General features: G+C 41.2%; 2 protein-coding genes and 2 pseudogenes across 6 annotated transcripts; 3 read left to right on the top strand and 1 right to left on the bottom strand.

Annotated features, from left to right (window-relative positions):
- Positions 1-7,331: 7,331 nt before the first annotated feature.
- On the top strand, positions 7,332-7,824 carry LOC129151064 (ferritin light chain-like; annotated as a pseudogene).
- A 22,444-nt stretch (positions 7,825-30,268) lies between these two features.
- Positions 30,269-30,411, top strand: LOC129151364 (small nucleolar RNA SNORA48; annotated as a pseudogene).
- A 4,636-nt stretch (positions 30,412-35,047) lies between these two features.
- On the bottom strand, positions 35,048-99,593 carry PRCP (prolylcarboxypeptidase). 4 transcript variants are annotated; one of them, XM_028158357.2, is made up of 10 exons: positions 99,548-99,593; positions 98,278-98,457; positions 70,958-71,098; positions 67,388-67,489; positions 63,233-63,414; positions 62,630-62,787; positions 61,873-62,045; positions 48,709-48,873; positions 47,012-47,199; positions 35,048-35,792 (listed from the first exon to the last, which is right to left on the bottom strand). In XM_028158357.2, the coding sequence occupies exons 2-10, from the start codon at positions 98,440-98,442 to the stop codon at positions 35,576-35,578; spliced, it is 1,491 nt and encodes a 496-aa protein (XP_028014158.2). In that variant the 5' UTR covers positions 98,443-98,457; positions 99,548-99,593; the 3' UTR covers positions 35,048-35,575. The 4 variants fall into 4 exon arrangements, with proteins under 4 accessions (XP_028014158.2, XP_008148243.2, XP_028014159.2 ...); XM_008150021.3 differs by having other exon boundaries at positions 99,513-99,571; XM_028158358.2 differs by lacking the exon at positions 99,548-99,593 and adding an exon at positions 99,357-99,412.
- DDIAS (DNA damage induced apoptosis suppressor) lies at positions 99,057-133,416 on the top strand. Of its 2 annotated transcripts, XM_054724685.1 has the most exons (7): positions 99,057-99,114; positions 99,652-99,773; positions 99,884-100,155; positions 120,075-120,203; positions 128,183-128,344; positions 129,496-129,613; positions 130,544-133,416. In XM_054724685.1, exons 3-7 carry the CDS (start codon positions 100,139-100,141, stop codon positions 133,148-133,150), a joined length of 3,033 nt encoding a protein of 1,010 aa, XP_054580660.1. In that variant the 5' UTR covers positions 99,057-99,114; positions 99,652-99,773; positions 99,884-100,138; the 3' UTR covers positions 133,151-133,416. The 2 variants fall into 2 exon arrangements, with proteins under 2 accessions (XP_054580660.1, XP_008148244.3); XM_008150022.3 differs by lacking the exons at positions 99,057-99,114; positions 99,652-99,773 and having other exon boundaries at positions 99,793-100,155.
- The last annotated feature ends 10,763 nt before the right edge of the window (positions 133,417-144,179 follow it).

Below are 144,179 nucleotides of genomic sequence, written 5' to 3'. Positions count from 1 at the left end.
AGACTGCCTCAGCCTACAGACTGATAGGATTCTGTCTTGAATTGCCCTCAGGCAATCATCCACAGGTGTAGAGAGAGGTCTTTTTTCAACAGGGTGGGGCAGTTGCTTCTGGAGGCTAATTGTTGTTTTTAGTCTCTTAAGTGGCCTCAGAAACTCCACACCATGGGGCAAGGTGTTTTCCAATAGGATGGGTCAGCTGTCTTCTCCCCAAGGCAAAGCTGCTTGGATAGCAATTGTCTGCAGGAGAAAGATGACTTCCAGTGCATGAGGGAATGACTCATCACAGGAAACTAGGGTGTCTGCTTTATTAGCTCTAACCCCAGAGCCTCTGATCATGGCTTATGCTCACACAACTCCAGTCCACTCTGCCCCCCTCTGCCAGAGCACAAGGTGAGTGTCTCCACAGGGGATTTTGTACATTGGCCCTTTAAGAGGGTGCCTGAATTTCCAGCTGTCTCTCCCTGGCCAACAGCAACCTCACTGCTTTTCACAGCCAGGTATTGTGTAGTACCCTTCTTAGTTCTGGTGCTCTCTGCTGGGGGTAGGGAGGTGGGGGGAGGGGGCATGTAAGATTGTGGATTAGACCCCAGAGTTTTCACTGGAAACCCCCTACATCTGAGATATCTCTCCAGAAATTCAGTTGCTGTCAGTGGGAGCCTGGCCAGCCCTTTGCACCTCTACCCCTCCTACCAGTCTCTATATGCTCTCCACCTTCGGTGCTCAGTTATTAGGTTTCTCTCCAGCGAGTCTTCCAATGACTATTCAGGAAGTTTTTTTGTATTTTAGTTGTAATTCCACTTGGTCCTGGGATAGTGTCCATGCAGCATCTACTTACTCCACTGCCATTTTTAAACTCCTTTATTATTTTTTATGCAATTTTAAATGATATTATTTTCCTCATTTGGGGGGACATAGAGGATGAGTAAATTCATCAAAGTCACACCACTAGTAAATGGAGAAACTAATACTTAAATCTGATTCTGACAGACACCTAAATCCATGTTCTCCATTAAAACTCCATTGCTTTATAGTAAGTTAATGACAAATATATATATCTTTCTCCTAAATGTCATTCTGAAAAACTCTTTAAGGTTTTTATTAGGTCTAGCTCATTGATAAGCTCTACGCAGAAGGAAGAACTACAAAAATATATATTAATTTATTAACATCAGAACAAACTTCACTGCAGAACACAGGACTCCTAAAAGATTCTCTTGAATAATTGCATCCTAATGAACCTAGTGAAATCCTCTACATCATCAGATTAAGTTTTCTAAGGCCAGGGAAGTGGATAGCTTGGCCAAACATTTGGATCTTGTAGGCCCAATTAAAGCAGGTTGACTCACATAGTGACTTGAGACTATTTCCAAAGCCCCTCTATGTATAGGACTCCCCAACTTACATCTTAGTAAGAAGCTAAGAAGCTAAGCCTTGTAAAGGGAAAGGAATATCACCCACTTCTATTTTCATGCAAATGGTCCCAACAGAATAAAAAGGGAGGGCAGGGAAAGTGATGACACTGATCTAATTATCTGAGGGCAAAATATCATCAAGTTCCTGAAAGGAGACCACAGAATGGCCTGACACAGACACACAAAATACAGCCAGGAAACAAGGCAAAAACTGACTTCTCTCTCCATAAAGAGCTGTTTTATGAGCATTTCCTATTGCTTTCATTTAGATACCATCACCTCCCCCAAAGAGTGTCGCAGTCCTTTTTTCCAGCTATATCCTATCTAATAAAGAGGGAATATGAAAATTGACCATCACGCCATCACAAAGATGGCTGCGCCCATAGCAGAGGCCAAGTTCCCGTAACAAGCCTTAACGAGCAATCAGCAGGGACCTGAGGCTGTGTGGTGCTGGGCCGGGGCAGGGGACCTGAGACTACGCACCCCTCTCCCCCCCGGTGGGGCTTGACAGGGGACCTCAGGCCACACCCCTGCCCCAGTGCCAAGCTGGGGGACCTCAGGCTGCGCCTCCCGCCAGATGGGGTTTGATGGGATCTCAGGCTTGTGCCCCCCCACCCTGGCACTGGGCCAGGGGACCTGAGGCTGCACCCCCCACCTGGCAGGACTTGACGGGGGTGGGGCCGACCAAGTCTGGGTCTCACGTGATTTTGAGGCACAAGTGGGTGGGCGGGGACTTGACTCTGGGTTCCATGGCATGCCCCAGACTCTGACAGGAGGAAGATTTTCATATACATTTTACTAATTTTCTTTCATCTCTGACATTTCTATTATAGAGAAAGGGCAAATAGCAATATTAAAATATTAATGTGCACAAATTTCATGCACCAGGCCACTAGATGATATATAATTGATATTAAAACACTGTATAAGTTTAAGGTGTATAATGTGTTGACTTGATACACTTATATATTACAAAATAATTATCACCACAGCTTTAGCCAAAACCTCTATACTGTCGTCATATGTTTACCATTTCTTTTTTGTGATAAGAAATTCTCAGATCTACTCTTTAGCAACTTTCAATTATAATCACCATGCTGTATATTAGATTCCCAGAACTTATCTATATGTATAAAAGCCTAATATGCAAGTTGTCCCCTCGGGAGTTCAACCAGGAAACCAGGAGTTTGATCACTCACTATGACATGCACTGATCACCAGGGGGCAGCGCAGAATGAAGGCAAGCCCCGGCTGGCAGTCAAAAGGCCCCATCAGCCCTGATTGCCAGCCAGGCCTAGAGACCCTACCCAGGCATGAATTTTGTGCACCAGGCCTCTAGTTAATCTTATAAATAGAAGTTTATACTTTTTGACCAATATCTCTCCATTTCCTCAGATCCTCAGTCCCTGGTAACCACTACTCTATTCTTTATTCCTATGAGTTCAACTTTTTAAGATTTCACATATAAGTGATATCATACAGTATTTCTCTTTCTCTGTTTGTCTTATCTCACTCAGCATACTGTCCTCCAGGTTCATACAAGTTATTGCAAATGGCAAGACTTTCTTCCTTTGGATGGCTAAATAATATGCCATTACCTTTTCTTTACCCATTCATCCATTGACATACACTTAGGTTGTTTTCATATCTTAGCTATTGTGAATAATGGTACAATGAACATGGGGATGCTGATATACTTCCAGATTCTGTTTTCCCTTTCTTTCAAATATATACCCAGAAATAGGATTGCTGAATTGTTAAAAATAGACATAGCACATAAGAATAAAACTTCTTATGTACAGAGCTTCTTCATCAAAAAAATGTACTTCACAAACTTTCACATGATCTTCATAACCACAGACTAAGGCAAATGCTAAAACTCCTGCATTCAAAATTAAGAAAGTAAAATTCAGGGAGATGAGCCCACTGGATAAAATATTCAAAGTAGCAAGTAGGAAGAAAAGAGTCACAAATCTTAAGATTCTTTATACTCTACCACCCTACAGCTATATTGCTAATATGTTAGCAAAAGGATGAAATTAAAGATATGCCCTAAAAAGCAACATTCAGTGCAATTCAGCAAATAATTTAATTTCCTGAATTTAGACTATACATAGCCTGGGTTTTAAAACCCAAACCTTCAAGTTTCCTCTCTCAATGAGTAAGTCCCACCTTGTCTTTCTCACCACTACCTCCCCCGCTGGCAAGTTCTAGTTCTACTTCACATCCTGTTGCTGTCTTGACCCAGTATCATCACTGCCTGGGACCATGTCATGCCCTGCCCTGTTTTTCAGATAAAGATCTTTACCCCCTAATGCCACCTTGGATCAAATCACACTCATCACAACTTCTTAGGTTCTTAGCCATGTCCATCAGGGATCAAACTGACAGCTTAACTTCCCTCAGTTCCAGCCCTAAATCCAACTCCATCCACTCTCCAGGGCCTGACATTAAGGTTCCACACCTTCTAGCAGAGGCAGTGTAGGGTAGGCAATGATTGTGGGCTTTGGAGTCAGGCAGACAGACCTGGGTTTGAATCCCATTATATAAACCAGGCAACTTATTTCAGCTCTATAAACTTCTATTTTCTGTTCTGCCCATGGAGAATGATACAGAGTGAATTCAAGGTCATAGCTCTCATTTATATTTAATCAAAATTTTTCCTAATGTTATTTAAGGATAATTTTACATTTAAATTCAATGGGAAGAAATTGTCTCACTACCAAAAAAAAAAAGCTAACATTTTTTAAGGTGTGAATAAAGGCCTAAATGAATGATTAAGTAATTGAATCAATCAAACCATTGCAGATACTTGATATAGATTAATTCATTCAATTAAACAAATATACACTAACTACTATTATGTCCTAGGCACTGTGAACAAGATAGACAGGATCCTTGCACTCCTGGAACTTTTAGTGTAATAATTACTCTCTCCTTCCTTTGGTTTTTGACATGAAATCTACTATGACATTGAATTAATGACACTGAACTCTTTGTTTTGAAAGCTGCCTCCTCTACTGGCCTGTGAGCACCATGAAGGTAAAAGCTAGGTCTTGATCACCTACCTCAGGGCCTGATAAGGATTAATGACTTCATGACCCATTTCTGATAGAGATTTTGCTGTCTCCTCTGAACTTTCCTTAAGTTTGCACAATCCTGTTTCTTACCCCCTGACAAAAATTCAGGCAGGAGAAGGCCCTAGTATTTATCCCTCTGGATCTGGTGGAAATAAAGGTTTAGACAGGGAAACACTTTTGTGTCCAGTACAATTTATGGATCCAGAGAGAAAAATTTTATATGTATAAAAGGAAAATGTTGATATGTGACAGAAAGGTGAGTCCAAAATAGTATGCCAACTGAAGAGAGCCAAGTGATTGATAAGAGCCAAAGAGGGCACTGGGGAGCGAGGAGTGGTGGATTGGAGCAAGCCCATGATGATGCTCAAATTAACTTCGGAGACACACAGCCAATCCTTTTGTATCCTCCTACCATGTGTTTGAGTAGGTGGGCCCAGAATAGTTAAAAGTACAGAATTATGTGGACACTGTTACCTTCCCCAGTGACCAAACAAAATTTGGACCAAGACTGTGTAAACTTGGGAGTGACCACCCTTTCCCAGACAGGAATATTAGCTCTAGGCAGACTTAGCTTGACAAAGAGAATAAATTCAATCAGTTGTCAGACACCTGAACAAACAGAATGTGCCAGGGTGTCTTCACCTTCTTTCTGATGTCACAGTTGGAGAAAGGACAGATAATAAGGACTAACGATTATTTGCACTTACTAGTACAACGGATGGAGAACAGGAAGCTTGGATACAACTGCCTCAACCCTGTCAGAACTTGCAGCTGCGGAACGTGGACACCTGAGAGCATGTGATTTCAACCATTTCACAGAGGAACCCTTCAGAGTAATGGTGCCCAGTAGGCCATTTCATAAAGCAGACAGCAGCAGAGCTCTTGTGGCTGGAGTGAGGCTCTGAGGTCTGCAAGGCCAGCTGCTCAGCCCCCTCCTTGTCCCTCGCGGTTGGTAGGGATGGGGAGAAGGGAGCAGGCATGGCTAGAGAGCTGGGAAAAGGATGAGGAGGCTGTGGTTCATAAAGAGAAACCACAATGCTGCGGAGCATTAAGGGATTGGATAGTCTTTCCAGGTTTTATATGTCAAAACAATGGTGAATGAGAATGATCAGGAATGAATAATAGCTGGCTGCCAGGATCCTCCTTAACCATGGTGATTATCTCCCAGCCAAAGTCAACAGGCAGCAGACTGATAAGAGACACATCAGTTCTGCTCACAATTCATTTAGAGCCTTTTCTTTCTAAATGTGGAAGCCAATTGATTCAGACTTTCAGGTTTCTAGTCAGCAGAGGGACCTTTGCCCTTTATCCCTCATCCTCTTTGACTTCTCAGAAACAGGGAGGAAAAGGTGCCAAACCAGCTGGTCAGAAAGGTCTGAGTTCACAAAAGCTTTGGAAACAGAAGCCTGTGTAGCTGCATTCACCTGTGGCCAAGCACCTTCAGAGTCTCCATCTTGCCACCACACTCCTGCTATGGGCAACTGCTTCCCAGCTGCAGTGGGTGCCAAGCTTCAGACTACAGAGAGGGAAATAATCTGTTACCATTTATCACCTGTCAGAAATTCAGACTCCACTTGTCCTGAACAGCACAGCCAGACACACAAAAATCAACCACCGGTCAGAGGACAGGGGGACATGAAGGAGAGACAAGGTGCCTGTAATCCACTTACAGGGAAGAAGACGGGAACGTAACAGAATGTTTCGAGACTCTCTTCCTGTCCTTGAACTAAACAGGAAGGCAAAGTCTTCCATGTGTGTCACTCATTAAGAATAAAAAGATCTGCCGAAGCCGGTTTGGCTCAGTGGATAGAGCGTCGGCCTGCGGACTCAAGGGTCCCGGGTTCGATTCCGGTCAAGGGCATGTACCTTGGTTGCGGGCACATCCCCAGAAGGGGGAGTGCAGGAGGCAGCTGATCGATGTTTCTCTCTCATCGATATTTCTAACTCTCTATCCCTCTCTCTTCCTCTCTGTAAAAAATCAATAAAATATATATTTTTTTAAAAAGAATAAAAAGATCTGGCTGAGGGTCTCCATTCTACCCCGTAATGGTGTGCCTTCTGGAAACTTACTCAATTCTTCTAAAACCTGGTTCCTTCACCTGTAGAAGGAAGATAATATGAACACCTGCTTCTAGGCTTTTGGGAAGGTCAACTAAGAAATGTGATGAGCTTTATGATCTATAAAGCACTGTGTATGTGATTATTAAGAATGTCTAAAGACTTTCTGGAGATGATCTGAGTATGTTTATCACTTTGCCATCCCCCAGTCTCTGCTCCTTCCTGTGTATGACCATGTTTGCCCAGTGTGACTGAAGGAGTCAGTGACTTCAGCTCTGCCGGGGATGACAGCTCAATTAGATGACCACAGGAGGGTGCAAGGCACAGCACAAGGCTTTACAGGTCCCTAGGCTGGGGTCCCAGTACTGCCTGCCGCTTACCAGCTGGGTGACTTCTGATACAATATCGATCTCCAAGTTTAAAAAGAAAAGGCTCTAAATGAATTGTGAGCAGAACTGATGTGTCAAAGGGCTAATGGTACACACCTTTGAAATAATTTAAGTGACTCACTGTCTAAACTGCCTAGTTTATCATAGTGTTAAATAAAGTAAATCAGGACGGTCCCGGATCTGTCTCTTGCTTCAACAGTGTTTGGACCAAACAGACCCAGGGACGCCCCTTCTTCTAGCCTCCGACCACTCTCCAGCATCTTATCCAGTGACCACCTTTGGAACTATCTCCAAGACAGGCCAACACACGGCGGGGGGGGGGGGGGGGGGGGTGAGGAGGGCGGCGGGGGGGGGGGCGCGGTTCTACCTTAACTCCTTATTGCCAAACAACCATGAGCTCCCAAATTCGTCAGAATTATTCCACTGAGGTGGAGGCTGCCATCAACAACCTGGCCCCTACACCTACCTCTCTCTGGGCTTCTATTTCAATCACGACGATGTGGCTCTGCAGGGCCTGGGCCACTTCCTCTGCGAGTTGGAGGAGAAGAAGCGCGAGGGCTCCAAGCGGCTCTTAAAGTTGCAAAACCAGCGCAGGGGCCGCATTCACTCCCAGGACGAGCTGAAGCCTCCCCAGATGAGTGGCCAAAACTCAGGGCACATGGAAGCCGCCCTGGCCTTGGAGAGGAACCTGAACCAGGCGCTTTGGGAGCTGCAGTCCCTGGGTTCCACCCGCGCAGACCCTCATCGCTGTGACTTCCTGCAGAACCACTTCCTGGGTGAGCAGGTGAAACTCATCAAGAAGATGGGCGACACCTGACTCACCTCCGCAGGCTGTCAGGCCCCCAGGCTGGGCTGGGAGAGTATCTCTTCGAAAGGCTCACCCTCAAGCACAGCCAGGAGCCTTTGGAGCCCAGAGGCCTTTGAGGGGCCCCTCTTCGTTCCCCTGGCTTTTGCCTGAGCCTCTCTCCAAAATCCCTAGACATTCTTTTAACCACCACGAAGCCCACTCTCCTACATTGGACCAAATGGAAACAATAACGCTTTTTACAGGAAAAAACAAAAAACAAAACAAAACAATAAGTATATTATTGCTTGCCAAGTTCACCAAAACAAAATATCTAGAAATTCATATACCTGTAATAGGAAGACAGATTTAACAAACTACCATTTCATATTTTTTAATTGCTCCAATCTCCCCCAAAATATGCCTAGTACATAGAAGGAAACCAATAAATAGTCATTTCATTTTAACTGCACATGACCACTGTGGGTCCTCCTAAAGACCCAATTTTTTTTTTTGATGAAAAGTCCCAGGTACATTCCCATATAGACTACAAGCTCCATGAGAGTAGAAACTGCACCTGCTTCATTCATAGTTCTGTCTTCAGTACCCAGCATGATGCCTACTACATAGTGGGTGCCCAGTAAATGGCTGTTGAATGAATAAATTAGTAGTGAGTGATGAAATAAAGGTCCTACAGCTCAGGCCCAAAATGCCATTGTCATCTCCAGAACATCTCCCTGTACTTTTCGGGGGGGGGGGGGGGGGGGAAGGGGGAGCTTAGAGCTGTTCACTTCCTTTAGCAGTGCCTAGTTGGCAGACAGAAACTGCTAGCTTCATTGCCCTGGCCCAGCCGACTGGGCTCCGCCCTCCATGGCTCACCTTGGGTTGGGAAGAGAATGAGAAGGGCAACTATAGATCACCGTTTCATTGAAGGGGACAACACTTGCTTCCGCAAAGAAAATATCTTCTTTAGTCACCTTCACCTCAGCTGAGTAGAGTTCCCCACCAGCCAGCTTTGTCCCCAGCCTCTTTCTCCTCGGTCTCAGGAAGCCAGGAGCCAGGGCCCACTCCCTCTTTTCTGGTGTGTGGTCTGAGTTTCAATTCTGTCTGGCAGACAGTATGGAGGACTCCAGGTCAGCAGGGTCATCAGAATGCTAAGCGCAAATCTGATTGATGAGCAAGTGTCAGAGGGAATGAATGGGAGCCTTAATTAATGACTTCTGCCCTGTTTCAAAGAAAGGTTCCCTTACACCCAGTCCTTGCTTTTCTCTGAAGAAAAAAAAAAAAAAATGGGGTGGGGTGAGGAACTGAGGAAGAAAAGGAGGGAAAAACACCCCTATAATCCAAAGTTTTCTAAACAACATAAAGGAGACTTCAAAGACAGACATGGTCGGTTTTTTATGTGCGAGACCGGTTCAGTGATTCTCCCCTCTCTTTGTTTCCATGGACAGCTAGGCTCCATTCCAAAGCTAAAAAATAAAAGGCCACATTGTTCTGAGGGGAGCTAGCCTTTACAAGAAATTTCCTCCTCGCCACTGGGATAAATTAACTGCCTCAGCCCTGGGTGTCCCGGGAGCATTTCTCCCAGGATGGCTCAGCAGGCCAGCCTCCCACTCCCACTCGGCTCACTCTTATCAGAAAACAAGCATAGTCCACCTAGTCTACCCAAAGGGCATGGAAAACTACAGGTGTGTTGAAAGATCACAAATCAGCATGATAATGTGTAAACAGGTCTGATCAAGGTTCATGTGCAACAAAGAGGCCACATTAGGTTATAGAAGAATTCCTAGAAGAGGAGGTGCCTAAACTGAAATTTATGTTCGGAAATATTGGTTTCAGTTCAGCATTCAATATCTGTCACGTGCCTGGTTATGGAGCTGGCTGCTGCAATAGACTATAAAGACAGTTCAGCAAGTCACTTAAACTCTGCTCTTAGAATCCTCTCCTACAAAGTGGATTTTCTAATATCTACTTCCAGGGATTGCTGAGAAAGCAAAAAAATAAAATAAAATAAAAAATAAGAGAACATAGGTATAATTCTTATACAGTACTTGGCATTCAGAAATTAATCAATGATAGTTTAGAAAAGGGGTGGGGATTTAGTCTCTTCCTGGAGACCCTCCCCGCCTAATGAGAACATGAAAAAACTAAGTAATTACATTGTCTTAGTCAGTTCTAGCTGCTATAACAAATTAGCATAGATTGTGTGTCTTATAAACAACAGAAATTTACTTCTCACAGGTCTGGAGGCTGAAGGCCAAGGTCAGCATGCCAGCATGGTCAGAACCTGGAAGGCCCTCTTCCGGGTTACAGACTGCTGCCTTCTCACTGTGTCTTCATTCGTGAGGGCCCCACACTCATGATGTAATCACCTCCCCAAAGCCCCAAGTTGGCAACAGATTGGATGGACATGAGGTTGAGGGCAGAGGAATAAGTCAAAGATGCCTGAGGGTGGGCATGGTGGCAGGAAGATGGCAATGCTCCAAATCAATCTCATGGGGAACAAGGCAGGGCCGTTCATTCAAAGCACAGGTGAAAAGGCAGACTGAGTGGATGCATAAAGCCAATCCAATAGTGCATTTACATGCTCGCATGCTTCTGGAAGTGATGAGCTGCGGGGAGGACATGTGGCTGGCTTTGGCCTACCAGCCTCAAATTATAGCAGACCCCATCTCTGTGGTTCCATCACTTTTATGAATTACTGTTGAAACCCTCATCAGATATTCCTCTAGCAACCTTGACACACTTGCTGTCAGTTTAAAGATCAGAAAGCTGGAACAATTAATAGCCAGTTACTGAAAAATTATAGGTTTGTTTTAATTAAGTTAATTGACTTAACTTATTGTGTTTGAGTTAACTTCCAGGGATTCAGGCTGCTGAATTTCATGAAAACACCTGAAACTAGTAAGTCAAATTGTTTTCCACCCTGGCTGGGTAGTGTAGTTGGTTGGAGCTTTATCCCAATACGCCAAGGTTTCGGGTTTGACCTCCGGTCAATGCACATACAAGAGGCAATCAATGAATGCATCAATAGGTGGAACGACAAGTTGATGTCTCTCTCTCTCTCTCTCTCTCTCTCTCTCTTGCTCTTTCTCTCTCTCTCTCTCTCTCTCAAATAAATAAATTTTAAAAAAATAAATATATAGTTAAATTCAGAATATTCATCTTGTAATGGTAATAGGTAAATCACAACTCTAAGGTGAACATTAAAACACAAAAGCATTAAAAATAATTTTAAGTACAGTAGTTTTTTAATGGATACACAATGATTTTATGAGGCCAGCATTACGCTGATATCACAACCAAATGAGGACAATACAAGAAAAGGAAATCACAGCTCTGGCTGGTTGCTCAGTGGTTTGATCATCGGCTTTCGGATCAAAGGGTCCTGGGTTTGATTCCTGGTCACAGGCACACACCTCAGTTGCAGGCTTGATCACCGGCCCCAGGAGGCAGCCAGTCGATGTGTCTCTCTCACATCGATATTTCTCTGTCTTTCTCTCTCTCTTCCACTCTCTTTGAAAATTAATGGGAAAATATCCTCGGGTGAGTATTAAAAAAACAAATTAGAAAGGAAAAAGTAAAACTTCCTCTATTTGCAGATGATATGGTAATATATATAGTAAAATCCTAAAAACTCCACCAGAAAACCGTAAGAAGTAATCATCAATTTCAGTAAATTTGAAGGATATAAACTCAACCTAAAAAAGTCAGTTTATTTCTATACACTAACAAGGAACTATCAGAAAGAGAAATTAAGAAAACAAATCTATTTACTAGTATATTAGCATCAAAAACAATAAAATATTTAGGAATAAACTTAGCCATAAAATTCAAATAGCTATACACTGTAAGAGCCTTATAAAAGAAACTAAAAAAGATACAGGATATATGTAAAAGATATTCCATGCTCATGAACTGGAAGAATTAATATTGTTAAAATTTTTGTATTATTTAAAGCAATCTACAGGATGTAATACCTATCAAAATTCCAATGGCATTTTTCACAGAAATAGAACAAATAATCGTAAAATGTGCATGGAACCACAGAAGACTTCAAATAACCAAAGCATTTTTAAAAAAGAACAATGTGAAGGCATCACACTTTCTAATTTAAAACTATATCACAAAGTTATAGTAATCAAAACAGTATGGTACTGGTATAAAAACAAATATATTAACCAGTGAAACAGAATAAAGAGCTCAGAAATAAACCCACACATTATGGTAAACTGATCTTCAATAAGGGTACCATGAATACACAATGGGAAAAGGGTAGTCTTTTCAATAAATGGTGCTGGTAAACTGGATAGCCACACGCAAGAGAATAAAATTGGACCCCTATTTTACACCATACACTAATTTAAACTCAAAATAGATTATAAACTGCCCTAACCGGTTTGGCTCAGTGGATAGAGTGTTGGCCTGTGGACTGAAGGGTCCCGGGTTCGATTCTGGTCAAGGGCACGTACCTTGGTTGTGGGCACATCCCCAGTAGGGGGTGTGCAGGAGGCAGCTGATCGATGTTTCTAACTCTCTATCCCTCTTCCTTCCTCTCTGTAAAGAATCAATAAAATATATATATATATTTATATTTTTAAATAGATTAGAAACTTAAAACTAAGGCCTGAAACGGTAGAACTCCTAGAAGAAAACATAAGGGAAATGTTTCTTGGCATTGGCCTTGGCAATGATTTCTTTGATGTGACACCAAAAGCAAAAGTGACAAAAACAAACATAAACAAGTGGGACTACATCAAACTAAAAAGCTTCTGCACAGCAAAGGAAACCATCAACAAACTGAAAAGGCAGCCTATGGAATGAGAGATATACACTGAGTGGCCAGATTATTATCATCTCTGAATGGATAATAATCTGGCCACTCAGTGTATATCCTATATAATCCTACATAATAAAAGGCTAATATGCAAATTGTCCCCTCGACCAGAAGTTCGACCAGCAGGCAGGCCGGCCAACCACCCATGTCCCCTCCCCCTGGCCAAGCTGGCCAGACCCCACACATGCACGAATTCTAATATATATATATATATATATATATATATATATATATATATACACAGTATATATACACTGAGTGGCCAGATTATTATGCATTCAGAGATCATAATAATCTGGCCACTCAGTGTATATGCAAATCATATGACTAATAAAGGGTTAATGTTGAAAATATTTAAGAAACTCCTACAAACAGCAAAAAAAACAACCCAAATGAAAAATGGGCAAAGGCCTGAATTGACATTTCTATAAAGGAGAAAATATTTAAAGATCATAACATTAAGAGTTCAATTAAAACACAAGCCATGGAGATATGTGCTTGCAACCTTTCTCCACAAGAGTTCCTTGAAAAAGTTAAATTACTACAGAAAATATTTTGAATGATTTTTTTAAAAAAATATTTTTCAAAATGATAGTGCATAGCTAGGATTATTTCTGGATGCAATGGAGAAAAACTAATTCATTACAAACAATAGGTACTTTAAGCACTGGATCATAATGCTTTCCTGAAATACATGAGAAAGGCTTGAATAGGAGAGCCTGAGGAAGAGAGAAATAAAAAAAATAAAGGAAATCTGAGTTTCGGGCTGGGGACAAGAGGAGCTGGAAGTTCTATTTACTGAAACAAGAAACACAATAGTCCACTCACACCCTCTGTGTGTGGAAAGTTCTGCCACATCTAGACTGCTACTTCTTGTCCTTTCTCCTTAATCTTCTTGGATGTCCCACAGCACTGTCATTCCTCAAGTCCCCAAACCAAGTTCTCACTTTCCATTCCCTACATCCCCTTTCTACCCTCAGTTGATTGGACTTGACCCTGGAGATGACAGTAGTCAGTGTTTTGTCACCACCAATTCAAGGGCAGGGTCTATGCAGATGTACCTGTAATCTCACACAGTGTCTACCACAGGCAGGTGCTCCATACGTACATATTGAGTGATAATTAGGAATGCATTTATGATGATGATGATTAAACTATTTGAGACTTTTTTTTTTTTTTGAGCAAGAAAATGACTTAAGATTTGTATTTAAAAGGATTACTGTGGCTGCAGTGTGCAAAATCTCCTGTAGCAGGTTTTCTCAACTACAGCACTCCTGATATTGGAACCGGTTAATTCTTTGCTCTGGGGGCTTTCCTGTGCTTTGCAGGGTGTTTAGCAGCATCCTTGGCCCCTCCCCACTAAGTTCCAGTAGCACTTCCCTCCCCAATTATCACATCCAAAAATGCCACTCAAGATTTTGGCAATGTTCTCTGGGAACCAAAATTGCCCTTGGATAAGAACCACTGTGCTAGAGGGAAAAGAAGATAACGATCAGTCAGCCCATTCACTGGATAATGTTATAGAAGGAAGAAAAGTACACTTACATTGATGAAAAGTCTATGTGCTGGAATTTCACATATGGTTTCATATTTTAAAAAGGGATATGAGATAAGAGAGCCCCACTCCCACACCACTTGCCCCCTGAAATCTCTTCAGGGTTACCTGAGGTCAAGCTCCCAAATGATTAAATCCTAGAACAGACACCATCCCTTTCCCTGGCCCCACTTGAATGCAGTGAAGTCTAATTCCCACGCCATGTCAAAGAGGAGTGTTTGACACTGCTTCCTGGATATTAATTTGTTATTCTAGAGAGGTCACCAAATCAATTTCCAGTCGGTTCCAAGGATGAATACGCAGAGGTTCTTTGACATAAGCTGGTCAAACTCCAGGACTTGGGTGTGTCTTCCTTTGTCCAAGCCCTCAGCCACCTGTGGAGAGCCTCTCCCTGAGGACCATACAAGAGCTGGGCTAAAACCTGAATGGCGAATGCTGGAGCTGGTCTGTTTTTCTGGTGAGGTCCAGCTCAGAGGGCCCCGGCAGGTGCCTCCACAGTCACTCAGCAGTCTGGGGACTTGGTTTGCTCTTCTCTGCTCCCACCAACACCCGCTGGTTACTGCTGGTATTAATAACATAAACAGCAGGAGGCTTCGCACCAGAATCAGGGCTGTCTGGATAATTATCTAGTGGCCAAGGACTAGTCAGTAAATTACTCTGTGACCTGGGAATTCAGCAGGTTACACCATCACTCAGGCCTGCTCACTTTATTACTCTCCCCTCCTGCTGCATAGACATTTATTTGTCTCGCTTATATTCAGAGCATTGATTTCATGCCTTTTTGTTTTCCGTCTTGGAGGTGAGAAGTAGCCCCTTTGGGGAGACCGGTTCTCAGGTCAGTGGGATGGCGGCAATGGCGTGTGGAGGGGGAATATTGGAGATTATGTTTTCTGCGATCATTTAGCGTCTGCCCAGCACATCAGCACCTGCTCCCTGTGGCACTCCCAAACATATTTGAATTTTTCTGAGTTGTGACACTTCCTAATGTCACCCCTGGTCTCTCCTATTTGGACATGTTTTCTGAAATATGTTGTCACAAGTTTTTTTCCATAGCTTGAAGCAAACAGCCTGCACCTGCAGAAGATAAGATGACAAGAAACACTCCCCAACGGATTCGGGCGCTCCCCTCTGCCTGACTGAGTTGTGCACCCACCAGATATCCTGCTATCTTCTAAGGACGTCCTGTTGTTCAGGCAGTTCCCCCAGCTGACTGATGCAACCCTGACCCAGTCCCTATGTAGGGGGACTTAAACTCTCCCAAGGGGCTGACACTGACACACTGGTCCCAGCCCACTGTGAGAAAATGCAATAAAATTTCTTAACCTCACAATGTCTTGGCCTAGCTCCCATTGGCCCAGACCTAAATCTAGTAAACTGCCTTTAAAAGTAACCTCGCATATTGGAGAAAATAAATTAAAAAATCTCACCACTCCCACCTCACACACTACACTTGAGCTACATCAAATGGGAATGGCACAATCAATGGAGTTTTCTCAAATGCAGTATCTGTCCTTCAGGCATTTGCAGTAACTGCTCCCTCTATCTAGAGCACTCTTTGCCCTTTACTTCACCACACATTTATCTTATCGCAGATGTCACTCCCCACCCAGGAAGCTTTTCCTCACCCATCCAGATCATAATTGGCTTACACATGCCCCTTCTGAGCTGCCATAGCATCCTATTCCTTATTACAAGACTAATTCCATTTGTTGCAATTACCTGTGTCTTTCCTTGTCCTGTCTTTTGGATTGTGAACTCTGGGAGAACAAGAACGTGCAGACCCCCATTTAAAGTAGCCAATGAGAATTAATGAATAGACATAGGAAGGTATCCCCTAACACTACCTTCCAGGCAAACCTGATTCCCAGCTTCAACTCAGCTAACTCACTTATCCAACCCCACTCTTGGAAGAGAGCGGCCACAAAGGTTCCCATGCAGGCGGGGAGCTTACAGCTTCAGCTGAGGACTGTGTTTCAATTCCCTGAATTGTTCACTACATCTCTCTCTCTTTTCAATTCACCAATTTCCATAAATGCACCTGATGATAATCCTGTAACTCTTATTTAATGTTTGCTTTAACTCCATAATTCATCTAAAAAGCAAATATCCCTGGCTCAGCTGATGAAAGTACTTTGTAACCTTGATTAAGACATTTATATGCACTCAGCCTTGATTTGCTCTTGAAAGAATGAGTAATCTCTTTGCTTTCCATCCTGAAAGTTTTCTGATTCTAAAATTTAAAGTATTTTGTGTGATCCTGCACAATAAAGGTGGCAATAATTCCCACTTTGCTGCAAAATCCTTTTGAACAAATAGGACCTAAACCAAGTAATTCATTAAAATAAATAATTTAGCTACTTTTCCCACAAAGGTGCAGTGTGAGAGATCATAACCTGGCCCTTACTTACGCCTCCCACTGCCCCCTTCCACCACTGATCACAAACTGCTCTGCTCTGCACACTTTCTAGCCAACATGCTTTCACCTTTGCTGCTCCATCTCCTGGAATACCCTTTCTCCTCTGTACACCTGACAAACTTCAAATTCTGTCTGAAACCCAGCTTTGGTCAGTTCCTCTGGGAGCTCTTCCTCCACTTGAGATGCAGCACAGCACAATGACCAAGAGTTCAGACTGTAACAGCGGACAGATCGGGACTCTCCTTTGGCCCATCACTTGCCAGCTGTGGTTCTGTGGAAACCTGACCTAATTGATCAGATTGAGCCTCAGCCTCCTCACCTGTTAAATGGGCACATTAGCTCCTACCTCATAGGGCTATAGGAATTGAATGAGGTAACCCACGTAAAGAATTTGGCCCAGCTCTGGCAAATAATAAGCACTGTGTGAGATTTGGCCACTGTTATTAGTGAGCCCACATTAGGATTAATCACTTCTGATACACATTTGTCAAGCTGAATTTTACATGCCTGTCTCTCCTACAAGGCTGTGACCGCCTTAAATTTCAGACTTGTTCAGACCCGTATTCCCAGAACTGTGTGTGATGCTCTGCACATAGTAAACAGCTAACAAGTGTTTTGTTGAGCGAAATTGAATTATACATTTAGAAAACTTGAGTGCTTTTAAAAGAACAAAAATTTAAAATACTTTAAATAAAGTAAGTTCAAATAAAAAGTGTACAGCATGATATTAGATGTCCTAGATTGGCTGTGACAGTTTCACATTCATGCTCACATTTTCACTTTGGTTCTCGTAGTGAACTCATGTGGCGGATATTATTATCCCAAGTTCACAAATGAGAGAAGAGACTCAGAGGGATGTCATTTTGGCCCAAAGTCACAGAGCAAGTTGCAGAACCCTAGTAAGTATCACTTTTCTCCCCTCTTATACTTCCCTTGCCCACCCTCACCCCAACCCCCCAAAAAGAAATACCTAAACCACTCTCGAAAAACCTCAGGTGTAGCCCTGGCCACTGTGGTCAGTGGTTGGGCGTTGACCCATGAACCAGGAGGTCATGGTTCCATTTCTGATCGGGGCACATTCCCGGGTTGCAGGCTCGATCCCCAGTAGGGTGCAGGAGATAGCTAATGGACGATACTTTCTAATCATTTATGTTTCTCTATCTCTCCCTCTCCCTTCCCCTCTCTCTGAAATCAATAAAAACATATTTAAAAAAATAAAATAAAATAAAATAAAAAGCCTTTTAAAAACCCTCATGTGTAAGATTTTAAGCTTCCACAAGTGATCCCTCATGCAGCACCCAAAGAAATCAATCCCTGGGCACAGGGCCCTTCTCGGAGATGCCTTCCCACTGGTGACCGCAGCCCTGGCTTCTCCACGTGCTGTGGAGAAAGCATGCATGCGCCCTGTGTTTTGCCCTCAGCTTCCAGAGGAGGCACTGGTTTCTGCAAGTGCTTTGGGCTCCTCCAGGCTTTTCCTGTGCTTCTGTGCAGCTGAGAAGATGAAGCAAGAGTATCAAAAGCTGCAAACAGTCCCTACCTCTGGAGACAGGCATTTACTGGAAGAAAGACTGAACCAATGGCTTCCCAGAGCATTGTTCAGCCACATTAGAGAAAGGATTAAGCAGATACATTCAGCTATTCTAACAGATTTTCTTTAAGCCTTGAATACGCCTCTCACACTGGCTCAGATAATCACATTAGTTTTGTCATTAAAAGATCCCTTTTATAGAAAGTACCTAAACCGCTTAAACCACCCAGAGAGGTTGCATACATTATCAAACACCAAGACAAACAAAAGAGATTTTCTGTCCCGCATCTCAGTTTCCCTTACTCCTCAAAAATTGGGGAATCAAGGTAGAAATGAGTTTGCAAATGGACAGTGGCAGAACAGCCATTCTCACTCCTTTCCCTGGGCTGTCCCTCAGCAGTCTGAACTGGGAAGACTGAAACATTCCTTCAGCATTGGGGCCAGCAGAAAACAAAAGACAGAGATGATGACAGCAGGGCAAGGAGCGGTTAGAAAGAAGTGGGCTTGCCTCTTTGCACAGAAAATTGCGTTTGGAACCAAGGAAGAGAGAAAAACCACAAGATTTGGGATCAGACAACTGCCAATAACTAGGTCTGTGGCCATGGCTGGGGGTGAGAGAGAGTTCCTTCATTTCTGTTGGCCTCATGGTCCTACTTTATAAAATGGAGATATTACCTGCCGTCCCTCTCACCCAGGGTTATTTAAGGGCTCAAATAAGAAAGGCAGGCAGCAGAGTTCTGAGGCCTATAAAGTATTATATAAGCACTAGTGGCCCAGTGCACGAAATTTGGATGGATGTCCAACTGATGGCTTAGGCCCACTCCCCATGGGAGAGGCTCCTGCCACCACCACTGCACTTGCCTGCAGTGAGCCCTGCTCAGGTCTTCTGGCTGAGCGGCATTCCCCCTGTGGGAGCCCACTGACCACCAGAGGCAGCTCCTGCATTGAGCATCTGCCCCCTGGTGGTCAGTGCGTGTCATAGTGAAGAGTCGTTCCACTGCTTGGTCAATTTGCATATTAGCCTTTTATTACATAGGATTACATATTACTTTAATGTCTCATTTCCCAATATATGACAGTCACTGTTTAGGCTGCCTGGCTGGTGTTTCTCAGTGGTTGAGCATCAACCTATGAACCAGGAAGTCACAGTTCGATTCCTGGTCAGGTCACATGCCCGAGTTGCAGACTAGATCCCCAGTGTGGGGTATGCAGGAGGAAGCCGATCAATGATTCTCTCTCATCATTGAAGTTTCTATCTTCCTCTCCCTCTCCCTTCCTCTCTAAAATTAACAATAAAAATATATTAAAGTATGTTTAGGCTAAAAATTTACAGTCTTTTGGTATTACCCAAACAATTTAAATATTTGTAGAAAAAGTAAACACCTACTTTTTCAATAGTTTATCAGTATTACTACTGAGTCCACAAACTCTAAGAATAACAAAAGACCTATTCTTTTACTTCCTCTTAAATTCCAATTATTGAATCACAAATGGTACTCCATTTGAGATGATATTTTATGCAGAATATTTGGTGAAATATATTGAATTGTTAGTATGATTTCTTCAGAGTTCTTAATCAGGATAAATCCTCTTTCATTTTTCAGGGTTACTGAGCTATAGAATTAGATCTTGATGGCACTATTTATCTTCAGATGGTAATATGACATATTGGAGATTAGCATGGACTCTGAACATTGAGGAACCCAAGCTCAAATAATAAGCGACTTTCAGTGCTAGAACACACTTATATTTAACTCCACCTGTGCATGAAACGTAAATGTAGAGATCAAACATGTTTACATATGTAACACCCAATATAAGATGTAGAATCTTTTTCAAGATTTTAGAAGTTTCTTTCATCTTCCTTTCTGACTACTACTCTCAGAATTTCTTTTTATTTTTTATTTTATTGATTTTTTACAGAGAGGAAAGGAGAGGTATAGAGAGCTAGAAACATCGATGAGAGAGAATCATCGACCAGCTGCCTCCTGCACACCCCCTACCAGGGATGTGCCCGCAGCCAATGTACATGCCCTTGACCGGAATCGAATCTGGGATGCTCTATCCATTGAGCCAAACCGGTTTCAGCTACTCTCAGAATTTCTTAATTTTCTGACCTTTATAATCATTGATAGTACCATCAGTTCATGAAATTCATATCAGTGGATTTATATGATGTATCTCATTTGTGTCTCACTTCTTTTGCTCAACATAATATCCATGAAATTAACCCATATTATTCTTCATATCAGGATTTTTTTCTTTTTTTGTAGGTGTATAGTATTCTAGTATTTGAATTTACTACCATTCTTCCATTTTTCTGTAGGCAGATTTGTAAGTTGTTTCTAATTTTAAAATATTATGAATAAAGGTACGCTAAACTTCCTTTCACATATGATTTGGAGGCCCTATATGCTTATTTCTTTTGGATATATAAAAGCAGTAAATTTAATGACTCATGCTGTAGGCCAGTGGTCAGCAAAATCATTAGTCAACAAAACCAAATATCAACAGTACAATGATTGAAATTTCTTTTGAGAGCCGAAAACTGACTTCTGCACATGGGCGATGAAGTTTCAATCGCACTGTACATGCGTGCCCACACGTGGTATTTTGTGGAAGAGCCATACTCAAGGGGCCAAAGAACCACATGTGGCTCGAGAGCCACAGTTTGCCGACCACTGTTGTAGGCATATGTTTAGTTTTAGTACAGTTTTGCATCCTTTTATCCAAGTTATACAACCACCTGCAGTGAATGAGAGTTCCAGACTCTGCAGATACTTGCCAATACTTAATATTATAAACCTATTTAATTTTAGCTATCCTGGTAAGTAATGGAGGAATAAATTTGAGTTTGCCTGGATAGATGATATTGAATATAGTTCATATATTTTTTGAAATTTGGATATTATTCTTTATCAATTCTTGTTTATATTTGTGTTTTCTCTTTCCTGAGGTGCCTTCATTTTCCCCATATTGCTGAAGGATATTTTCATTGGAAATAGGACTCTGTTGACAGTTTTTTTATTTTTAGACTTTATGATTTCTAATGGAAAACCTATTGTCATGAGAATTACTTTTTCCTTATAGGTAAAGTGTTGTCATTCAGAAATTTCAAGATTTTTTTCTTTGTTTTTATTTTTATTTTTCAGAAGTTTGACTATGATGTGGGTGTTGATATCTTTGGGTTTATCTCATTTTGTATTTGCTCACCTTCTTAAAATTATTTCTGTCTTTTGACCAATTGGAGTGTTCAGCCATTATTTCTTCACATACTCTTTCAGCTACATCTCCTTTAATTTCTTCCTGGACTCCAAATGTTACAGTTTTATTTTATTTTATTTATTTATTTATTTATTTATTTATTTATTTAGGTTGTTGTTGTTATGACTCCACTGGTTCCTGTGGTTCTGATCTTTTTCTGTTGTTTTCAAGCCCATGTTCTCCCTATTCTCATTGGATATTTTTATTGTTATATTTTCTAGTTCCCTGAGTGTTTCCTCTGTTCCATCCATTCTGCTTTGAGCCTATTCACTGAGTTATTTATTTCAGATATTATATTCTCCTGTACTATAATTTTCATTTGGTTCTTCTTTATAGCTTCATTTTCTTTGCTGAGACTTTCTATTTACTTGGCATAACTTTCTTTTTTTCCCATTTAAGGATGTTCAAAATCATTCATGTAAAGATTGTTTTGATGGCTGCTTTAAACTTATTATCAAATAACTCTGTCATCTCTACTATCTCAGTGTTAGTATCTATTATCTTTTTTATTCAGTTTTAGATCTTTCTGCTTCTTTGTATGAATAATTTGATAATTGAAACCTAGAAATTTTGAGCATTATGAAACTCTGGATCTTTTTCAACCCTATTTTATCTGGCTTTGCTTTAATACTGCTCTGGTAAGGGAAGATGCCACCTCATTATTTCAAGAAGAGAGTAATAGTCCAGGTTCCCCACTTGGCCCAAGGTTGGTAGGTGTGTGTGTCGGGGAGGGGGATGGGTATTCATTATTGTTATGAGATAGTGGGAGTTCTGGCTCCCTGCTATTCTTCTGCCAATATCTCCCCATGTGGAGGGATAGGTCTGCCTTGTTTCCATTTCTTATGTTTTCCACTTACATGACCCAGAGCTAACTCCCACCTGGGACTGGATCCTGCTCTGGACTGACTCCCACCTGTTGTGGCTGGGATCGGGACTGACTTCCGCCCAACACAGCCTATCCGCAGCCATGGCAACCCAGCACTGACTTCTGGTCTGGTCGAGCCTTCGGTCGTAATGGTTGTTATGACCCTGGCACTTTATTATAAAGACTAGAGGCCCGGTGCACAAAATTCATACCCTGGGTGGGGGGAGTGTCCCTCAGCCCAGCCTGCACCCTCTCCAATCTGGGACCCCGAGAGGGATGTCTGACTGCCTGTTTAGGCCCACTGGGATTGGGCCTAAACGGGCAGTCAGACATCCCTCTCACAATCCATGACTGCTGGCTCCCAACCGCTCACCTGCCTGCCTGCCTGATTGCCCCTAACCACTTCTGCCTGCCAGCCTGATCGATACCTAATTGTTCCCCTGCCAGCCCGATTGCCCCCAACTGCCCTCCCCTGCAGGCCTGGTCACCCCCAACTGCCCTCCCCTGAAGGCCTGTGTCCCCCCACAACTGTCCTCCCCCTGAAGGCCTAGACACCCCCAACTGCCCTCCTCTGCCAGCCCGATCACCCCTAAATGACCTCCCCTGCAGGCCTGATCGCCCCCAACTGCCTTCCCTTTCAGGCCTGGTCCCTCCCAACTGCCCTCCCCTGCTGGCCTGGTCACCCACAACTGCCATCCCCTGCCGGCCATCTTGTGGCAGCCATCTTGTGTCCACAAGGGGGAAGCCATCTTGTGTGTTGGAGTGATGGTCAATTTGCATAATACCTCTTTATTATATAGGATTAGACAGGTTTCCTTTGGCTCTTTTAAAACCTGCAAGTGATAGGAGCTGTCTTTTTTTCACAGTATCATGATTGGTGCCTAACCCTTGGTACATAATGGGTGCTTAATAATTTTTTTTAATGAATAGTGCTTTTATTGCCTTTCTCACTAAGCCGCATCCACCTGAAAACTCTCACCCTTCAAGCCTCAGTTCAAATGTTGCTTCATCTTTAAAGCCTTCCTTACCTTCAGGATGGATTTATCACTTCAACTTTCATGCTAACAGCATCCTGAATGCCACACAAATTCTTAGCCCAGTGTATTTAATCTGACATTATGATCATCTCTCATTAAAATTGAGCTTCTGAAAAACAACAGAGCTTGCATTTTTATTCTTACTACCTTACACTATACCTGCATAGAGTTAACATTCAATAAATGTTGGGGTTATTTGGCCCGGGGAGGAAAAAATCAAGTAATCAATTAAGGATCAGTTTTGGCCCTAGCTGGTTTGGCTCAGTGGCTAGAGTTGGCCTGCAGAATGAAAAGTCCCAGGTTTGATTCTAGTCAAGAGTACATGCCTGGGTTGAGGGCTCAGTCCAACGTGCAGGAGGCAGCCAATCAATGATTCCCTCTCATGATTGATGTTTCTCTCTCTCTCTTCCTCTCCTTTCCTCTCTGAAATAAATTAAAATATATATTTTAAAACAACAACAAAAGCAAACAGTTTTGCCTTGGCCATTGTGGCTCAGATGGTTGGGCATTGTCCCTTATACCAAAAGGTTGATTGCAGGTTCAATTCCTGGTCAGGGCACATGCCTGGGTTGTAGGCTTGATCCCCAGTAGGGGGCATGCAGGAGGTAGATGGTTGAAGTTTCTCTCCCTCTCCCATCCTCTCTTCCTAAAAATCAATAAAAATAATATATATCTAAAAAGATCCAGTCTCCAAAATAAAGGTTATTAAATTTAGAAAAGAGGGTATCTGTACTACAATGTTTAGACTGTAGGAAGTACAGTCTACAGTCTAAACATTGTGCTGTTGTGTTTTTTAGAATGTAAGACTATTGGATGAATTAAATTAACAATCAATTTTTCATCTCCTTTGCAACATAAACATTTAATAAAGGGCCTTAAATTATGATAGAGATTTAGGTTAGACATCAACACTATCACCATTTTCGGCCACATAGTTCTGTGTTGTGGGAGTTTGTCCTTTGTGTAGTATGATTCTTAGCAGAATCTCTGGTCAACTCTTTAGATGCCAGCAGCAACCCCCCCTTTCCCAGAGTTGTGGCAAATAATAATGTCTCCTGACATTGCCAAAGGTCCCCTGCAGACCAAAAGTGCTGCCAGTTGAAAACCACTGGCTTAGACTTAGAGTAAACTCCTGCAGGTGAGGGTTTTGTGACCTCAGAAAAGGAGACAAAAGAGATGGTGGAAATCTGCCCACGGGTGCCTTCAATACAAAGCAGATGGATATTTTACTAGTTTATGTTGTATCGTGCATTCTAACGGTAGGTAGATTGACCCAATGAAATGACACCAGGGTAACATATAAACTGTCTTTGTCAACCGTAAAGGAACAAGAGTAATTCATTGGCCTTTGTTGATGAAAGAAGGAAGCCATTTACCAAACCATCTGGATACTTCGCTAAATTGCACTCATTCACGTGTGCTTATTGTCTACCTTCAGTATCATAGCATCCAAATATCACCTGAGCAAAAGTTTCATTTGGAGTTTAATATCTTGGAGTTATTGATTGCTAGTTTTCTATAAATCTTTCTTTGGCTATTTATGTCAGATTTCAGGAGTTATAAAACAAAGAAAAGTGGTTAAAACCACTTCCCAGAGCCACAGAGGAAATTTAGTAACAGATGCAAACATCTTGGTGGTCAAAACACCTGACTCTCTGCCTCCACATAGCTGGTGAGCTACAGTTGGTCCAATAGTGCACTCGTGAGCCAAGAAGGATAATAATAAATTCAGGTGTCTGAGCTTATTTTTTTCAAACTAATATTTCATGTATGTTATAAAACATCCTTCATTCCTTTTTCCCTGTTCAACTGTCTACTACAGCAAGGAAACTATCTATCTGGCAAAATTTTGGCTGACAGTCTTCATCCAGACAATAAAATCTATTTCTAGATTAAACCAGTGGTATATTTCATTAGTTCATTATAAAATAACTAGAGGCCCGGTGCACAAAATTTGTGCATGGAGGGGGTCCCTTCAGCCCAGCCTGCACCTTCTCCAATCCAGGACCCCTCGGGGAATGTCTGACTGCTGGACATCCCTAAACCAGCAGTTGGACATCCCCCTCACAATCCGGGACCACTGGCTCCTAACTGCTTACCTGCCTGCCTGCCTGATTTCTCCTAACTGCCACCTCTGCCAGCCTGGTCACCCCTAACTGCCCCCGCTGCTGGGCTGGTCGCCCCCAATTGCCCCGCCCCCATCAGCCTGGTCACCTCTCACTGCCCCCCTCTGCTGGCCTAGTCACTTTCACTGCCCCCCCTGCTGGCCTGGTTGCCACCAACTGGCCCCCCTGCTGGCCTGATCACCCCACGCAGCTTGTTTGGTCATTACTGTCAGGGCGCCCTGACCAATTTGCATATTACCCTTTATTAGTATAGATTGTTTGGTGTTATGACTATCCTCTACACTGAAGGATCAGATAAGGATGAATACAGTGAAATTCAGCAATATATGTGGAGAAGTTGAAGATATCATCCTATATAACAAAGAGGTAATATGCAAATTGACCATCACTCCAACACACAAGATGGACGCCCCCATGTGGTCAAAGATGGTTTCCCCCATGTGGACACAAGATGGCCACCACAAGATGGCCAGCAGGGGAGGGCAGTTGTGGGTGATCAGGCCAGCAGGGGAGGGCAGTTGGGAGGACCAGGCCTGCAAGGGAGGGCAGTTGGAGGCAAGCAGGCCTGCAGGGGAGGACAGTTAGGGGTGAACAGGCCTGCAGAGGGCAGTTGGGGGCAACCGGGCCTGCAGGGGAGCACTTAGGTGTCGATCAGGCTGTCAGGGGAGTGGTTAGGGGGTGATCAGACTGGCAGGAAGAAGCGGTTAGGGGCAATCAGGCAGGAGAGCGGTTGGGAGCCAGCAGTCCTGGATTGTGAGAGGGATGTCCCAGATTGGAGAGGGTGCAGGCTGGCATGAGGGGGACACACACCCCTCATGCACAAATTTCATGCACCAGGCCTCCAGTTCATTATATTACACTTTCCCCTTTCTGAGGCTCTTTTAAGAAGTTCCTGCCTGGCTTCTCTAGGCTGGCTGGTCTTGTTTTATCTCAACCACAGCATGAATTATTTAACCAACTTTGGTTTCCTCTTTGCAGGTGGCTGCTAGAAAGCTTAGAGCCAAATTATCTTGGCTCCATCTTCAAAAAATATAGGAAACTCCATGGCAGCATTTTCCAGTAGGTGTCTGGCAAAGCACTAACTCTTCAAATGCTGGGGGGTGGGGGGGGAGTGTTTCAGATCAAATAAGTTTGGAAAATGTCACATTCCTGTTGATTCACAATACATGTGACATATCAAAGTTTTGAGAGATTCTATAATAAAGATACCCACTTAAATTTATTTCAACCATGTTCAAACATCAAAAGATACCCCCTTTTATGTAATACCCACTCACAACTGGCCTTCTTAGCATTCTATGGAGCCTTTTCAATAAATGCTGCTTCATAGTTTGTGTTCCTAGATCCATGTTACATCTCTATTCCTTCTAAATTTTTAATTTATATCTTTAAATCAGCTGAAATCCTTTTATAACCAGGTGTGACAAAAAATTTTAAATGAATAATAGACAAACATGTTAGCTCTATGACCTTGTACAATTAACTCTCACACTCCGGGCCTGTTAGCCATGTTAAACACACACGTAAAACTAAATGATCCCAAGATTGCTTTCCAGTGCTGCTGTTGTGAGCTTCTATCCTACCATCTGCATTATTAGACAGCAAAATTTATGGAACCAGCCCCCTCTGGGACCCTTTGCATTGAAAAGTGGCTCCAGAGAAACCCAGTTGCTTCAATGACTATTTCTAGTCAGTGTTCTCTTCTCACCTAACATTAAGGCAGCTACATTCAGCCCCTTAAGAACGACTGCCAGACTGATGAAGTGGGAGAGAGAGCCAGGGACATGCCATTGAAATGAGAAAAAACCAGTAAGTACAAGTTCTAGAGGTTTTGAGTACTAGGAGATCCTCTTTCCAAATGCAAACAGATGCATTTCAGGGAAGCCCAGGGGAGGAAGTCACATGAGCAGAGAGAGAGATGGATGTGAAGCTTGGCTTTTCCACCCTGAAATGCATCTGTTTGTATAAATTTGCAGAGGGCCTACTGAGACCCGGCTGCCAGGCCCCATGCTGGATGCTGATCAGAAGGAAGAAGACACAGTCCCTGCTCTCAGAGAGCTTGCTTGGTCTTCCTGAAAAGAGGATAAGAACATTTAGCAAAATATTACAATTTGGGGAATGTGTACTAAATTGTAGGTGATCGGGCAGCATTTAAGGTATCAGTAAGTCACCATGGATCCTAAGAAGGTTAGTGATAGTAACAAAGTGAAAAGAAAAGTTGTAAGAACAACGATAGAGCTTTAAAAAGAAATGATTGCAAAACATGATAAAGTTGTTTGCATGTCTGGTGAGTATGTCATGGCTATTAGCACAATTTTAAAATATAAAGAGGCCATTAACAGTGCTGATGTTGCTAAGGGTGTGAAAGTGCTCATGAAACAGCAACCACAGGCAATTAAGAAAAATTAAAACAGGGAATCATTTGGGGGTCTGGAACAGATTAATTCCATTTACATTATTTCTAATGAGAAAAAAAATGATTCGGTTTTTTAACAAATTGCTTCTTGAACAGCCTTCTGGGATGAATTAAGTTCAAGAACCTAGGTTCCGGAGAAACCAAGATGGCAGCATAGGTAAACACCTGAACTTGCTGCCTTGTACAACCACTTCAAAACTACAACTAAAAGACAAAACGGACATCATCCAGAGCCACAGGAAGGCTGGCTAAGTGGAAATTCTACAACTAGGAGGGAAGAGAAAAGCACACTGAGACTCAGAGGAGCTGTGGAAGTAAAGTGCAAGGTACAGAGGCCGCGCGCGGAGAGGGCTGGCAACTGAGTATGAGGCTGGCTTTTTCAATCTGCAGGGAGACACAAACTCCCGACTGCTCTGAACTCCAGTTCCGGGCGAGACTCTGGGGACCCAGACTCATTCTGGGGGAAACTGAACTGTCTGGCAGCAGGCAGAACGCAAGGGCGGCTTTCTCTCAGAGGTGTTTGCAGCGATTACCGAGGGACACTGTTTGCTCTGCCCTGAGACTCCACCCCATCCAAGCTGTGCACAGAGGCTTTTGCATACGAATGGCCTGGTCCTTTGAAATCTAAACTTACCTAACAAGCTGCAGCTGAGTCAGAGAGACCCAGAACATCCAAAATAAGGCCCAAGGCCTCACAGCAGCTTGCACTGCTTCATAGCTGGGCCTCATCTGGGCACCTCCAAAACCCAAACAAAGAAGAGGAATCTGCCGATCTCTCCATAGCTCCTGCTGGGTGGCCTCAGGCAGAGGCTAAATTAGCACCTCCTTGGAGATCCAAGAGCCAGTGTACCCAGGGGTCAGAGTAGGACCATCCATATTACAACTCCTCAGATCCATAAGGGACACACTCAGGGGGGAGACTCAGTGAGCACCAAAGCCCCACTGAAGCAAGTCTTGTCTCATAAGGGTGTCTCCAGCACAGAAGTTCTCCCATCATAGACACAGCTGATCCTCACAGCCAATAGACCTGGACGTCAATTCCTCCCAGTGATACCAACAACAATCAAGGCTTAACTACAAGACTGTGCACACAGCGCACAAAGGGGTGCACCAAGAGTGTGATGATTGGGAAGGCTGAGCCACTGGGCCCTATAAGACACCTAGTACACAAAGCCACTCTATCAACTCAAGGAAGCAGCCAAAATGCGGAGACAAAGAAACAGGTTACAAATGAAAGAAATGGAGGAAAACATATAAATGGATATAGAGTTCAAAACCATGATTATGAGGTTACTCAAGAATTTTCTAGAAAAGGCCAATAAATTTAGTGAGACCCTCAAGTATATGAAAAAGGACCAACTAGAAATTAAGCACACACTGACTGAAATAAAGAATAATATACAGATTCAACAGCAGACTAGAGGATCCCAAGAATCAAGTCAAAGATTTGAAATACAAAGAAGCAAAAAACACCCAACCGGAAAAGCAAAAAGAAAAAAGAATCCAAAAATATGAAGACAGTATAAGGAGCCTGTGGGACAACTTCAAGTGTACCAACATCTGAATTATGGGGGTGCCAGAAGAAGAGAGAGAGCAAGATACTGAAAACCTATTTGAAGAAATAATCAAAGAAAACTTCCCCCACCTGGTAAAAGAAATAAACTTACAAGTCCAGGAAGTGCAGAGAACCCCGAACAAAAGGAATCCAAAGAGGACCACACCAAGACACATCATAATTAAAATGCCAAGGGCAAAAGACAAAGAGAGAATATTAAAAGCAGCAAGAGAAAAATAGTTAGTTACCTACAAGGGAGTACCCATGTGATTATCAGCTGATTTCTCAACAGAAACTATGCAGGCCAGATAAGAGTGGCAAGAAATATTCAAAGTAATAAATAGCAAGAAGCTATAACCAAGATTACCCTACCCAGCAGTTATCATTCAGAATTGAAGGTCAGCTAAAGAGCTTCACAGATAAGAAAAAGCTAAAGGAGTTCATCACCGCCAAACCAGTATGAAATACTGCAAGGTATTCTTTAAGAAGATGAGGAAGAAAAAGGTAAATATAAAAATTATGAACAACAAATACATATTTATCAACAAGTGAATCTAAAAATCAAGTGAATAAAAAATCTGATGAACAGAATAAACTGGTGAATATAATAGAATCAGGGGCATAGAAAGGGAGTGGACTGACAATCCTCAGGGGGAAAGGGGTGTGGGGGGTGCGGGAAGAGACTGGACAAAAATCATACACCTATGGATGAGGACAGTGGGGTGGGGGGTAAGGGCAGGGGGTGGGGTGGGAACAGGGTAGAGGGGAGCTATGGGGGGGGCGGGGAGAGGAGGAACAACTGTAATAATCTGAACAATAAAGTTTTAATTAAAAAAAAACAAAACCCTAGGTTCCATTGTACTGTGCTTACTTTTTTACCATTGTATTTTCCAGGCTCTCGAACAATGCCATACACCTTGTAGCTCTGTAAATTAGAGTAAGACAAACCCCTTGGCAATGGGCAAGGAGACACATGATTGGTGGTGTTGCTCTTATATCAGTCAGGGGCAAAGCAGACTATAGTCCTTGTTCATCCTAGCTTGATGCCTATATTGGTGACCAGAGCAGTTTCATGTCTGGGGCACATAAGTAAATTTAAAAAGTAGGAAAATATCCAATTGTCCACAGCTGTTGCCTGAGCTTCTGTTCATGCCAAGGTTGAAACCTCGTGATGGCTGGTACCATGAATCTGTCTCTCGCCCAGTGGGGTGAGCTGGGCCTCCTTGGAGAAGAAACCTGGGTTCCATAAGATATGTGATCGGTGCTGGGACCCTGCCAGCAGGCGAGGTGATCCCAAGGCAGGTGCTGGGCGTGGAGGCCATGGGGGTATAGGCAACCAAGGAGACAGAACTAAACCTCACATCACCCTGCTTGGCCCCGGAAGATGGCTGGTTAGCCAGAGACGGGTAAGATTCCTCAGGGAAGGAACAACCTAAGATAGGCACAGTCGCATAGGGGCCATCAGGAGAGAACTTGGGGGTCAACAGAGGTGGGGCACAGACCTTCACCCCCCCCAAGTTTGCAGGGGCCTGAACCCTCACCCCTGCTGAGGGAGATCTCCTGCCCCCATGGCTGCTCAGCTTCACATGCCCAGCTCAAATCGGGACCCAGGTAACAGAGACTTGGCCGACAACAGATCCCCTCTCACTGCAACAAGACTTGATGGAGATGTCTTGCACCCATGATCCGGGGAACTGGGGTCTATGATATCTAAATCCAGCCTAGTACCAGGAATGCTCAGGGCCAACTCAAGAAGGCAAATAATCCTCTCCACTAATATTTACAGGGTAAAACAAGATGGTTGTTAGAGTATTAAATTTGACAGTAAAATAGTAGTCAAGTTTTCAGACTAATTTAAATCGGCCAATCAAAATAAGCAAATACTCTAGAAAAATCAATTGTACTGGACAAAAAAGCTGTTCTTAAAGTGTTAACTAAAATTTTTATTGGTAGTTCATCTCATGGTAAAATTGCGTAATATATAATAAACCTAAAGCAGTCACATTTTAGTGCAAAAAAGTAAAATTTAAAAGCTATCAAGATTACAGCATAAAATTTCCAAAAGCCTCCCAATCTTTAAACCAAAAAAGGGGGGATAGTAGAAGAATATCATGTAAGGAAAAATATCCTGTAAATAAATTACATCTAGAAAATTTTTACTTTAGAAAATTAACTCTCATTTGTAATGCTAACAGCAAGACACCCAGGTAAAACATACATGGTATCAAAACAAGCCAAAGGAAAATCGTTTGGGCAAAAAAATGAAAAAGGATCGCAAGTCAAATTTATAGAAAATATTACTTTATTAACTTTTGGTCGAGAATATGTTTGTATATTTTCAGAAAACAACTCCAAGACCATGTGGATTCCTGCAACAGAGAGAAATTGACAGGAGTGCTCCAGCCATGAAGACAGAAGAAAAACAGTCCAGAGATGGAAGACGTTAACCATGCCTTGCCATACTTGCAGTCAGCAGATGTGCGTCACTGCAGATTGCCCAGGACAAAACCAGAGAGGGTTGGACCTGCATTACCACCATTTGTCCACCATCCAGAACTGAAATATCATTGCTGTTATGTACACATAAACAACTGTTGGACATAGAAATCGGAACTCAAAAGAACTGTTGGCCCAGAAAGAAACTCACTATAGACTGATTCATTTGCCTCTCAGTATAACCATTATTGCTTGTCTCATTTTCGGTTCCTATAAGTGTATTCCTAGTATCACATGAACTCACTCATCTAGGGGAAATGATGAACAACAGACTGAAGAATAAGAACAGCATTGATCAGACTGTCAGACCTCAGAGGGAAGGTAGGGGAGGGTGGGGACAAGGGAGATAATCAACCAAAGGACTTGTGTGCTTGCATATGAGCCTAACCAGTGATCACGAGCAACAGGGGGAGGGGAGCATGCGTGTGTGGGGGGGGGGGGGGTTTGGGGTGGGAATGGGGGAGGTTGATGACAAATATGTGATACCTTAATCAATAAAGTAATTTTAAAAAAAGTAGGAAAAGTTGCATTCTCAATTACCATTTTGGAGAATTATAATGCATATTTACAGATTTTAAAAACCCAACCATTTAATTTTGTTTAATGCATTATTTTCCAAACTTGCTTACCTATGGCTCTTTCTACTGCATGTCATTGGCATTTTGTTGGATGCCTGTGTTCCCAGAAACACTATGTGATAGATACATACTGAGTTGACTGAACTTCTTCCCTTTCATCCCAAATAGTGTCTCTGACGCCATGTTTTTATGACCTTGCCCCTCCCTAACCACCTGAGACTTGTGAGCTTGTGAGGTGGTGCAGCCTCCAGGACCTGAGGACACCATTTTGGTAAGTCACCATAGGCCCTGTGCAAGCAAAAAGGAAATTGGTCTGCAGAGAGACTGGAACAGCAATGGAAAGAGAAATGATGGGCAGAATTCCCATACTCAAATGGGATCAGGCAGGACAACAGGAGTGAGGTGAACTGAAGGGACATGCCCTGTTTGAAGAAACTGAAATTCAGAATTCTTTCAACCATAGTTTTCAACGTGTGACCCAACACTCAGCATCACCTGGAGAACTGTTAGAAATGCAACTTCCGAAGACCCACCCTAAGACTTATTCATTACAAATTCTGGGGTGAAGCTTATCAATCATTGTTTTAGGGAGCCTTCCAGGTAATTCTGATGCACATGCACACTTTAGACTGCTAGCCAAACTAAACATCTGAGGAGCAAATCTCCCCCATAGGCTGAAAACTGGTGACCTCTGTACCAAGCAAGAGAAAGAGAAATAGCAGGCTTGACTTTTTATGACTTTCAAGACTCCAGTTCCATTCCCTCGTGATTCCTAATTACCCAAGTCCTGAAGTTATTCCTGCAGTTTCAATAAATTCCCTCTTTTGCTTAAACTAGTGAGGCTTTATTTTTTGAATCTAAAGGTTAACCTACACCAATAAAATGATAACAACAAACCAACCTGCATTCAAGGCGGCCTAGTGCTGCCAAAGATGAGCTGTGACACCTTATACAAGTTATTTCTCTCTGTGCTGTGCAACAATGCCATCTACCTACAAATGATGGGATTGGACTGAGGATCTGAAGTGCCTTTACTAATACTAGTATGCTAGACTAGACATTGCCTCCTCTGGATAATCTCTTGACTATACAGAACCCTTAAGAAAGATCCTTAATTTTCCTTAGTTTTAACCATTGACTCTATGTAGTTCAAGTAACAAAAACAAAATAAAAACCACCCCATCTCTCTTTGTCTCTCTTTTCTGGTCTTTCAAAAGCATCATCTATTAATTAGAGGGATGCTTTAAATAAGGTTTATTTGATGTTCTAATTCTTTTTCAATTTAAAAGTAAATTTCAGCATATTATAATTAGGCTAACTCTAATTATGGTTGCCATCTGTCATGAAATGTACATAGAAAAAAAAACATGTACAGAAGACCAAATTATACTTGCAGAAAAGACATCTCTTTTTTTGGTAATTGTTTTCTTTACAAAAATGCGATTCAACCGAAGAATTAATACAAAATGAAGTGGCAAAGTATTTTAAATATTTTAAACAAGGTTTCAAGGAAAATACCCTAAAATCAACAGTACCCTAAAATAGTAAGAATATCATCTAGAAAGCCCATAAACCTTGCATTATATAACTTGTTAGTTGACAAAGAATAAAAACTGAAAACTAGTATTGTTTTGACTCTTAAATTCCCACATCAGCAGACTTTTCTCTGATGTTGAAATGAAAGTAGTGACCAAATGCTTTGATGGACAACTCATTACAATGAGAACTGAAGGCTTCTGAAACCAGACAAAGATTTTTCTGTATCTCCTGGATGCCAGGAAAAATAAGGGAAATATTTCAGTCCCTCACCCAAGAATTAAACTTCATACATGCATTTTTTTTAAAAATAAGTACTTTAGAAATGATTGAGAGCAAGGTACAGTTTTTAAAAAGCAGAAAATGCTCTCAACGCAAGGTGAAGAAAAAAAATTTTGAGAGAAAATAAAAAGGAACAAGGGGGAAGAACTCTTTCAACAGAGTAGAAACTGTTAGTCTCTCTCTGTGTCCCTGAAAGGTTTTGATCCAACCCTATTTGTTATCCTAGAAAAGCTCTTCTGAAGAAAGGTTTCAGTGTAAGAACTGCTTGAAAGAAGCCAACCCTTTGGAAGTAGGAACGGCTTGGCCATTTATTAATGTCAAATATGCTGCCCGCATGAATTAGTCAGCTTGTCTTTTGCACGCCATACAGAAAAGTTCTCGTGCACCTGCCTCTTAGTGTACTGACACTTCTGGCTTGAATGACAGCTGCAACGACTACCAGAAAATACAATTTTAAAAAAATGCTGAACATAACTACATTCTACCTTCTGAATAGCTGATTAATCAATTTTTAAAGGCTTCTTACTGAAGTATCATCAGTGACCACAGCATATAAAAGCTTGCTCTGGTGTAAAATGAAGCAAAACAGAGTTATTTTCCTAAACGGGCAAAATGGAACCAAATTATCACAAAACTGACCTCAGGAACAAAGAGAAATGGAGCAGAAACAAGCCAGATTTCTTACTGGCAGTACCACAGTGGCAAATATCCCAGAACTAAGAAGAGCTGCCAAGTGGAAAAGAGAAAATTAAAGGACTTTCCAAAAACAGCCAAGCCCAGTGCACACAGCATTCCCCACAGCTGGAATGAGCTTCAGGAGCAACACACAGGTATAAGGTCCAGCCTTATTCTTTATTTACAGCACAGTTCAAAGCCTGTAAATCAAGTACAAAAGAAATGGCTCTTATATCCTGGATTGGCATCGGACATCCTTCCTATCAGCTGCAATTACATCATTTTAATCTATTTTCTGCTTTCCCTTTTAGGAGGGCAGGGGTGTGGAATAATAAATGAGCCAGAGACTTGTCTCAAAGGCAAGAGAAATCCCTGCTTGTAGAGAAACAAAGGAACTGACTCTAACTCTTGTGAAAGGCAGTCAGGAACTCTGTTCCAGTTATGAGGGCCACTGATGGTGAGGGACAGCTGTCACAAAAAAATTCCTCCTGAAAGAGGTGCAGAGATGGCCAGAACCTGGGGTCTGGGGTGGCTGCTGTCACCATCATCACCCTCTCTTCTATCTCAACTTTTGCCCCACCAAATCTAATGATAAAAAAGGGAAAGTGGTTATGCGTAGAAAACCAAAGTGAATGGGAATGTGAGTGAAATGAACATAAAAGAAACTGAAAATGATCGAAAGTTGTTCAGTGCTTCTTCCTTAAATAGGCATAGAAATCTCTAATCCACTGCTTCATGTATTTAACTTCCAAGGAGCGGGCTAATAGCACGGTCATGGGGTCAAAGGCATTGTTGGCTCGGAGATCTAGATGATGGGCCCCCTCTGGGATAACGATGGCAACCAAGGTGTTTGTGATGTTCTTGGTTACTCCACCTCCTGACCAGGGATCTAGATCACCATTGCTATGTGAGGGAAAGAAGAAAAAATAAGATTGTTAGTTTTTCATACCTATATCCAGATAAGATAGAAGAAACCTACTTTATGCACAACAACTAAAATTACAAGCTTATATATAAACTGGAGGATTTGATCTGAGGACTGAATCTGTCCTATAGAAATGTGATTCATACTGGAGTTCTACAATATTTCTGAAACCAAGTACAAGAAATAGGACCAGCCCAGCAGGCATGGCTTAGTAGTTGAGCATCAACCTATAAACCAGGAGGTCATGGTTCGATTATCATTCAAGGCATATGCCTAGGTTGCAGGCTCGATCCCCAGTGAGGTGTGTGCAGGAGGCAGCCATCAATGATTCCAATGATTCTCTATCATCATTGATGTTCCTATCTCTCTCTCCTCCCTTCCTCTCTGACATCAATAAATATATATATATATATATATATATATACATATATATATATATATATATATATAGCAAAACAGAGTTATTTTATATATATATATATAATTTTTTTAAAGAAAGAAATGGGACCAAAGAATGAAGGTGGTGCCCCATGAGTCAACCCAGATTGTACTGGAAAGTGGAATTTAAAAACCTAAATTTCAATCCCAGCTTCATCACTCAAAAGCCATATTACTTTCCTCCTCTATAAGAGAGATAACAAGGCTGACCTCATAAGGTTATTGTACAGATTAAACAAGATGGTACTATGGGTATATTTAATAAGCACAAGTATCAGGCACATAGCAGTTCCTCAATTAATGCCACTTTCCTAGGAGCCAAGTATGAAAGTAATAAATAAAAACTCTCATATTTGAAATGATAATTATCTTTTAGCTCTTTAAAAAAATACCAACCCTTCATTTTTCATACACTACTTTCTTTGTAGTACAGTACTTTGGGAAACAGGATGATTGAACTGAAAAATTTCCTCCAAATCTGAACCAGAAAACTGGCCAATTATTCAAAGACTCCCATTTTACATTGGCTTTAAAGTTACAGAAATGCTATTAAGTTATTAATCCTGGCTGGTTCATACAACACTTTTCACTGTAAAAAGGATCAATCCTTGAAGCAGGCTATTTAGTTTAGCTTAGTAAAAATCCAGTACAATCATAGACAGCATCCCTAATAATATTTCACAGCTTTGTTGAGATATATTTCACCACAAAAGTTATCCATTTAAAATGTAGAATCCAATGGTTTTTAGTATATTCAGAGTTTTGTAGCCATTACCACAATTTTAGAACATTTTCATCCTGAAAAGAAACCCATACTCATTAGTAGCTAATAATCCCCATTCTCCTCCCCCAAACTCCCTCACTCAGTCACAGGCAACTACTAATCTACTCTTTGTATCTATGGATTTGTCTAATCTGGACATTTCATGTAAATGGAATTATATAATAGGTGGTCTTTTGTGATTGGCTTCTTTTACTGTGGCATAATGTTTTCAGTATTCATCTATGTTGTAGTATGTATCAGTACATTATTCCTTTTTATTGCCAAATAATATTCCATTGTATGAATATGCCACATTTTATGTATCCATTCATCAGATGTACATTTGTATTCTTTCCACTTTTTTTTCTATTGTGCATATTGCTCCTATGAACATTCATGTATAAGTTTTTGCATCGATACATGTTTTCATTTCTCTTGGGTACAGATTGACCTAAGAATGGAATTGCTGGTATATATGGTGACTCAACCTTGTGAAGAACTGCCTGTTTTCCAAAATGGCTGCACCATTTTACATTTTGCGCTAGCAACATATGAGGGTTCCAATTTTTTTATACCCTTGCTAACACTTACCTTTTTTTTTTACTTTCTTAAATTTAAGTATAGTTGGTATACAATATTATGTTAGTTATATAAATTTCAGGTGTACAATATAGCAATTCTATACCTTTCAAAGTGATCACCTCACTCATTCTAGTAATCACCTATCACCGTGCAAACTTATCACAATAGTTTTATTGACTATATTTCCCCTCACCTTTATCACCTATCCCCTCATCCTCTAATTATAGTCATCCTATGTGGATATGAAATGAATCTTATTGTGGCTTTGATTTGCATTTCCCAATTTTTAAACTGGGTCATCAATTAAATCATTTGATCCATTTATTTTTATTTTTTAAATAAATCTTTATTGTTCAGATTATTACAGATGTTCCTCTTTTTCTCCCCCATAGCTCCCCTCCACCTGACCGCCCCCCCCCCCCCCCCCGCCGCCATCCCATGCCCTTACCCTCTGCCACTGTCTTCATCCATAGGCGTAAGATTTTTGTTCAATCTCTTCTCGCACCCCTCACACCCTCTTCCCCCCAAGAGTTGTCAGTCCACTCCCTTTCTATGTCCCTGATGCTATTATATACATCAGTCCATTCTGTTCATCAGATTTTTTATTCACTTGATTTTTAGATTCACTTGTTGATAGATATGTATTTGTTGTCACTTTGTTGTTCATAATTTTTATCTTTACCTTTTTCTTCTTCTTCCTCTTCCTAAAGAATACCCTTCAGCATTTCATATAATCCTGGTTTGGTGGTGATGAACTCCTTTAGCTTTATCTTGTCTGTGAAACTCTTTATCTGACCTTCAATTCTGAATGATAGCTTTGCTGGGTAGAGTAATCTTGGTTGTAGGTTCTTGCTGTTCATCACTTTGAATATTTCTTGCCACTCACATCTGGCCTGCATAGTTTCTGTTGAGAAATCAGCTGATAATCACATGGGTGCTCCCTTGTAGGTAATTAACTGTTTTTCTCTTGCTGCTTTTAAGATTCTCTCTTTGTCTTTTGCCCTTGGCATTTTAATTATGATGTGTCTTGGTGTGGTCCTCTTTGGATTCCTCTTGTTTGGGGTACTCTGCGCTTCCTGAACTTGTAGGTCTATTTCTTTCATCAGGTAGGGAAAGTTTTCTATCATTTCTTCTAATAGGTTTTCAATATTTTGCTCTCTCTCTTCTTCTGGCACCCCCATAATTCGGATATTGGTATACTTGAAGTTGTCCCAGAGGCTCCTTACACTATCTTCATATTTTTTAATTCTTTTTTCTTTTTGTTTTTCTGGTTGGGTGTTTTTTGCTTCCTCGTATTTCAAATCTTTGGTTTGATTCTTGGGGTCCTCTAGTCTACTGTTGAATTTCTATATATTATTCTTTATTTCAGACAGTGTATGCTTAATTTCTGACTGGTCCTTTTCCATTTTTTTGGCATTCTCATTAAGGTCCTTAAAGGTCTCACTAAGTTTCTCAGAAGTTTCTAGAAGATTCTTGATAACCTTTTAACTGTGGTTTTGAACTCGATATCCAGTAGTTTGCTTTCCTCCATTTCTTTCATTAGTGGCATGTTTCTTTGTCTCCACAATTTGGCTGCTTCCCTGTATTGATAGAGTGGCTTTGTGTGCTAGGTGACCTATAGGGCCCAGTGGCTCAGCCTCCCCAATCACCTGAGGTGGACACTCTTGGTGTACCCCTTTGTGGGCTGGGTAGACAATCTTGTAGTTAAGCCTTGATTGTTGTTGGTACACTGAGAGGAACTGACCTCCAGGCCGCTTTGTCTATAATGGAAGAACTGCTGTGCTGGAGATACCCTTATAGGGCAGGACTTGCTTCAGTGGAGCTTTGTTGCTCTCTGAGTCTGCCCCTTGAGTGTGTCACTTATGAATGTGAGGAGTTGAAATCTGGTATCGTCTCACACTGATCACTAGGTACACTGGCTCCTGGATCTCCCAGGAGGTGCAAGTCAGCTACTGCCTGAGGCCACCCAGCAGGAGCTACAGGGAGATCTCCTCTTTGTTTGGGATTTGGAAGTTTTGGAGCTGTCTGACCCAGCTGCAGTTTGTTAGGTTAAGCTGCGGAAGGGCAGACCATTCATATGCAAAATCCACTGCACACAGTTTGGGTGGATTTGTAAATTGGGTGGGGCGGGGTCTCAGGAAATCACCAGGGTGTAGTAAACAGCAATGGCTGCCAGTCAGCCGTCTCTGTGTCTCCGCGTCCCCACGTCCTGTGCCCCAGCGCAGTAAACAATGATTCCTGCAAGCACTTCTGCAAGAAAGCCACCCTCACTTTCTGACCTGATGCCAGACAGTCCAGCTTCTCCCCATAGGAGCCTGGGTCCCAGAGTCTCGCCAGAAATTTGAGTTCAGAGCAGTAGGGAGCTTGTATCTCCTTCCCGATTGAGAAAAACAGTGCACCCCGTCACCAGCCCAATTCGCGTGCCTCTGTACCTCTGCTTTTCCACGCCTCTGCACATCCTACCCGGTCTCAATGTGCTTTTTTCTTTCGTTCTAGTTGTAGAACTTCTACTTAGCCAGCTTTCCTGTGGTTCTGGGTTATAGTCATTTTGTCTTTTAGTTGTAGTTTTGGTGTGGTTGTGAGAGGCAGCACATACAGGTGTATACCTTATGCCACCATCTTGGTTTCTTCCATTTGATCCATTATGAGTTAATATTTTGGTATGGTATGAAATAGGGATCCAACTTCATTGTTTTGCATGTGAATATCCAGCTTTCCCAGCATCATTTCTTGAAAAGCCTATTCTTTCCCCAGTGAACTATCTTGGCATTCTTGTCTGAAAATCAAGTGACCAAACATATGAAGGTTGACTTCTGGATTATCGTATTCTCTTACACTGGTCTATATGTCTATCTTTACGCAAGTGTCACACTGTATCAATTACGGTAGCTTTATAACAACTTTGAAATCAGGAAGTATGAGTTCAAAACCAGGAAGTATGAGTTCTTCATATTTGTTCTTCCTTTTCAAGATTGTTTTGGCTATTCTAGGTCCCTTGCATTTTTTATATACATTTAAATGCGAGCTTGTCAATTTCTGTAAAAAGAAACAGTTGGGATTTTTATAGGAATGACTGTATCTGTAGATCAGTTTGTGGAGGACTGATATCTTAGCAATATTACTTCTTCCATAAGTACATAAAATGTCTTTCCATTATTTACACCTTTAATTTCTTCCAACAATTTTTTGTAGTTTTCAGTGTATACATCTCACACTTTTTCTGTTAAACTCATAGCTAAGTATTTCATTCTTGACATTATTGTAAATCTAATTGTTCCCTAGTATTATAAACTCCACAGTGTAGACTGGTTTAGAATATACAAAGTCTTTCACATTTGACCCTTATAACAATCTTGTCAGGTAGGTTTAATGACAATTCTTTTATAGGTAAGAAAGCTAACACCCAACTCATTCAGCTAGCAATGGCAAATCTGATATACAAGCATAGTTCTTATAGCCCTAGTCCAATACTTGATTTTATACTACATTACATTTCACGGACACGTGACTGTTGTTGAAAATCAACAGCACATACCTTCGTGACTTGTGTGGTGCACAGTAAAAAGAGCACGAACTTTGGGATCAGACATACTTGGGTTCCAGTCCCAAGTCAGCCTCTCATCTTCCTAATCTCATGGAAGCTTAGATTTCTCAAGATAAAACAGGGACCAAAATACCTGGATTTATGTATCTGGCCCATGGCATTGCAGGTATTAGATCACTTTCCCCTTATATGGCACCTCTTGGAAAATCTTTATCTATCACTCAAAACAACAGGACATTTTTATGTATGTTCTTTCATCTCTGTGAATGGCACCCTGTCTTAGTTGCTCAAGTTTGGTGTCACTCTTTAATCTATTTATTTCTCACCCAATCTGTCAACAAATCTTGTCAGCTACATATTCAAATATATCCAGAATTTGAACACCTGTCACCATATTCACTGCCACCACTCTGATCCAGGTCACCATTATCTCTAGCCTGACTAGCCTTTTACTGACCTTTCTCACTATTCTTCTCTCCCTACTATCAGTAGGGTAACAATTTGATCCTATTAAAACCTGAATCAGATTATGTCACTCCTTTTCTCAAAACATTCCAAGTTTTCCCATCTCATTCAAAGTAAAAATCAAAGTCCTTACTAGGACCTACAATTCTCTACATGATCTGGGCCCTCTGCTGACGCTGATTTCAACTCCTGCTGTTCTCTCCCTCATTAACTACTTCAGCCACACTGACTTCCTTCCTGTCCCTGGAGGAGAACTTGCTGGCACATTTACCTCTCAAGGCCTTTGCCCTTGCTAATTCCTCTTTGTGGAGTGTTCTTACCCCACCACACTCATAGCTATCTAGGTACTACTGCCAGATCATTTTCCAAAAGTCAACCCCTGGTGAAGTCTTCCTTGGTCATTCCCACCTAAAATTTCAAACCTGTCTCTCTTATACCCCCTAACATTTCACAACCCTCTTCCCTGGTTTATTTTTCCTCCTTAACATGTATCTCCTAACATACTTACAGGTGCTATTTAGTTTATTATCTATCTTTAAACTAGAACTGCCCAAGGGCAGAAATTTTTTTCTACTTTGTTTATTACAGTAGCTTCAGTGCCTGGCACTTATAGGAGCCATGCAAATGTTCTGAATGAATTAAAAATGAATGTGAATGTCTAGTTGTCTTTGGCCAGATACCAGATGCCCTACTCAAAAAAGATGTATAAATACATGTATACAAGGTCAGGAACATGTAAATCACTTCAGTACTTTTTATATGACAAAGCAGAGTTAATATAAGTGATTAATATAAATATAAAGCCAAAACCAGTTTTGCTCAGTAGATAGAGCGTCGGCCTGCAGACTGAAAGGTCCCAGGTTTGATTCCGGTCAAGGGCATGTACCTTGGTTGCGGGCACATCCGCAGTAGGGGGTGTGCAGGAGGCAGCTGATCGATGTTTCTCACTCATCGATGTTTCTAACTCTCTATCCCTCTCCCTTCCTCTCTGTAAAAAAATCAATAAAATATATTTTAAAAAATAATAATAATAAAAATAAATAAATATAGAGACTGACTTCACCTGTGTGTAGCAATGGCAAGAACAATTAACTAAGTCAGCAGATCTAAGTTTTTATACCCTTATGAGCCACATGATTTGGGGTAAGTCACCTGACCTCTATGACCCTCAATTCCAACATGCATTACCCCTCCCAAAAAATTTTAAAGATAATGTCCCTCCCTCATAGAGATATTGTGGGGTCCAACTTAAATATTATATATGAAAGTTATAAGCTATAAAATACCACATAAATGTGCAGCATTATAATTATTATCATATTTTGTAAGCCTGAGAAGTGTTGCCACCTCTGAGAAGTACATGAATCATGAAAAGGAACATAAAACCATTTCTCATAGAAATTGGGTCAGAAAACTAATGCAATCAGTTTTTCTAGGCAAATGTACAAATTAAATGAAAAATATGCAGTTAGGTACATTAAATATATGTGTGTTTGAAATGCAACTTTAAATTCTCACCATAAATTTTCACTTTTCTTAAGAAAAAAACATTCAATTTCAACTTAATAACATCATGCTTGGAGGGGGGGAGAGAATCAATTCCAAAAATGTATTTTTTTGGTTTTATTAAAAACAAAAAGGCAAAACTCACATGCAAAATAGGATCCTTAGTTTTCAACTACCAAATATATTTTTAGAGTAAACTACACAAGGGGTTGTATTCTCTTGAGTGAACAAATAGCCGTTATCATTATTTCAATTTGACAGGACCAACCCGATTAGGAAACTCTCCATTATTTGCAAAACAAAAAAGCCATCCTAACAGCCACATAATAGGCAAACTGCATTTGATTTAAAAGGTCATCTGAATCAGCCGAGTGACTTAGCAACAGTGTTTGGAGTTGCTGAGAGACCTAAGATGCACATGGACTTGAATTTCTTCGTCCTAGACAAGTGAAAGCTAAACCAGTCACTGGGAAATTTACAAAGAAAAAAAAAAGTAATAATAGCTTTCATGAGAAAATCTAATTGCCTGGATAAAATTTCCAACAGTGAGTCTCACTTAATTGCTGGGAACAATTAATTTGCCTGAAAAATTATGTTAATCAGCTTCTCAGGAATTTCATTTTAGATTTATATTTAAATAACTGAGAATAACCATTGGGGTAACATAATTTCTTACCAATTAAGGATGGGGGGAAAATTAATACTTCCAACAAAACCACTATGGAAAAAAACTGCTGAAGTGAAACCACTAATAGCTACTATTTCTTGAGTTTTCATTCATTCAGCAAATGTTTATGGAGTGCCTACTCTGTAGCAGGCACTGACTGGGCACAGGGAATTCGTGAACAGACAAAAATCTCTACCATCATAGTGCCCCCTTCCATAACAGTCTACATACTCCCTGAAATAAACCTGTCAGGAAGTCACTATCTATATATATAAAAGTCTAATATGCTAAGTGTCTGACTGATCAGTCGACTATGACATGCACTGGGCTAGATGGGCTGGACATGCCCTGGAGCCCTCCCGCGGTCCCTCCCTGGCCTCCAAAATTTCTTCTAATTAATTTCCTTTCAATGTGCATGAATTTGTGCACATTAATTTCCTTTCAATGTGCATGAATTTGTGTACTAGTTTTCTAATAATATAAATTGGCCATCTGCCTGAGGTTACACAGCTAACTTGGTGAAAAAGGAAAAACAGCACCCAGGTCTCTCTGATTTCAAAGCCCAAGCTCTTAACCTGCAAATCATCAATCCAACAAATACAGACTGAACTTTCCAATCAGAGAAGCAGTCATGCTTGGATTTGTATGAGGCAACCTGAGGAAAGAAGCATGAACATAAAGATATTTTCACATGGTTCCTTGGACATTTTCTCACTCATCAACCAGAAATGTTTTCTAGCTGGTAACCACTAATTTCTAGGACGAAGAAATTTTTCCATAAGTACACAGAACAGAGACACCCGAGGCTGCTCCTTAACTTTGGGAGTGTGCTTCCTTCAGAAAAACAGGAGAATTCTGAATTTTTAAATAACTTAAATTTTTTTGCATTGGATTTTTCACCTAGCAACAAATGGGAAAATATTTCTTTTAAAAGTAGACTTGCCATGGCAGAATGATATACCAGCATTATCACACAGTCCTGCCTTTAAACTTGCACATGCCTCTGAAGCCTTCCTGAATTTCGTATGTCATTCCTCATCCTCGTCAATACACTTATAATGTTCATACAGACTCCACTTTATAATTCAACTTGAACTTCAGCTTTATAAGGTCAAAGCAAGGAAGGGTGACCTTGGAATGTTAGCATGCAAGAGAAATCCATATAAATACTACACAGAGATTAGCTCCTAGAGAAAAACAAAAAATTAACAAAGTACTTTCTCCTCTGAGGAACAATGATAAGCTTGGAGACCCTAGGCTTATACTTAAACTTTCTTCAGTCCTCTCAGTCCTTTTATATTTCCCTAATTTCAAACACCCAAATTTGGCACCATTTCCTTAAATGCCTTAAAAAGATTTATTTGTTCAACTGTCACTTTTATAAGGCTGAGCTAAAGACTATAGCTGTGAAGAATCCTATTGAGCACAAGGAACACAACTTAAGGAAATTAAACAAAAAGAATCTTTAAGTTTTCCATTAAAGTGTTTCACCTTTTATTCTGGGTAGGTACCCTACTGGATCAGAAAATATCATCAACCCAATAAACTAGATTGCAAAGTGAGCAGTGTTATGGGCCTAAACCCAAGGAGTGATCCTTCGGTCAAAACAGCACTCCTTACTCCTAAAAGCTATTGAGCATGTCCTGAACATCAAATTTAACTCTTATTTATAAAAGTTTGTAAAAGAATGACATTTACAATTTATACAATAGCTCCAGGTTAAGAGATGTGTATGGGTATCTCTCTACTATTTCCATATAGATTTGGAAATAAATTTTTTTATTAACTAGTTGCTATTTTTAATAGCTGACAACCTGATATACAAGCCAAAGCATGGAAATTTTGAAGTGGCAATCAGATACATTAAGAGTCTACTCAAATAACTGATGTGAACCAATACCACATATGTCACCATAAGAGCAGTACAATGTAGAAGAACAAACAGGAGTTTTGTGGTCAAACAGACCAAGATTGAAATCTGGTTTTATTAGTAACTAAAATAAATCTGGATGAACTTTGGCAAGTGACTGAACACAGTGACCCTCACTTTCCTCCTCAGGAAAAAGGAACTATAACAACTACTTCACAGGATTGTTAGAAGGGTTCAATTTTTGGTAATTTATTTAAAGTTCCTCATATAGTGCCTGGAACAGAACAGATTGGGTACTTCAAAAGTATTTGTTGAATAGATACTAAAAAAATTTTATTACCATTAATAACAATAGTAACAAAAGTAAGGCAAATTGTGAACAAATGATGCTTCATTTTGTGCTGAGGAATTTTAAAAAAATATTTTCATGCCCTAGCTCAGTGGTCGGCAAACTGCGGCTCTCCAGCCACATGTGGCACTTTGGCCCCTTGAATGTGGCTCTTCCACAAAATACCACGTGCGGGCGCGCATGTACATGCGATTGAAACTTCGTGGCCCATGTGCAGAAGTCAGTTTTCAGCTCTCAAAAGAAATTTCAATCATTGTACTGTTGATATTTGGCTCTGTTGACTAATGAGTTTGCCGACCACTGCCTAGCTGGTTTGGCTCAGTGGATAGAGCTTCAGCCTGTGGACTGAAGGGTCCTGGGTTCGATTCCAGTCAAGGGCACATGCCTGGGTTGCGGGCTCGAACCCCAATAGGGAGAGTGCAGGAGGCAGCCAATCGATGATTCTCTCTTATCACTGATGTTTCTATCTCTCTCTCTCCCTCTCCCTTTCTCTCTGAAATCAATAAAAATATATATTTAAAAATTTTTTTTCATTTTATTGCTGCGCTGTTTTTAAGCCTTTAACAATGGTGGTAATAGTGTAAAATCATATCTCTACTCTGCATCCTCTTCTGTCTTCTTTTTCTTCTAAATCATGTCTCTACTCCACATCCTCTTTCTTTTTCTTCCCCTTCCCCTTCTTCCCCTCCTCTTCCTCTTCCCCTTCTTACCCTCCCCTTCCCTTTCCTTACTTCCCCCTTCCCCTCCCCATCCTTCCTCTTCCTCTTCTTCTTCTTGTTCTTCTTCCAGGGAATTTTTATAAGAGTTTATTTGAGCCAAACGTATGACATGCCTGGAAGCAAGATCTCAAATGCTCCCAGCATCCTCTATCTTTCAAGTCATAGGAAAACAGTATACCATTGGTTGTATTCTATATTATTTTATTGTCCAACATTTTTCCTGGTTCTATTTTCTCAGCTATTCTACAAATGTTTCCAACAACAAAGTTTTTCTTTGGAACAGCAATAACTCACCTGAAAATGATGTTCGTGTGAGAACTGATGTTTTTGCCTCCATACATAGAAGTGATCCAGGAGGGCCTTGGTTTCACACCCCACTGTTTAAAACAATCATCTGAAAATGCCTTCAAGTCCCACAGGTGAGGTTCAAACATGTCATCAATACCATTGGTACAAAAGGGCATGACCATTTCTGTGCAAGCCTGAGAAAGCAACCCATAAGAGTCTAGTGAAAAAATAAGGCACAAAGAAGTTAAATAAATTGTCCAAAGTCATACATTAGTAAGCAACAAAGCCAGAGTTTGAATTCAGGCAGTCTGGCTTCAGAGTTCCTGCTCTTTACCTCTCTGTGTCATACCACCTCTTATTGCTCCTGGAAAGGCTCAGATGAGAAATCACAGAAGTTAGAGCTATATGTATATTCCTTCTTTGTAAACTGTTTGTTTTTTTCACATCTATTATCCTACCAGAGGCCCGGTGCATGAAATTCACCCCTGAGGCAGTCGGACATCCCCCGAGGGGTCCCTGAGCCTGGCCTGTACCCTCTCCAATTCAGGACCCCTCGGGGGATGTCCGACTGCCTCTTGTAATCAGGGACCACTGGCTCCTAACTGCTCGCCTGCCTGCCTGCCTGCCTGATCACCCCTAACCCCTCTGCCTGACTGCCTGATCGCCCCTAACTGCTCCCCTGCTGGCCTAATTGCCTTTAACCACCTCCACCTCGCCCCTCACCCAGGACCCAGGATTCCCTCCTCCAGCCCGCTGCAGGCACCCAGGACCCGGCCGGCTTCTCCCAGGCTGGCTGCAGCTGCAGGGGACTGTGGCTGGGAAGCTTTGCCCAGGCCGCAGCTGCAGGCACCCAGGACCACAGGGCAGGCAGCTTGTCCTTTTCCTGGGTCGCAGCCCTAGCTGCTGGAACCCGGGACCATGGGGTGTGTGGCTTGTCCCTCTCCTGGGCCGGGCTGCAGGCGCAGGCACAGCCACTGGCACCCAGGACTGCAGGGTGGGCAGCTTGTCCCTCTCCCAGACCACAGCCCCAGCTGCTGGTGCCCGGGACAATGGGGCAGGCAGCTTGTCCCTCTCCTGGGCTGCAGTCTGACTGGTCCCCATTCCTCTCTTGCGAGCTCATTTGTGCCTGGCTGGTCCCCATTCCTCTCTCCCAGTGTTGAGTGTCTGAGCCATTAGGGCAGCATGAGGGCGTGATGGCCATTTGCATATTAGCTCTTTATTTATAGGATATTAGCTCTTTATTTATAGGATTGAATCTTCAAAACAACTCTGGAAAGAAAGTATTCTTATTCTTATTATTCTCATTGTACCAATGAAAGAACAAAATATGAGAAGTAATCAAGTTAGACTCCCCTTCATTTATGTGTCCATAAAATGTTTCCTTTATAGGACATATCAAAATCTATTGTAATATTAATTGTGCTTCTTTTTCAACAAGCTACATTTGATAGTAAAATCGATCATGTCTTACTTATCTTTGTATCTGTGGAGCCTAGAAGGGTGCCTAACCCATGATAAATACTCAGAATATATTTGGCGATGATTAAATACATAAGTGAATGAATGAATGAGGAAACTTATTATGGCTTCAGAGAGAGACCACATTGAGATCCAGGTTAGGTGATAAAATCTTGTGAACTCTGTTACAGGACAGCCATATCAATGAAAAGTAAGTTCCACTTGGAGAAATCATACATACTTACCTGATAGCTCCAACCCAGGGATCCTAGACTGCTAGTTGATGTCTCTGACATATTCAGGCATCTCGCCTGGCCTGAATAATTGTAATATACATTCAGAGCTTGGAAAATATTCTGCAGCAACTCTCTATCAGATAAATTGGAATTTTTCAAATACTGGCACACCACCTGTCATTTTAGAGAAATAAAAAGAAGAGTCAGAGCATAAATACTAATAAAAAAGTAATATGCAAATTGACCGTGCCTCCGCTACACCCACAAGCCACGCCAACCAGCCAATCAGGAGCGAGGATGCAAATTAACCCAACAAGATGGCTGCAGCCAGAGAGAGAGCAGGAGGCTTGAGTTGCCCCCAGCAATGGAGGAAGCCAAGCTTTCCACCCCCTCTGGCCTGCCTTGGCCTCCTTTTAAGGCTACAAAGTTTCAATTATAGAAAATAAACAAATCCCAACAAAAATGGCAGCAGCCATGGAGCTGGAGAGAGCAGGAGGCTTGAGTTATCCCCGGCGAAGGAGAAAGCCAAGCTTTCCACCTTCCCTGGCCTGCCTTGGCCTCCGCTCAAGGCTACAAAGTTTCAATTATAGAAGATAAATAAATCCCAACAAAAATGGCTGCTACCACAGAGCAAGCAGGAGGCTTGGCTCCGCTCAAGGCTACAAAGTTTATAGAAGATAAATAAACCCCAGATACCAGGGCCTCTGCTTGGGTCGCCGGGGGGCGTGGTCAGCCTGCAAACCACCACAGGCCCCTCACCCAGGCCACCCCATGCCCCAAGGGAACCCCTACCCTGATCCGGGACACCCTTCAGGGCAAACCAGCCAGCCCCCATCCGTGCACTAGGTCTCTATCCTATCTAATAAAAGAATAATATGCAAATTGACCATCACTCTAATACACAAGATGGCTGCCCCCATGTGGTTAAAGATGACTGCCCGCATGTAGACACAAGATGGCCACCACAAGATGGCCAGGAGGAGAGGGAAATTGGGAGGGACCAGGCCTGCAAGGGAGGGCAGTTGAGGACAATCAAGTCTGCAGGAGAGGGCAGGTAGGGGTGACTAGGCTGGCAGAAGAGGGAAGTTGGGAGAGACCAGGCCTGCAGGGAAGGGCAATTGGGGGGGGACCCAGGCCTGCAGGGTAGAACAGTTGGGGGTGACCAGGCCTGAATGGGAGGGCAGTTAGGGGTGACCAGGCCTGCAGGGGAGGGCATTTAGGGACAAATAGGCTGGCAGGGGAGTGGTTAGGCATCATCAGGCTGTCAGGGGAGTGGTTAGGGGGTAATCAGGCTGGCAGGTAGAAGCGGTTAGGGGCAATCAGGAAGGCAGGCAGGCGAGCAGTTGGAAGCCAGCAGTCCTGGATTGTGAGAGGGATGTCCCAGATTGGAGAAGATACAGGTTGGGCTTAGGGATACCCCCTCCTCCCACCCCTCCCACCCCTCCCACCCCACACGAATTTTGTGCACTGGGCCTCTAGTATAATAATAAAAGGATAATATGCTAATTAGACGAGGTCAACCAGCCATCTTCCAGACGTCCGACTTCCTTCTGAACAAAGCATGGTGGTGGGGGCCAAGGCAGAGGCAGTTAGGGGCGATCAGGCTGGCAGGGGCGGGCAGTTGGGGGCGAGATCAGGCCAGCAAGGGAGGGCAGTTGGGGGCGATCAGGCAGGCAGGCAGGTGAGCGGTTAGGAGCCAGCGGTCCCAGATTGTGAGAGGGATGTCCAATAGGAGAGGGTGCAGGCTGGGCTGAGGGAATACCCCTCCCCCGTGCACGAATTTTGTGCACTGGGCCACTAGTAGTATAATAAAACAAAAGACATAGGACTTTGATTTGATCATTAAAAGATATGCATTTAACTTATACTACTTGACAATTTCCATCTTTTGAGTATAATCCCTTTCAGAGATTAATAAACCTTTTAACTACTCCTAAACTATAGAAGTAAACCAAAGTCATTTGCATAGCATGCAAAGTCCTCCCTACCTACCACTCTAGTTTTAACTCCTACAACCTTTGCTACAGCATAGCAAAATCATTTCCAGCCCACTAAGCTCTTTCCTTCCTCTTTGCTTTTGCACATTCCTTCTCCCTCTCTCCAATTCATCTAATACCTAGCAAACACCAACTCATCTTCCACAATACTCATCTCAAGTATCACCTCTCCTATGAGGCCATCATTACCTATGCCCCTCAAGTCAGGTTTAGGGTATGCATAAAGAAATGAGTTATGCTAAACTGAGAGCCTCATAAAACTACTGAGCCTAAAGTAATAAGAACTAAGTCACTCCCTCCTTCATGCTTCACTATGCCCTGTGCCTTTTCTATCAGAGCCCCTGTAATGCTTTACAGCACTCATTTGATTCCAGAGTGTGTCTCCCTCACCACTTACTTAAGCAAGATATCTAGTAATTAAGTGTTTGCTGAATGAATGACTACAATTTTATAAAAATACAAAATTTATAAAATTTCTTATGGAAAAACTATACCAAGCTCCAATGCCTGTGGTATGATAAGCAGATCAGGCAGCTCTCCAGCTCCCAAATACTCCCATCATTGGACTATACTCAGTACCTGAAATTCAGTACTAAAAATCAAAGACAATCCTCAGGGTGGGAAATGAAGGCAGGGACTATCTGGACAGGGGCATGGAAAGCTTTCGAGGGTATATAAATATTCCATATCTTCCTAGGGGTCTAGGTTACACAACAAACAGTACACTTACAATTTGTACATTTTACTGTATGTAAATTTTACCTAAAAAAATCAAACAAATATTGAACTCTAGTTAATGACATTAAAGCTGATTTTAGAAAGTGTGTTGATGTCTTCAAGTTAATTTTGAAATGCTTTTAATAATAAAATGAAATGAAGGATAGATAGAAGGATGGATAGGTGAATCCATTTGATATAGCATATCAAATATAATAAAGTATTATTTATAAAATTTAGGTGGTTAGCTTATAGGTATTCACTGTCCAATTATTTCAACTTTACTGAATTTTTTTTTATAATAAAATGTTGGGGGGAAATCACAGGCAATGGAATCAAAGCTGAATAACAACAATAACAACAACAATAGCTACTGATTACTGAGCCCTAATTTACAACCTTTACATCACTTAAGTCTCAAACCATCCTATCAGATGTATTATTGTCCAGTATTTTACATGAAGAAACTGATTCTTAGGTTAAATCACTTTATTCAAGGTCATCCAGCAAGTAAATGGTAGGACCTAGATTCAACACCAGATGTCTCTGGTTATGAAATATACATCTTACTCATCATGTTATACAGCTTAGGTTGTAACCCCTATAAAACTGAAAGAGCCCCAATGACAAGAAAAACACATTATGTTTCCATCTTCTATTAACACCTTCACACGAATTCAGTGATCTGGTCCTTTCTCATTTCAGATAAAAAACATATATAATAGGTAAGTTCTGACAAAAAAAAAAAAAAAATATATATATATATATATATATATATATATATATATATATATATATATGAATCCAGAAAACAAGAAGCCTGAAAAAAAGGAACTCAGCTACCCCACTTTAGAAAGAGATTCTGGGCAGGAGGAGCAACCAGACCTGGCCTGGCATATGCTCCCAGTCAGGAACGGAGGACACTGAGAAAGGAGTAGTGGCCACAAGCAAACACAGTCTCTCAGCACAGTTCTGCCTACGACGAGCTTCCAGTAACACTTTCCTGGAAAAAGGAAACTTAAGACAGAGAAAGTGAATTACAGAAAAAATTAAATGCCTCTCTGCAAATGTGTTCAGCACAATATTTCTATGCAATGTTAAATGATAGTGTGTGAAATAAAAGGTTTTAGGAAATTTAGAAAATGTATTAGCAAGTGTGAAGTTTTCTTGACTGTAGGATTTCTCTGAGTTTGTAACATGCTTAATTACAATGTGACTTGCCAAAAGGGAGATAGAGTATGCATTTTCCCAGTAAGTTTTTTATAATATTGAGTGTGAAAAAAGTCAGAAATTAAGATGTCCAAATAACTGGACATACTGTACCTTTAAAAAGTAACTATGAGGCCATACACCAAGATTTAGGGTATGCATAAAGAAATGAATTATGCTAAACTGAGAGCCTCATAAAACTACTGAGCCTAAAGAAATAAGTAAATGCAAGTTGAAGAAAAAAGGCAAAACAGTGTTTTACTATTCTGACAACTCTCAATCATTCATGGCAAGTAAAAAACATACCTAATTGTATAGCACTTTTCTTAGAAAATGTTCCTAAGAAATATAACAATCGGAAATAACCAAGAAAATATGGAAATCAAGAATCAATCAAAGAATTCATTAAACTGCCCCAACAGTTGATCAGCATTCTTTTCTGTATGTGGACACCAACAGTGGATTCAGCTCTTTCAAAATGCATCACAAAACTACAGAGTAGACTCATGGAATGCAGAGAAGAGCATTATGTCCAAGCACAGCATGGTAGATGAGGCAGGGTGACAATGCAAACTGGGCAGGGGGAATGGGGTGCTGACGTGTAGCAATAAGTGGCCTCAAACTCTAGAAAAGAACAGTCGCAAGTGAGCGTGACTCACATGTTGGCATCAGATCCCCTCTCAGCACTAGAACACTGGGCCTCTGTCAGGCGAAGAAAAGGAGTTCCCATGAATAGCCATCTCTACAAATAGCAGTTACTCCTTAAAAGACACAAGCAAGGCTGGGGACCGGCACCGCTTGACAATATTTAGGGTTTCAGCAGCCCCCGTTACACAAAGAGAAAGAAGATAATGGTCTTAAACTTGGCCTCTGATAGTAGAAATTCCATGTCCAACTTGCTGTCCACTTTGAGGTCGGAGCACCCTTGAAGTACTCGATCCGCTTCTGAGCATCACACTTTAAGAAGGACACTGACTAACATGAGAAAGTCCAGAGAGAAACAATCAGGATGGGGAGTTGAGGAAAACTGAAGAAACCCTACAATTGTTCATCTGTATCATTCTCAATCTTCCATTATTACAAATAAGGCTAAAATAAACATACTTGGGGATAAATATTTACATATATCCTTAATTCTTTTCTTGAGATAAATTCTTAGAGAAAGTACTGGTTCAAAGGAAATAAACATCTTTAAGGCCTTTGCAACATCCTATCAAATTACCCTTTAGAAAAAAAGTACCCATTTATAATTCTACTAATATGCTAGTAGAAGCCAAAAAAAAAAAATCACTTAAAATTTTTTTGGAAAAGTGTTTGCAAATTCACTAAGGGAATTTTGTTATTATAGGTGGTTCAAAAGTTCTTTTCTATCTCAAAGAGACTGTGAGTTCAAGCATCATTCTCTAGCGTGCACACACACACACACACACACACACACACAGAGAATATCTCTATGCCTTTCCTTAACAATTCTGGTAGCAAAAAGTAAATAAAGCTTTCCAAAAAAATACTGAAGTCATACTGGCAAAACCTCAACATTAGTCCCATACTTAGTCAAAGACTGTAGTAATTCAAAAGGAGATATTCATATACTTTTATTTTATTAAAGATTTATAGAATGCACAGAACACTATGTAAAGGTTGAACCCTATAAAATTGCCATGTTAGTAAGTCAAACACAGTCAAATATGGGCATATTTGGTTCAATCTCATATAAGACTTCAACTTAAGCATGATAATTTGTAGATATTACCCACTTTATAAGGGCAAGCACTTAGTCTGTGGATTGTTGACTTGAAGGCTGTGATCTAATCAGACAATAAGGACAGAGTCGCTGCCAACCACTTCCATCCAAAATACTCAACACCAATATAGCCCCTGTACCATATTTTATGGACACTAACAAAATACTCAACACCAATATAGCCCCTGTCTATATATTTTATGGACACTAACAAATACCGTCTTCTGAACTATTTCTACATGAGGCACTGCATAAGGCCATAAACTCATTCATATGGGGCAGCTGAGGCTGAGGCTGAGGCTGAGGCTGCTAGTATAACTATTGAATGTTTCTTGAGGTCAGTACTTCCCCTACAATGACCCAGGAAGAAACATATAATGACAGTCTGCAGGAAGAAACAAGCTCAGAATTTAAATACCAGTTCTGGCTCTGGCTGGTTTGGCTCAGTAGATAGAGGCTCAGCTTGAGGAATAAAGGGTCCCAGGTTCAATTCTGGTCAAGGGCACATGCCTGGGTTGTGGCTCGCTCCCCACTGGGGGGCGCGCAGGAGGTAGCCCATCAATAATTCTCTCTCATCGTTGATGTTTCTAGCTCTCTATCCCTCTCCCTTCCTCTCTGAAATCAACCAAAAAATAAATTTAAAAAAAATCAATTCTGAACCCAGACTTTGGCCACAAAATCCTGGTATAACAATCTGTCTCCCTGATATTATATAGTAATAAAAATAGTTGTTCCTTTGCACTAGCATTGACTCAGTGCTTACTATACACCTGGTCCTATTAAATCCTCATAATGACCCTAATAAGCATTACAATGACTATTATCCCCATTTCGCAGATAAAGAAACTAAAACACACAATGGTTTCAGAGAATTGCTCAGATCAGACAAGAAGAAGAAATAAAAGGCATCCAAATTGGAAAAGAAGAAGTAAAACTGTCATTATTTGCAGATGACATGATTTTATAGATAGAAAACCCTAAATATTTCATTAAAAAAACTACTAGATTTAACAAATGAACTTGGCAATGTAGCAGGATACAAAATTAAAGCCCAGAAATCAATGGCTTTTTTATACACCAATAATGAACTCACAGAAAGAGAAACAACAAAAACAATCCCATTTACCATTGCACACAAAAAATTAAGATACCTAGGAATAAACTTAACTAAGGAGGTAAAAGACCTGTACTCGGAAAACCACAGGACACTGAAAAAAGAGATAGAGGAAGGCATAAACAAATGGAAGAATTTACCATGTTCATGGATTGGTAGGAATATATCCCAAGAAAACAGAAACACCAATCAGAAAAGATATATGCACCCCTATGTTCACAGCAGCACAATTTACAATAGCTAAGATTTGGAAACAGCTCAAGTGCCCATTAGCAGATGAGTGGTCTAAAAAACAGTGGTACATCTACACAATGGAATACTACGCTGCTGTAAAAAAAAGAACTCTTACCATTCACAACAGCATGGATGGACATAGAGAGCATTATGCTAAGTGAAATAATCCAGTCAGAGAAAGATAAATATCACATGATCTCACTCATTTGTGGAATATAATGAACAACATAAACTGACAAACAAAAATAGATCCAGAGACACAGAAGCATCGAACAGACCATCAAATTTCAGAGGGATGGTGGGTGGGGGACGAAGGGGGGGAGTAAGAGATCAACCAAAGGATTTGTGTGCATGCATATAAGCATAACCAATGGACCCAGACACTAGGGGAGTGAGGACATATGCTGGGGAATGGGGGTGGCCAGGAGAGCTTAATGGGGGAAAAAGGAGACATATATAATCTTATATAATGAAAGGCTACTATGCAAATCGACCGAATGGCAGAACAACCGGTCATTATGATGCACACTGACCACCAGGGGGCAGACACTCAATGCAGGAGCTGCCCCCTGGTGGTTAGTGCGCTCCCACAGGGGGAGCACTGCAAAGCCAGAAGCCCTGAGCCGGGTTCATGGCTGGCAAGCACAGCAGTGGGGGCGGGAGCCTCTCCCGCTTCTGCCGGCTTAGGCCCTCTCCCCAGAGGGAGCGGGCCTCTAGTACTATATATAATACTTTAAACAATAAAGAATTTTTTAAAAAAGACTTATTTATAGGTCTATGTTTTCTGAAATACTATAAATTGTGAAAGCTGACCTAAAGCAAAGTATAACACTGTCTAAACAGTTATAAATAGAAAATAAAAGCTGGAGGGGAAAAAAGAGAGAAAGAATTGCTCAAAGCCACACAGCCAGAGTGGCAGAACTGGGATTCAAATACAGACTCACTCTGAAGCTTAACTACTTACACTACACATACTCAACTTTAAAGTTACAGTGTCTGAAACAAATAACAACATAAAAAGTGCCTAAATATACCTGTAATCTCATGCTTATTTATTTATATTTGCCAATTACAGCTGACATTCAATATTATTTTATATTTGTTTCAGGTGTACAGCATAGCAGTTAAATATTTATATAATTTAGAAAATTATTCCCCTCAGTAAGTCTTGTATCCCCTGGCACCATACATAATTATTACATTATTGACTATATTCCCTATGCTGTACTTTACATCCCCATGACTATTTTCACGCTTAATTTTTATACAAATTTCTTTTATTCTTAGACTGTCTTTATTTTTCTAAGTTTATTTGGTTTTGGTAAACACTTAGAAGGGATTCTGTGTCACTATAAAATCATAAAACTTTTTTATTATGCTATAGTAAGAAGAAAACTGTAAAACAGTAATGTGAGGCTCAAGAATCACATGAAATGAACAGACTGTTTCCTAAAACAAAGGTAAACATTCAGGAAAAACTTGAAAAGAGCATTAGAAGTCCATTTTAATACGTGTGGATTTTAAAAGTGTAGAAATTGTAGAAATGATAGAACATTCTACCCTCAGTACCAAACTAATCAGCTCTGCACCCAAATACTAGGTTCTGTCCTTGGAGCCAGTGAACACCAGAGAAAGATAATGATTTGCTCAGAAGCTTTAAGTGTCCCCACCTCTGAGGATAAGCATTTGAATATGGAAGAAAAAGGGGCAAGGAACATTTTTAAAAGAGGAAGGAAAGAAGATAGGTTAAAAAAAAAGACGAATCTCCTCTCAGAGAGAATGGTCCATCCACATTAGAGAAAGGATTAAGCAGATACATTCAGGTTTTCTAACAGATTTTCATTCTCTAAGGCTTCAATACCCCTCTCACACTCACTCAGATAATCACATTAGTTTTGTCATTAAAAGCTCCCTTTTCATTGAATGCACCTAAACTGGCTTAAACCACCCAGAGAGGTCGCATACATTACCAAACACTAAGACAAACGGAAGAGATTTTCCATTTTATGTCTTATTATTTCACAATATCTATCTGCATGCTCAGAAGGCTAAGCTAAAAGATTTGGTAAGTTATCAGCTAAAAAAAATTTCCAAAATAAACAAACTCTGCTGCACCCTTTAAAACTGCTCTTTAAACTGAGATGAGAGCTAGTTTTATGCTGACGGAGCAGTCAAGTGACAGAGCGTTTTCTATTTCCCTTTTCTCTTCGTCCTGGTGTCCTATTGGCCAAGTCCATGATTATTTCTGCATAAATGTTGCCGCTTCTGTTAGCAGTAAACAAAGCAAATGGAATCTAAATGTGCAAAGCCCAAAGACAAATTAAAAAGAGTGATACTTGAGTTGACACGGAAACTTGCATTCAGTCACTGCCTATGGATCCTTCAGAACTGTACAAGGACCAGACAGAAATGGAAATCACCTGCTTTTTTCCATAACTCATCTGTTACTTATTATCGCACTATCCTAAGCCTGCATGGGATATAAAACTGAAACTCACAGACACAGACAACAGTATGAGGTGGTTATCAGAGGGAAGTGGGGAGGTGTTAGTAAAGGGTAAAGAGGGCTAAATATATGGTGATGAAAGATTATTTGACTTTGGGTGGTTGGCACATAATGCAATATACAGATAATGTACCATAGAAATGTACACTAGAAAACTATATAATATTATTAATCAATGTCACTCCTATAAATTTAATTTAAAAAATGAAATGGACGCTTTAAAGGAAAAAAAAAAAAAAAAAAGGATGGCTGTTTGTCAGCCCTTTAAAAAGGAGGAAGTGTATCAGAGGGAGGAGGAGTCCTGGTTAAATGGAACTATCCAAGTGAAAGAGCAGTCTCCTACTGGGTAATGTTCCAGGGATTAGTGGGTTGGGAGAACAGAGAGGGGGGTCAAGAAAGGAGAAATAGGATGATCAGTGAAAGAAAGTGATCTGAAGCTAAAAGTAGTGGAAAAATTCTGAAATCAGGATGAAACCAAAGACAGATGTAGTCAATCAAAGTTTCTCAAGCAAGAAGCAGAGAGAAGTTTATTGTGGGTACAGTTCAGACAAGAAACAGAATCATAAATGTATCATAAGCAATCAAAAAATTTCTTAATATGTCAAAAGAAGGATAAAGTCAGTAACAAATAATTGAAGAAAATTACAAGAACTAGTCCTGGATAAAAATAAATAAATAAAAGGTGATTTGGGACAGACACAAAGTTATCTTGTCCTAAAAAATTAATTTTTATACTGTATATATACAAAAGATAAAAGAAGGATTGTGCTAAATCAAAAACAGATGACAAAACATTTGAGATATGTTCCATTCATTTTGAGTTATTTAAGAGAGAGAGAAAAATGGAATATTTATTTACATTTAAGACTCAATAGAAAAGTATCTCAAAAGGAACATTAGCCCTCGCTGGTTTGGCTCAGTAGAGCTTCAGCCTGTAGACTGAGGGGTCCCAGGTTGGATTCCGGCCAAGGGCACATGCCCGGGTTGCCAGCTCGATCCCCAGTAGGGGGTGTGCAGAAGGCAGCCAATCAATGATTCTCTTTCATCATTGATGTTTTTATCTCTCTCCCTACTCTCCCTTCCTCTCTGTAATCAATAAAAATAAAAAATAAAAATAAATTAAAAAAGGAACATTAAAGAAATGGGGAGAAAACCAAAGTTAGACTATTCACTGTTCCAAATCATAAACAAACGAAAAAAGTGTATCCTACCTTTTTTTCTAAATCAGATTGGCAAACTACAGCCCCCAGGCCAAATCCAGCCCAATTCCTGTTTTATAAATACTAAGCAATATTGGAACACAATCATCATAATTCATTTACATATGTCTATGGCTACTTTCTGCTACTTTCTTGCTACACCTGTGTCAGAAACCATATGGCCTAAAATATTTATTATCTAGTTCTTTACAGATATAACAAGAGAATCCCCCATGTTCTTTTTTTTTTTTTTTTTAAATATATTTTATTGATTTTTTACAGAGAGGAAGAGAGAGGGACAGAGAGTTAGAAACATCGATGAGAGAGAAACATTGATCAGCTGCCTCTTGCACACCCCCTACTGGGGATGTGCCCGCAACCAAGGTACATGCCCTTGACCGGAATCGAACCTGGGACCCTTGAGTCCACAGGCCGACGCTCTATCCACTGAGCCAAACCGGTTTCGGCTCCCCCATGTTCTTACCATCTAACAATTCATTTGTTCTTCAGGTGGGTGTAAAGATGCAGATGTAATTCTCACTTTATATACAGAGTACAGAATTAAATCTGATAGTTGTCACACTATGGCCAGCAATCAACCCAAACCTTTAGTCAAGTCTTCTACTCCAGTGCAATGTGCTAAATTAGATCCTAGGCTCTGAACAATGGGAGACCTGAGTTCAAATCCCACATCCATCATCCTCTTTGTTGAGCATAAAACTGGGATTATACCTCTTTTTCTCACAGTATTTTTGTGAGGATTAAATGAGACAGTGTATATGAAAGTGCTTTGTAAACAGTAAAATAATGTAAAAGGATAAGGCATTATTACCACATAGACATATATGGAGACTGGTTCAGATTTAGTGTTTCTCGTTATTTTGATTCATGAGAGAGATCTACTCTTTTAAATAATTTTGTATTATCAAAATTCAATTTAATTCAGTACACATTTACCTCTGGGCTACTATGTTCAAGACACCCACTGATCACTCCACTTTTTATTATTTATTTATCATTATTCTACTTTGTAGATAAATATCTCTAATAGCAAATGACCTTGTTCCATTTCAGTTACAAAATTTTAAGCAAGGTGTGCATTTAATAACTTACAGGGACAGTTATATTAAAAGTGCTTTGAAACCTGGTTCTCATATTACCAATTCTATTCACATTTCCAGCACTCATTCTGGCTGTAGAGTCAGTCATATTCTCTACACTTAATAACCATCAAGTTGGCCGGCCTTTGCTTTTAAAACTAAGAGGAATGTTCTTTACAAATGAATGTTTTAAAAAGAACACATACAATGATGAATTTTGGTATACAAGAACCTTAAAATGTGTTACACTTTCCAGAGTGTTTTCACATCCAGTATTTTATCTGATCATCGGCACACTCACATGGAGAATGTAAGTACCATTATTCCATTCTGCAGAGGAAGACATGGAGGCTTGGAAGAAGAAAGCCTTGCCCAAGATCACACAGCTGCTAAGTGGTAATTCTTTATCAAAGATCCAGTCAGTACTTTTTCCACTCCACCTTGCTGCATGAGGATCACCCCTTTATGATGTATGTAGCACTTAGAATGCATAAGTAGTTGACTGAATCATAGTGTTATGAGAGCAGCTGCCACACTGACCATCCTATCTAATAAAAGAGTAATATGCAGATTGACCATCACTCAAACACACAAGATGGCTGCCCCCATGTGGTCAAAGATGGCTGCCCCGAGGTGGACACAAGATGGCCACCACAAGATGGCCAGCAGGGGAGGGCAGTCGGGGGAGACCCAGGCCTGCAGGGGAGAGCAGTTGGGGGGGGACCAGGCCTGCAGGGGAGGGCAGTTAGGGGCAATCAGGCTGGCAGGGGAGCAGTTATGCATCAATCAGGCTGGCAGGGGAGTGGTTAGGGGGTGATCAGGCTGGCAGGCAGAAGCAGTTAGGGGCAATCAGGCAGGCAGGCAGACGAGCAGTTGGGAGCCAGCAGTCCTGGATTGTAGAGGGTGCAGGCTTGGCTGAGGGACACACACCCCCATGCACAAATTTCATGGACCGGGCCTCTAGTATATTATATAGCACCACATGTCTCATATACATCACAAAGATTAAATAAACTGAATATGTAAAGTTCATAGCACAGGACTTGACACATAGTAATTATCCCATTAACAGCAACTATTGGTCTCATTTCTACTTTTTGTAACTCTGTAATCTATGCATTTTATCTCCATTATTCATATGAAGAAACTGAGGTTCCAAAAAGTTCAGTCACATGTCCAAGGTTGAGTAACCAGAAAGTGACAGAAGCCAGGATTCCTGCCCAGATTTGACTAATTCCAGAGCCCCTTTGTCACTGAGCTTTCCACTGATACTGGACATCAGAGAAAGCACACACACAAAAATGGAAAAGTATGTTATTGACAGTGATTGAGGAAAGCACATTTTTCTGTTACCTTGATTGGCCAAGCAGGCAAAGGCTGTAAAAAGTTAGATTCATAAGGGTAGTCCACCATTGCCAGATTTACCCAGGTTTCAGAGATCCAATCTTTCAAATGCTGAACATCCTGAGCATTTTTTAATGGTGTACATAAGTGAAGGGCTTCAGAGAGCCAATCCAAGCCAGTACCTGCGAATATTGAAACATAAGAAGCACTGCTCAACATAAGGTTTTATAGATTCTTCACTTGATATTTTAGAAAACTCAACCTTCAACACCACTTCTCCAAGAATACTTTTTCAACATCCATAAAATGTTTTTAGAGCAACTGCATAATCCCAGATAGACAAGTTGCCTATCCTCTGGAGTTTACCAGAACACATACTTTTAATTAGTCCCTATTTTAAAGATACTATGGAAATAAATTTAAAAATTAAGTGGAACGTTATAGAGCAATGAAAGGAACAAACTACAACTAAATAAAACAAATCTATGTGTCTGACAAACACAGCAATGACAAAAGACTGGAAAGGGCACAAGAAGATTTCTGAGAGGATTTCTTGATTTAGATGCTAATTACACTACATACTTGCTTTGTGAAAATTCATCAAGCTATGTATTTTGATTTGTGTGCTTTTCAGAATGTTATATTTAAATATATATGTTATACTTAAATTAAAAGTTTCTAAAAAATGTGGGAAATGTTGAATTTAACAAGTGAAAGGCAAAAAAAAACAACAATACATTATTTCATTCTCTTAATTAAAGCTTACCGTTTCTTGTGAGCCGATTAATGGCATCCCAGGAACTTCGGATGTTCTCTGAACAATTTGGGCCACTTCTCTTAAAATCCGTAGTTACAATTTTCATAAATACTCCACAAGGTACTATATCTTCAAATTGCCAGATAGGGGCAGAGGCTGCAAGAGCTCTAAATGGTAATAAAATAATGAAAGAGAAAAGAGGGGACAATGAAACTCATCAAATTCAAGTTTTTGTTTGTTAGTTTTGTTTTAATCCTCACCCGAGGACATACTTAGAGAGAGGAAGGGAGACAGACAGGGAAAAGAGAAATATTGATCTGTGATGTTGCCTTCCCTATGCTCCCTGACTGGGAATCAAACCCCAAACCATTGGCAACCTTTCAGTTCATGGGAGGATGCTCACCCAACTAAGCCACTCCTGCCAGGCCAAATTCAAGTTTTTAATTTGAAACTGATACTGAACAAAAATAGTGAGAAAAATAACAGTTGTAAATGAAACAGAAACTAGGAATCTCAAAACAATAGAATGGTACATGTTTTACCCAAAACAAATCTCTAAGTTTGCCTTGACAACCATTAAGAAGTACTCATGTCCAACATAAATGCATTTACCCAACCACCATATGAGGATATTTCATCCTGAACCAGGCTGCAAGCATGCCACCATAAGAGCCCCCCAGGGCTATGAAAGGTTGATTTTCAGCTCCTGGGATTGTCCTTTTCAAGTGTTTGATTAACTCTGCAAAATCAGCTAGAGCTTGTTCCGATGTCAGAAAATTCAAGTGTCTGGAATCCTAAAGAAAAATAACAAAGAACATGGGTATAAATGTGCACATAATAGCAGCTTAGGCATAGCATAGATCCAGTAAAAAGCCAGAGTCAAATAAGCTTTCCTCCAAATAGAATTTCTAGGCAATTGAGTTAAAATGCATAGTCAAAGTCATAGCAATGCTGATGTAAAGTAATTTTAAGTTTGTGGCAAGAACATAATGTATTTGCATTCAATTATAATTTCCATTAAATGCTATTTACCAAAGACCTTTCTGAGGTTGTAGAAACAATAGAAATAAACTGCAAATAATATTTAACAATAAATGTGATGGAATACAATACTAAGCTGTATTACAATTATATTTTAAATCTTCAAACATTTACAATAGGCAAAGGTAAACTAAATCCTGTGGAAAACTAAAGAATCATTAGTAAAAATAAAATCCATCCTTCTTTATCAGAAAAATTATTTGTTTGTTTAATGTATTTTTATTGATTTCAGAGAAGAAGGGAGAGGGAGATTGAAACATCAATAATGAGAGAGAATTATTGATCAGTTGCCTCCTGCGTGCCCCCTACTGGAGATCAAGCCCACAACCTGGGCATATGCCCTGATCCAGAATTGAACCATGACCTTGTGGTTCATAGATCAATGCTCTACCACTGAGCCACATCGGCCGGGCTGTTTGCTGTTTTGTTAATCCTCACCTGAGGATATTTTTCCATTGCTTTTCAGGGAGAGAGGAAGAAAGAGACACGTTGACTGGTTGCCTCCCACATGCACCCCGAAGAGGGGCGGGGAGTGAACCTGCAACCCAAGTATGTGCCCTTGACTGGAATTGAACCCGAGATCCTTCCATGCATAGGCCAACACTCTAACAACTAAGCTATACTGGCCAGGACAGAAAAATTATTATTATGTCTAATATACCAACAACTGAAACAAATTAGTTTGCCTGATCTAAATAACTATAAAATTAGAGTTAAAAAACAACAATTATGGCCAAAACCGGTTTGGCTCAATGGATAGAGCGTCGGCCTGAGGACTGCAAGGTGCCGGGTTCGATTCCGGTCAAGGGCATGTACCTTGGTTGCAGGCACATCCCCGGTAGGGGGTGTGCAGGAGGCAGCTGATTGATGTTTCTCTCTCATTGATGTTTCTAACTGTCTATCCCTCTCCCTTCCTCTCTGTAAAAAAATCAATAAAATATATATATTTTTTTAAAAAAAACAACAATTATGGAACAACTATTTTCAGGCATGGAAAACAGAAACACAAGACCTTGATACCTCAGAAAAGGATATTCATAAAGTAAGTGCCATGATCATTTAGCTCTCTGCCTAGAGTCTTACTGCACTAGGGAAACTAATGAGGTATCTCCCTTTAAAAGCTGAAGACTAATTCCTCGCCCTTTGAAGTGGGGCTGAACTTAGTGACTTGCTTCAAAGAAAAAGAATGTGACAGAAGTGATATGTGACTTCCAATGTTAGGTCATAAAAAGCATTGTAAGTTTCACCTTGCTCTCTTGGATTGTCAACTTTGAGGGAAGCTAGTCGCCATGTCATGAAGCCACTCAAGCAGGTCTTTGGAGAAATCCAGGAGAGATAAACTGAGGCCTCTTGCTAACATCCAGTACCAGGTTGTCACTAATGTGATCCTATATAAGTGGAGAGGGACCTCCAGCCCCAGTCAAGACTAAAGCACCAGCTAACATCTTAACTTCACGAGACCCCCTGAAACAGAACCACCTAGCTGAGCCACTCTTAATTCCTTACCCACAGGAACTGTGAGATAATAAATGTTTATTGTTGTTTTAAGCCACTAAGGTTTGAGGTACATTGGTACATAGCAAAAGATAACTAATACAGCTGTATACCTATATTAGGCTATTTGGCCCTCATACTTTGGTCTCACCACTCTGACTCCTTCCAACATTTGGCACATTTGGAATCACATAGTTCCCATCTTTCCTATGTATGTCACCTACTCCTTTAGCCTTCTATCTTCTTACCTCCCCCCTCATTGCCTGTCACTATTCTTTATGTGTTTTCACAGCATTATACATATTTGTATGACATATTTTTCCAATCCTTGCATAATATTTGTAATATCCTATAGGCAATTAACAAATTCTGTGAGCACACAAAAAGAAAAAAATTATTAAAGAGAGCTCTTAGCTCCATTTAGCTAACAAAGTATGAACCATAGGATCCTAAGAGAGGAGGTTATGTTTCTATCTGCAACAAGCTAATTCCCAATGATTTCAGGAACTGTCAACTTCCCTAACCAGATAATTATGCAAAATAATAAGCTAAAATATAGAGTTTCCCATGCAAACCAACAAATATCAACAAATTTTTCTGCTTTTCATTTATAACATGAAGACTTTTTATTTTATTTATAATACAAGGTAATAAAACCTCTGAGAACAGCCAAAACCGGTTTGGCTCAGTGGATAGAGCGTCGGCCTGCAGACTGCAAGGTCCCAGGTTCGATTCCGGTCAAGGGCATGTACATTGGTTGCGGGCACATCCCCAGTGTGCAGGAGGGAGTGTGCAGGAGGCAGCTGATCGATGTTTCTCTCTCATCGATGTCTCTAGCTCTCTATCCCTCTCCCTTCCTCTCTGTAAAAAACCAATAAAATATTTTTTTTAAAAAAAAATAAATAAATAAATAAACCTCTGAGAACAAAAATAAAATACTCCTTACAAAACAGGCAACTGAGAAAAATAATTGACCCCAAGTTCTTCTAACTCAGAGTTCCTCAAAAGCATGGTATGTGTATACTGTTGGTATGTATGATGATCTTAGGTATTACACAAACATTTTAAATTTAATACTTGTTTTAATATAATTTAGAAAAAAATAACTGGTACATAAAACCCTTGTTAAGTTAGTGTTAACTTTGAAAAGTGAGCTGTTTAAAGAAAAATATAAAATAAATAATAGTGCACATGGCAAAATCATATAGCCAGAATCACAAGGATATTACAGGAATGACTCAGTTGAGGAAAAAGTGTCCTGGTTTATTAGGTGTAAAGTCTATGTACAAGACCAAAGCTCCTTATGAGAGCAGGAAAGGCCAAAAGGGAATCCAAGTAGCCAATTGGCCACATTGAATCGTAGAGATTGTTTGTCCTTATTTTACTGAAAAACACCTTATTAAACAAACATTTCAGTTCCCATTATATCTTTTCCAATGGTAGACCCAATAATTTAAGTGTATAATTTGCTGACATTGTTGAAACAATGAAAAGTTCCCTCCATGTCTCTGGAGCCATAGATTAAGGTTTGCCTGAGAAAAGCTAGCCTCATCACACTGAGTTAAAAACTGATCAACATTAGAATGATAATAATATGGTTTTAAAGAGTCTCAATCTGTTCAAACTGTATATAAAAGTGAAAGAATAAATATAAATTATTGAGCCCTAACCAGTTTGGTTCAGTGGAAGGAGCATCAGCCTGCAGACTGAGGTGTCCCGGGTTCAATTCCAGTCAAGGGCATGTACCTTGGTTGCGGGCACATCCCCAGTGAGGAGTGTGCAAGAGGAAACTGAATGTTTCTCTCTCATCGATGTTTCTAACTTTCTATCCCTCTCTTTTCCTCTCTGTAAAAAATCAATAAAAGCCCTAGCTGGTTTTGCTCAGTGGATAGAGCGTCGGCCTGCAGACTCGGGTCCCAGGTTCGATTCCAGTCAAGGGCATGTACCTTGGTTGCGGGCACCTACCCAGTAGGGAGTGTGCAGGAGGCAGCTGATGTTTCTCTCTCATCGATGTTGCTAACTCTCTGTCCCTCTCCCTTCCTCTCTGTAAAAAAATCAATAAAATATATTTTTAAAAATCAATAAAATATTTAAAATAAATATATATAAATTATTGAAATTTTAGGCAGTTCAAGTTAAAGCTTTTATTTCTTTCTTATAGTGGTATGGTCATTAGAAAATGTTCTAAAATTTTAAAAACTTTTAAACTTAAAAGTAAAAAAGCATACTTACCTGGAATGAGTCGGCACCAAAGGGTAGAGACTGTCCATAGTATCTATGTTCAGCAAATACCAACATAGCTTTCAGTTCCTCAGCCACATCCCACATGAACCCCTAGAAAGAATTTACAAATTCAGAGGATAATATCAGGATATGAAAAAAGTTATCAAACCTTTTTGCAACTCATATGAAACAAATGTTAAATAGACCAAAAAGAGCTCTCTAAGAACCACATAATTTACGTTTGTTTTACAGATAAATGATATCATTGCTGTTTCACTGTTGCACCACAATCTCACTGTATTAAAGTGAAACAATTAAAAATAAGCCCAAGTTGTTCAACCACGACTCATTCTAACTCTCCTTATTCTGACACTCTAGTCATAGAATCAACATTATATCTAAAACTAGTGACCATGAAATTCATGCACATTAAAAGGAGATTAATTAGAGGAAATCATTTAATATTGCTATTTGCCCTTTCTCTATAATAGAAGTGTCAGAGATGAAAGATAATTAGTAAAGTGTATATGAAAACCTTCCTCCTGTAAGAGTCTGGGGCACACCACAGGACCCAGAGTCAAGTCCCCACCCACCCACATGCATCTCAAAATTGTGTGAGACCCAGACCCATCCGCGCCGCCCCCCCTCCCCCCAATTGGGCTAGATCCAGACCCAGCCAGTCCCACCCTTGTCAAGCCCTGCCGGGTAGGGGGCATAGCCTCAGGTCCCCTGGCCTGGCGCCAGCACAGGGAACATGGCCTGAGGTCCCCCAGTCCAGACCGGGGCGGGGGGCGTGCTTTGAGGTCCTCCATCAAGCCCCGCCAGGTGGGGAACATGGCCTGAGATTCCCCTGTCAAGCTCCACTGGGTGAGGGCATGGCCTGAGGTCCCCCGTCAAGCCCCACCAGGTGGGAGGGCGCAGCCTCAGGTCACCTGGACCAGCACTGGGAGGGGGGGCGTGCAGGCTCAGGTCTCCGTCAATCCCCGGTGGGCAGGGGCACGGACTGAGTTCCCTGACCCAGCACTGGGGGTGCACCTTGAGGTCCCCCGTCAAGCCCTCCTGGGTGGGGGGTACGACCTGAGGTCCCCTGTCAAGCCCCGCTGGGCAAGGGGTGCAGTCTGAGGTCCCCCAGCCTGATGCTGGGGTTGGGGGCATGGCCTGAGGTCCCCCACCTGACACTAGGGCGGGGGGCGCAGCCTGAGGTCCCCTGTCAAGCCCTGCTGGGTGGGGAATGTGGCCTGAGGTTCCCTGTCAAGCCCCACGAGGATGGGGGAGGGCGTAGCCTCAGGTCCCTGCTGATTGCTCGTTAAGGCTCCTCATGGGAACTTGGCCTCAGCTGTGGGTGCAGCCATCTTTGTGATGGAGTGATGGTCAATTTGCATATTATTCTTTTATTAGCTAGGATAGTCTTCAAGTTGTACTGTGTGCCAAATAGTCTAAGAAAGAGCTGAGGATGTCTCAGTCCACAGCCTACTCACTTATAACATAAAATAGAAAAGAGTACAAATAAGCATACTGGACTCATTTGCATTTTATATTAACCTTATTTACTTGAAAATAAATAGTAACTAGCAATAGCTAATATTAATTGAGTTCTTACAATGTGTCAGGCACTGTTTTAAACACTTCATGTATCAATTCACTCAATTTGCACAACAATCTAGAGATACGCATTTTGATTATTCCCATTTTACAGACAAGGTCACTAAGGCACAAGAGTTTAAATAACCTGGGTTGCAATATTTGCTTATATGTGTGTCTTACCCTACCGGCCTATGAGCTGCTTAAGGGTAAGGGCCATCCATCAAAACAGCCAGACCCTCTGTGGAGTTAACCCCAAGCTTTAATTTAATTGAACTGATTCACACTGTAATAAGTGATTATTCGCCTTAACTTCAGGGGTATTTTTATTTTTCAAAAGAGGTCTATGTCATATAGTAACATTTAATAAAATTATGTGGCAGCATTGTGCTAAGTGCCTGATTCTTATTTAATTCTCACAATAACTCTACAGACATTATTACTATACCCATTTAACAGATGAGAAAGCTGAGGCGCAGAATAAGAAACTGGCCCAAAGTCACGATAGTGGCAAAATAAAAATTCAAGCCTTATCAGTCTGGCTGAAGTCTTCATTCTTGACTACCATCATCTACTGTCTCTCAAAAAATGAATTACCAGACTATGTGAATATGCAACTGGAACATTTTAGTAAGTAAAGGACCCAGAATCTATCTTTCTAGGATCTGGCTCTAGTCAGTTCTCTGGAACTGATCCTACACTGTCTATTCCTTTCTACCACTTATGAGGTCAGAGGTTCTCCGGCAAGCCTTCAATGATACCGCAGTATCAGTGAGGGCAGTGGTGGCTGGGAGAATCTCACTGTCCCGTGGCCTTCGCATAAAAGGGAAGTCACACAGGAAAAAGAAAGGAATACAAGGCAGACTCGGTTGTTTCACAGAAAACCAGAGCAGGAATCTGACAGAAACTAAGTTCTGATTTCATTTGTCTCCGATCTAAGAGAAACAGGCATCCTAGAATCTCATTTCTCAGAGAATTATTTTATTTTCAAGTAACATATTTAGACCCTTAACATTCATAAGGAAATAATCATAAATTTGGTGTGCAAATAACACAGTATGATTGGGTTCATAACTTTGTTTTCAATTCAGTTCAGTTCAACATTTACTGAGACCTCCTGAATACCAGGCACCATGCCAGACAACAGCAGTGAAGAAAACATGATTTTGTCCCCACTTTAAGGTAATTCACAGATTAGGTTTGGGGTAGAAAGTTGACATTTTCTTGTCATAGCTCTGGCACATTATAAAGGAAAATTTCATGTGTCCTAAATTAAGTTTTGTTAATGGAATTAAGTTTTATTATAAAAGATAATGTAAAACATACAAAGGAAAGCAAGCTAACAACTATACCATTTGACCCTTATAAACACAAGAAAAATGATAAAACAGTGAAGCTAAATTAAAATATAGCTATAACTTTACCTTTGTCCATTCATATTTCACAATTAAACTTGTATTTTTTATTTGCTTTGATGAGGTTTTATTCATTCGCTCATTTAACAAATATTTATTGAGCACCTACTATATACCGAGCAGTCCTGGACTCTGAGCATATAATATTGAACAAATATACAAAAATATGTACCTTTGTATTTACATTCCAGAGACCATAATAAAAATAAAATAATTGTATGCCATAACATTCCTGTTCCCATTTTCTTAATATTTTTGTTCATTCAAAAAAGAAGGTAGGGTTTCAAAAAAAAATTTTTTTTTAATTCAACTGTCTAAATATAGTATTTCATTATTTCATGTGTAATTCTTTAAGGCAAAATATGCAGGCTTAGTGGACATCTGTATTTATTCTTTTGTGAACTGCCTATTCATGGTGTTTTGGGTTTCTTTTCTATTTTTTTTCTAGTGAGTTTATCTTTTTGTTATTTTTCTAAAGAGCTTCACAATTAAGTACAGTAATACTTGGTCATACATGCTGCAAAATATTTTTCCAGCTTATCATGATAAATAGAGCATAGGAACTTCACAAATCTGCACATACCGTATTGTTGCAAAACCAGATAATGTCCCCTTCGTTACCAGTATAGAAAAGTATTGATCCACCCTCTTTCCTCCAGTGTTGGTCAGCTATTAGGTACCGCTGTTTAAAAGTTTTCTCATTCTTAAATCCAAAATGATCAATCTATGACAAAAACAAAACAGAGAAGACACATATTTCAAAGAAAAGTAATTAAATGAAATAAACAAGAAAATAATTAAATTTTTGTTAAAATCCACCTAAGGTACAAAAACTATACTTCATTTGATTTTACTATTAGTAGCAATTCTGATACTGTTATTTTTTATATTGTAAGATGAAACAAAATTATTTTCTTTATATTGCAAGATAGCAATGTTGTTGGTGGTCAAGATTTTCAGTATAAGAGAAAAGATCTTATCTAATAAAAGAGTATTATGCAAATTGATCATACCCCCACTATACCCACAAGCCACGCCCACCAGTCAATCAGGAGTATGCAAATTAACCCAACCAAGATGGCTGTGGCCACAGAGAGAGCAGGAGGCTTGGGTTTCCCCGGCAATGGAGGAAGCCAAGCTTTCCGCCCCTCTGGCCGGCCCTGGACTCCACTCAAGGCAACAAAGTTTCAATTATAGAAGATAAATAAATCCCAACAAAAATGGCAGCAGCCATGGAGCTGGAGAGAGCAGGAGGCTTGAGTTGCCCCCAGTGATGGAGGACGCCAAACTTCCCCAGCCCTGGCCTGCCTTGGCCTCTGCTCAAGGCCACAAAGTTTCAATTATAGAAGATAAATAAATCCCAACAAAAATGGCTACTGCCACGGAGTGAGCAGGAGGCTGGGCTCTGCTCAAGGCTACAAAGTTTCAATTATAGAAAATAAATAAATCCCAGATACCAGGGCCTCCGCTTCGGTCGCCAGGGGGCGTGGCCAGCCTGTAAACCACCACAGGCCCCTCACCCAGGCTGCCCCACATCCCAAGGGAACCCCCACCCTGATCCGGGTCACCCTTCAGGGAAAACCAGCTGACCCCACCCATGCACCAGGCCTCTATCCTATCTAATAAAAGAATAATATGCAAATTGACCGTCACTCCAACACATAAGATGGCTGCCTCCATGTGGTCAAAAATGGCTGCCCCTATGTGGACACAAGATGGCCAGCACAAGATGGCCAGCAGGGGAGGGCAGTTGGGAGGAACCAGGCCTGCAAGGGAGGGCAGTTGGGGGCGATCAAGCCTGCAGGGGAGAAGAGTTAGGGGTGACCAAGCCGGCAGAGGAGGGAAGTTGGGGTGACCTGGCCTGCAGGGAAGGGCAATTGGGGGGATGCAGGCCTGCAGGGGAGAGCAGTTGGGGAGGACCAGGCCTGCAGAGGAGGGCAGTTAGGGGCAAACAGGCTGGCAGGGGAGCAGTTAGGCATCAATCAGGCTGGCAGGGGAGTGGTTAGGGGGTGATCAGGCTGGCAGGCAGAAGCAGTTAGGGGCAATCAGGAAGGCAGGCAGGTGAGCAGTCCTGGATTGTGAGAGGGATGTCCAACTGCCCATTTAGGCCCGATCCCTACTGGGGATCGGGCCTAAACGGGCAGTTGGACATCCCTCTCGGGGTCCCAGATTGGAGAGGGTGAAGGCTGGGCTGAGGGACACACACCCCTGTGCACAAATTTCATGCACTGGGCCTCTAGTACAATTATAAAATCAAATAGCTACTTTAAAACACAATGATACTAAAATTAAATTGGAAATACTGATGTGAACCCATTATTTTTTTCTAAATTTTATTGAACTTATTGGGGTGGCATTGGTTATAAAATTATACAGGTTTCAAGTGTACAATTCCATAATACATCATCTCCCAAAGTTAAGTCTCTGGTCTCCATTTATTCCCCTTTACCTTTGTATTTATGAGTCAGTTTCTATTTTGTGAGCCCATTAATTTTTAAAATCTCTTCATTATCCAAACTTTCAATATTAAAATTCAAAAACTAAATAGACCACTGAAAAGGTCTATAAACATTGTCACCCCAGTAACATTTGACATTTCAAGAGCCAGGATTTTAGTGTCTAATACCATTCCCCACTAAAAGGAACTAGGGCTTGTTAGTGTCTGACTAGCATTTGGGTCAAGGAAGCGAGTAGATGAAGCTATGTCTCTTGCTGTTCAAGGAAGCAAGGAAGTGCTCAAAAATTAATGGAGTTATGTCTAAAGGCATAGGAACCAATTACAAAAGATTATCACTGGGTAACGTTTTAACAAATTGAATATAAAACAAACTGAGTATAAAGAGAATAATTGTAGTTGATTAAAATATTCAATTCATGAAAATCCATTAGTCCATAAGGGTATCAAAAAAGAGAAAGCAAGAAAAATTTGCATTTGCCACCATTTAAGGTGTATAATAAACTAACTCCTTTGAAATTGGAAAACTTTAAAAGAGTAAAGAACTCAACATGTAAGCTGCCTTTTCCAAAGAATTGTATTTCAGTGTACCAAATAGTCCCAGTTGATAAAAAAGAACTCTGTTCAATCAAATGTCAGCCATTGCAGAAGCAATGACAGAAATAGAAAAAATCATAGTTTTGTAATCCCTAATGAAGTTACTGATTCAGGTAAAAATTACCAAATGGTGCACATTAAGAGAGTGAATGATAGAGAAATGAACATTCATATTAGTGCCAAATATCATAGAGAATACTGTATTTTCACAAAGGGAAAATGTAACTTCACAATGGAAGGATCAGGCTAGCATCACCTTAATCTAGTGATCAATGTGAGTGAGCATCACTAACAGTGAGGTAGGCAGGGTTTCTGTGTCTCTTCCAATGGTACAACACGAAACACGAATCACTTATGATGAATTCTTTTTTGTTTTTCACTGCTAAATTGCCCTTCAAAAGGCTTTATCAATTTACATTTCTACTAACAGTCTATGAGTGCCTGTTTACATCTTCATCAACGCGGGATAACATTAGTCTTTAAGATTTTTGCCAATCTGAAGGGGGTAAAAACATTTTAAAAAGCAAATTCTTGATAAATAGTACTGAGTTTGAACATTTTTTCAGATGTTTATTTGCAATTAATATTCCCTCTTTTGTGAATTACTTATTTGTAGCCTTTGACCACGTCTCAATTAGCTTATTGGTGTTTAATTACCGTATTTTCTGGCGTATAAGACGACTTTTTAACCCAGGAAAATCTTCTATACGCCCAGTCGTCTTATACGCCAGAAAATACAGTATTCTGTTTGCAGGTGTTCTTGTTTTGTTTTGTTTTTAATCCTCACCCAAGGATATTTTTCCATTGATCTTTTAGAGAGAGAGTAAGAGAGAAGGAAAAACAGAGAGAAACGCATCAATTTGTTGTCTCCTGCATGAGCCCTGATGGGGGCCCAGGCGGGGAGGAGTCTGCAATCCAGGTACCTGCCTTTGACCGGAATTGAACCTGGGACCTTGGGTCCCTAGGCCAACGCTCTACCCACTGAGCCAAACCGGCTAGAGCTGCAGGTGTTCTTTATAGAAATTATGGATATTAAAGTCTATGGCTGTTTTTGCTTACCTTGACTTTATTTAAAGTATTATTACCTGTGTGAAGTATTGGAGGAGAGCCACCTTTCTATCAAGCTTTATGTTCCTGTGTGGAAGGAGGTCTGCCTTCCCATGTGGAAAGCTCCTGGCCTCTTGCCCCACCATCTAGGTCTTCCCCAAGGGAAGGAGAACAACTCGACTTATTGATAACTTTGGCCAAAACACTCAGCTCAGTCCCATCCTCTGTCCTCTCAGTGAAATCGCACTCATCCTTCTCTTTTCCTCCACACCATGAGTGTTACAGGGGCAAGCCCTCACAGGGTTGACCTCGGGGGTGAAATATTAGCAAACCTGCTTCCCTAGCAGACCCCAACCACGTGGTCCAGTATCAGTTGTGGTGGTAATAAGAGTAATATTTATATTTCCATCTGCCACACTCCTGTGTCTATCTCTTAATAGGTTCTTGTGTCAGTTAGAGTCCAAACAGAAAACAGAAGGCACATTCAAATTAGAATTATCAGGAGACTTAATAAAGGGACTATTTACGAAGGTGTGGGCAGAGTATAGGGAAGATAAGCAGAATAGTGCAGCAACCTATGGGTAGTAGAGCAGAGCTTTTACCACTCTTAGGCCTAAAAGGGTGAATGGGATGGGGGCATGGCTACTGAAATCCAAAAGAGGATCCTATAGAGCCAGCTGCCCTCAGATGAGGGACACAGGCAGCTTGAGTCAGCCTGCAGGGAGGAAGCCAGAGAAATAAATACCCTGATGGTTCTCTTCTTCCCCTCTGGCACCAAGAATATAAACTTCCAGCTACATAAATGTAGTTTCTTTCCAAAACCTAATGGCTTAGAATACTAGGGGCATTGTGCCCTCTGCTGTTGAGAATTGGGACCTACATGCCACTTCCAGCTCTGCCTCCTGAATAGTTTTATAAATCACATGAAAGGGGACAAGGGCCTTCGAACTATTTGATCTATGTTGTTCAGCGGAAGAAACTAGGCTCAAAGATCAAGTGACTTTGTCACAAGTCAGAAGCAGAGCTGGAACTTTTAATTATTTTTGTAATTTGGTTTATGTGGTCTAAGAAATTTTAAAGAGATGCTTCCGTCCTTCACCTTGTAGAGGAGAGAAAGATCCATGAGATGAGTAAGCAAAGTACAAAAAGAACATTCTTTAAATAAAGTTTATTGTGACAAAAATAACGATCTGGACTTTAAAACTCAAAAATTAAGTTCACATACAGAAAAGCCTATGAGAACATTACATCTGGTAGACACAGTTTTAGTGGCAATTTTGGAGTAACGGGGGTAAGGGGAACAAAGCACCTACTATGTGCCTGGCACCATGTTGGTGCTTTCCACAGATCACTCATCATCCTCCCAGTCACTCTCTGGGCACTTTCATTATGCCAGTATTACAATAATAATGTTGAAGCTCAAAGAGGTCAGATAACTAGACCAAGGTAACATCCTATATAATTAAAGAGTAATACACAAATCAACCAAACAGAGGAAGGACCAGTCACTATGATGCACACTGTGGGTTCCAAACAGGGAGTCACATTCTAATTTACAAAAATTCTATGAAATCAAAATACTGTTTGCTCTACTGCTACAGCAGAGGTGGAGATACCCTGCCCTTGAAAACACTAAAATGTTCCAGTAAATCAAGAAATAACATGTTTTGTCAAACAAGAGAAAAGTGTTTCATCAGATAAAGATTCCGGTATCACCTGCTGACTAAACAACTCCAGAAAGAACCACATGTTCAAAAATTTCCGACTTTTGTGCCACTAGAATTACCTGGTTACAGCATAACCTCCCAAATTAGAGATAAAGTGCTGCTGTGATTATAAAACACATAAATATTACATCATAAAATTTTGGCCATCAGAGGGCGCTGTAGTATAAGAAATAAAGTAGAGAGACCATGAAGGTTTAAATAGATTCATAATATTTTAGGACAGGAAGGGAACTTAGATATTCAGTCCAAACTCTTAAATGAAAAAACTGAGATCCAGAAATGCCAATTATTTTAAATATTTCTTTTTAAAATAAAGATATATTCACATCATTCAAATATGGCATTCATCATCATTTTTAAAGTCAGGGATTAAAATTTATCCTGTTAGAAATCAGGATAGTGGTTATCCTTGCACAGGGGAAGTGACTCTAAGAAAAACAATGAAGGGATTCTGAAGTTAAGATAGTGCATTTTTCAATATGTGTAATAATTGTATATTTTAAATATTGATCAAATCAACATTTTGCAGCATATATAGGTTTACTGAACTCGAGTATGCTGCTGAATGGGCCGTTATGATATACATTTTACAAGAGGCTGTCATTCAGGTTAAATAACTGTGCTGGTTTATTTAGAGAGGCAATTTCAGATTTCAGTTAGGTTTCTCTTTATTGGAAGATTTTCATATCTACATCTAGTGGCAGCGTGATGAATCTAATCTTTCCCTCATAAATCTGAAATTGCCTCTCTAAATAAACCAGCAGTGAATAAAATCAGTCCACTAGAAATAGAGCCTAATGAGGCCGAGGAGACTAGAATAATGTCTGGCTAATAGTAGATCAGTGAATATGTAGAGAATGAATGACTGCATGCATACATCTTAGCTCTGCAAAACTGGTATAAAAATAGACCAAACCCAGCTTCAAAGAACAGCATGACTCAAAATAATGAGAATGGAGATCAAAGTTCCCAAGATCAAGTTTATGATCTTTGGGGGTTCTTTTATTGCATGGGTCTGTTACTGGCTGTGGAAGAGTTGCAGAATGCTGTAGCTGAATGTGCCTTTTGCCCAGTGACAAATCACATGCCTGAGGGAGAATCCAAGCATAAAATCTAAAACTAGTTCATAACAGTTTGGCCTTCTCCAGGCTGCTGAGGAAGCATAAGCTGCATGCCCTCTGCTGGAGGTAGAAATGAGAAGATAAATAACTACACATTAATACAGACAAAAGGCCAGAATCTGGGTGGAGGGTCAGGAAAGGGCTAATCAGCATTTTACTAAAATACATAACCTGAAGTATACCAGATCTTATGACAGGGTTAGTCACAGTTTTTAGGGCTGGAAGAATTTAAAGCTGTGGCTTTCAGCCAGTGCACAGTTATTTAACCTGAATGACAGCCTCTTGTAAAATGTATATCATAACGGCCCATTCAGCAGCATACTCGAGTTCAGTAAACCTATATATGCTGCAAAATGTTGATTTGATCAATATTTAAAATACACTTTTTCAACAACTGAGTTTCATGAAGAAGGAAGAAACCTGAGAAGGGTATAATGCCCAAGGACAATAAAGGACTAGAGGGAATAGTTGAGACTATAAGTGAGAGGGGGATTCCATGATGCAGAGAGATTCTGAGGTGGCAGAAGGGAATGGGGTCCATAGCACAGATGGAGGGATCTGACTTGGATAGGTTAGTCTGTGGAAAATGACCTAGAGAAAGATGATAAAGAAAGGGAGAAAGTGTAAACAAAAGGCTACTAAAAGGTTCAGGTGAGAGATGATGACAAGTCTAATAAATAAGTCAGGTTTCAAACCCAAGTCTCTCTTCAATTGCTACATATATACACATAAACAATGTTCACTTTCCAAAATTATACACTCTGGAAATATCACAGGTGTGAAAGGGCCCAATACATCAGCAGTATTCACATAATAGCAATCAACAAAAATAAGTCTTTTGAACAGCTGTAACCACCTCTACCACCCTTTTATAACTGATTCTGCACTGACACTGACTGTGGGCATTTTATAAGAAAGAGCCCCACTAAACTGGTGAGAGTCCCAAGACCATCAGTTTCCCCCTAACACTTAATAGAAGTTAACAAAGTAGATTCAATTTCCACTCTTTTCCTCCAAATACTATTTAAAGAAACTTTACAAAATGAGAATCTAATAGAGTTCTGAAACTTTAGTCCCTGCTTCCCTCTGGTGAGACAAGACATCAGGATCACAATCTTGACCTAGTTCCCTCTGTTAAATTAATAAACTACTTTTTTTAAAAAAGTATTACATACAAACAAGGTATTACAACATAATGCAAAAATGCATCTCCTCCTTTTGCACAGAGGACCTGCTGTGATTCACACTGGAAGAACCACTGGAACAAACCTATAGCATTCTCTTTTTATAGATTGCTTTAAAAAGAATTATTCTTTTTACACTGACTAATAACTGATTTTAGAAACTTTAAGCGTCTGAAAAATTAAATTTTACGAAATCCCCATATGAAGAGTATCCACAAAAGGAAGCAACTGAAAAAAGTAGCTGTCTAAGCTTTTTCCTCTTGGGGAACTCCAACATCAAATGTCTGGTCATGGTTTCACTATACAGTGGCCTCTAGAGACTTTTTATCATCAACTCTATAGACTACTCATTGTTTTCAGCATTTATCCGGTCTGAATTATAGGGCACTATAAAAAAAAGATAAAGGAAGGGAAAAGGATATCCTCAGCCAAAACCAAAAAGCTCAGAACAATAGCAGCAAGTTCCAACAGGACCAAGTTGCTTCTTTGATTACTTTCAGGTGCTTTTGCCACCACGTCACCATCCTGTGTAGCAACGTCCCAGAGCTAACAGGATGTAGAGAGAAATGAAAGTCAGTGATGAAAGTCATTCATTCATTCATTTATTCAAATATTTCTTGAGTATCTACCTTGGGATAAAGGCTAGAAATACAACAGTGAACAAGCTGAATATGGTCACTGCCCCCCAGTACTATCTATATATATAAAAGCTTAAGTATCCGTCTGACCGATAGCTATGATGCATACTGACCACCAGGGGGCAGATGCTCAACACAGGAACTACCATGATGTGCACTGGCCATTTAAAAAGAAACGGCACCACAGACCTGGCGCAGACAAACCAACACAAGTGGGACACAAGGCCCCGCCACCACACTGGTGAACACCCCACTAAATTGCAGCCAACACTGCCAAGAACCTATGGTGCAAAATGTGGCCCATAGCCCAGCCCAGAAACGGTTGCTGTGGGTGCTGGGTAATGACATCACATAGCAACAACCTGCTTCCTCTCCCTAGCAACTAGCCTCCTTGGAGTTTCTCCAGCCCAAGAACACGACTTGCTTTATAGCCAGGTGCAAACATTTTATAGTTTAACCAAATGTCTGTGAAGCGTTTCACCGTGCCTCATCTCATTTGATCCTCACAGAAGTCCTGCTGTAGGTAGATAGGAGACTCTGTAGAATCCTATTTTATTTTCATTAGTCAGAAAACGGAGATTTAGAAAGTTTAGAAATTTGACCCGACTGAAAAGAAGAAATGGTGGACCTTGAAAATGACTTCAGGTTTTCTCACTGTGCAGAATATAGTCAAACACTGCTATAGTTAAATATTTCACCCTTTGTTTTCCCTGCATGATCTACAATAATAATCTGCTTTGTGTTGATATTCACTGCTGTGTTGCTGGCAATTACCTGAAAGAGAAGTTGGAGTGCTTCACTGGGCTGGAAAAAGTTTAGCTAAATCAGAAAGCAGGTCTAATTAAGCAAGTTTATCTATATATATAAAGCTCTCACTGGCACCAATCACACACGTGTGCTTCCATCTGTCATTGTCAATTGTGAATTTGGTTGACACTTCTATTCTAGAGAAACAGTGAATAGCAATATTAAAATGTTTCTTCTAATTAATTTCCTTTCAATGTGCACAAATCTGTGCACCGGGATACTAGTAGTCTAATAAAAGAAACAGACAATAAGCAAGCAAATCTATATATCTAAAAGCCTAAGCGACTGTTATGACTGAACGACCAGTCGACAAGTCACTATGATACTCTGTGATTTTTAGAGAAAGTGAAAAGTAGAGAGGGAGAGAGAGAGGGAGAACTCAATCTGAGAGAGACACATCAATCCGTTGCCTCCTGCATACTGCCCGAACCAGGGCCAGGGATTGAACCTGCAACCCTGGTATGTGCCCTTGTCCAAGAATTGAACACACAACCTTTTGGTGTGCAGGCTGATGCTCTAACCACTGAGCACACCTGTCAGGGCTCTTATTTTTTTAAATAAGAGAATATTTATTTAGAAAATCAGAGGTACAAGACGTAATTCATAGAAGAAATGGGCTTAGGAAACAAGTAATTGAGGCAAAGGAAGGGCCCTTGGATCTTAGAAGTGAGGAAGATAAAGATGACACACCTAGGGGAATAGAGTGGAGGAGGGGGGAGGGGAAAGGCTCAGGCATGTTCCCAGAAGAGAGAGCACCCTGGGTCTTCCATCCTAAGGGTTTTAAGAGCGGAGATTTTAGGGGAGGTCGCAGGGGAAGATCTTAATAGAATATTCAGCAGCTTTTCAGGTATGTCCTTTCAGGGTTGGAGTCTCCATTGATTGACTGCTTGGCACCAGGTAGGGGTTCATTACTCAATGCAGCTGGTCCTGAGGTCAGCTGATGCATCACTCGTCTGGTTTTGCTGCTTTTATGGGCCTTGAGATGAAATACAACTGAGGTCTAGATATTATCTCTAGGAAGGAAAAGGTCAGGGGTCCAAACCGCATGATTGGTGATAATATTTGTTATACATTTCTTTTTTTCTTTTTTTTTAACCCTTTGCACTCGCTTGCTTTTTTCTCGATTCCTTTATTCTAATACTAACCGTGTCGAGTCACACTCGACATCCGAGTGCAAAAGGTTAATATATTTCTTTATTGATTTGAGAGAGGAAGGGAGAAGGAGAGAGCGATAGAAACATCAATGATGAGAATCATTGATGGGCTGCCTCCTGCACACCCCCCACTGGGGATCAAGCCTGCAACCCAGGCATGTGCCCTCGGCTGGAATCGAACCTGGGTCCCTTCGGTCTGCAGACTGACGCTCTATCCACTGAGCCAAGCCAGCTAGGGCTGTTATACATTTCTTAACAAAAGGGAACAAGGAAGCACTAAACAGGCCAGAGACCTTGAAGATCAAACATGTATTTAAAGCATAAAACATTGCAGGAAGGCCAAGAGAAAAGAGTAAAAAGACGTATATATTTGGCTGGGGTGTGAAGTGGAGAAACAAGATCACCTGGAAACAGAGACTATAGATAAATAAATGACTATAAATTCATATTAAGTAAATATTAATTTGACTGCAAAAAGCCCTTCTGGAAACCATAACCCATACTTTGTGGCAAGCAACTCCCCTGGCATCTCAGCCAATATTCATTTCATCATGTTACACTCACATTCTTCAGAGATGGACTAAAGCACTGGGAGCATATAAGTAACAGCAATAGGCTTTTGCACTTAACATTTGCGATAAGACAGGACATGCATGATATGCAGTGCCACCCCCTCATCTCAGCTCCACATGTACAGAGCTTGGTGCTGTGGCCTCCCAGGTCCACACATGAAGCCCCAGGTTGCTGTCCTTGAGGAGATTAAAGAGAAGTGCTTGACAGATGTGAATTCCTTCTCTTTTAAGGTGTGGTCATTTTCTGGGAACATTTGAGATCTTGCTCCCTGACATATGTTATCAGTTTGGCTTAAATAAACTCTTAAAATTTTTCAAAAAATAAAGTGTGGTCATTTTTTAGAAAATAGACTACATAAAAAGGCAAACAAAAAGTCTGTTTTAGTTTGTTGGGGCTGTACTGATCATTGTCATTAAAGCCAACTGTTCAAGAGAAAGAAAACATCAAATGCCAAAGTCATCACCACTGCTTTCCAAAATTATTGTATGAGCTGCTCCCTTAAAGGAAAAGGCCATTAGTGCTCAGGAAGTGCAGAGGTTTCCGACAGTTTTAACAGACAGTGTCTGCAGTGTGACCCATGGCTCAAACTGCATAAAAATAAAAATTCACTGACAAATAATAACAAGTACTTCCTCACTTTCCTATCTGCTGAATCAGAGCCATTGTTTGGGCTGTCGTTCCTTGTTAAAATCACAAGAATACTGGCCAAACATGCTAGTTATACAGGATCAGGTAAACTTATCAAATGCAAATTATGTCAAGGCTTAAATACAAATATGCACACACACACTAAAATTTAACCAGTACCAAGGTGATCTTTCAAAAACTTTGGGGATTTTTTTCTGCCTGAAAATCACAAACGTTCTGTGATACAGTGAAAAGAGAAGGGTATTTGAAGAGAGATCTGAGTTTGAGTGTCAATTGTGCCATCTATTAGATCTATTTAAACTTGAACAAGTTGTTCCATGTCTTTGGCTTGTTTTCTTGTATGTACAATGAAAACAGTAATAACTATCCCAGAGGGATCTTGTGATGATGAAGTTGGATAATACATGTGTGCAAGTGTCCAGCAAGGGCCTGGAAGAGAAAGCTTGATGTATTACTAATATATTTTTGAAGCATATTATAATGCACCTCCCAAGTGTGAAATCACTGCCAAACACACATGCAAACATATACAATATTATATTTTAATATTGCCACCTATACCAAAGAAATTATGACATAAACAATTTGCTCTGAATGTTCACTTTAAAAACCATGACCTTGCAAAGTAAAAAAAAATAAATAAAATAAAAAATTGCACCCATCTTGGAGCTGATTACAGGGCAGTGACTTGGTGACAGTGCGGGCCTCTCTTACACACCCAATATGATGTGTCCTGGTATGTGATATGCTTTGCTTTTGACTTTCTGTCCAGTTACCAATGCTGTGATAGTGCAATATACTATGAATACAAATTCATCACTGTAGAAATTACATAGCTCTGAGGAAAGGTACATATGGCAGAAATAAAACATGAGTGCTTTGGATATCCTATTTATAAAGAATTTTAAAACAATTTGTGATAACACTTTGATCATTTCATATGCTGAAGATTATAAATCCACATCTCAGGGACTACTTACTTTCTCTTACATGGCAGAATAATATCATTACAATCATGGTTCAACAACCAGGTCTCTCATCAAAGAAGTTAAAGGGATTAGCTTCAAATTTCAGTCTAATGTCATTTAAAATGCTAATACTTTATTAAACAGAAGAATAGTGCTATTTTTCTATACATGGTATTAAAAGATGAGACCAGTATCCAGGCTCTTAAAGAAAACAAAATATCTACACATAGTCAATTGGATTTGATTTATTAATCCAAGGGATGGTAGTCTTTCAAAAGCAGAGTGCCAAACAGGTGACCTCTGACCCTTTGAATTACTGAACAGGAGGTGGGGTATGCAAGCACTTCTATAAGAAGAGTGAAAGATGAATATATGGCAGCATAGATTAGCGGCATTTAAATGAATTCTTGTTAACTTATTCTAAGCCAATTGTTGTACACAGACTGTTGTACACAGGGAAAGCTTAAGATGAAGGATGTGCTAATGGAATTAAGATAAACTACCCTGAGTAAGCTTAACGGGACAAAATTCTAAAGTAGTAAAATCACTCCTGCCTCACCAATTTAGTCTCCTCCTTCATTCCTTTGGAGAATGCCTTTTTATCATCAATGGAAATCTCTTAACAACTTTTGCTCTACAATGTACAGAGCCACCTCAAAATATCTCAGTCTGTTTTATCTGAGGTTTCATAGTCCCTTTAGACTGCTAACATAGTTGCCATTCATTAAAAGCTCTTCTTTCCATAACACAAAGCTAGTGAGAACAAAATTGTTTTTTAAACCTTTTTTTTCCTCTCCAAAATTACCCAACCTGGTGTTAGAAAGACAATTGAGATTCCTCAACTTTATTATTGTCTAATCTGGATTTCCTTAATAAATGTGACTTCCATGACTATCTTAAAATCAGGACATGAGTTACAAAACTTCTGTCTATCTCAAATATATGGCTAGTACAGAGGCAACATGGAGCAAAAGCTCTAATGTCAACAGAACTCTATTTAAATCCTGGTGCTATCACCATCACTTATTAGCTATGTCATTATGGATATGACTTCATCTCTGAGCCCTTTATCCCTCTATAAAATAACTAGAGGCCCAATGCACGATATTCGTGGAAGGGGCTCGGCCCTCACAGACCCTCACAGCCTTGGCTGGTCCTCGTAGAAACGGCTTAGTCCGGAAAGTCATCCGGACTGTTGTTCTGCTGTTTGGTCTAATTAGCATATTAGCTCTTTATAATATAGGATGTAGTACCTCCCTGAAGAAAAAACATATTGAGCACTTATGCAGTACCTGCCACAAGATGAATGCATCTATTCTGCTCAACATGTGCAGCATGCTCTGCCCCACTAACCCATATGGGTACTTCAACACCAAGTTATGTTCTTAAAGTCAATGAAGGCTTCAGAGAAGGAATAGCCATACCACAAGTGTGCAAATGGAAAAAGTGACAATACTAACCTCAGTGTTGAGGGCTTCAGCCTCCTTCCTCATCTCTGGTCTGCTGTTTCAGTCTTACTGACCTCCCTTCAGTTTCTCCAACATGACCTGCTCTTTACTAACTCATGATCTTATATATGATACTAGAGGCCCGGTGCATGAAATTCTTGCACTGGGGGGGGGGGGGGGGGGGAGAGAACGCCCTCAGCCCAACCTGCACCCTCTCCAATCTGGGACCCCGAGAGGGATGTCCGACTGCCTGTTTAGGCCCGATCCCATGGGATCGGGCTTAAACAGGCAGTCGGACATCCCTCTCACAATCCAGGACTGCTGGCTCCCAATTGCTCGCCTACCTGCCTGATTGCCCCTAACCGCTTCTGCCTGCCAGTCTGATCACCCCCTAACCACTCCCCTGCCAGCCTGATCGACGCCTAACTACTCCCCTGCTGGCCCAATCATCCTCAACTGCCCTCCCCTGACAGCCTGGTCACCCCCAGATGCCCTCCCCTGCATATTCCCTCTTTATTAGATAGGGTTTTTTCTGTAACATATTGGACAGCCCTAACTGGTTTGGCTCACTGGATGGAGCAATGGCTTGCAGACTCAAGGGTCCCAGGTTCGATTCCAGTCAAGGCCTTGTACGTTGGTTGGGGGCACGTACCCAGTGGGGAGTGTGCAAGAGGCAGCTGACCGATGTTTCTCTTTCATAGATGTTTCTAACTCTCTATCCCTTTCCCTTCCTCTCTGTAAAAAATCAATAAAATATATTTTTTAAAAAGAAACATTTAAGATTCCTCCATATCTGCCTGGCTGGTGTGACTCAGTGGTTGAGACCCCAGGCTGGGGCTGGGAGGGGCTCGCTCCGTGGGGCCGCACGCCCCTCCCAAGCTGAGACCCCAGGCTGGGGTTGGAAGGGGATCGCTCCCTGGGGCTGCGCCCCCTCCCAGGCTGAGACCCCAGGCTGTAGATGTGTATGTGTGGGATCACTCAGTGGGGAGTGAATTTGTTTTGTTTTTTATAAAGGGTCAGGGGGGCCTCTGGGCAGCATTCCACCATGCCGCTTACTCAGCAGGCTCTCAGCGGCAGCCCTCCCTGGGACTGGGGGACTCTGGCAGGACTTATAGGACTGGGCGCTGCCATCTTGTGGCTATGGGTGCCGCCATTTTGTCATGGAGTGACGGTTAATTTGCATATTACTCTTTTATTAGATAGAATACCCTCTACCTGGACAGAAATTTCAGTTATCTCCCTTCTCCTGGCTAACTCCTGCTCAGCTTTCTGGTTTCTGCTTTAACACCACTACTGCCTAGCAGATTCCCTAATACCCAAAACTGAGGACTCCACTGTAGATCCCACCACAAACTACTTCCTTAAATCACATCATTCTTATAACTACTTATCTCTATCCTCTTTCCCACTAAACTGTAACTTTCATGAAATGTGTCTTTGTTTTAACATAGCTATTAACAGAATGTACAGCACATAGGAAGAGTTTGATAAATATTTATTAAATATATAACTATGCTGCTTTACTATACAAATGTATACATACCTGCTGTAAGAGAGTGATACTTCATTTTATTATATAGCAAAATTACAGAAAAGGTCAGAGAAAGCGTCTAAAGAAATCTGACAAACAAATCTGCCTTTTACTAACCAATATGGAGGTTCTCACAATATGAGCAGCAATAAAAAGAACATCATGACTTCTCCAGTTGCAGGTCCACAGGGCAACTTGAAATTGATGCATACATAATAGATAGTAAGGATTTCCAAATATATGTAGTGAATTGGCCTCTGTTTGCAAATAAAAAACCAAAATCATAAAAACAACCGCCTTTACTTTTGCTCTCTAAAAAATATAGGCAGTACACAATTACCACAGAAGTACCCTTTAAGGAGACATTTTTCCCAATGTGTTTATTCTTCACCCTTCTCTTAACCCTCACTCATACACAAAACAAATAAACATAGGAAATGCTGCGTTCCCTCCCATGACTCTTTGTAGATATTTTAAGAAGAGTCAGCAAAGACAAGTAGCCACAGCTTCCAGATCATCAAAATAAGAGAATGAAAACAAGCAGCACTATTTTTATTTACATGACATTCTGCCTTATTCCCCTAAAGCAGTGGTTCTCAACCTTTCTAATGCCAGGACCCTTTAATACAGTTCCTCATGTTGTGGTGACCCCAACCATAACATTATTTTCGTTGCTACTTCATAACTGTAATTTTGCTACTGTTATGAATCGTAATGTAAATATCTGTATTTTCCGGTGGTCTTAGGCGACCCTGCTAGCGGTTCTCAACCTGTGGGTCGCTGTAGAGCCTAAGACGATCGGAAAACACAGATATTTACATTACGATTCATTAACAGTAGCAAAATTATAGTTATGAAGTAGCAACGAAAATAACTTTATGGTTGGGAGGTCACCACAACATGCGAAACTGTATTAAAGGGTCGCCGCATTAGAAAGGTTGAGAACCACTGCCCTAAAAGAATAAGACAGTTGGGAATCAAGTTTTCATATTCTTTCCTTACACACACACCCTCTTTACCTCAATGTGTAGGGAAGCAGAAAAGGGAAGAGGGGAAAAGATACAGATTCAATAAACATTCATGAAGATGATATTCTTAAGTAAAACAATGTGCAGTATGCTATGGAGGAATATGGATACTTACAAGAAAGGATTCCCGCTTTTAAAGGGGATTAAAACAAGGTTTTAAGGATACAAAAGGTTTCAACATAAGACCTGTGCCAAAAAGGAAGGATAAAGAAAGATCTTATCAATCACACACTTTCCAGGAGATTAAGAAATGGCCCCAGGAGGAGATCTTGCTCCCCAAAATATGGCATCAGTTTGGCTCAAATAAACTCAATAATAAAAAAAGAAAAAAGAAGTAGCCCCAGGAAGCAGTGTCTGAGATGGGATTAAGAAGGGAAGGGCATGAGAGAGGCATTCCAGGCAAAGGGAACAATGTGGGCTAAAGCATAGAAAAAACAAAGGAAGGGACAAGTGTGCAGAATAGATTAGCAAACTGAAAAGGTGGGTTGGGGCTATAGGGTGGAAGGTCTTGAATGCTACAGGATTTGGTTCTTTTTTTATCTTTCAGGATTTTGTTCTTAATAAAGCAAACAATAAGGAACCATTGAAAGTTCTGAGAAGAATGGTTTGCCTAGAGGAGAGCTGATTTGTGACCCAAGGAGACTGCAGTGGAAGGAGAACTACCTGATGCAAGGATAAGGTGACCAGACGTCCCTTTTGGCGGGACAGTCCCAATTTTTAACAATTTGTCCCACGTCCCGCGGTGTTTTAAAAAAATCCCGATTTTTGGAAAGAATGCACAACAAACTAGGGAACGGCGGGAGAACGAGAAGGGAATATACGGTTTTCAGCGGCCATGTGGCTATTTAGCCAGGATATGAGTTTTATATTATTTTTGTTAATTTTATAACGTTAAACTTTAATAATAACAAATAATTGTTGAGAACTGATTATCGAGAACTGCTTATCAAAGTTCGCATTGTTGATCAGTTGTTAGAATTCGACCACCATTGTTTGGACTTAATGAACAATGGCATTTTTTGGGATTGGCAACGACGAAAACATTTTGTAACTGTCTCTCAGACGATACACATCATACTGAGTGCTAGTAAGCTAGTTAAACAAGTGATGCCATTACAAATCAGCTATTCAGATAATTTAGGTAAGTAATTTATTTATTTATTTCATAAATACATAAATTTTCTTGAATTTAGCAGACAGTACTCATATTATTTATATTTTATACTGGCAGCAAAAGTCTAGCGCCGGCCTTGAAAATGACACTTACGACTTACGTTATGGCAAATTCAGAGGAAAAATAATACAAGTTAGTATTGTTATTATTTAGAAAGAAATATAGGATTAAAATAATTTTTAAAATATAGTTACTTTATAACAATCAAATTAATTTAATTTATAAACTAACAATAAAATATGTTCATGTAATTATGTACCTACTTACTGTGTTTATAAGCAATATATATATAATAATTTATAATATAATTTTAAAGTATTTTTTTAGATTTTTAACATGAGTAAGAAAAAAGGATGCAAATTCAACGATGATCTAAGAAGTGAATTTCCTTTTATTAAAAAAACCAAAAGTGATTACAATATAGACCAAATTTTTAATCAAGAACCACCCCCGGGCCGAAACCGGTTTGGCTCAGTGGATAGAGCTTCGGCCTGCGGACTCAAGGGTCCCAGGTTCGATTCCGGTCAAGGGCATGTACCTTGGTTACGGGCACATCCCCAGTAGGAGGTGTGCAAGAGGCAGCTGATCGATGTTTCTCTCTCACTAATGTTTCTAACTCTCTATCCCTCTCTCTTCCTCTCTGTAAAAAATCAATAAAATATATTTTTTAAAAAAAAGAACCCCACCCCCGGTCAATGGTGTTCCACTTTACCAATGTTAAAATCTGGTCACCTTATGCAAGGAGGACCTATTAAGACTCAGGAAGGCAGTAATAGAGGTCACAACATAGGTGAGTGCGGTATAAGTGAAAATAACAGGTGTACTCTGAGGATGGAATCAACCCAACTTGGTAATTGCAAGAAATATGGCAGAAGAGCCAAAAATAACTGACATTTCAAGCTTTTTAGGAACTTTATACTTTCTGCTCCTTCTCTGATCCAGTGTCCCTTCCTGAGAGAAACCTTCCTAAAATAAAGCCTTTCCCATCCACTGTATACCATATTTGCATATCACTTTGCTTATTTCCTTCAAGGCAATCATTAAAATCTATAATTTGTTTATTTAATGTTTGTTTGCTTATTGTCTATTTCCTAATCAGAAAATAAGCTCCACATGAGCAGTCCATCTATTGTCTCCGGTACTATGCCTGGCATATATACAGACTCCCAGTAAATATTTTTTAATGGTAACAGTGTCACCAGGAGAAACTTGGAGCAAGTCATCATGAGTCTGGTTCTGAGTCAGGCTTACAAAACCTCCAAGTAGAAATATCAGGAGGCAGACTGAGTTCATGATTAAAACCCATAAAACTTGGTCCCTCAGTTTTCCCATCTATAAACTAGGGATAGCGGTACCAACAGTTCATAAGGTCACTGTGAGAATTAATGAGCTAATAGGTGTAAAGAGTTTAGAACACTGCCTAGTTCATAGTAAGTGCTCAATAAATATTATTATTGTTGTTACTAAAGGCCCGGTGCACGAAATTCGTGCATGGTGGGGGGGGGTGTCCCTCAGCCCAGCCTGCACCCTCTCCAATCTGGGACCCCGAGAGGGATGTCCGACTGCCCGTTTAGGCCCGATCCCAGTAGGATCGGGCCTAAACGGGCAGTCGGACATCCCTCTCACAATCCAGGACTGCTGGCTCCCAACTGCTCGCCTGCCTGCTTTCCTGATTGCCCCTAACCGCTTCTGCCTGGCAGCCTGATCACCCCCTAACCACTCCCCTGCCAGCCTGATTGATGCCTAACTGCTCCCCTGCCAGCGCATTTGCCCCTAACTGCCCTCCCCTGCAGGCCTGGTCACCCCTAACTGCCCTCCCCTGCAGGCCTGGTCACCCCTAAGTGCCCTCCCCTACAGGCCTGGTCCTCCCCTACAGGCCTGTTCCCACCCAACGGCTCTCCCCTGCAGGCCTGGGTCCCCCCCCAACTGCCCTTCCCTGCAGGGCATCTTGTGGTGGCCATCTTGTATCCACATGGGGGCAGCCATCTTTGACCACAAGGGGGCAGCCATCTTGTGTGCTGGAGTGATGGTCAATTTGCATATTACTCTTTTATTAGATAGGATAATTAGTCTTAGAGAAATGGGTCAAAGCACATGAGATAGAGAGAAATCTACAACTATGGGTTTGGGAATGATTTACAAAGCAGCCCTGAGAGGAACCATGAGCTCCTATCTGTGAAAAGCAGACAGATAGGAGGGGTTGGAGATATATGAAAATACACACCCTGGTCCTATTTAGGTAACTTTAATTCCTCCCTCTCTCTTTTACAAAGGTACTGATACCTCTGGAAACCTTTTTTTTTTTATTTCCTCTCCCCCTCTTCTCCTCTCTTATCCAATAAAACCTTGGGTTGAAATGAAGTAGAAAAGAACCATGTCCTTTTTTCCTCTCCATCTCCATTCAAATGAGTTCTTCATCCTTGCCCCCAGTTGTGTATGGAAAACAAGGGTGTAAAATAATTAAGAAAAAGATGCAAAGAAGCCATGGCTAGGAAGCAAAAGAGAGTAGTCTACATGTTTACCCAGAGTCATGGTGCTAGGTGATGCACAGTCTGGAGTCCAAAGGCGGGCTTTTAAATGCTGCCCATACTGCCTATGAGAGCCAGGACAGGTCAAATGCTCCTTTAACAAAACTTTTTAAAAAATGGATTATAAAATAATGTAGGTTCATTATAGATAATTTGAAAAATACAGAAGAGTATAAAGACTAAAATGAAACATCACCCAGTTAATATTTTAGTATATTTTCTTCTACTCTTTCTCTGTGCAGCTATAAACATATTTTTAAACATATTTGACTCTCAAGTGGTAGCTGATTTTTCTCTCTCAAACCTTTCCCACCACTGGGCCTGAAAGTGAGAATAGATTATTCCCCTTGTTCCTAATTCTTCCCACCTTTCTCTAACTCACTACCTTTAAATATTATGTAATAAAACTGCACCATCCCACTACCCCTCTTGCTACAATTGTCACCCCTTCCCCCCGGTTCACCTTCCCTCATTCCTTCAAGATTTTATCTCCTGTTCACTGTCACTCCAACATAAAGCCATTCAAAATTCTTAGTGATTTCAATTTCTTAGCCTCTTAGTTCCTTTTTATCCTCTGCTCCAATGACCTTGTCTTCCACCTACCTAAGTCACTACCCATGGTTAAACCCTAGATCTTGTCACTCCCAGTAACTGCAATCCCACCATACACTTAATTGCAAACGTTCTACTACTTCCCCATATCTTTTCACTTCACTCCCTCTATTACTATGATTCATTAAATCCTCCCACCTCATATATTAGTACCAATAATCCACCTTTTCCCTGTCCCTTACCTCGTCCTCATACCCTCTTTACTCAGCTTCAATTCCATGGCCCATGAGCATAATCATTCCCTTGCATATACCCCTCAGTCCCCATGTCTCTTTCTCATTTTGTTTTAGTCGTTTTGTGAAACAAAGGGCAATACTGGTTAAAAAGAACTCTCTACCAACTTCATACCCATACCCAAGAAACTGAATGTAGCTAGAGAAACATACAGCCATGTCAAGTGGTCTTACCAACTTTCATGAGACTTCAAGGCAGACCTGCAATCAAATTCTATTTCCCTAGTCCATTTACATCCCTCTCTGATAGAGGAGTATTTACGCTCTCTCTCCTCCTCACAGTCCTCATCCCCTACTACTCTCTCCCATGGCTATGTCTCTCCAGTCATAGTAACCTCCTTGAAGTTGCTCCTGCCTAGCACACACACCAACCTCAGGGGGTTTTTTTACTTGCTCTTCTTCATGCCTTAAATGCTCTTCTCCCAGTACCTAGAATAGTGCATAGCACACAGTGGTCACTTAATAAAAACTGAGTAAATGAGTTTGGAAACATATTGTACAATCAATTTTCTATTTTGCTTTTTTCATTTACCACCAATTCATGACAATTTACCTACACTGTCATATATACTTCAAGTCCATCCTTTTTATCAGACTAATATATTCCATTTATAGATAGACCACAAATCATCTACAATCTAGAAATGAGAAATCAGAACATTTGCAAGTGGGAAATTTTGGATATTTCTTCCTTTGATCTTTCTGAACCTCAGTAGTTTCATCTCTAAAAATGAGGATAATATCAACCACACAGGAGCATTGTAGAGACTGAATGTGTAATATAAATACATACAGAGACATCCGTTTTGTTACAACTACTTAGATGTCAATTGAATGAAATATCCTAAATTAAAATGGAACTCACAATATTGTCCTTAATGACTTGATCAAAACACTTAATCTCTATTAACCTCAATCATAACATCTATTTTTAAAAAGTAATTGTGATAATTGAAAACAAACATGTAAAAGGGCTTAGCATAGTATCTGACCCAGATTTGAAAATCAATAAATGTTCATTTACTCATTGCTCATAAATAAAAACTAGGATTTTTCTTAAATTGTGAAGCATAAGAAGAAAAAATTTTATAAATCCCCCAAAAATATATAGACTACCAATGCAGAATTTGACTTTTTGATGAACAATTAACAAATACTTACAAAGCATGCTTGAGATTTTTTATAAAAATCTGTTATCAATTTTGTACCTTTTATTATTAAAAAAAGACAGGTAAAAGAATTATTTCAATTACTAAATAACAATATTAATAAATAAATTCCTTTATTTGTCATGTGCTTCAATCTATTTATATATATCAGGTCAGTGAATTATGATGATGATAACAGCAAGAAAACATTAAGTAGACCAGCCTCACTTCAGGAATATTCTTTGAAGAAATCTGGAAGTTGCTGCCATATACTAGTATATGCCTATACATTACAAATTTATCAGTGCTTTCCCATATTTTTCAGATACAAGTTTGAGTATATACTACAGAAATGGTCAACAAATACAATGTAAGGTTCTCAAGATGTAATCGTCCTGCCTTGTTATATAAGTCAGGATAGGCTAAGACCTCCCTAAGAACTAGCCCAGTATCAGACATGTAAAAGAACTGGATGAATCCTGTGTAGGTGGATAGGTGGGTGAATAAGTGACTAATTGAGTGTGTTGTTCCTTCTTGGCACTCCGAAGTCAATACCTTTTGTCTCCCACCCTGTGATTAGATGCAATAATAGAACCTGTTCTGGCCAATGAATTGTGAAAAGAAGTGACATGTGTCATTTTCATGCTGGAGCATTTACATACTGGCACAAGTTCTTCCAGGTTCTTTTTCCACTGCTACAATGATTATGAGAGCATATATTGAGAGGAAGTGTCTATCAGTCCCTCAGCCTCCAAAAGAATATAATGAGCAGAACCCTCTGCTCATCCCAATGAAAATACAGTATGAATCAAATTTTTGTTGGGGTAAGTCATAAAAATTTTGGAATTTTGTTTCAGGAATATAACCTAGCCTATTCTAACTTATGCAATAACGGAGGTAATGGTATTTATTTTAGAACCAGATAGTTTGGGAGTTTATTTTCAAAAAAAACAAAACTGTACAGTTTAGCAATTTATCGTGAACATGTAAATTAATCTCTCTATATGATAGCTCTCACCTACAAAATAGGGCAATAGTATCTACAGCATAGAGCAGGTATAGGAATTAAATAAGTGAATGTCTATTAAGTATTTAGCAGAATACTTAGGACATATAAAGCTTTCAATAAATGGTAGCAGACTGTTATTATTAATGCATTAGATATTTATGTACTGCATATATTTTACTCTCCCACCTCTTACTCCTTATTCATTTTAATTTATAGCCATTTTTTTCCATTCAAAAAAATCTTTATTAAGAATTACTATGTAGAGGGCACTATGCAAAACATTAGGAATGAAGACAAGTAAGGTAAGACATATCATCAGTGATTCTTCTTACCTACAATTCTTCTTTCTTCTCCAATTCACTCATAATCAAGCAAACTTTAAAATCATAAACATAAATACATGTTCTGAGTTATAAATAGTGTCACTGGCAGAGTTCATTTAAAAAAAAAAAAACAACCAAACACTTAACATGATATGAGTCTGGATTTTATTCAATATTGAGATGGAAAATTTTATTTAGGTCTGATTTACCAAAGGCAATCAATAATAGGGCAAAAAATAGACTTGTACCCACATCACTACTGCTCCTAATACAGTGCCCTATAGACAAGAGGCCCACAATGAACAGAATTACAAGCATCAGAGATCAGCCAATCCAATCCTCTTTCCTTACATGTTAGTATAGTGAGATCTAGAGTTAAGCAACTTACCCAAGCTCATAACCTGAGCTGTTACCAGAACCCAAACTTTGAAAATGCTTTAAGTGCCTAAAGCACAAAGTCCCTATAATATGCTGACAGAAAGATATAAACATAACAATGCAAAACCTAAAATTAATTTTTACTGAAAGTGCATTTTAAGGTTAACTGGTAAAATATTCAAAACTCAGATATCAGAAAGACAGTGTAAGTGAGAAAGTACCTGCAAAAACTTAAAAGGATACATTACCATATTTTCTACCCTATCATTTACCAAATTCAAAATAACATAGAAAAAAATAGTTTCATATGCCTTTCTTTATGTATCAGTCTTGTGAGGAAGAAAATTATTTTAAGCAAGGAAACAAGTCAATTTCCATGCCTTATTTACAAGTATACTAAGTTATAACCCCCTGGTATGTACTATATTTGTAACAGAAAAGAATTCACACAGATTTTCATATTTTTCAGAGTAACTATTTTAGATCATGAAAAGGGATGACTTAAATATTTTATTCTGAGTGGAGAGGGAGTAAGTTAAAGCCATGTACGTTAAGAAACTACAAGATAGAACCTGGCTGGGTAGCTCAGTTGGTTAGAGCATTGTCCCAATATGCCAAGGTTGTGGGTTTGATCCTGGTCAGGGCACATATGAGAATCAACCAATGAATGCATAAATAAGTGGAACAATAAAACTCTCTCTCTCTCTCTCAAAACAAAAAACAAAACAAAACAAAAAACTATGAGATAAAATATTTACCATTCATTGAGTGCTTATTAAATAATATAAACTGTGCTAAATAAGTACTTTACACATACCAGCTCATTTCACAACAAATGGGTAGAATGGGTAATATAATTATCTCCATTTTGCTGATCATAAAAATGGAAGCTCAGAGTAATTTGTCTAAAGTTACTAAGGTAGTGGTAAAAACAGAATTCATTCTCAAACCCATATGGTATTCAAGTTCTATCAAATCCTGACCCTCCATAATTTAGATCAAGGTCAATTCATAATTTCTAAGGGGTGGACTACATGATTTCTATGACCCTTTCTGACAATGATTCTGTGAGCAAAAACAGAAATCAGTTCAGAATTCACATATTATCTGTGACACTATACTCTAGGTCAGTGTATAGTATAGAATAGAATCGCGAGCCACATGCAGTTCTTTGGCCCCTTGCTTGTGGCTCTTCCACAAAATACCACGGCCTGGGCAAGTCTATTTTGAAGAAGTGGCGTTAGAAGAAGTTTAAGTTTAAAAAATTTGGCTCTCAAAAGAAATTTCAATCATTGTACTGTTGATATTTGGCTCTGTTGACTAATGAATTTGCCAACCACTGCTCTAGGTCTAAGGAGAAGGCCATCAATAGATAAACCAATAATAAGACAAGAAGGGGTGGGGGTGGGGGAATAAGAAGACAAGAGCAATAGGCTCTTCCAAGGGGCCTGACATAGATACATTTTACTAACCATCTCTGCCACTGTGACAAGAGTAGGAAAAGGGAACTATAATAGAAATTGAAAGGAGAACTGTATCAAGCCCACTGTTATGGCCTCACAGCAGACAAGGAGGAAGCTGTGGAGAGGCCTACAAGAGTCAGTGGCCATGAGCTCAATGCTAGGCTAAGTTGCAGCGTTCTAACATAAATACTGGTCGGTAGTTAAATAGGAACAGTTGAGCATAGATGACTAACCACTAGGTTTCTAGAAGAGGCATTTCCACAACTGGCATGCATTTGGATCAATCTGAAATGTGTAATACTATGGAGAGTGTACTTTTAGGACAGGATGGGTAAGGAGCCAGCACTACTCTATTAAGTTCCTTAAGTTCCTACCATGTTCCAGGCACTGTGCATATGCTTTCATGTGTTAAGTCTCACAACAACCTTGGTAGATGTGATGGTTAATTTTACATGTCAACTTGGCTGGACCACAGTGTCAAACATTATTCTGGATGTTTCTATGAAGGTGTTTTTGGTTGGAATTAACATTTCAATCAGAGAAGCAGATTTTTTAGTAAAGCAGATTTACCCTTCATGATATAGGGGGACTCATCCAATCATGTAAAAGCCTAAATATCACAAAAGACTGACCTGTCATGAGCAAAAAGGAAGTTTGCAAGCATACTTCCTTTGGACTCAAACTGCAAGTCTTCCTTGGCTCTCCCGGCAAATGGTGGACTTACCAAACCTCCACAATCATATGAGCCATTTGCTTAAAATAATCAATCTCTCTTTGTGGAGAGTCTCTCTCTCTCTCTCTCTCTCTCTGTCTCTCTCTCTCTCTCTCTCTCTCTCTCTCTCTCTCTTAGTTCTGTTTCTCTAGAGAACCCTGATTAATAGATACTGCTCTTTATGTCACCACTCATGAAAATGACAGCCTAATAGAACCCATTCTCTCTTTTTAAAAAAAAAAAATTTTTTTATTGATTTCAGAAAACGGAAAGGGAGAGATAGAAACGTCAATGATGAGAGAATCATTGATCAGCTGCCTCCTGCACAACCCCTACTTGGGATCCGGCCACAACCCAGGCACATGCCCTGACCAGGAATCCAACAGTGACCTCCTGGTTCACAGGTCAGAGCTCAACCACTGAGCCATGCCCACAAGGTGGACCCATTCTCTTTCCCCACAATATCACACAATAAAATGCCCTCAGGACTCACATTCCAGTCTGAGGGGCTATCGTGGGAGGTAGAGGGTAGTGAGAAGCAGGAAAACCTTGTAACCACAAGCCACACATCCCAAGGAGTCTTTTACAACACATGTACCCAAGAGCCTTGATGTGCCCAAGTGATGAACTATTCTCTGTCTGCTCTCCTGATTCAGTTATTTTGAATAAAAGAAATGAAATAGCCCTCCTAGATCAACATTCGAAGACTTTGAAAGAAGAGGCAGGACTACGTATATGTTCAATCTTACGGAGAATGGGTAAGATTAAAAACTCTTACTATAAAAGAACTACAAAATCAACTTTGAGCTGAGCATACAATGACAAGCTGGCGTTTTAGGTTAAATATTAGAGACTAGAGGCCCTATACAGGAAACTCCCTAGCAGCCCTGGCTTCCTCCAGAAAGTCGTCGGGACAGTGGTCCGGAAGGATGTCCAGAGGTCTTCTGCTGTTCAGTCTAATTACCATATTAGCTCTTTAGTATACAGGATCATCGAATAAGATACTGGAAATTTATATTTAAGGACAGCTTTGTGATAAAGGATGACTGCTACAGCGGAAGAGGGAGCAGAGTTGGCATTAAATAAGTTGGATTTGGCGGGATTCGAGGAAATTTGATTTAGAGCATCCTCAGAGAGCAGGACTCGAAGTGACTGTCGTGGTCCATTACAGAAGAGTATGGAGCCAAGGGCTGAGAGTAAATTATTGGTAGAGGGAGGAGAGATTTTAAACAGAACCGGACTTGGGGCCACCCTCTAGAAAACGTGATCCGGAGATCGAACAAGTCATAGGCATTGGGGGCCCGAAATTCCGGGTGGGCTCCGGTGCCTGGGGTCCCGTCGGTTGGGCGGGAGACCGCGAAGCCCCAGTCCTTTCATAGCCCCTTACCCAGCCTTACCTTCTGTTCAAAGTAGTGAATCGAGTACTTCGTGACTACAGAGGGGCGTGACGTGAAGCTGGTGGACAAGTGCAGGTTGCTGAGGGCCTTTAGTGCTGGCGGCACGGGGATGGCGAGCCCGGGCATCAGGAAAGCCAGGAGTAGAAGCAGGACGAGGCGCCCCATGGCTCAGGCTGGCGGCTGCAGTGCGGGTGGGAGGTAGACCAGCAGATGCGCGTAGCCAGAGCGGAGCCCAGCCCGCAGCTCCGCCCGCCACCAATCGGCTCCTCCCCCGGGAAACCCAAGGTCGCCCGGCCCATCTGCAACCCGTCCTAATCCCAGATGACCCGGGTCACACCGCCCCCGCCCCAAGGGCGCCACACATTTTATTTCCCTCTCCACTTTAGAGTCCACCCTCTTCTCGGTGACACTGCAAATCTGCTCTCATCATCCCAGGACCCCAAACTACCTGACCGCGGACTCCCATCCTTACCTATATCGACCCCCTTCCGCCTGGTCACCCTATATTCTCGCCTTATCGTCACCTCCAATCCCTACCCTGTCCGTCTTGCTTCCATTGCCCCACCGCTTGCCCTCCCTAAATCCAATATACTAGTAATAAATAGCTACCGTGACAATTTACGGATCGTTCACTGTGTGTCACTATGTCAACTGGGCAGAATGTAGCACACACATCATCTCCTCTAACTCAACTACCACGGAAACCTTTTCGTGTGTAAGACTGTAGTTCCCATTTATACCAACAGGTTCAGGCAGGTGCGGGGCTTGCACTGGGTCCCTCAGAAGTGGAGCACGGCTGCCCGGACCGCTCCGCCTGGCTCCCCGACTCCACCTCCAGTAAGTCTAACCACCTCCCGCGGGGCCCGATCCGTGGGTCCACCCAAACCTCCGCGCAGCCCACACCGCCCATCCCTTCAGAGAGGTCCTAGCCCCCCGAATCCCGCTTGGTCCTGCTCCCTTCTTCCGTTTACGCCCCTCTCCCGCCTCCCGCCTCCCGCTGCCACTCGTTTCTGTCCCCATCCTCGGGCTGTGCCATCCCCTCGGGCAGAGACCCCTTCGGACTTGGCGGCTGCACCAACCCCTTCTTCACCCAGCGTTCACCCTCCGGCAGTCACCACGCCGAAGCCCAGACCGAGGGGCGGCTCCACCCATTCTCCCTCCCCCTTCCCCTCCCCACGGCCTCCCCGGGCCCTGCGGGCTCCGCGCCGCGCCCACGCCCACTTTGCAGGCAGTACCACTGCTCCGCCAGCCGGGGAAAAACTCGTCCAACCTGCCTCTACTCCCAGTTTGACGAAAATGGTCGTTCCCAAACGTTCACAGCATATCCTGGTTAATCTCCACCCTCGGCGGTGCCGTACTCTGATTGGCTCTCAGGAACCACGGCCGAAGCGTCACTTCCGGCGGAAGGGGAGCGCGGGAGGTTCGATTGGAGTCGGCTCTGCCTGCCGTAGGGAGTGTTGCCCGGGCAGGCTCCGGGTCCGGGTCCTCGGCCGGCGGTGAGTGGCTGCAGGGAGAGGTTCTCGGGGAGGGCGAGACCCCGAAACTCCTAACGAACCCCCTTTAACGTTATGAGTGACACCCAGAGCATTCTTTGTTGTTTTTCCAGGAGTTGTTAGCCACTTCCTGAAAAGGGCGGTCATTTTCATTTTAGACCGTGCTCTTGCCATCGCTGGGCCGGCGTTTAGTGAGCATTTACTCACTGTGCTATCGAGCTAGACCCGGATGAGCACCTGGAACTGGAAATACGGAAAGGACAATGGGACACTGCAGCGTTGGAGGTGCTCGGAGATCATACATACACAGCTGGCTGCTGCGCCGGAAGTAATACGTGCTGCAAAGGGGTCGTTTCCAAACTGCTGTGATGGCCCAGAGGGAAAAGTGAGTAACTGAGCGGCGGGCTCAAACCAGAAACGTGCAAGTTTCCTAGAATCCTTCCTGTCGCTCACATGTAGCCCGTCACTATGACAGGAGCCTCCCAGCTGGTTCTCCTTCTTTCAGTCTTGTTTCCTTCCAAGCCAGGCTCCACATTGCCAGGCTGGTAAAGCTCTGATCTGGTCCCGGCACGCCTCATTTAAAACCTTTAAGCCGCTCCGATCTTCCCTCAGATGTAAATCTAAACTCCTTAACAAGGTTCACCGGGCCCTTCTTGTCGGGCCTTTGCCCACCTCTCCTGCTTTGTTTTTCACCACTCTAGCCCTAGGTTCCAGCCATACAGAATGTCTTTTTGAGTTCTTCAAATGCACCATCTCCCTCGCCTCCAGTTAGTTATTCATTCTGCTGATAATTTTTAAGTGATTCTCTCCTCTGTGCCAAGAACTGCGAGGTACTGGGATTATTACAGTGGTTAACAAGATAGATTCCTGCCCTAATAGAACTTAAACGTTCTATAGATGGACTTTAGAGGAATAACAAGGTAGCCTATCTGAATCAGGTTGGTCTCGGAAGGCCTCTGAGAAGTTGACACTTAAATTGAGGCCTAAGAGATGAGAATAATCTAGGCATTGAACTGGGAAGGAAGAACATTCCAGAGTGAATGGATTGTACAACGGCCCTGAGGCCAAAAAGAGTCTGGCATCTTCGTGTTCAAGAACCTAAGAAAAGACCAATGTTGCTGGAATATATTCAGAAAGAACAGTTGCATGAGATGAGTCTGGAGAGATTGGCAGGGATCAGACCACTTAGGATGTTCATGGAGCAACTTAAGCAGGAGATAATGGTTGTTTACATTAAGGTGGTGGCAGCTTAAGGTGGGTTTGGGCAGGGGGAAGGGAGAAGTGAATGATGGTTTTTAGATAAGGAAATAGACTCAAGCATTTACCTACGGGTGTATTGTGGATGTATTGAGGCAAACAGAGGAATGAAAGATGACTCTTAGGTATCTGGCCAGAGTTACTGATGGAGAGTAGTGCCATTTACTGAAATGGAGAAAATTACAAGAGGTTTGAGAGGAAACCAAGAATTCAGGTATTTTATCTATTAAAACTTGAGACATCCAAATACTGTTGGCTCTCAGATAAGCAGTAGAGATATGGAAGTCTGGAGCTTGCAAATATTGTGTGCACCTTTGTGTCACTTCATTGGCAATTATACATTGCCTTAGCCAATGGATTATAAATTCCTTGAACACAAGCCTGTTTTTTTCTGTCTGTAACCCTGTTCCCTCCCTATCCCTAGAATAGTACTTTACCTATTGTGGACGAAAAGGGGCCACATGCTAACCTGACTGCGTGGAAGCCTTGCAAACTCAGAGACCTAAAGTAACTACAAAGGATGGTCTGAAATTAAAACTTTTAAAATTAAAAAGCAATTTATGGTGGATACTCATATCCTAGGCTGGTATCTTCCCTGACAAAGGTCAGTCTTTACCTTAACTGAGCCTACTGTCTTTTTGCATCTACAGAAACATATAGTTGGAATGTCAAAGTAATTTTCCTTTTTCTGGACCCCCAAAGCACAGGCACCACTCCGCGGAGACCACAAGTCTTCTCATTATTATTGAGTTAATTGTTGACTGTTAACTATCCTGCACTCGCCTAAGTAAAAGGAGTGTGTCTATCATTTTACTTTTTATCCAATCCCAGAGGTTTCCTCAATTTGCTTTCTCCCACCTCTCTCTATCACCAGTGGATTTCATGTAACCCACTTACATCTCCTCTTTTGATTGTAATGTATAAAACAAGGTGCAAAACTGCCATTCTCTGGAGCATTATCTCAATCCATTGAGATTCTGCTTCCCAACAGTTGTCAACACTTTGGATCAAATAAACTCAGAAAAATTTTTCACAGGTTTGAATGTTTCTTATGTTAACACTATCATAAATGTAGTGGACAAACTGTGTGTTGTACTCACTAAGATTTCCCTGAATAATGTTTCAAAATATTATTCACCAATATTTCTCTAGACAAAACAGGTTTTGTCTCTTTGTTTTTTATTTATTTAATTTTCCATTTCCTGCTGGCCTCTCTCTTCCCTTTCTAGAGTTTTCATATGAGGTTAGTAAATCATTTCTCAGGGACATCTTATGACTGCCTCTAGAAAAATTAGACAAACTTTGTGCCCTTGAAGGAAACCATTAGATAACACCTTAATTCCTATTTGTATTCCATGGTTAGGTGTTTATTCCATAAATCACTCTCATGTGATTTCTCCCCTCTGATCATTTTTTAAAATAGTGTAAATATTATTTGTAAAGTTATCAGATCCCCTACTGTCTCAGGTATGACCCCAGTCCACCATCATAGGACCCACAGCTGATGTGACATGACTCCCAACTCTTTCAGAAAAGGACCTAATTTCCACACTCACCAGACCCAGAGCTGATGTGACTGGACCTCCTGCTATCTCAGGGAAAGACCCTGCCCCTCACTCACAAGAGGTGATGTGACATGATCCCCAAGTCTCAGGGACAGACCTTTCCTCACACAGGATACAGAGCTCATGTGACAGGACACACAACTTTTACAGGGTGAGACCCCTCCCAACACTCAGAGGACCAAGAGCTATAGTGACTGGACTTTCCACTCTCATAGAACTCCACCCTCTCCACACTTATAGAACTCGGGGCTAATGTCACAAGATCCCCCACCCTTTCAGGTTGGGCTCCTCCCCACTCACAGGATCCAGAGATGATGTCAGAGGACCCCATACTCTCAGGTGGCTCCACGTTCCACACTAAATAGAACCAAGGCTGATGTGTAAGGATCCCCCAACTCTTTCATGAGGGAACTCACCCCACACTCACAGGACTCAGAGCTGACTTGACAGGACTCCCTACTCTCAGGTAGGACCCCTCCCAACACTCAGGGAATCCAGAGCTGATGTGGCAGGACCTCCCTGCTCTCAGAGTGGAAGAGCTCCATACACTCAGATGCACACTGCCGGGAAGTGCTTTTCCCTGCTGTCATCTAGTGTACTTCTTGGGACTAGATGCTTATTCACTAATCATCTGCTCTTATCATTTTGCAAGGACCCTATGAATTCCTCAAGGCACCTTACATCATCCCTATCTCAGAATGTCTCATATGCCCACAATAGTAGGTCCCAAAGTGTATGTGGCAGGACCCACTTCTCTCTCAGGTGGGGCTCCTTCCCATAGTAACAGGATCCAAAGCTCATGTGACAGGATCCACTATTCTCTCAGGTGGGACTTTTACCAAACTAACAAGACCAAGAGCTGGTTTGACAAGGAACCACTGTTGTCTCAGAGAGGGACCTCTGTCCAGTCACAGGACCCAGAACTGAGCTCATGTTACAGGACTTTAAATAATTCTCCCAACATGAATATGACCCAGAGCTGATGTGAGTGGACCCTCTACTCTCAGAGTGGGTCCCCTTTCAACACTGATGCATACTGCCAGCTAGTGTGCATCTTTGGAATAACATCTGAGTTGAGGCCTCCAGTAAATATTTTTTTTTGCTGCCATCTAGTGTACATTTTGGGAATAGCACCTTTTACTAAGCCTCTTATCATTTTGCAGGGGCACTTTGAAGGCACCTTACATCATCCCTAGCTCAGAATGTCTTATATATCCGAGTTTCCTTTCTATCTCTGATCCTCTTCTGCATTTGGAGTCTCTGACTCTCTCATGTATGTGAGGTTTTCATACATATATATGTCTTAAATTTGGTTATTTTCTGCTGCTAATTTGCCTCATATATATTTGATTAGATCAGGAAATAGAACCTTGAGGTTAGAGGGAAGTTTGTTCTTTTCCCACATAAGCAAATAATCAGACACTTAGTAGTAGGTAAATTTTGGGAGTACATCAACGTCACCGTTTCCTGAAATAAAGTTTTAACAATTTAACTAAAACTAAGTTATTCTCAGGACTGAGTTGATTATATCAGTGAAATATGGAACAATCTAGTAATTTAGCTTGTGGATGTAAAACTTTTATTTAAAGTTTCAAAGGTGGGGATGAAGAGGACCAAAGTTTTGTGCTTGGCATGTTGATTTTAAGCTGGTTGTTAAGAAACAAAAGACTGAGAAAGAACCTATGGTTCTCATCTCATTTTTTTCTAAGATATTTAGTTAGAAAAATCTGGTTTAGGAAGAAAACGTTAGCATAATCACTTTAGCTTTAGAAATTCAGACTCCAAGCAGGAGTTTGTTGACCTCCTTATCTCTCCCGTCCCATGTGCTACTACGTTGGGAGTTGCCTTTAAGAAAGTATCCTGCCATGTATGTTGCACTTTTTTAAAATTACCTACTTACAGCCCATTTTACCTAAAGTTTAAGACCCTGTTCCCCCATTTCCAAAATGTCCTGAATACCCAATATTACCTCATTGTTTTTGCTATTCATTTGTATTCAAATTCCCCTTCAAATGTATTAAACTTTAAATTGCTTGTTAACCTAATTATGCTAATTTGATTATTAGCCCAGCTGTTAGAACTTACAAAGTGTGAGTAAAGTTGTGTGGTTTTTTTTAATATTTTTACTGATTTCAGAGAGGAAGGGACAGGGAGAGAGAGAAACATCAATGAATTCCTCCTGCACGCCCCACACTGAGGGTCAAGCCCGCAACCTGGGCATGTGCCCTTGACTGTAATCGAGCCCAGGACCCTTCAGTCTGCAGGGTGACGCTCTATCCACTGAACCAAACCAGCTAGGGCAGGAAAATATTTTTTTTTTAGTCCACAGTACTGATGAACCAGTCATATGAAATTAATGGCAGGGACACTGCTAACTTCTGGAAATTGCTGCACCTGAAGGATCATGAACATCTGCCAGCAAAGATAAGCATTATTTTTGTTCACTCTGTCTGCCTTCCTGGTCTATTTCTGCAGCGTTTGGTAGAATTTAGAAGTGCTTTGAGTTATTTTCCTCTCTTCTACATTTGTGAAGCTAGGTGCGTCGACTTAGAGAGTCATGAGATTTCTTTATTGAGTCATGACTCTGTTTACATCATGAGGATCTGGTTCAGCCTCTGCATCTGGCAGCAACTGGGGTCCATTGTCCGCCTCCAACTCTGGAGTCTGGCTATAGGGTCTTGGTTATGGATCTGGGTTCCATCCCCAGGGTCTGTGGTCTGGTGTCAAATCTATTTAGCTATGTGTCTGGGGTCTGGAATCTTTGGGTATGGTTTTATATCCTGGGTTCATAGGTTAAAAAACAAGGAGAAACCTGGAGGCAAATTTTCTCTCCTGGCTCCAGCCATGATGTGAAGAGCCAAGGGTGTCTTGAGATTAATGGGCCAGGAGAGGCCGTAAGCTGAATTCTGCATCTTGGCTCTAGCCAGGTTGTCCAGGGTAAAAATGCAAGACCTGGAGGCAAATACTGTATTTTCCGGCGTATAAGACGACTTTTTAACGCAGGAAAATCTTCTATACGCCCAGTTGTCTTATATGCCGGAAAATACAGTAATTTATCCTGATGCCAGCCCAGCAGGTGATGGGCAGAAGAGTGCCTGGGGAAACAGGTGAGGACAGACCTGGAGCTGATGGGTTTTTTTCCGGCTCCACCAAGTATGTGATGGACAGAGGGTGTCCTGAGGTCAAGGTTGAGGAGGGACCTGGAGTCAAATTCTTCATCTCAGATTTAGCCTAGCCTGTGATGGACAGTAGGCCAGGCTGCTTGGGGAAAAGGATGACAAGAGACCTAAATGCAATTGCTCCATCCACTTCCAGCCAGCCTGTGTGTGAGAGGTAGTGGGGGTGCCTGGGGTAAGGAGCAAGGTGAGACTTGGAGGCAATTTCTCCATCCGTCTGAGGATCAGAGGGGATGCCATTGGTAAGGGGTGCACTCAGCTGGCTAGAGTTCTGTAAACACTTTCTCCACTCTGTTTTCACATGAGCATTCTTTCTGGACCAGTTTCCCCTGGAACATGTCCTCCAGGCCCAATTTAAGTGAGCACTTCATGTGGGACCATCTTTTGTGAGCACATCTTATGGACCAGTTCCCTAAGGACATATTCTTTGGCCCAAATTTAAGTGAGAACTTCCAGTGTGGCCATATTTTGTGAGCACAGCTTCCAGGCTGGTCTCCTGGGGACAAGTCCTCCAGGCCCAAATTGAGCACTTCCTGTGGGACTGCTTTTTGTGAGCACTGCCTCTGGACCAGATTTGGGAGTGCACTATGTACTTCCCGTCCCAGTTTACCTGAGTGCAGAGCAAGAGGAACACCTGAGTCATCCTGCCGCCACTTGAGGACATTTGGTTGCTTCTGTTCTGAGAGAACTTGCTTTTCCTTAGTATCTGTCCCAGGAGGTGCTACCCTGCGAGGAAAAGGTGAGGGGATATCTCCTATGCAAGGACTGCTCAGGGGGTTGGGGCAGTCTTCAGAGGGTCTAGCAAACTTTTCTGGAAGGGCTTGGTGTGGGAAATTGCTGGCGGGGGGGTGGGAGGGAGTTGTTTGTTTTCAGTCAATTTTTGGTGGCTTCACAGCAGCGTGTGAGGTCAGGACTGGTCCTCTGAGGTTCATGGAGAGACCTGGATGTAAATTCGCTATTCTAGGTGTAGCCAGTGTTTGAGGAGCAAAGGGGTCCCTGGATGAGGGGTGCAATTCAGCCAGCTGGTGTGCTGTGCAGTGCACACGTTGTTCTGGCTGGTTTCTCCTGAGCATTTCCTCCAGATCAGTTTCGGGGCACAGGTCCTCATTGCCCAGTTTAAGTGAGCGATTATGAGCACTTCTTCCTGAAGGGTTTCCTGGGGCCTTTTTTTTTTTTTGGCCCATTTAAATAAGCACTTTCTGTGGGACCACTTTTCGGGAACCAGGAATCAGGGTACTGGTTCCTGACCCCGTGTATGTGAGCATTCAAAAGCAGGGTGAGAACTGTCATGCCGCCCTTTCAGGACGTGTGCGCATCTGTTCTCAGAAACTGGGTTCACCTTAATATGCACTGGGCTTTGGGGAGACCGTGAAGCCGCACCTGTGCTCCACGTATGTACATGGGTACTGCCTCCCTTCTCCCAGGAGACTGCCAGGGGAGGAGACTGTGAGCTGAAGCGTCCTTTGTGTGAGGACCGCCAAGGGGCGGGTTCTGGGGCTGTCTCTCCTTTGAGCACCTCGCTGGAAGGGTTTGTTGATTTAATTATCCAAAACTGTAATGTTGCCCCATATTCCCAATAAAGGGTGAGAACCAAAGTCCCCAAAAAATAAATAAAAGCTGCTTGCTGTTTCTGTTGCTGATTGTGGCATGATCAAGCTACTTTTGACCAGGATGTTACTGGTTTGAGAAGTTCGTCATAAGGACCCTTTGGTTATAGAAAGCAAAGAAGTATTCACACATTGTCATGAGCATATGGAGTGAGAAGCAAAATTTATTTTTTGGCTCTGAGAATCTAAGGTTTGCTTATTTATTTATTTAATCCTCACCTGGAGATAGGTTTATTGATTTTAGAGAAAGAGGAAGGGGGAGAGAGAGAAACATCGATCAGTTGCCTCCTCTATCACTCTTTGCCCGGATGGAACCTGAAATCTAGATATGTGCCCCCACCAGGAATCAAACCCGCAAACATTTTGGTGTATGGAAGGATGCTCCAACCACCTGAGCCACCCAACCAGGGAAAAGGTTAAATTCTGTTTGGAGGTGAAGTTCCAGATATTTACCAGTTACTCATTTATTTGAATCATCAGGTTTTTTCAGGGAGGTTTCTAGATAGAAAAGTGGACAGAGATTATTTCTTTTTGAAGACTAAAGTTATTCAACACTCTGGCCAACTGGCCGAAAAGGAAAACAAAAGCCTCCCCTCCCCCAACTGATTTTCACAATAGGAAGGGGTGAGCTATCTGGACTCAACATAAAACCCATATTGTTGCAGGGAGGTGAAGAGTGTGTGGCTGATGCTGATACCCTCTCCTAAGCAGTCACACTGACACCATAGAGCCCAAACCAAGAGCCATTTAAAGTGGTAGTAGGAGAGAAGGGGACTATTAGTAATTAATTGGGAAAGAGGCATAAATTGGGGTTGTCCTGGCCTGACTGGAGTACAAACTCTAGAAATGTGGGGCAGATTGGTGTCCCCTGCTGCTATAGCACTTCCTGTGTACCAGTGTGTGGACTTCCTGATTTCAGAGCAATGCCCTACAGTAGCAAAAGTCCTGAGTATCATGAACCTTTAATGTGTGGGGAATCCAAAGTGCTATTTGAACTTGAGTAAGCCCTTGTGATAAACTGGAACTTTTTCCTGGCCCCAGGGTGAAAAGTATGTGTCTTAGCCCTGGCCGGTATGGCTCGGTTGTCCTGTACACCAAAAGGTCACCGGTTGGATTCCTGGATGGGGCACATACCCAGGTTGCAGGTTCGGTCCCCAATGGGGGAGGGTAGAGGAGACAACCCATTGATGTTTCTCTCATATCTCTGTTTCTCTTTCTCTCCCTCTTACTTACCCTCTCTATAATCAATAAAAATAAATAAATATGTGTCTTATAATGAGTAGTTAAGAGCCATAGGGCCATTTTATTAACATAAAACAGGATCTAACTGCTACAAATATGGATACATCAGTGTTGGAATTAATGATTGACCATGTGAAAAAAAGGGTTACATTAATGATATAATTACATATGATAATGCAATTAATTAATAACTCCATTTCTTCCTAAGGTATGCACTGGTTTCCTGGTAATTTGTTTCAAAATAATCTGAAGCTTTTTCAGTTTTACATGTGGGCCAGATGAGTTGGTGCCCTGTTAAGTTTTACATTTTTCCTGACAGTCCAGAGAGATAAGAAACTTCAAAGCTATGTGACCATAAATTAATACTATATACTGGGCATTCATTAAAACGTGGAAGGGAGCGAGCGGCTGGGACGGCCGGGCGAGCGCGCGGTTCCGGGCGGCGGCGGGCTGGGGGGCGCTCCGGTTGGCGGCGGCGGCGGCGGCGGCGCCTCGGCCGGTGAATCATCGGCAGACACCGGGAGCGCGGCCGCCGGGAGCAGCGCGGAAAATGGCCGAAGCAGGCGCGGGCTTTCTGGAGCAGCTCAAGTCCTGCGTCGTGTGGTCCTGGACTTACCTCTGGACCGTGTGGTTCTTCATCGTGCTCTTCCTGGTCTACATCCTGCGGGTGCCCTTGAAGATCAACGACAACTTGAGCACAGGAGGACCAAGATGGAGGCATAGGGCGGAAGCCTGATTGTTGCCTACCACAACAACTTTGAGACTACGACAAGAGAGCAGAGCAGACACCATCCAAGACCACCATAGGGCTGGCTGAGTAGATGCTCTACAACTAGAATAAAAGAGGGGGATGTGGGATGATGCTGATGCCGGTGACCCAAAGACCACACTTTAAGAACTACAGCTCAGGCGACACAAAAGAACTATGGCTCAGGCGATACAACAGCGGCCTGGAACGTGCTCGGCGCAGTTCCCCCGGCGGTCTCCGGCTGAGGGGACGGCACCACTGGCAGCCAAGCACGGACAGACGAGCCCCTATGAGACATGGGGTGGGAGACTCCGCGCTTGCTGACCTCTGAGTCCGTCAAGAATCTCAACGCCCCGGAAGCGGCCAGGTGCGCATGCTCGGCGACCGGCCACTGATGCAGACCCAAGGGCCGACACAGCGACGCCAGACTGGCCCACCGCCATGCACCGGGTGCACCGGAGCTTCGCCGAGCCGCCGCCTGACGAGTTCTGCAGCAGCCATACTGGAGCTCCGGAAGGATGGCCAGGGGAATTGCTGAGGGGGGATTGACCGGCAGGAATTGGGATCGGGAAGACGGGGCCCCGCTGAGACCCGGGTGCGGGCGGGGTTGCGCGCCTCTGGGCTCGGGTGTGGTCACATGCCTCTGGGTATAAGTGAGGCCTCACGTCCCTGGGTCTAGGTGAGGCCGCATGCCCCTGGGTCCAGGTGAGGCCGGACTCCGGGTCCGGGTGAGGCCAAGTGCCCCTGGACCCGGATGACGCTGGATCCCGTGCCCGGGCGAGGCCAAGCGCCCCTGGGTCTGGGAGAGCCCACACACCCCTGGGTCCAGGCGAGACCATGTGTCCCTGGATCCGGGTGAGGCCGCGTGCACCTAGGCCCGGGTGAGCCCAAGTGGCCCTGGGTCGGAGAGGCCAAGCGTCCCTGGGTCCGGGTGAGACCATGTGTCCCAGGATCTGGGTGAGGCCTCGTGCACCTAGGCCCGGGTGAGCCCAAGTGGCCCTGGGTCGGGGAGAGGCCAAGCGTTCCTGGGTCCGGGTGAGACCATGTGTCCCTGGATCCGGGTGAGGCCTCGTGCACCTAGGCCCGGGTGAGCCCAAGTGGCCCTGGGTCTGGGAGAGGCCAAGCATCCCTGGGTCCGGGTGAGACCATGTGTCCCAGGATCCGGGTGAGACCTCGTGCACCTAGGCCCGGGTGAGCCCAAGTGGCCCTGGGTCTGGGAGAGGCCAAGCATCCCTGGGTCAGGGTGAGACCATGTGTCCCTGGATCCGGGTGAGGCCTCGTGCACCTAGGCCCGGGTGAGCCCAAGTGGCCCTGGGTCGGGGAGAGGCCAAGCGTCCCTGGGTCCGGGTGAGACCATGTGTCCCTGGATCCAGGTGAGGCCTCGTGCACCTAGGCCCGGGTGAGCCCAAGTGGCCCTGGGTCTGGGAGAGGCCAAGCGTCCCTGGGTCCGGGTGAGACCATGTGTCCCTGGATCCGGGTGAGGCTTCGTGCACCTAGGCCCCGGTGAGCCCAAGTGGCCCTGGGTCTGGGAGAGGCCAAGCGTCCCTGGGTCCGGGTGAGACCATGCGTCCCTGGATCCGGATGAGGCCTCGTGCAACTAGGCCCGGGTGAGCCCAAGTGGCCCTGGGTCTGGGAGTGGCCAAACGTTCCTGGGTCTGGGTGAGACCATGTGTCCCTGGATCCAGGTGAGGCCTTGTGCAACTAAGCCCGGGTGAGGCCACGTGCCCCTGGGTCTGGGAGAGGCCAAGCGTCCCTGGGTATGGGTGAAGCCAGATCCTGGGTCCGGGTGAGGCCGTGCGCCCCTGGATCCATCCGGGTGAGGCTGGGTCCCAGGCCCGGGTGAGACCACGCGCCCCTTGGGTATGGGTGAGGCCACGTGCCCCTTAGTTCAGGTGACGCCGTGCCCCTGGGTTCGGCCGAGACCAAACCAGAGGGAGTCGGACCTCCATTACCACCATTTGTCCACCATCCAGAGCTGAGGGGTCAGTGCTGACATGTACACATAAGGAACTACTGGACATCGAAATTGGGTCTCAAAAGAACTGTTGGTCCAGGGGGAAGCTCGCTACAGATTGATTCGTTTGCCTGTCAGCATAAATATTATTGCTCGTCTCACATTCAGTTCTTATTAGTATATATCTAGTGACATTTGATCTCATTCATCTAGAGGAAATGATGAACAACATAGACTGAGGAACAAGAACAGAACCAGAAGCAAGGAGGCATCGATCGGACTATCGGGCCTCAGAGGGAGGATAGGGGAGGGTAGGGGGAGGGTGGGGGGAGGGGGAGAGTTCAACCAAAGGTCCTGTATGCATGCATATAAGCCTATCCAACGGTTAAGTTCAACAGGGGATTGGGGCATGCGTGGGGAGAGGGGGGGGATGGGAATGGGGGGATGAGGACAAATATGTGACACCTTAATCAATAAAGAAATTAAAAAAAAAAAAAAAACGTGGAAGGAAGACATTGCTAAATGCAGTATTTATTATTTTAAGTCTTTTTGTTAATGATATTGTAGAAAATTCAGGCATGTGAACATATTTGGCAGTTTAAATGGAAGATAAACAAAATGACAAATTACCAGTATAATTAAAAATAAAGCCATAAACAATAGAAGAGATTTAAGACAATTAGGCTTACTTAAGTTTAATTGCCATTACTTTCTTACTCAAAATCAGAAAAAAATACCAAATTTCAGCATTTTAGGAAGAGGAACAAGCTTTTTCTTTTATCAAAATTCATCAGACCCAAGACTGGCCAAGTTGCTCAGTTGGTTAGAGTGCATCCCCATCCATCAAGATTGTGGGTTCTCTCCAGTCAGGACACATACAAGAATCAACCAATGAATGCATAAATAAGTGGAACAACAAATTGATGTTTCTCTCTCTCCCTTCTTCTCTCTCTAAAATCAATAAGTAAAAGTCATCAGACCTGGGAGTTGGCGGAGAGGGTCATAAGCTACAGACCAGCATGGAAAGATAGCTTATTCTCCAAAGCAATGAATAGCTACCTGTCCCTTGGAACTTTCTCTACCCCTGTTTCTGTGAATTTGCTAAGTAAATGGGAATTTATTCCCCCAAAATGTATAGTAAAAGGATTTCCTGATAGTAATGGGACAAAGTCACATTGAAAGTACAAGTAGGGCCGAAACCAGTTTGGCTCAGTGGATAGAGCGTCAACCTGTGGACTGAAAGGTCCCAGGTTCGATTCCGGTCAAGGGCATGTACATTGGTTGCGGGCACATCCCCGGTAGGGGGTGTGCAGGAGGCGGCTGGTCGATGTTTCTCTCTCATCGATGTTTCTAGCTTTCTATCCCTCTCCCTTCCTCTCTGTAAAAAATCAATAAAATATATTTTTAAAAAAAGAAGAAGAAGAAGAAAGTACAAGTAGGTATAAGAAATTGAGGATTAATTGATTAACTTTCTTTTTAAAAAATGAAAAAAGTAAAAAAATTAGCGAATGATTAACCTAATAATACCCAAACATGCAAATTGACCGCACCTTCGCTACGCCCACAGCCAATCAGAGCGAACAAGATGGCTGTTAATTTGCATATGCGGGTGCTGAGCAGCCTGAGTCCTGTAAACGTCCTCTGGACCCAGGCTGCTCAGAGCCTGTAGGCCTATGCGCTTAGGTCCTGAGCGGCCTAGGTCCCATAAACATCCTCCGGACCCAGGCGGGATCGCTTAGGTCCTGAGCCGCGGGGACCCCAGAACGCCCCCTGGCCACTGGGAGCCTTGGTGGGCGGGAACATTCCCGCGTCGCCATAGCGACGCGGGAATGTTCCCGCCCCCAAACACTTGCAGCAGTCTGGGGTCTGGGACCTAAGTCACTCAAAGCCTGTAGGCCTGCGCTTAGGTCCTGAGTGGCAGGGGCCCCAGAAGCCCCCTGGCCACTGGGAGCCTTGGCTGGGCGGGAACATTCCCGTGTCGCCATAGCGATACGGGAATGTTCCCGCCCCCAAACACGTGCAGCAGTCTGGGGTCTGGGAAACATCCTTCAGACCCAAGCCTCTCAGATCGTGTAGGCCTGCGCTTAGGTCCTGAGCAGCCTGGGTCCCATAAACATCCTCCGGACTCAGGCAGATCACTTAGGTCCTGAGCGGCGGGGGCCCCAGAACGCCTCCTGGCCACTGGGAGCCTTGGTGGGCGGGAACATTCCCGCCCCCAAACACTTGCAGCAGTCTGGGGTCTGGGACCTAAAGCTGCTCAGAGCCTGTAGGCTGGCGCTTAGGTCCTGAGCGCTTAGGTCCTGAGCAGATCACTTAGGTCCTGAGCGGCGGGGGCCCCAGAACGGCCCCCTGGCCACTTTGAGCCTTGGCAGGGCGGGAACATTCCCGTGTCGCTATGTTCCCGCCCCCAAACACTTGCAGCAGTCTGGGGTCTGGGAAACATTCTTCAGACCCAAGCCTTTCAGATCCTGTAGGCCTGCGCTTAGGTCCTGAGTAGCCTGGGTCCCATAAACATCCTCGGGACCCAGGCCGATCAGAGCCTGTAGGCCTGCACTTAGGTCCTGAGGGGCAGGGTCCCAGAATGCCCCCTGGCCACTTGGAGCCTAAGGGTGCAGGCGCCAAGGGGCTGGGTCCCGCAAACATCCTCAGGACCCAGGCCAGTCCGAGCCTGTAGGCCCCTTGCTTAGGTCCTGAGTGGCAGGGTTCCCAGAACGCCCCCTGGCCACTTGGAGCCTACAGGTGCAGGAGCCAAGGGGCTGGGGGCGGGGCGGGGTGGAAACATCCCCTGTCACCATAGTGCCCCAGCCGCTTGGGAATGCTCCAGCACCAAGAGGCAGTTTGGTTCCACGCCCCCAGCCTGGCGCACATGATGGGGGGCTGGCTGCTGGCCTCTGGGGTGTGTGGAGACCCTTGGGGGCCACCACTGCGTGCGGCCCAGGGGACCCTGCATGCCCCCCAGCCTGGCGCCCATGGTCAGGGCTCATACAGGAGGCAACCAATCAAAGTGTCCCTCTCACATTGGTGTTTCTCTCTGTCTCTCCCTCCCTAAAGAAAGTTGTCATTGTTTCTTGGTGAAGGGACTGGAGTCCGTGTTGATGAAAACACCTTCGTGGCTGTGGTGACTGGTAGTGGCTGCAGCAGTGGGGTGATGGGGCTGGTGCCTTCCCCTGATCAGCAAGGTTGCCTCCCACAAAGGAGAGTGGGGTGCGGGCCTAAGCCATCAGTAGGACATCCCCTGAGGGCACCCAGTATGTGAGAGGGGGCAGGTTGGGCTGAGGGACCCCCCAACCCCAGTGCACGAATATCGTGCACCGGGCCCCTAGTAATAGAATAAAGCTCTACTAGATATAATTGTATACCTTGCTCTTTAGAGATTTATTTAATTGGAAATTCTTTGCCTCTGGTTCAGGATTTTCTTAGCGCTTTTATTCTGTACCACATTCTGTTCCTTAGGGTAAGTAATGTAAATGTGTTTCCTCAGTACACTGGCATTATTCTCTGGTGCTCAGTGAAAGCACTTGTCTTTCATCCTTCGAGCCTCCCTTTCTCCCAGTTGATTTGTGGCTGATGATAAGTTGATAGTTGAAACAAGATAAAGGGGTTTTAAACCAAGAATTCAAGTGCCTCATACATTAGCCTTGTTCTGCTGCAGCCCCCATGCACCTGCTCCACTCTCCTATCACACCACCCCTACTCAGCCTCCCACAGGAATATGGTTTGCTGACTGTGATGGAGCTGAAATAAATGTAACACTGTATCACCACCCTTCCTAATAAAATCAAGAAGAAAGATAAATTGCAAGAAATACCACATATGAAATTATTAAGTCTATCATTGTGCTTGCCTAACTTTAGTATTTACTCATTCCCAATGCTTCATTCAGTTATGCATCAAACATGGATTCACTATACTGCAAGTCAAGCAGGAGAGAGAGAGACAAAACAAACTAGATGACAAGTGTCATAAAGGAAACACTATGGAAACAGCAAAGAATAACTAACAGTAACTATCTAAAAGGATATTATTATATTTTTTTCCACCAGACAATGAATAGGAAGTTTTTTTGCAATTTTCTGGGGTTTACAAGGTGAAACACAAATATTTGATGACCTTTTTTATTTCAGTTCTCAAATTTGCTAGTCATAATTTTCTAGACATACTTATTTTATCCACTAGAGTGCAGTAAATCCTTAAAGACAGTTTAACCAACCTTCCTTTAAAATTATAGCAATTAGTTCTTATACATTTAACTTAGAAATTAATTCCCAAATATTTCTGCTTATATGTTTTTCATTTATTGGTAAGTTGTTTGCCCAGTTAAACAGTGAACATTTTAGGACAGGAAGTATCTTATTTTTTAAATTTTCCCACAACACTTGGCACAGTGTCCTAGTCATCATACAGGTTTAATCCATCTCCTAAAATTTGAATTTGATAATAGTTTTGTGAAGAATATGATTTGATGCATGCCAATATAGTTTTGGTACAATATAAAATTTTATTTTAGAACTCTAAATAAAATCATCTCTGCTCATATGACCACAATTAAAGAAAATAAATCCAAAAAGGATAAAATGTAAGTAATGGTTAAAATAAGTTTTAATTAAGGCACCATATATAAAACTACTCTGTGTACTGTAATGTATCTACACTAATAAAAGAGTAAGATGCAAATTGACTGTACCTTCATGACACCTTCCAGCCAATCAGGAGTGAGTATGCAAATTAACCCAACAAAGATGGTGGGTTAATTTGCATACGCAGGCACAGAGTGGCCAGGGGCAGGGTGGGACGCAGGCTTCCACACCGCCCCAGCCGCTTCGGGCCTCTGGACAGCGTGGGAAAGTGGAAAGGTGGCTCCAGCCAGAGCGAAGGCAGTGCCAGCAGCCAGGGGAAAGAAGGCCCATTCTTGAATGAATATTCATGAATCAGGCCTCTAGTATACACATATAAAATTGTTTTGTGATTTGATAAAATGGTATTTTATGTTGAATGATATATGTTGGAACTGGCTCAAGAAGAGGAAAACTGAAAATCAGGAAAAAATTTAATAACTAAAGATCAGATTGACAAGTTTTGGATTAGACATGGGGATATAAAAAGATGGTCCTTACTCTGGTTCCTGAAAAACACAACATATTAAACAAGTTTTTGCCCTGGGTACTATGGCTCAGTTGGCAGGAGTGCCATTCCATACACTGAAAGGTCCTGGGTTTGATTCTCAGTCAAGGCACATGCCTAGGTTGTGGGTTCAATCCCCAGCCCCAGTTGGAGCTCATGGGAGAAGAAACCGATTGAAGTTTCTCTCTCTCCCTGTCTCTGTCTCTGTGTGTGTGTGTCTCTCTCCCCTTCTCCCACCTTTCCCATTCCCTCTCTCTAAAAATCAATGAAAATGTCCTTGGGTGAGTATTTAAAAGAAGAAAAAAACATTTAAAAAGCACACAAATTGACTATAAGTTGGTAAGTGGTAAATTAAAAAGTAGGATTAACCCTAGCTGGTTTGACTCAGTGGATAGAGCGTCAGCCTGTGTACTGAAGGGTCCTAGGTTCAATTCCATTCAAGGGCACGTGCCCGGATTTCGAACTCGATCCCCAGTACAGGGTGTGCAGGAGGCAACCGATCAATGATTTTTCTCTCATCATTGATGTTTCTATCTTTCTTCTCTGAAATCAATAAAAATATATTTTTTAAATTAAATAAATAAAAGTAGGATTACTAAACGTGGGAAAGCTTCCATGAGAAGAGCCCTGAAAAGAATTTTAAAGAAGAATAAACCTTAGTAAGGAGAGTGAAAGAACATTTTAAACAGGGAGGAGTCGGGGGAAAGAACACACACACAAATGTGAAACGTATTGCGGTAAGAGTGTTTGAAGGTGGGGAAGGGAACAAGGAACACAATTCAGATTACTATTTTGTGTTCTCTAGTATAAGTTACTAGCACATAAAGAACAAGGAAGAGAGAACACATTGGGGAGAATAAACCAAATAGAAGAGAGAAAAAAAATGTAAGACTATAGAAGTACAGTAGTATAAGGTGTGGGGGATAAAGAAAAATCATTCTTTTTGTTAATAGAGACAGGCTTTGACGAGAGCTTTCAATGAAAAGAAGAAAAATCCTATTATATGGCATATTGTAAAATTTTCTTAAATTGCATGATTCTGCTTACAGTTTTTCATGTATTCACTGAATATTTATAGTGAATTCACTGTGTGCTAAGCACTGGGGATATAGTGGAGCACAGGATAGACCTGTCTTTATGAAACTTTCAGACTAGCAGGGGATGAACAAACAAAAATCAATAAACAATGCATATGTAGAATAGATACATTCTCATGGTTGCTTATGTCACGAGCATGATTAGCACCATGGAGAAATAAAATGGGTGATACATATCACAGAAACTAAGAGGTGTACTTGAGATAAAGTGGGGCTCTCTAAAGGGGTTAACATTAAAGATTGAAGGATGAGAGTGAACCAGCTATTTGAAGAACTAAGGGAAGAACATTTTAGGCACAGAGAAATGTAAGCACAAAAGCCTGAGAAGAGAAACCATTTGGTGTACTTGAGCAGAAAGAAGGCTAGTGTGGCTTGAAGTACAGTGTTCAAGGTGAAGTCAAGGAGGTGGAGCTAAGTGATCTAGGGCCTCATAGGCCATTGGAAGGAATTGAGGCTTCATTCTAAATAGCAGGATTTTAAACAGGTAAAAGGTGACCTTCTCAGGATGGAGTTTTGCTCTGTGTTACGTCCTGTAGCTTAAAGGTAGGTGTGCCACTGTGTTACACCCTACACCTTAAACTGGATTTAGAGGAGAGGTAGAAGGCAGATGCTTTTTTTGTGGCCCTTCTTTTTGCCTTCCCCTTGATCCTATATCCTTCTCTACCTTGTCCTTAGAGATTGTCATGTGGTCTAAAATGAAAACCAAACCTAGGAATACAGATGTGCTTTTGGTAGAACCTCATTAGTCTTATAGATTTAAGGATCCCAAAGTAAGGATAACAACAAAGAATTAGACAGCATTAGCTTTTTTTTCCTGCTCCCTTTAATAAGGTAGCTCAGTGATTTGTATAAATCTAACAGAGGCCCATTGCACGAAATTCATGCAAGAGTAGGCCTTCCTTCCCCTGGCTGCTGGCACCGGCTTCCATCTGGCACCAGGGACCTGGTTTTCCCTCCGGCCGCTGGCAGGCACCCGGGACCCAGCTTCCCTTGCAGCCCTGGCTTCGTCTAGAAGGACGTCCAAGTCTAATTAGCATATTACACTTTTATTATTATAGATTTATCTTTCATCTTTTCAAGTTTCTAGCATATTGCCTTAGGTAGCAAGATTTTATTTTCATAGAAATGTCATTTTGATTGATGGGCAGGATTAGTACCACTTTAAGATCTCTCTTCATCGTCACCACATTTCTAAATTTCTGATTATCCCATGAAGAGTTATGCCTAAAAGTTTCTATTATGATTTTTAATTATGACTTTTACTTTGGTCAAAGTTTGTGGATTCCAGTCTCAGAAACAGTTCCACCCATACTCAGAAATTGAAAGCTTTTGCCGTGTGTTTACAAATGAAAATTTATTGACACAGCTTTATCTTGAACATGTGCAGAGACATTTATTTTATAGTATAATTAAGCTAAAGAGTTTTAAATGTTGGTAAATAAACTAACATTTGAAATTTTTAAGAGTGTAAAATGTTGCTGTTTTTATTTTTATTTTTATTTTAAATATATTTTATTGATTTTTTTACAGAGAGGAAGGGAGAGGGATAGAGAGTTAGAAACATTGATGAGAGAGAAACATCAATCAGCTGCCTCCTGAATACTCCCTACTGGGAATGTGCCCGTAACCAAGGTACATGCCCTTGACCGGAATCGAACCTGGGACCCTTCAGTCCGCAGGCCAATGCTCTATCCACTGAGCACACCGGCTAGGGTGCTATTTTATTTTTTTACTAGAGGCCCAGTGCACGGATTCATGCACCCGTGGAGTCCCTCAGCCTGGCCTGCAGGGATCGGGCCGAAACTGGCTCTCCGACATCCCCCAAGGGGTCCCAGATTGCAAGAGGGTGCAGGCCAGGCCAAGGGACTCCACCGGTGCACAATCGGGCCAGGGAGGGACCACGGGAGGGCTCCAGGGCATGTCCAACCCATCTCACCCAGTCCCGATCAGCCAGACCCCCAGCAACAAGCTAACCTACCAGTCAGAGCATCTGCCCCCTAGTGGACAATGTGTGTCATAGTGACGGTCGAATGGTCAAACAAACGACCAGACACTTAGCATATTAGGCTTTTATGATATAGGATTTCTCAGATATGTTTTATACAAGGATCTTAAAGTACTTTGAACTCTCTTTTCACCATATAACATTTTGCTTTTTCTGTTTGCAAAATATGAATTGTCTTATTTTCTCTTTAAGCTGTGTCAAAATGTACACACTGAGATCCAATAAAGTTCTGTGTAGCTTTTGTTATAAAGATGTGAAAGAAGCTAAATGACTTTTCCTGAATTATTGGGAATGGAATATTTATTCAGAAACAGAATGTTTGTTTGAACTATTTTGTTTTAAATTTTATTTTCTTTCTATTAATACTTTTAAATAAGAATGAAAAGAAAATTAGTTTTTCAATACATTGACATTTACTAGAAAAGACATCTCTTGGCTTTGCAGTGGAGGTTAAGAGGTTTTCTTCAGAAATGAATTATGCACCTACAATTAAAGATTTGCCACTCACCCCAGTGACTATTTTGTTTTGCAGGCCACAGCCTGAATACATGAATAGAAAAAGAAAGTTTCTTCTCGCCTCGGTTCTTGCTCTCCAAAATTCAAGTTTTATATATCCTTCATGTCAAAAGTGCTTCTCTCGGATAATCTTAGTCTCCAAAAGGTAAATGTAAAGCCTGTAAACACGAGAGGAAATACAAGTCGGTTGCAAGCCGGTGGAGGAAACAGAAATTCCCCACTTTCATTTCCCCACTGCAACAGCACAGCATAGCAAGGTTTTGACAGAGGAATTCCATACTCTAGCCTTTGGAAGGGATTTTAGAGACACCGAAGAGCGAAAAGATTTCCACCTAAAGATTTTCTTTGAATTCCAAATCCTTAGTGATAAAATCTATAATAAGGTTTGTATTTAATAAGGTTAACTTTCTTCTTTGTTTTAACCTCCAAGATTTAGAGCAGTGGTGGTTTTCAAGTTACATTCTGCAGAGCCTTAAGGGTTCATGCTTCTAGAGCAGGGGTCCTCAAACTTTTTACACAGGGGGCCAGTTCACTGTCCCTCAGACCGTTGGAGGGCCGGACTATAGTTTAAAAAAAAAAAACTATGAACAAATTCCTATGCACACTGCTAAGTCGGCTGCTAAGCAGGACAGGCAGCGGCGGCAAAAACACCTGGCGGACCGGATGTGGCCCGCGGGCCGTAGTTTGAGGACCCCTGTTCTAGAGGGAGATGGGGATTAGAGAAGGAATAATAGATAGTGCTAACAAGTAGGATGGGCTCTGGCCCCCACTTTCGTTTCAGCAAGACCTCCATTCTCATCCTTCTGTTAGGGTTCCAAGATTTCATTTGAAAAGGTTCCATGATGTGTATAAAGATGCAGACACATAGATGTACAGATATAAAAAATATATGTATAGAAAGTTTTTGATCGTTCATATAAGATTATCATATTCACATACGTGTGTGTGTGTGAATATGATACTTTTTTCATATGAAGGACCACATTAACTTTATTTGTGTGTGTGTGCGCGCACTCTCCCAAGAATTATGAGTAAGGTAGGGGTACTTATTTATCCAGATAAGCTGTTCACCTAACCCAAATGGTTGTGAGTTGTCCTTCTAAGTTACTTAATGAGACCCATAGTTTCTTTAGTCTAGAAATCTCTCTGATACTAAGAACTTCCTTTTCCTGTCTTAAAATGTGAATTGTAGCTCAGACACTATCTATCCTCTCTCCTATCCTTTCCCACCCCACCGCTCAGCCACCCAAAAAGTTTGTATCATTTATTTAAACAAGTTGAATTGAATTTTACACACATTGATCATAGTTTTCTCCTATTGGGAGGAAGTAGTATGTAAAGCTTTAAAGTACTTTTTTTTCAATTACAGTTCACATTCAGTATTGTTTTGTATTAGTTTTAGAGTTTCAGGTGTACAGCATCGTGGTTAGATAATCATGTACCTTACAAAGTGTTTCCCCTGATATTTCTAGTACTCATCTGGCACCATACAGAGTTATTACTATTACAATATTATTGACTATTTGCTGTACTTTACATCCCTGTGACTATTTTGTAACTGCCAATTTGTACTCCTTAATCTTTTCACCTTTTTTACCCCAATCCTACTTCCCTCTGGCTACCATCGGTCTGTTTTTTGTATCTATAAGTCTGTTTCTGTTTTCTTTGCTCATTTATATTGTTCTTAGATTCCACATGTAAGTGAAATCCTTTGGAATTTGTCTTTCTCTGGCTGACTTATTTCACTTAGCATAATAGCCTCCATCAGTGGTTCTCAACCTTCCTAATGCCGCGGCCCTTTAATACAGTTCCTCATGTTGTGGTGACCCCCAACCATAACATTATTTTCGTTGCTACTTCATAACTGTAATGTTGCTACTGTTATGAATCGTAATGTAAATATCTGTGTTTTCTGATGGAACTGTATTAAAGGGTCGCGGCATTAGAAAGGTTGAGAACCACTGCTCTAGGTCCATCCATGCTGTCACAAATGGTGAGGTTTCATTCTTTTTTATGGCTGAGTAGTATTCCATTATATGTGTAGGCAAAAGTAGTTTTATAGTTGTGAGTATGCACAACATGATTTATTCTTTTATTATTCATTAAATATTGTATTATTTATTTGTATTAAAACTGTAATCCTACTTTTGCCCTCCCTGTATATATGCACCAGAGCTTTTTGTCCACTCGTCTGTTGATAGGCACTTGGGTTGCTTCCATTAAGTATACATTTTTTTAAAATATATTTTTATTACATTGTATGCATTCAATTTAATATGGGACTATAAATTTGGAAGGAACATTATGTAACCATCTAGTCTAGGTATTCTTAACCTGGGGTCTATGGGTAGGCTATAGATGTATATGAATCTTCCTGTTCCCGAAATATATAAAGTATCGTGTGTTCTGGTTATGTGTGCATTTTTCTGGGAAGGGTCCATTGCTTTTCATCAGATTTTCAGTTTCATGACCAAGGCAACACTAAAGATTACTAATCTCACCACAACTTCTACTTCAGGGATTTATGTAAGTACACTAGAAAAAGAAACAAATGAAACTTGCTGTTTTAACTGGTATCCAAAAAAGTAGCAGATTTCAAGTGTTATTTTAGATGGTTCTTTTCAGAGGCTTTTTGAGATCAAAACTATTTTCATAATTCTAAGGCATTATTTCCCTTTTCACTCTCACTCTCTTATGAGTGGGTAACAGAGTTTTCAGTTTTCGAGAGACTACATGACATATGATATCACAACAGATTGAGCAGAAAAGGACATGTGAGAATTCAACTGCTTGTATTAAATCAAACATTTAAAGAGATATGCAAAATGTAAAACAATGCATCTTCTCACTAATTATTTTGGGGGGAACACATAGTTATTTTTATTAAACTATGTTCTTTATGTAACCATGCAATGGATCTGTTATTTTTAATTAATAAATACTTTTTAGGTTTATTCATTTTAATTTCTTTTATTTAATTTCTTATAATCAGTTAAAATATAAGTAGCTATTACTCATATAAACAAAAGCCCTTTGGTTTTCTTAATAATTTTTAAGCATATAAAGTTTGAAAACTGCTATTCCATAACAAATTACACTTTGGAAATAGGGGTGTTTCTATAAATTAAATCTGGGAATTATAATGTGAATGTGTTGCCTCTACCCTTGCTTCCCAAAGTCTTGGTCAGGGGAACAGCTGCATTGGTATCATCCGGCAGCTTGTTAAAAATGCAGGATTTTGGGCCTTGACTCAAACTTAGATTCCAAGTGATTTGTATACATATTAAAGTTCAAGCTCTGGTGTATGTCACTCCACATGAACATTTATTTGTTTCAATCCAGACTTGTTCCCAAAGGACTAAAAGAAATCATATACAGACAGTCCTCGGGTTACGTCAGACTCAACGTACGTTGTTTCGTGGTTACGTCGCCATCTCCCATTTATTTATATAAAAAAAAAAGTTCCATCATTTTGACGTATGTACATAATGTGCTTTATGTTTTTTGTTATTTATTTACCACAAGTAAAGGTCAGGAATTGTTATCTTTCTTTTTTTTTATTATTATTATTTTTTTTTAATATATATTTTATTGATTTTCCACAGAGAGGAAGGAAGAGGGATAGAGAGCCAGAAACATCGATGAGAGAGAAACATCAATCAGCTGCCTCCCGCACACCCCCCACTGGGGATGTGCCCGCAACCAAGGTACATGCCCCTGACCGGAATCGAACCTGGGACCCTTGAGTCCGCAGGCCGACGCTCCATCCACTGAGCCAAACCGGTTTCGGCTGTTATCTTTCTTTTAATTTTTTTTTACTGTTTCACTTCATTACTGCTGTGTATGTTCTCCATGTGAGTGATGTAGATGCCTATATAGGTGGGTTCTGACTTACGGGGAAAATCGCATTACATCACGCTATAGGAACAGATCTTCGATGTAACCCGAGGACCTACTATCCTACCTAATAATAGACAGATATGCAAATTGACCGTACCTTCGCTATGCCCATGATTGCCATGGGGGGGCGGGACTCGGGGTGGCCGGGTTAGCTGATTGGGCCGGCGGGATGCTGAGCTGCGTTGCCAGCAGCAGCACGAGCTCAGTGTCTGCGCCATGGCTGTGCTGCGCCACAAAAGGGGCCTCTGGGGCAGCGAGCTGACTTCCCGCCGTGCGGACCATCAGAAGCGGGGGAGCTGAGTGCCTCTCCACTCAGGCAGCAGGCCTTTCAGAAGCCTCCGCCACGCTGGAGGCTTCTGAAAGGCCTGGTGCACCAGCGATCGAAAGGAAAGCGTGGGAGCTGGATGCCTTTCCGCTCAGGCACCAGGCCTTTCAGAAGCCTCTGGCGCCTGGTGCACCAGCGGACAGGCACCCAGCTCCCCGTGATCGAAAGGGAAAGCGTGTAGGGGACCCTACACGTGCATGATTCAGTCATGCACTGGGCCTCTAGTACATAAATATCTACATTATACATATACAGGGCATCCCAAAAAAATGTATACAGAGTGTCTGTAGATTCGATTACATTTTGAAAATGAAATGAAATGTAAACACTGGCTTTATAATTATATTTTTTTGTGTGTACATTTTTTGGGGGTACCCTGTATATATAATTTAGTGTTTATATGCATTCATATTAGTGAACTTAGTTTTTTGTTTTGTTTTTAATAATTCTTTATTGTTGAAAGTATTATATATGTTCCCCTTTATCCCCCATTGACCCCCTCCAGAACACCCCGACCCCCACCACCACAGGCCTTTAGCACCCTATTGTCTGTGTCCATGGATGATATCGTATATAATAAAAGGCTAATATGCAAATTGACCCTAATGGCAGAACAACTGCTGGACCAATCACTATGAGATGCACTGACCACCTCTTGGTCCCTTTCCCCAGCCAGCAGGCTCCAATCACTTGATGGCCACCTGCGGTGGGGGTGGGGCCAGCGAGTGGGCGAGAACAACCGACCTCTCGATCCCTTCCCCTGGCCGTCAGGCACCGATCACCTGATGGTGACCGGGAACTGGGGGTGGGTGGTGGCGGGGGCATAGCCAACTGAGGGCAGCTGGGGAAGATGGCCCTGATCGCAGTCCAGGCTTAGGGATCATACCCATGAATGAATTTCATGCGCCAGGCCTCTAGTATAAATATGTGCATTCAAGGTCTTTGGTTGATTATAGCCCTCCCACCCACCCACCCTCCCCCGCCTTCCCTCTGAGATTCCACACTCTGTTCCATGCTTCCATGTCTCTGGATCCACACCGTTCATCACTTTATTTTGTTACTTACATTCCTAAGTATGATCATGTGATACTTGTCTTTCTCTGACTGACGTATTGCACTTAGCATGATACTCTCCAAGTCCCTTCATGCTGTCTCAAAGGGTAAGAGATTCTTCTTTTTTGCTGCTGCATAGTATTCCATGGTATAAATGTGCCACAGCTTTTTTATCCACTCATCTACTGTAGGGCACTTGAGCTGTTTCCAGATCTTAGCTATTGTAAATTGTGCTGCTATGAACATAGGGGTGCATACATTCTTTCTGGTTGGTGCTTCGGGTTCTTATGATATATTACCAGAAGTGGGATCACTGGGTCAAATGGCAGTTCCATATTTAATTTTTTGAGGAAACTCCCTACTGTTTTCCATAGTGGTTGCACCAGTCTGCATTCCTACCAGCAGTGCATGAGGGTTCCCTTTTCTCCACATCCTCGCCAGCACTTGTCATTTGTTGATGATAGCCATTCTGACAGGTGTGAGATGGTACCTCATTGTGGTTTTTATTTGCATCTCTTGGATGATCAGTGACTTTGAGCATTTTTCATATGTCTCTTAGCCATCTGTATGTTCTCTTTGGAGAAGTGTCTATTTAGGTCCTTTGCCCATTTTTTCATTTGATTGTTTGTCTTCCTTTTGTTAAGTGTATGAGTTCCTCATATATTTTGGATATTAACCATCTTATCAGATGTACCATTGCCAAATATGAGAAAACCTAGTTTTTGTTAGGCTATCATTAATACTCTATTTGCAAGATAGTTCATTACTAACTATTGTTGGACCATATTGTTGTTATAGTTATCGTAAGGCATCACGCAAGAAAAATCTCCAGGATAGAAATCCAAAGCCTTGGATCTGGGTCATAAAATTCACTAACTTTGTCATCTTGGGCAGAAATTCACTCCAATTGTCCCTTACATAAATGGAATAAATGGTCTTATTTACATATCAGAATGAAATAATGTATGTTGCAAACATTTATGAACTGCAAAATGCTGATGCCTATTAACTATTCGAAGATTTGCTAAGAATATTACATTAGACTTGAATGCATTATTATATAATTTTTAAAGAAGGTATATTTATAGCCAAACTACAACACAACTCCAGCAGATTTGGGTAAGATTACACAAATGGATTGGCGCAGTATAGCAAAAAATAAAATAATTAGCACAAATCTAATGATGAATCAATAACTTCTTACATGAAGGATTAACCTTTGTTCAAAATAGACACCTTGGTCCTGTGGACTTTAGGCCCCCCTAGTGGCTATGTGGCAGCAATCAAATGTTTACAGTTATCTTTATTTTCTATTAGCATTTTCTATTTGCTTTTGTAACCTAGATCAGTGATTTTCAACTAGTGTGCCACAAGAATTTTTAAAACACATAATGCCTGACTATTTAGTCAAGGGCACTCACCTCTTTTTCCTTAGGTTGTCAAATAAAAAAAATGGCAACAGCCAACACAACAATAGCCATCTTGTGTGGATGAATAAAAATTATACCTATTTTTTGTCAGATTGGCAAAGTATATATTTTTTGGTGTGCTGCAGAATTTTAGTAATTAGTTTATGTGTGCCATGAAATGAAAAAGGTTGATAATTGCTAAGCAACACAAAGAACAAAAAGTCCTAAGATTAACTATTACCAAAAGATGTTTTCATTGGTCAATGTGCTAAATTAAGAATGTAAGTTATAAGACATTATTGCAAACAACTAAAAAGGAGGGAAACAGTACAAATGACAATATCATTACAATATTTAATATAATTATAAGAATCAAACTAACTTATTAATTGGCAAAATTGGCAATAGATGTTTTCTTTACTTTCTTTTCTTTTTCTTTGTCTCCTTTTATACTTCTTCAACCCTGAATTTTACTGATGAGGCAATCAAGGTTTAAGGGATTTAATAAATATCCCAAGACCAGACATATATAGTACATGACAGTAAAGTTTCACTTAATAGGTTTTTTCACCAGAAAGACATTGGCCATAATTACACATTGCCTTAGAAGCAAGTGAAATAAGATGTTTTGTAATCTGATAAATTCTTAGCATATTCCAATGGATTAAAGAAAGTAAGGTTATTTTTATAATGGTGAGAAAAATGTAACTGTGTTCTCTATATATACATTTTTTTTTTAATATATTTTATTGATTTCCTACAGAGAGGAAGGGAGAGGGAGAGAGAGTCAGAAACATCGATGAGAGAGAAACATCGACCAGCTGCCTCCCGCACACCCCCCACGGGGGACGTGCCCGCAACCAAGGCACATGCCCTTGACCGGAATCGAACCCGGGACCCTTCAGTCCGCAGACCGACGCTCCATCCACTGAGCCAAACCGGTTTCGGCAATATATATACATTTTTATTAATTGTTTCAAGATTATTATTTTTTAATAGAAGATAGACATTAATTTTCTGGTCTTCTGTTGGTGTGGTGTTTACTTCATTATTTTAGTTTGCACATACTCCCAACCCCAGACTATAATGTGTCTCACTTTGTTCATGATGATTTAGCTACCTAATAAGAACATCTCTTCCCACCATGCTGCCTCCTAAACCCTCCAAACACACACACACACACACACACACACACACACACACTCCCTTCACTTTTCTGTCAGTTCCATGCCACTTAATTTAAATCAGTGAAAGCAGCTGTTATGAATAAAGAAATTCAAAAGAAATTAATATGAAATAGTTTAAGATGAATGTAAGATGTATAGGAACATTTGTACACAAAACGTTATTTTTAATTTTTACTTTTCCAGATTTGTTTTTCATCATATGAAAAAAAATTAGTGAACATTTCTATACTTTTTTCTTCCACTTTTCCAGATTTAATTGTCCAAAATGTGGTTCTACTGGTGAAGCTGAAAATGCCAGTTACAGATACAGACTTTCCATAAAAGTTGCAGAATCAAACAAATTATTTGGCATTACTGTTTTTGGAAGCTGCTTAGATGCATTTTTTGGTCTTACAGCCACTGATTTGCATAGGTAAGATTATTTAAAGCATTCTTTTTCCTAGCTACGCCTTTAGTATATTAATAGAATTTTAAAATATGTGTTTTTAAGGTAATAAACATTTAGTAAAAAATTAAAAAGATGACCTCATTCATTGACTGCTCAACCTCAGATCATCAGTTTCTTTAAAAGATCATCAAGAAATAGATGTTTATTTCCTGAATATATATTGTGATAATGTTAAACCAAGCTCCTTTTATCCAAGCCAACTAAGCTGTGATTAGAATACTAAATTACAAAACTCTAATCCAAATTAGAGGACATAGAATAAGAAAGTAAAATTGTTTCAAACTGAGGAATTATCCAAGTTGATATTTACATTCAAGTGGCCAACATCCCTTGAGGCAGAAGAAGCCTTTTGTGGGAATATTTGCATATCAGATGTTATTTCTCTCATTACAACTTCACCTGCATAGTTTGACCTTTTATGATGTTGTCCTAAAAATGCAAGGATATATTTAAGCAGTCTTCTACCCACCTCCCCTAATCCCTAACAGAAGAAATGTCTGTCTGTCTCCTTATTGTTGAGAGCAGACTCATTTGAAGAAAGGGACAGCAGAGGGACCACAGGATTGCCAGGGAAGAGGAAAGACTCCCCTCTGCTTTGATGAGGACTAGAGATTCCATCACTACTTCCACTGCTACTTCTAGAATAATTGCTGGGCCTGATTCCTAGGCAGGCATCTATTTTATTCACATTTGATCAATTGTTTTTGTCTTTCTAGCTATGGGAAACTAGAGGGAACAAAATGCCTACCTTTTAATGTCACTTCTTTTTTTTTTTTTTATTTCAGAGAGGAAGTGAGAGATAGAAATATCAATGATGAGAGAGAATCATCGATCCGCTGCCTCCTGCACCGTCCCCCCTCCCCGACCCCTGACTAGAGATCAAGCCCACAACCCGGGCATGTGCCCTTGATCAGAATCAAACCTAGGACCCTTCAGTCCGCAGGCCTACATACTATCCACTGAGCCAAACCAGCTAGGGCTAAAGTTACTTTTTTAAATATGTAACTCAAAAGTTTTATGCTGCATTTTCAAACTAATTGTTCATATTTATGACGTTATGGCAAGTTAAAATTTCAAAGTTTATCTCTTCACACTTTTTTTTTCTTCCAATCAAGATACATTCAGGATTCCAGAGAAATTCCAGGAGCACTGGATAGGGATGCAACTCAGAACCTGTTAACTAAAGCAGTTGAAACTTGCTTTGTTGGACAGAACTTTATTTTTGGAGTGACGGTAATGGAGACTTTTTTTCTTCTGTTAACATTTTCACTGTAATGAAATTATTTTAATTCTCTAAATAGTTTCTCAGAGTCATAAATGTGAGATCCTGTAGAAGCACTTTAGACTGTGTAAAAATACACTATAGGTTAAACACCATGTGTGACAACTTCCTCTTTCAAAAGTCAGAAAAGTCTAGTTTAAATGTTTTCAGAGCTCTAAAAATCTAACTTTATATAAATTCAGAAGTGTTAGATATTTGTTTATCTGCATATTGATAACTAATAATAGGTTAGAAAGGATGGTTTTAAATAATTGTAAAAGTGACAATAGAAGTTGAAAATAATGTACTAATTCTGAAGGAGTAATCATTTCCTGTTTCATCTGTGCTAAAAGGAACAAATGTAAATTTTATCCACATTGGAATTAGGGTTTTAAAACTAAGAACAGAGCACTCCTTAACTGCACAGTGAGAAAGACCAAAGGGAAGGTGAAGCCAGGAGCTACAGAGCTTTTCTTTGTTAAAACCTTAGACAGTTCTGTATTTTTTTTTTAATAGGTGAGAACATTCCCTTAAGCACTCAAGGTTTATGAAAGTTAATGACAGATATAATAGCTATCATTTATTGAGCAACTACTATTTGCTAAGCAGTGCAGTTTTCCATGTTATTGCAAATAGAGTAAACTTGCATTTTTTTAATCTCTAGTTTATAAATGAGAAAACTAAGGCTCAAAAAGGTTAAATAAGTTGTCCAAAGTCACAACACTAGTAAATGTTAGAACTAGGATTTGAGTACAAGTCTCTTTACTCCAAGGTTTACTTCTCTTATTTATACTACTGTGTCTGTAACACTAGATGAATTGAAATTATTTGAAATCTGTTTCACATTCTAGTCAAAGGAAGAAAATTTTATTCTCATTTAAATATATTAACTTCTTTCACAGAATTTTGAAAACCAACATGGGCAAGGTTCAGATTCCAATAACTTCTTAGAACAGTGCCGCAGGAGAGAAATTAAAGAGCTACTGGCTTGCCAGATTGTCCTACCAGACCCGGGTGTTGCAGGCTTCACTGTCATCGACTATTTCCGGCAGCTTTTGCAGCTTTCCAATTTCAGGAACCTCCATGGTGGCTCCCAGGCACCTAATAGCCACCTGCTTGCTTTAGAACACTCAAGTTCTAGTGATCTCAGCAGCATATGTGGCCTTGACAGCAGCTCTTGTTTTGTTGAATCCCATGGCAGAGATAACTTTTCAATGTCCTGGCAGCCATCACTTCAACTCACTTCCATTGTTTCAGAACTAACAGATGAGGATAATTTTTCAGCTTCAGAACAAAGCAAGGTCTTTGATACTCTTCATCAGAACAGAAAGTGCATTTCCTTGGCAGAGGCCACTGGTTCAGGTGGTTGCCATGATGCCATTCAGTGTTCATGGAGCCTTGTTTCATATATGGATAAAAAGAGCACAGCACAAAAGTTAGGTGATGAACGTGGCTTACAAGCTAATCAGCCAGGTGCAGTACACAGCAGTCATCATGAAATTGGAGTTACTGGTTCTAATTTATTCTCCTTGAAAATGCAAGAGTCCCATGAGCCAAGTAATACAAAATCCTTCCACAGTGCAGTAGAAATTAAAAAGAGAAATTCCCAGCATGACCTAACATGTCATGATATCAATACTCCCTCCAGCCTTCAGGAAAGATCTGCGTGTTGTCCACCTATATCACTCAGACTTGAAGAGATAGCTGATGGTTCCCAGGATAATGACCCCAAGATTTGGGATGATCTGCCACTCTCTGAAAGCTTAAACAAGTTTCTGGCAGTTATCGAAAGTGAGATTGCTATAACCCCCACGGATGCCAGCAGTAGGCAGCATCATCTAGATAATGGCATCGATGAATTACAGGCAGACCACAGCAGTTTATCTGTGACTCCCCAGGGAACTGCTGGAGCCTTGCATACACCACCTATAGCATTAAGATCATCTCAAGCAGCAGTCAAAGCAAACTCTGGCAAAGGTAACTTTCTTTCCAACTGTGAAGCAAATCCAGCTGCTAGTGTTCAGGAGTCACAACCAGGTAACACAGCAGAGGCTGTCTCCATAGGTAGAAATGGAAGAGATATTTCTGAATGTTTTCTATCAAACGCTTCTCTGTCAGCTCTGTTTCCAGCTTCAAAAGGTTTAGGAACAGCATCTACTCTTAGGAAGTCTACCAGAATTCCACCACGTAGGGCTACGATTTCACATACGCACAGTACTTCAGAGAGTGACCATTCTTGTCTCAATATCAGGTGTTTTAATGGAAGTGGAGAAAAATCACCTTTAGAAATGAGTGAAAAGTTGGTGACTTTGTGTTCCAGGAGATATAATGATGTTTCTGACCTTTGCAATTTAGAAAATAAACAATGTAGGAGGTGGCCAAAGAACCAAGGTGACAGTCTTACAATTTGCAGGAAACTTACATATTCCTTAGAAGCTCTTTGCAGCAGTCCATGTAGAAGTACAAATGCATTGAAAGAAATGCCTTATGGACATAGCAGAAATAATTTAACACAGACCTATGTTCCTGGTCATGAAAGCAGCTACAATGCTTCTGCTGATCTCTTTGATGATAGTGCTAAAGAAATGGACATGGCAACAGAAACCACCAAAGTGTCACAGGATATTTTGTTACAATGGGGAAAGTCTTTGGCAGAAAGTCATCATATAGAATCTGATTTTTCACTGAGATCACTTTCTGGAAATTTCAGCCAATCTTCACAAAAATTACCCTTGCCAAAAATGCCTGCTTCCATGAATCCAAAAACATGCTCTTCACCACATTTTCCATCAGATTCAGAAAGTGATGTTGAAAGTAGCCAGGACTTTGTTCCATGTTCACAGTCAACTCCTGTTGCAGGATTCCACCAAACAAGAATTCATGGGGTGAAAGGAGCTTTCAAGAAACTGCCTACCTTTTATGTGGATCTTGATACTAACTATAAAAAAACAAGGATTTCCTCTGAAAATGAGGCACAGCAAGCCACTCCCAGGTCTCAAAAAAATATAAAAACACCCAGCCCTGTTATACCTGGTGTGACACAACCAGAGGTTGTCAACAACTGTTCTATTGCTGAGTGCCTTGCATCTGACATTGATGAATGGGTCCCTCCTACCACAAAAAAAGCATTTCTTCCCGATATGCTTGGATTCCAAGCCTTGGGTATAAGAAAACGCCTTGCTGCCTGTAATTCTCCTGATGAGAACACATTACCAAGAAAGAAACTGAAGCATGTCAAACAAAGAACCAATAAACGTTTCATTAAGAAAGAGTTAAATTTAAAGAACACGCTTAAAGCAGTAGTCGCAAACCAGAAAACTAACTACAGCAGTACACACTCAGGCTGGATTTCCAAAGAGTCAGTGTTGGAACTTGGTTGTGGTTCAGAAGTCAGTTGTTGCCTTTCATTTTCAGAAAATTGGCCACCTTCAGTGCTTGAAACTAAAAACGCTTGGTCTCCTGAATTGTTTTCACAGAAAGTCACCTCAACCCAATGGCTGAACCTTTAAAGGTTTGTTTCGAAACAGTTGCCTCCACTGGCATAGGAAGCATTCATCCCATTTTGAATACTTGAAGAAACACAAATAGAAAAGAGGTGCTGTCTTTTAAAAATGTTTATAAAGCAATTGTTTTTCTTTGTTTATCCAGAATATTCTGATTCGGATAACTTGGCACTTTATATTTTTGGTTGTATGTTAATAATATTGTTTTGCTTGTTAAAATTATTTGTTAAACTCACATGTACATTCAGAAATAAAGCCTTTACAAAGCAAAACTTAAAATCGTCATTAATTGGTCTGCTCAGCTCAGAAAAATGCCTGTTGTGTATTAGGCCAACTACTCTGTCAAGTTTGTGATACCAAGCCTACGAGATCACTGATCTCAAAAGATTTTGTTCCACTAGGTAAGACAGACATTACAGTTTCACTACAATGCAGCAAATGCAATGAAAGGGGTTTTTAATGGCTATTACAAACATTCATGTTGCTATGGGATCCTGATAGAGAAGCAATTAACCCAGCAGAATCTGGGCTGGGGATAAGTCAATAAAAACTGAGTAGTAGAGTTAAATGTGAAACTGTGACTATTTTATTTAATAAATATTCATTATATACTTACTTCATTCGAGGTACTGGGAACACAAAGGTGAAAGCCAAGCTCCTTCCCTCAAGAAATTCATGGTCTATTAAACAAACAGTATTTGATAAGTTCTGTGATTGGAGATAAGCTTGTAGTGCTAATAGGAGCAAAAATCAGGAGCAGTTTCTAGACACTCGAGTCCCTAGCATCCTCTCAGCTAAACCTTTAGCTGTGAAACCTGTACTCTGTTCAGCTCCCTGTGCCATTCCCCACAGCAACTATTCCAAATCTTCATTCTCTTCATGCCGCCAACCTGCTGCTCCTCCTCTTGCTTCCTCCTTCATGGAGGAAATTGAGATCACCTGTTGTTTCCCCCACTTCCCACACCCATGTCTAATCATCTATATCTATACTCACCACAGCTTCTTTCCTCTAATCTCAGAAAATGATGTACACCTTCTATTTAGTGCTGATCTTTCTAGTGTCTGGCTGTTAATCAATTATACCCATCTTTACCTTCTCACTCTCTTGTTTCTCTTCTTCTCCCTAACTTTACACTTTGAAAATTTACAAACACATAAGAGTTGAAAGAATAGAGCAGTACAATGATAGAGCATCTGTACATACCACTTAGAAACCAGTTATGTTTAATGTTTTGCCTTTTGCATGTGTATGTATTTGCTTTCAATATATCTGTATAGATCTATATAGTTTTTGCTGAGCCATTTGAATTTAAGCTGTGGATAGGACATTTCATCCCTAAGTACATCAACATAAATTTCCTTAAAAAAGACTTTAACTACATAACTACAATATAATTATCACACCAAAGAAAAATAGCAATTGTTCTCCAGCAGCTAATATTCAGCTCATATTCAAAATTTTCTACTTATCCCTAAATTGTCTTATAATTGTAGTTTATATTATTTAACCAGGATTTTGTTAAAGTTTATCCATGATATATGGTTATGTCTCCTGTCTTTTTCTAGAACTCTTATTCTCTATTACTTTATCTTTATGAGAAAATTAGACCATTGTTTTGTAGAATGTCCTACATTTTAGATTTATGTATTTGCTTCATTTTAGTATATATACCTTGTCTCTCTGTCCCCCAGTATTTCCTATAAATAAAAATGTTGCCCATCAATATATCCTAAGAATCCCGAAACACCAATCTGAAAGAATATATGCAACAATATGTTCATAGCAGTCCTATTTACTATAGCTAATATTTGGAAAAAGCCCAAGTGCCCATCTGTAGATGAGAGGATAAAAAAGATGTGGTACATTTATACAATGGAATACTTTGCAGCTGTAAAAAAGAAGGATCTATTACCCTTTGAGACAGCATGAAGGGACCTGAAAAGTATTATGCTAAGTGAAATAAGCCAGTCAGGAAGACAAGTATCACATGATCTCACTTATATATGGAATCTAATTAACAAAATAAACTGACCAACAAAAATAGATCCAGAGACATGGAGGCATGGAACAGATTGATAAATCCCAGAGGGAAAGAGGGTGGGGCAGGGGGGAGAGATTAACCAAAGAATTTATGTGCATGTATGCATTACCCATGGACAAACAATAGTGTAGCCTGGCACAGGGAGTGCAGGGTGAAGGGGTCAATGGCGGTGGGGGAAAAGGTACATTTATAATACGTCCAACAATAAAGATTCGTAAATAAAAGTAAAAAGCAAAAAGATGTTGCCCATCAGATCTCACCATAGTAAAAGTACATTTGTTGTTTTTTACTTTAAAAGAGTAGAGTCAGTATCACACTTTCCTACTAGTAGTGTTGAATGAGTTTTCTTTTCCTTCTCACTAGTACTCAAGAAATTTTTTCAATGATTCACTTGTTACACTTGTTCTTTTTAATACTCCATGCTACCTCCCTGCTAATACTCTTGTTCATAGCCAGTCTCCTTTAAAAAATAGTTACTGTTGCCCTAGCTCAGTGGTTCTCAACCTTTCTAATGCCATGACCCTTTAATACAGTTCCTCATGTTGTGGTGACCCCCAACCATAAAATTATTTTCGTTGCTACTTCATAACTGTAATTTTGCTACTGTTTCATAACTGTAATTTTATGGTTGGGGGTCACCACAACATGAGGAACTGTATTAAAGGGTCGCGGCAATAGAAAGGTTGAGAACCACTGCCCTAGCTGGTTTGGCTCCATGGATAGAGCATCAGCCTGTGAACTGAAGGGTTCCAGATTCGATTCCGGCCAAGGGCACATGCCTAGGTTGCGGGCTCCATCCCCAGTAGGGGTGTGCAGGAGGCAGCCAATCAATGATTCTCATCATTGATGTTTCTATCTCCCTCTCCCTTCCTCTCTAAAATCAATAAAATATTTTTTTAAATAATTTTAAAAATAAAAAATAGTTACTGTCAACTTGAGCACCATTCACTATTCAAGCTGCTTCCCTGTGTTCTTTCTCCCCCACCTTTAGTGGCTATAGTGTCAGTGGTTTTCTAACTCTCAAGTCCAATGAATTTGTCATTCCTTATTTTATTTCTGCACTTTATGTTCAAAATACCATTTTCATGGTTTCTGGATTTTTAGTTTCTGCTCTGCTTTGATCAAGGCTGTTTACAAGGCAAATATTTGTGGAACCCTTGTCTATCTATATGTGAACAATTTTATTTTAAAAATCTATATATATATATATAAAAGCTCAGCAATCAGAACAGCGGAACGACCAGAACAACCAGTGGCTATGACATGCACTGCAGCAGCCAACTAGCCTGATCCGGGCCCTAATTACCCCCCCACCCCACCCCAGCCATTTCCGTCCCCGTCCCCAATTGCCACCCCCCACCCCAATCAGGGGCAGGGGCGGCCAACTGCCCACGGCCCCTCCCCCTGGCTGGCCCTGCCCCTGGCCCCACCCCCCCAAGGATCAGGGGAGAGGCCAGCCAGCCCACAACCCATGTCCCCTCCCTCCGCCAGCCCAGCCCAATGGGCCCCCGTTGGGGTGCACGAATTCTTGCACCAGGTCTCTAGTCTATTATAAAATTTATGAGCCCAAGTAAGGTAAACTGGTTTGTCAATGAAGATAGAGAATAATGGATAGAGGAAAAAGTGCATGTTTCTTGTCTGATCCATGCATGTAAATATTTTTTAGAGTATACATGCACCATTTCTTCTTCAAGCCTTGGAAATAGTTTTGTGTTCTTTATTAAATGTGCCATTTCTAGCTAATTTTATAATCTCCCACTACAATAAGAGTAGTAATGCTGCTATTACAATGCCATGACTATTAAAGACCTGTTTGTATTGAACCATATAGATCTTGCCTCTACAGTTCCTTAATGCCATTTTTTAATGCTGGTTTCATTACTCATTATGCTGCATTCATTATGCCTGTGAATACTGGCTTCCAGTGACTTTCAAAGATTGTTACTGTGCTTCATTGTTAATTACCAAAAATGCAAGTCTTACCCAGAGTGTGCAGGTAAGTGTGGGTAATCATTTTTTGTGTGTGTTTTTTGTCATATTATATTTACCATTTGAACTTTTATAGCATAAGCATAGAACACATACTCCAGCCATGTCGTCTCCTGAACGTCTTAAGCTGTAATTACTGTATTCTTGGCCACACTGAGGAGAAAAAGCAAAAGGCCCATGGGTGGAACAAGAAAAGCAGTTTTATTGGTGCAGGAATGTCATTCCTTCATCAGCATATCTTAAGCCAAATTCTGGAGAAAACAGTCACTATCAATTGGAAATGAGAGAGAACATTGATTGGAAGGGGCCAATTGGCTTTGTGGAACAGCCTTGAAAGGCCTCAGATGACAGAGGTCTGGCCCAATACAAAGTGGATAACCTGCCGAGAGGAGTAGGGTAACCTCCCTGGTGCAAATGGTCAGGGTCAAGAACACTGCCACCACCCTCACAAGCCTGGGGGTCTACAGATTAGAGGTAACAAAGAAAAGTGAGAGCTAATGACAGCCCCCCCCCACACACACACACACACACACACATACAATCCCAGGGGTCCAGGTGACCTTCGGTAGTCCAGAACCCTGAATTTATCCTGTGTCCAATATGATAGTCACCTAAAAGCTATTTAATACCATTCTGGCAGCCTAATCTGGTACTGTTGGTACTGTTGTGTGAAAGAAATATTGCTCAGCTAGTAAGAATGGTCCACTCTTCAGACCCAGGAGAATTCTATAGGCACAAGACTCAGAGCTCCCCCAGGCATTTAGTCCACACCAAACTTGGGTCAAAGGAGAGAGATGACATCTATTTCACATACCAAAGTGAAACTTAGAAAATCTCAAGAGGTACTTCTGGCAACCAGGTCCCACATGAAACCAAATCCAGGCTCAGGGTGGCTTGCTGAGTCCCAGGAACTAGATAAGGATTTACAAAATCTTGAAGAAGGCAATCTACTAATAAGGTACAAGTATTCCTGACGTGTGGGTGGCTGGGGCAGGATCCCTGCTTACTCAGATCTCAAAGGTACTGTCTAAGCTTCCCCCGCACCACCATTATCCTTGACTCTCCTATTTGCCTGCCTTTTAAAAGGTAGTGCCTTAACTTCGTGTTTTATTATTGTCCTTTCTACATGTACTCGGTTGAATTCATTCACTCTCTATACTTATCACTCATAAGCTGTTTAATTTGAAGTCTCTTCTATCTAGACTTTCTCCTGAGACCAAGCATGTACATTAGTGTTTCTGTTTTCATTCAGTTCAAAATCCTATATAATAAAAGCCCAATATGGTAAGTGTCCAGTCATGCAGTTGGCCGTTCAACTAATCAAAGCATAATATGCTAATGATATGCTAAGGCCACTCAACTGCTTGCTATGACATGCACTGACCACCAGGGGGCAGTCAGCCAGTCAACCAATCACTATGATGTACACTGATCACCAGAGGGCAGACAGTCGACCAGTCGCTATGATGTGCACTGACCACCAGGGGGCAGACGCTCTGACCAGTAGGTTAGCTTATTGCTGGGGTCCGGCCAATCAGGACTGAGTAAGATGGGCCGGACACGCCCTGGAGTCCTCCCGCAGTCCTTCCCCAGCTGGCCAACCTCCCACCTCCCTCCCCGGCCCCAATCGTGCATCGGTGGGGTCCCTCGGCCTGGCCTGTGCCCTCTCACAATCCAGGACCCCTTGAGGAATGTTGGAGAGCGGTTTCGGCCTGATCCTGCAGGCCAGGCCGGGGGACCCCACTGGTGCACGAATTCGTGCACCAGGCCTCTAGTATTTTATAATTTCCATGTGGTTTCTATGATGTATGAGTTTTTTACAAATGTGCTCCTTATTTCAGCCCTTTGAAATTTGTTGAGACTTGTTTAGTGGTCCAATCTATAGTTAGTTTTTGTAAATGTCCCACATGTGTTTGAAAAGAACATGTGTTCTGCAGTTACTGGGCAAAGAATTTTTTTTTTAATCCTCACCCAGGGATATGATTTATTGATTTTTTAGAGAGAGAAAGAGAAGCATCAATTGGTTGCTTCCCATATGCACTCCAAAAGGGCACATACCTAAATATTTTATGTGTATTAGAATTTTAAGTATACTAGATATGTAAATCATGTTGCTCAAATTATATATGTACTGATTTTCCCCATTCTATTAATTACTGGAAGAGAGATTTTAAAATCTCTGTGATTGTGAATGCATATTATTTCTCATTTTAGTTTTATAGTTTTTATTTTATTTGGAGGCCATTACTAGGTACAAATTCAATCTTGTATCTTCCCAGTGGACTAAAAATTTAAACATGGAAGTCCCATTTCATTATTATTAATGTGTTTGTCCTAAAAACTAATTGTTATCACTGTACTGTATTAGCTTTTTTTGGTTAGTATTTGCATGAGGTTTTTGTTTTTGTTGTTCATTTCTTTTTCAATCTGTATTTTTATGTCTTAGATGTGCTTCTTGGGAGGCTTGAATAGTTGGGTTTGGTTTTGTTGTCCAGTTTGACAATCTTTGTCCTCTAACTGGAATGTTAGTCTGTTAACAATTAATATAATGATTAAAATATATTTGGGTTTATCGTACTTTATACTTCCTATTTATCTTGTCTATTCAATGTTGTTTTTGTTCTTTTTTTTCCTGTTGATCATTTTTTTTACCATTTCTGTTTGGGGTTTTTTATTCTAGGTTTGGAAGTGCTGTTTCTTTTTGTTTTCTACCCTAAAATTACAACATATATGCTTAGTTTATCAAAATATATATGGTCCCTGACTTACGATGTTTCAACTTGCAACTTTGACTTTAAGAGTGTGAAAGTGACACACATTCAGTAGAAACCATACCTCAAATCTTTCCCTGGGCTAGAGATATGCTGTAAGATACTCTCTCATAAGGACAAGCAACGTCAGCAAGCCGCAGCTCCTAGTCAGCCACAGTCATGAAAGTAAAGAGCCCAATACTCCATCGTGCACTATGTTGCCAGCTTTTCCTGGATACTGTATTCAGTAAAGTACATGAGATATTCAACACTATTACAAAATGGGCTGTTAGAGGATTTTGCCCAACTGTAGGCTAATGTAAGTGCTCTGAGCATGTTTACAATAGGCTAGGTCAGTGGTCGGCAAACCGGGGCTCGCGAGCCACATGCGGCTCTTTGGCCCCTTGAGTGTGGCTCTTCCACAAAATACCATGTGCGGGCGTGCACGTACAGTGCGACTGAAACTTTGTGGCCCATGCGCAGAAGTCGGTTTTCAGCCTGGGCGAGTCTATTTTGAAGAAGTGGCGTTAGAACACTCAAGGGGCCAAAGAGCCGCATGTGGCTCGCGAACCGAGGTTTGCCGACCACTGGGCTAGGCTAAGCTATGATGTTCAATAGATTAAGTGTATGAAATGCATTTTTGACTTATTAATGCATATTTCCAACTTACCATTGTAAGTTGAGGGCATCTGTAATTACAAAATCAACTAATCAGAAATATGAAAATAGATATTACCCAAGATGGTTAAAACAGAAACCCAAAAATTAGCAGTGGCTGGAAAAGCATTTTCCACTCTTTGGAGATCTAAACTTAAAGTTCATGTGATTAGCAAAATAGTCATAAGTCAGCAGACCTTAACAAGATTACTTGTCTCAAGGCTTGCAATCCGGCTGATACCAGATGAAGGGATTGATTGAAAGCATTTAGACAAATATTAATTTGAACAAGCTAAATGGACATAAGATTAAGTTAACTGGAGTCAAATGCCATTGACAGTGTGTTATAACTCCTTGATCTGGGGGTATTTCTTTCATATATAACAAAGGAGGAGTGGATATGCTTATTCCGCTATTAAACCTATAACTCTGAGTAGCCAATTGGCCTGATTAATCAGACACCATCTGCTATTGACTGAAGGTTTGTGCCCCCCTCCCCAGATTCCTATGTTGAAACCTAATCCCCAATATGATCATATTTGGAGGGGAGGCCTTTTGGAAGTAATTTGGTCATGGGGACAAAGCCCTCATGAATGGGATTAGTGCCCTTATAAAAAGGTCACAGGAAGCTCCCTCACCCCTTCTGAGCATCAATAAACTTGGTAGAATGTTAAGCCACATACAGTTGTTAATTCTTATGCTTTCATCTCCAAAATCAAAGTCAGAAAGGCTAGCCTGTGTCTTTAAGCTTATTTTTACCTACATGTGAAAACATAACTATTCTCTGGGAAGCCTGAATAAATTCTAGATATGAACATTTAGATAGGATGTCTTATGTAACTAACATGTGGTTTCCTGCAAGTAATGAAAATAAGATATTTCAGTTCTTGAAATATTCAGAGGTGAGCACCTGGCCCAAAGCACAGGCACATGGTGTGGTTTAAATATAGCTCCAGTTTCTATCTTTCAGCTGCAGATGTACTTGAGGGTATAGAGATAGCATATATCAGGCATAGTTTGTGGGTAGCAGATGTGAAATAATTGAGTCAACTAATGATAGTGATCCTCAAGTTTTTTCAAAACACCGATTTCCAATTTGCCAAGGAATTGCCCAAATGAAGATATAGAACCATATAATGTGTTTTAGCTAGAAAGGATCTTAAAGTTATCTAATCTAGTTTAACATGGCTCCTCAGTGTCAGAACTGAAACTAGAATTTATGACTCCTCGTTCTCAGTGTAATAAAACTCCTTCCAATATGATGTCATCAGATAAAGCATCTTTCTCACCATTAGAAATAACTAACACATTACTTTCACATCCTAAGTATAGCAGAGTAGTCTTATTTAGTGTTCTAAAAGACCTTAAAGATTATTCCGTCTAGCCCCTTATTTTATAGAGGAGAAATCCATGGTGCAAAACGTTAAATGAATTGTCCAGGTTAGTCAGAGAATCGACAAACTCAGGCCTCCAGATGGCCGAATTCCGTCATGCTGAAAGACATTAGTGTACTTAAAGCTTATTTGCTTTTTATGAACTTTGATAGCATATCATCCTCCAAATGTGGGCAACAGGAAATGTTTATTTATATACAAGTACATGGGAGAGCAATTTCCATTCATCTTGTTTAAAAAAATTCTGTTACAAATAAAGTTACCGATACATTCATCCTTTGCACACAAAATACATTCTTCTTACTTTGACTCTCAGTATGAATTATGTCTTAATAATGAACACTTAAGCTACAATGGACAGTCAGGTGGTTTGGCTATTTGACAATCTTTTTTTCAAGGAGGAAAATCCAAACTTTAAAAGACAGTTGATATATGAAGGAAATTATATGTTAAAAGCGCTCCTTCATTGAGTCCCTAGAAGATTGAATGAGTACTTTTCCTCTCCAGCATGATGTGTAGCTGTCCTTTTAAAACAATGCAGAGGACTTTTTAGAAATTCTTTATATGATGACAACTCAGTTTCTACAAGACTGAAGTGGTCTTCATTGAAATTATCATATCTAAATGATAGGCTCGTAGAAAAATTCTTATGGACATATGTAGCAGTCTCCTCATTGAACAATTGATTTAAGGTTATAGGTTGCATTCTCTAAATAGGAGTTTAAGAAGTTCTGCTTAAATGAACACACGACTAGATTTGCTAGACTAATTGCTTTTAAGAGAGATGTAAAAACATATGCCCACACAGGAAACTTGTACGCAATGTCCATAGCAGCATTATCTATAATAGCCCCAAAGTGGAAACAACCCCAATATCCATCAACTGATGAATGGGCAAATAAAATGTGGTATATGCATACCATGAAATATTATTTAAAATGAATATGACATAAAATGAATGCATTGATTCATGCTACAACATGAAACTTGAAAACAGTATGCTAAATTTAGAAAGAAGTCAGACATAGAAGACCACATGTTGTATAATTCTATTCATATGAAATGTCCAGGATAGGCAAGTCTGTAGAGACAGAAAGTAAATTAGTGCTTCCCAGATGCTTCAGGGGTTGCAGAGGAGGAGAGTGACTGCTAATGAGCATGGAGTTTCTTTTTGGGATGATGGTTCTGGAGATAGTGGTAATGGTTGTACAACTTTGTGAAAATACTAAAAAACACTGAACTGTACACTTTAAGGGGGTGAACTGTATGGTTCTAAGTACTTTCACTGTAAGCATCTTTACTCGTCACTGTATAGGCCATTATAAAGGCTAGCTAAGATTTATATATAATACAAAACTGGGAGTAACTGAGAAAACTTTGTCAATGGGAATATAAAACTAAACTGACGACCAGCTTAAATACATTAAGTTTTAAATACATTAAGGCAGTTGATTCGTCAGTGAAGAAACCAAACCAACCAAACAAAACCAAACTGTCAAGCAGTTATTTTATCTTTTTTTACAGTGGTTGATTTGTCAATGGAGAAATGAAACCAAACAAAAGACAAACTTTTTTTATCGTTTACAGCAAAATTGCCTTATGAACAATTAGTTATGCGGCAAAAACATTTGTGGAAAAAATGTTTCGGGCTAAGATGCTACAACAAAGATGTCTACAGCAAAAATGCTGTACATAGAATTATATGGTGTGTGAATTATATCTTAATTTTTAAATGAGAGATGCAACTTTATTTAAAATATTTTGTTTAGATTCCTGTTTCTTATCCCTCCTTTTTAATATTGATTGACGTTTTCATACACAACCACCTTTCTACAGAATGTTTGTAGCTAATTGTATTCAGGTCATTATGGGCTTATGTTTCTAACAGGCTTTTTATTAAGGGGAAAAGAACATGATCACATAAGACATGGTACAGTGTACTGCTAATATCTGATATTAACATGTAAAACCAAGTCTTATGTTTGCATTGAAGCTGATGGTTAGATTTCATATACTGGTGTATTCAGATATTACTGAGAGCCTATGCTTAAAACCAACAGCCAAATATTAAGAATTGAGTTCATAAGATTTGATGACTAACATGTTTGTCAAACTGTGTGTTAAGATCCATGTTTTAATGAAAAGAGATAGGAAATTGGAGGGGGGGTGTCAAGGATTTTTTAAGTCTTCATAAAACAGTTTC

Source organism: Eptesicus fuscus, chromosome 13, assembly GCF_027574615.1.
Source record: "Eptesicus fuscus isolate TK198812 chromosome 13, DD_ASM_mEF_20220401, whole genome shotgun sequence".
NCBI lineage: Eukaryota > Metazoa > Chordata > Mammalia > Chiroptera > Vespertilionidae > Eptesicus > Eptesicus fuscus.
Note: the sequence above shows the minus strand (reverse complement) of the source record. Positions and strands in the feature narration are given on the sequence as shown.

Coding starts and splice junctions, on each gene's coding strand:
- PRCP (XM_028158357.2), bottom strand. CDS start 98,442: ATGGGGCGCCTCGTCCTGCTTCTACTCCTGGCTTTCCTGATGCCCGGG. Junction 67,490..70,957: donor TCTGGTTTTGCAACAATACG/GTATGTGCAGAT, acceptor AATTCTTTCTAG/GGGTTCATGTGGGATGTGGC. Junction 62,788..63,232: donor TATCCTCATATGGTGGTTGG/GTAAATGCATTT, acceptor ATTACCATTTAG/AGCTCTTGCAGCCTCTGCCC.
- DDIAS (XM_054724685.1), top strand. Junction 128,345..129,495: donor ACAGCCACTGATTTGCATAG/GTAAGATTATTT, acceptor CTTCCAATCAAG/ATACATTCAGGATTCCAGAG. Junction 129,614..130,543: donor ACTTTATTTTTGGAGTGACG/GTAATGGAGACT, acceptor CTTCTTTCACAG/AATTTTGAAAACCAACATGG.